Source organism: Rhea pennata, chromosome 2 (assembly GCF_028389875.1).
Source record: "Rhea pennata isolate bPtePen1 chromosome 2, bPtePen1.pri, whole genome shotgun sequence".
Lineage (NCBI taxonomy): Eukaryota > Metazoa > Chordata > Aves > Rheiformes > Rheidae > Rhea > Rhea pennata.
The window spans coordinates 142,995,149-143,139,327 of record NC_084664.1 but is presented as its reverse complement, the minus strand read 5'-3'; the positions used below and the strand labels follow the sequence as shown (position 1 = coordinate 143,139,327).

At 37.3% G+C, this 144,179-nt stretch overlaps 2 protein-coding genes across 2 annotated transcripts; both read left to right on the top strand.

Annotated features, from left to right (window-relative positions):
• The first annotated feature begins 8,793 nt into the window (after positions 1–8,793).
• Positions 8,794–21,077, top strand: OTUD6B (OTU deubiquitinase 6B). Its single transcript, XM_062570525.1, has 7 exons — positions 8,794–8,928; positions 12,338–12,492; positions 14,259–14,354; positions 15,704–16,016; positions 17,619–17,680; positions 18,356–18,462; positions 18,938–21,077. The coding sequence occupies exons 1-7, from the start codon at positions 8,838–8,840 to the stop codon at positions 19,020–19,022; spliced, it is 909 nt and encodes a 302-aa protein (XP_062426509.1). The 5' UTR covers positions 8,794–8,837; the 3' UTR covers positions 19,023–21,077.
• A 30,510-nt stretch (positions 21,078–51,587) lies between these two features.
• SLC26A7 (solute carrier family 26 member 7) lies at positions 51,588–125,118 on the top strand. The gene is made up of 18 exons (XM_062568361.1): positions 51,588–51,777; positions 70,178–70,288; positions 76,200–76,372; positions 85,109–85,273; positions 92,282–92,434; positions 94,355–94,437; positions 96,071–96,218; positions 98,059–98,172; positions 101,583–101,660; positions 102,938–103,033; positions 108,876–108,982; positions 111,391–111,457; positions 116,068–116,184; positions 118,013–118,061; positions 120,794–120,897; positions 122,853–122,907; positions 122,997–123,100; positions 125,083–125,118. The coding sequence occupies exons 1-18, from the start codon at positions 51,588–51,590 to the stop codon at positions 125,116–125,118; spliced, it is 1,950 nt and encodes a 649-aa protein (XP_062424345.1).
• The last annotated feature ends 19,061 nt before the right edge of the window (positions 125,119–144,179 follow it).

The window sequence follows — 144,179 nt, the reverse complement described above, 5'->3', positions numbered from 1 at the left end:
AGAGATTGCATCCACAATTGAGCTTGGATACAACTAAGAGCTAGAGAAACATTAATTTCGGCTGCACCAAGTGCATCCAAAATCAATTGGTGGTCTTTTTCTTTACTTTTTTCCTATTGCGGCAGTATCTCAGACGAAAGCCATTGGTTAGTTCCCAGTGCTAATAAGAAGACTTCAATGGATGTTCTAATTTGTACAAATCACTTCTTGTTGTGATTAGTTTCTTTACAAGCACTTTGGCATCAATACTATTTAAGACTCCCAATCCTGTTCCTATGATAACAGTCACATCTCTCCTTGTTCATTTTGGAGGAGAAAAGGTTCACCCATGCAATCACGCTGACTGTCCTGCATAGGACATATTTCAGAATGGCGGACAGGTTGATTTGATTGTGGATAGATTAATTTGCATTGATAGTTCTACTCATTTAAGAAACTATGATGGATTAAATAATACTCATTGTTGGCCTGTATTTTTGATCCCATACAGTTCAATTTTAGAAATTTGTAGGAACAGGTTTTTCTTATCTTTCAAAAACAGTAGAGGTATTTATGTTGGGGAAAACAATTACTTGTCCTGTCTTTCCCAGGAGTCCCTTGCAGTGGCCACCATTGCACTGGATTACCATCTTTTGCTGTGAACAGCCAGTCTTCCTGACATAATGCAACTGCACGCCTTTTGGACAAGCTGGCTGTTCCGTCAATCTTTTTCCAATCTTCCAGTACCTTGGCAATGGGCGTCCTCTTCTTTATGCCAGGTACATTTCCCATTGTCTAGTGTGTCTTACGCTGCTCACGCTGCACACCTTTTGAAAAAAGTGCAGCAGTGAAGAAACTCAAATTCAACCCTATACTTCCTACTGAGAGGGACTCAAAGACTCAAACTTCCTCTAAAGCTCTCTACCAAGATGGAATCAACCCCCCTCTAATCCTGTGATCACACTCTCTCTCTCTCCTTCTCCTTCTCTGGGAACCACACTCACACCACTCGAGTCTTTGAGTGCTAAGACTGCTGTCCTTTGCAGTGGGAGGCTTTATCAGCCAACAGGTGCCCCTTTCCGTTCCCAGATCATACACACACACACTGCCTGGTATTATCCACGCTTACACTAATCACAGTACCTGGTTTGCCTTACGAGATCAGCCTGCATATTCCTTATGGTGCACTTTGTTACCAAACACAAATTTAGAATTTAGGCAGGAATTTAAGAGTCAGCCTTTCGGTGCCTCTTGTTGCCAAAGATCCCAGGTGAACTTACCCAGTGGCTCCAGTTTGTTTGGAGACAAGAGGTCCCAATGGCGATCGCCTCGAATCCCACTTAAGTTACCAAATTGTTATGAAAAATTAGGCTCAATGGCCACCATAACAGAGTCCAACAGTACGTTCCCACTGAGACAGAAGTTCAAAGCCAAATCTACTTACCCATTACAACCTGCTCACAAAACCCCCTTCCTCATAGTCTTGACTCCTGCTAACCAATCCTGAAACTTCTTTTTCTCATATTCTTGTGGTCCATTGGCATTCTCTGTTGTTGGGAGAGGTTTCTCTAGATTATCTCTGCAACAGTTATACATGATGATTAAAATATTTCTTTGTTCTCCAGCTGGTCTTGGCTGAGACCTTGGCTGCAGGCTTGGTGGCAGTCTAAGGCTTCAGTAAATTTAGCTACTAATGCTAAGTGATTAAATCTATACAGCCTCAGTCCAACCTTCTTTAACAGTAACATTCTGAATTGCGTTGCAAAGGCTGATCTACATAGGCAGTTCTGTATGGACTGAAGTGGCACCATGCTTAAACCTGATGTAATTCGTTAACATGATGCTCATATGTGATAAGAAATAGTCCTATGTAACTGCCAATCTGCAAGTTGCCAGAACTTCGAAAGTAAACATTTGAAATTAAACTAGGGGAGTGAAAATGCTGGTAATGACTTATCTGCAAGATAAGCTTTACAACTGGGAGCTACCAAAAGAGATAGTGTTGCTGAAAGACTATGCAACTGTTGGAAATTAAATGAAATTCTTGAGCAGAAGAAATTCTTGGGTGTTTTGAGCTTGGCTCCCCTATGGCTTTAGGTTCTATAGGACTTCTGTAAGTTAGGAAACCTCCACATAATTTGATCCAAAAAAAGAGGTTGGATAGGGATGAGGTGGCTGTAGACACCAAGAAATTAAACTGTAAGCATGTTATCTAAACATTGGCGGCATCTGCAAAACCTCTTTAATTGATTCTTTCCATAAAAAAGTTTAGTTTTACAGATTCGGAATCCTGTTGTGTATCTCAGTTTGTGGTGCAAGAGTTGTATGGCAACAGTTTAATGATACCAAGTAAGAAGGAAAGTATAATCAACTAGGAAACAGAGTAGCAATGAGAAACCAAAAATTTAGAAGCATGAAGGGATCAGATAAAGCATCTCGGCACGTTACTAGAACAAATAGCAGACCAAGAACAAATACAATTCTTAACTATCTTTGAGGACATGCTATTGAAAGCTCAAATCTGGGATTCGAAGAGAGACATTGATTTGAGATTTCCAGGGGAATGGAAAATTCAGTTCTACCAGAGAGGGAAGCACTTAAAGCAGTTTTTCTCTTCCAGAGAAACTGTAAGGAATAAAATTATGTTGGTTGGTTTTTCTTAAGTATCACTTTCTAACAAGTACGGAAAAGGATTTTCATTTAATGTATAATAAGATGAAAAGAAATACACATCAGCTTTGTTTATTACTTGATTAAGGCTTTGGGGAAGCTGCTGGATTTTCGTTTGTTTTCTCTTGTATTCTACTGTTAATACACAGCAAAAGTAGAGAGAGCTTTGGCAGGAGCTTATTAATGGGTTCTATAAATATTCAGATAAACTTCATAAGGCATTTTGAAAGTACTGACACTGTTTTGAAATGTTTGAACTAAAGCTTTCATATTGCAGCCCATTAATTGTAATTTACAGCTTCTTTGGTTCTTTTGACCCATTCTCCTCCTTTGCAAAGTGTTGTATACTCCATATGTTCTGCACCCTTTTAAATAATTAAATTGTGTTCACTATTTAGTCATTTGTTGTCTTATTTCATCTCATCAGTCTCCACAATTCAGTTAGAAATGATTCAATTTAGAGGCTATTCATTTTAATACACTGTAAGAGATCAAACAAGCTGGTTGCCAAACTCATCAACTACTTATTCAAGTTGTTTGTAAATATGTTGTACATATTGTGATTTTTTTTTTTTTTTTGAATGTGTGCAACAATGTCTCTACAGGGGAATCAGAATATTTGTGTGGGCCCACTCTCTTTGTGATTGCATTGCAAAGCTCTGGAGCTTGTCCATCTGTTTGTTAATCTCTTTTAACTGTTCTCTTTCCCCAATAACTCTTTTTCCCCACTCTGGGTCCTTATCCTGATTATATTTTGACCCAGCTTCTATTCTCCATATCCATGATTCCTTTACTCTCTCTGGCTTCTCTGTCAGCTCATTGCAGTTTTCTCTTGCAGCCTTGCTCCTTGCCAGAGCTATCTCCCTGCTCCATCCTACATCCTCTACTTATCTGACTAGTCCTAGCACCATTGTTCATCCCCTATTTTAGAGTTATCCTTCCTGTTGTCACAGCTCCAGTTTCTTTGCCCAGCCATCTCCTCACTAGCCCAAGCACTCTTTTCACAACACTCAAGAGTTTTTTCTTCTTCCCTTCCCCTGTAGACTCCTTTCTGATTCTTCTGTTTTTCTTGCCCTTAACTTTTCTTCCCCTTTCTCACCCTTTTCCCTAGGGCATTTAAATTAGGCAGCATCGTTTCTGTCCCCCTTGGGTACCCAGCAGAAGAGAGCACTAGACAGTGATGGACAGAATCAAACAGTGGTCTGCATGTTGGGCAGCTGTGGTCTGGAATATAAAGTGCAATTGTATTTTATTTCTATAAGAAGAAGAAATTATTGCAGTAATCACAGTTCAAAGTTTTAGTATTTAGCATTATTTGTCTTCAAGTTTGTTTATATGTAATTTTAGCACACTTACTATTGAACACTGCTTTGAGAGTCTCAGAGATTGTAGTAACTGTCCAGTTACTACATCTCAGCAGATTAAGGAGTACCTACAGTTCCTCTTTTCCCTTTCATTAAGAAGAGATCTGGAAAGATGATCAGATTACTGGGCGAAAAATGACTGTTTACATGTGTCACTCTTTTATTGTTTTATAGCAACAACACAGACTATACTTGGCAATTTCACAGTCTAGAGAGTAAATACAGCTCAGTGAACATTGCAGCACCTTCAAGGGGTTTAGCAGAACAGGGCTATAGGTCAGAGTTCTTGCTAAGACTAGAGCAACAAAATTTAATAACATTCAATGCTAACTCTGTGAAACCTGACTATGAGTCTCTGCTGAATGCATTTAAGTGACCATTAGTAGTGGAAATCACAAGTACCTCTTTTTTTTTCAAATTTCTCATTTGAAAAGTAGAGGAGGAGTTGGAGCTTCCCTTCCCCTCTCTATTTCTAAGGATTTAGGATGCATTCAAGCCACCTTTTGACAAATGCAGGTCACGTATCTCAATCATATAGCCATGAAAACTACTTAGAAATTCAGACACTTAGGTTTTCATGAAATCATTCAAATCCAACTGCTGAGATTTTAAGAAATCAAAACACTGTAAAACTTACAATACATTTGCAGAGTTTGGCAAAATTGTGCTGCTACTAATACAGGCATTTCTCATTAGCAGTCTTCCTAGAAATCAAAGATATCTCCAGGTAATGCCTACAGTTGTTCTGGAACCTAGTGTTTGTAAGATATCTGAATAACCAGATAACCTGAATCTGTGTGGCCTATGGAGTCTAAATCTTATCATGGCTTTAGGAACAAATTAGAATGGGATGTGTATGTCCTACATAGGTTTCAGTATAATGTAACATATAGTCCTTAATTCATGTGAAACAATTGCAAATCTTAAACTGACTACCTGCTGATATATGACATGGAATAAAAGAAAGTTTAGATACTTTTGCTTCAGTATTTGGGATCAAGGTGCCTTTACTGATTACACAGTATGTAAATCAGAGAACTCTCAACAAAACCTCAGTGAAACTATAAAGCCATTTTAGAAGATTTTTATGTACAGCTACAACCAGTCTATCTTTCACTTCAGCACTCAGCTAGATACATCTTGGACATAACAGGAAAAGGAGATGCATTCTTACCTAAAAATAGTAAGACAGCTTCTTTGCTTGACCAATGTCTTATACCACTTAGCTGGATTAATATTTGGATGCTCTTTACTGCTGTTGTGAAAACAATCTGCTAGACAGCTTTAGCTTACTGATTTTGAAACTAAGGAAATAAAATCAAGACTTTTGGAGGGTGTCATGGGTCTCAACCCCAATTTACTCAAAAAGCACCAATGAATAAAAGGCCTTCCTGATTTTCAACATGCTTAATAAGCATTGCAAAACTAGAGTGGGAAAAAGATGATAGAAATAATGGCAAGATCTAATACTGTAAATAGCCAAGCCTCCCTTCTTCCTCAGAAAATAAATATGAAACATAGAAAACGCAACAGCTGGTTAATTCACTATCTCAGTCCACTGTTATCACATGGAACCATCACCCACTGACCCCAGTGACTAGCATGACAATAGTAAGAGTCACATTTCAAAAGTGCCCATTAATCCTGAAAATTTCAGTGCTGACAGTACATAAAAAAACACCAGAACATCTTACAGCTATCACTGATTTCAATGGGAGGTTTGCATTTTCTGAATAGAACAGAGTAACAGAATCAAAAATTTCAATACCAGAAAGGACCATTATGATAATTTAGTCTGACTTCTTTGCATTTTAAAAGAGAATTTTAGTAAAAGTTTCTTGCATGGAGCCTATAACTTACAGTTCAGCTACACTATATTCGTAGTAATACATCCAGTTTGATTTAAGACTTGGGTAACAGGGAATCTATCACATCCCAGATAAAGTGATTCACAGTTAGTTAACTCTAGTTTCAGTTTGATTTTTTTTTCTACTTCAGCCTCTAATAGTTATTTTTTTTAAGAACTTACCTTTCAAGCCATCCTTTCTACACAGCAGTCATAATTAGCCAAAGTGAGTTTATATACAGTAAGGCTTTGCTGAAAAGTTAGAACATCAGAGAAGAAAAATGTGCAGAATTTGTGGGGAAAAACACACATACACATCCATACTGACATAGACAGTCCTGATGTCTGGCAAGTCAAGAGGTCTCTGAGGAGCCATGATTCCTGGGACAAGCAGGTAGAAAGAGGCAGGGCCCATGGGCAGGGAGCATGGAAGGGAGCATCAGGGTTCTTGAAACACGCAGGGAGAGCAGGTGGCAAACTTAGAGCTCTGGCAGTCCCACAGCAGCTCCATGACTGCAGATCCCCAGGATGGCAGTTCTTTTCCCACCAAATTCAGGATTTTGTTCTTTTATAAGATGTTCACTTCTGCACAGCTGGTAGCCTTTGGCATGCACCCCCAGAGCTGCTCACTTTGTGATACTGATGAGTTTTACTGTTGCAGATCATAGCAAGGACCTCCTCCTGTTGCTTGGTTCTTTTCCTCTTGCTTAGCTATTGCTGCTTCTCTTTTGCTTCTCTTTGAAGAAGAAGCAGTCTTCTTCATAGCTCTCAATGTTGTGCAACAACATGTACTTGACCATCACTGAGTTGTTTATTTTGGAGGCCTCTGCCTTCATCCTATTACAACAGCGCCTTTGCTGTTGTCCCACTCTTAAACTCTGTTTCATAACAAGAGATGTCTGGCACCAAGCTCCAGTTCACACAGCAGGTTCTCACAACACATTGGTACTAAGCCCAGCATGCCAGGACTGGGGCCTTGCAAAGCTGGCACAAGGCCTGTGGCCTGCTGCTAGCAATGGCAACACTCTTCCGACTGAGCAACAACAGCCTGTGTCTTTCTGGTGCTTCATTTAACCGTTCATTTAATCCTCATTTGGATAAACTAAACACTTAATAGAATTTTAATAGTCCTATTGCAAGGTATGCCAAGTTTTCCAAGTCTTCAGTCATTTCTTTAGGTCTTTGGAACTTTCTCCAATTTTTAAACATTTTTCTGATGTACGGACATTTGAATTGAGAACACTGTAGTAACAGTCCCATTAATGCTAACATGATGGTAGCACATCTCTAGTTTTTGCTTGCTAGTTTTTGTTTATTCTGTATTTCATGGCAGAAACTGAAGCTCTTGTTTAGCTGGCTGTGTAGCATGACCTTCCACTCATTTACTTTACCACTCTTCTTTAAAATGCAGTCCCCCATGCTTAGTGTATCCTAAAATCTCCATTCCTATGTCACCCTGATCTCAATTGTATTAATATATGTGTTGTTCAACTGAGGCTAGCATATCATAAGATCACTTTAACCTCCCTAACATGCTTTATCATCACTCACCACTTCCTTACATTTGGTCACTTGAAAATTTCACTGGTATTAATTTCACATTTTGTTTCAGATTACTGCTATAGATATGGAAGAACTCTAGACCAAGATAAGTCACTGTACAGACCCCATTAGATGTAGCCCTTTTAATGGGATAGTTGTGTTGAAAGGAAGGAGCTCCTATTACCATTTTTCCTGAAAGATCTACACTTGTAGTCTCACAAAACAGTGGAGAACAGTGTCTGCATAAAGGATGGGATTGTATTATATTCTGAACATGTAATTACAACATCTTGTTATGTTAAAAAACACATTTTTACTTGGTTATAAGAGACAAAAACCAGTATTTATTATATCTTAATATAAAACATCTTAAAGAACACATATTAAATGTTCACATATACATGTATCTGTGGACAAATACACATCATTGGCAAACTGATATAAAGCATATATGTTGGTCAAGGTAAATCTGGATTTGTCCTTATTCTATATCTGCTGGTAGTATACAGAAATATTTATAGGCCAAGCTAACCCTCTTTTCCATTGTTTTTGGATAATTTTTTTTCCCCTAGTTGACCATTGTCAGGTCTGCTCTGGTTTTATGCCAACAGGCAGATAAAATCCAATATATGTTAATATGTTATAATATACATATATGTGCAGGATACAGACACTGAAATCTAAGAACTATTTAAATTTCAACAGTATTATATTATAAAAGAAATCTTAAAACTGGGGTCTTGCTGTGTACACTGATGAGATTGGACCCTTCATCTTAAGATTTGGCTTTGTATTTCTGTAAGAGTTTCTTTTGTTTGCACTTGACATTGTACTTCTTGTAGAGGATTTTCAGATTAAAATGTAAAGTATTAATAGCAATGTCATCATAACTGAGCACAAACGTACTGTTTCCATCATCAAACACTCTGCTCCGTTTTAATAATTTTAAAAGCAGTTGAATTTTATAAAAATTATGACAAATCATTTCGCTGTGGTGCAAACAAACTATGAACATCACAGCTTTGAAAATCGGAGCATCTTTTGTGTACCTGAGTTTGTTAACTTTAAGTAACTCCAGGTTGAAAACCCGCACGCCCGGAGCACCACTTGCTTCGCAGAGAAGCGAACAGGCTAAATCACTGTTTTTCTCACCGTGACGGATCGGGAATAAATCCGAGGCTCCTTCCTCAGCGCCTGCGGGCGGGGGCGGGGCCGCACCGGGCGCGGTGCCGGCGCCGGGGGAGGCAGGACGCGGCCGTTGGGACGCGGCCGTTGGCGGGGGCGCGGCCGTTGGGGCATGGCCGTTGCCGGGGGCGGGGCCTCGCCGGGGCGGGGCGGGTTCGCGCTCCCGGAAGCGCGGCGTGCTCCCGCCTCCTGCGGCGGGTCGGAGGTCGCGCGCGCGCGCCGCCGCGGGCGAGGCGGTGGCCGTGGCGCCCATGGAGGGCTCCGGGGACGAGGAGTCCGGGGCGGACGAGCCGCTGCAGCAGCTCGTGAAGCGGCAGCGCAAGGAGAAGCGGGAGCTCCAGGGTGAGGGACGCGAGGGGCCCGGCGAGGCGCCAGGCCCTTGGGATGGGGGGAGAGCGGCGGGGCGCCCGGCCTGGCGGGCCGGCCCCGGCCCCGGCCCCGGCCCCGGCCCCGGCCCCGGCCCGGCGCCCTCACGCCGAGGGCAGGCGCAGGCGAGGCTGGGGGCGCCCGGCGGAGAGAGGAGCTGGGAGGGGTGGGGGCGCCGCACTGCACCTGCCCGGTGGCGGCAGAGCAACGTGACTTAGCGGTTCTGCTGGCTGGATTCACGTGCCCCGGGGTGTCGTGGGCGAGGACGCCCCTTGTGTTGGGCTGTTCTCCTAGTTGGAGCACTGAGAAGGTCGTTTGTATGCTTGGCTTTCTTGGTGTCGAGTCAATCTGCAGCCTGTCATCAGTTAGAGGGATGGAGAGGAGGAGAGGGACTATTTGTCTGCACGTTGTTGTGAAATCTGAAGGACTGCGGGTTTTGAGATGCCTCTTCTTTTCTCAGATTTGATCGACATTGAAATGAGGGGTAGGAGCCAAGACTTAGGGTTACATGGCTGGAGTACAAGTCAGGAAGGGCCAAGGGAGTTACGTGTTTAGCCAAAGGAAGAGAAGGCTAAAAAGGGAATATTTAGTTTCAGTCTTCCTCCACCTAAGAAAGGGGAGACACAGCAGATGAAACCAAACTGTTTTTGGTTAGGAGAGGCAAGTGACCTACATGCATCACCTGCTTGAAAAATGTGTTCTTGAGAAGTGCAACTGATGGATAGCAAAACAATTTTTTTCATAAGAACTAAAGTAATATGGATCTCAGCCCATGAATAACCAGCATCTCCACCTAATGATCCTCTCCATCCTCTGCACAGTTTGTACTCTCCTTATGTGTTTAAGTTATGTGTGTTCCTTAACTTCTTGCATGGATTTCGATTTCACTTTTAATTTTTATTAATAAAATTGCTTCCAGTGCTTATAGTACAAAAGTTTTTCTCTTTTTTTTTACTTTATATTCAGACAACTTTCTGTGCTTCCATTTGTGCCCATGCCTCTTCTCCTGTCACTGGGCATGAGTGAGAAGGGAGAGTATAAGGAAGATGAAGCCTTTCATATGTTTGTACATATTAAAAAGATTCTTCCTGAGCCTTCTTCAGGCTAAACAATTCCAGCTCTCTCTGCCTTTCCTCACATCAGAGATGATCCAGTCCATTAATCATCTCAGTAGCCCTTGCAGGACTTCCTCCAGTAAAGCCATATCTCAGTTACACCGGGGAGCCCAGAACTTGACACAGTTCTCCTGGTGTGGCCTCACTAGTGTTGAGCAAAGGGAAGGATCACTCTCTCAACCTGCTGGAAGTGCTCTCTCTCCCCCTAACACAACCTTCTTTGCCAGAAGGGCACATTGCTGTCTTATGATCAGCTTGTCAACCAGGACTCCTAGGTCCTTCTCTGCAGAGCTGCTTTCCAGCCTGTCAGCCCCTACCCTGTATTGATGAACAAGGTTATTCCTCCTTAGGTGCAGGACTCTGCACTTCCTTCCCTTTGTTGAACTTCAGGAGGTTCCCCTCTACCCATCTCTTCAGAGGGACCTTGACAGGCAGAATGGCAGCACAGCCTTATGGTGTATCAGCCACTCCTCCCAGTTTTGTATTGTCAGCAAACTTGTTGAGGGTGTACCCTTTCCCTCCATACAGATCACTGATGAATAAGGTGAACAGGGTTGGAGTCAGTACTGGCCCCTAGGGGGACACTGATGGCTACAAGCCCCCAAGAGGACTTTTCACCACTGATCACTACCCTCGGAGTTCTGCCATTCAGCCAGTTTTCAGTCCACCTCACTGTATGCTCGTCTAGCCTCCACTTCATCAGTATGCCTATGAGGATGTTACGGGAAACAGTGTCAAAAGCCTTACTGAAGTCAAGGTAGACAACGTCCACTGCTCTCCCCTCATCTACCAAGACTATCAATTCATTGCAGAAGGCTGTCAGGTTGATCAAGTACGATTTCCTCTTTGTGATTCCATGGTAACTGCTCTTGATCACCTTCTTGTCCTTCATGTGCTTGGAAATGGTATCCAGGATTCAGGTATCCAGGAAAGGTTCCGTCACCTCTCCAGGCATCGAGATGAGGCTGTCTGACCTGCAGTTCCCTGGGTCCTTTTTCTTGCCTGTCAGAATGATACTTGCTTTCTTCCAGTCCTCAGGCACCTGTCCTGATCACCATGACCTTTCAAAGATGATTGAGAATGGCCTCACAGTGGCATCACTCAGTTTCCTCAGCAGTTGTGGGTGTATTCTATCAGGGCCTGTGGACTTGTGTATGTTCAGTTTGCTTAAATACTTAAATATTCCATAACTTCACCCCCTTCCACCAAAGCAAAGTTTTCTGTTCTCCAGAATTTTCTGCAGTCTCTGTGGCCTGGGATTCCTGAAAACCACAGTCTTACCAGAAGAGACTGAGGCAAAAAAAAAAAAAAAAAAAAAAAAAAAAAAAAAAAAAAAAAACTATTCAGTACCTTTTCTGTGTCCTTTATCACCAGGGCCCCTGTCTCATTCAGGAGTGTCCTGCATTTCCTCAAGTCTTCCTTCTGCTGCTGCTGTACTTAAAGAATCTCTTCTTCTTGTCCTTGACATCCCTTGCCAGATTAAACTGAAGATGGGCTTTGGCTTTCCTAGCCCTGTCCCTGCATGATCAGACAAGTTCTATTTATTCTCTGTATTCCTCCAGGGCCACCTGCCCCTGCTTCCACCTTCTATATACTTTATTTTTATATTTGAGTTTTGCCACAAGCTCCTTGCTGATCTGCCTTTGCTTGACCTCTCACTCATTGGGATGGACCATTCTTGAACTTAGAGGAGGTGATCCTTGAATATTAATCAGATTTCTTGGACCCTTCTTCCTTCTAGGGTCCTGTCCATGAGATTTTTCCAAGCAACAGGCCAAGGTCTGCTCTCCTGGAGTCCTGAGTTGAGATCCTATATTTTGCCCTGCTCCCTCCTCTCAGGATCTTGAGCTCCACCTCCTTATGGTCACTGGATCCAAGGCTCTTCCCAACCTTCACATCCCTAACCAGCCATTTTTTTCTCTAATACTAATTTTGCTTTAAAAAATATTATTCTAAGAACTGGTAAACTCTGTTTTCACTTTTAGTCTGCTACCTGTGTGATGAAAAATTTACACATCTTTCCTGCAAAAAGATTTGAAATCTTAATTCCCAAATAATCCTATTTGAAGAAACTGAGGCTGAGTTCTGCTGTGTTTTTAACATTCATAATAGCAGTAATAGTCATAATGGACAGCCTAATGCCTTAACTGTTGCAATATACTAATATGTTGAGATTTTTGTTTGTTATGACTTGCAATCCTCTTTCCTAGAATGATTGTAGAGTATCTTATCTTCAGGGGTAATGTCTTATTGCACTACTTCTTTAACAGCCAAAATTCAAGGCATGAAAAATGCTGTTCCTAAGAATGATAAAAAGAGACGAAAACAGCTGGCTGATGAAGTTGCCAAGCTGGAGGCAGAACTTGAACAGAAGCACAAGGAGGAATTAAAGCAGCTGAAGGAAGCTTCACCTGAGCAGAATAAGGTACATGCTTTAACTTTAGCTGAATTTGTACCAGTACAGCTTGTACTAGCGATTCTTTAACTTTTAAAATTGATAATTCAGTCTTAAAGTATGCCTCATTTTCTTCTGGTAAATCTTCATCTTGAGAAAGGTTCAGCTATTATAGTAGATGGGCATTGCTGGAAGGAATATTTAACTGTATTATTGTTTTTGTTGAGAGGTATTTGGTTTTACTCCTGAAGCTACAATAATAGTTACGTATTCTTAAAGAATAATTACTTTTTAGTTCCTGTTATGTTGTAGTTATCTTATGTAGACTTACTAGAAAATTAATGACCTTCTTTGATAAATTTTTGACCGATTCAGTTTGTTTCATTTTGCAATTCTGTGAGTAATGTAATTGAACTTTTTTAAAGAACACGCTTTTTGTGGTGATGAGAGTTGACTTCTTAAATGTTGCTTATTCTGCAGGTTTTAGCAGCTTAGCTACTTAAATATTTCTTGTGTGCTGTTTGATGGCAAACATCATTTTATTTTAAAGAGAAATCTAAAATTAATTGCAGGAAATATGACCAGTTATGTAAACTAAATACTATAAATACTTGTGTGACTTACAATAATTCATCTATGTTTTTAGCACTAATTAGTAAGTAGGGTGACTGAGACTCTTGTTGTAAGGAATTTGCAATTATAGTTTTCATTTTGTGTATGCAGTACTGAAAAGAACTATATTTGTATCATATGTTTGAATGTAAGGACTATTTGCACAAGTGAGCCCATTCATATACTTTCTCCTGCCTAAAGAGGAATACAATTAATGGCTAAATTGGTGCAGTACAGTTATCTGTGAATGATGATAATGCTTCTTGGTTGTATATCTTTTTAAGTGTTTACTTAACAATGTGCATCTTTCAGCTGTGTAAACATTTTAAACAAATAAAGTTGTCTTTGATTAAGAACTTGAGTGCTGTTGTGAAAAGTTTTGGTTTACAAGGGTTATGACCCCATAAAAATCTTACATGTTTTAATTTTTAGTCGGATGCTTAAGCAGATGATTAATGCAGAAACATTAAACATAGTGCTTATGTTTAGTATAGACTGGTTTCAAGAGCTAGTTTTGACAGCTCATTTAGCCAGATGAAATTGACTGAGGACCTTTCAAGCGAGAATCCTTGCCCCGGACATAGGTTTCCCTGAGAGGATTTAGGTTTGAGATGTATGTATTCTTTTATTTCTCAGCTTTTTTATTCAGATGTGCATATCTCCTTGGATGGCATCTGATTAGTAACATAATGAGGCTCGATTTGACATTGCTCTTGACAACTGTCAACGCTGTCTTTAACAACTGCTCGTGGTACTTTGGTGTGGAAGGTGGAGCCTTCTCCTGCTCTGATGGTAACAGAACTTGGTAACAGCTGTTTAGGTACTTCAGTTTAACAGACTATCTGCTGGTACTTTGAGGAAAACATTCCGTTGCAGCCACTAAGCAGTGCTCAGGCTTCAATGTGGAGCCTATGAAACAACATATGAATTAAATTTCAGGTATGCAGTTCATAACTATTTTTTGTTGAGACTAGATAAAAAGAAATCAAACAATGCTGGATTGAGATGTGAGATGCTTTACTTTGGCTTTTTACGGTACTGTGTTACACAGGTTGTTGTGGATAAACTTCATATATATACAGTGAAATTACCTAGAAACATACCTTTAAAACTGTTTCAGGAGATGCACATCTTGGTTATCATTTATATTACTTCAATTATTAACTCTTTGTTTTTTTTTTTAGCTAGATTCTGTAGCTGATGGGGTTGCAAATTTAGAGCTTGAAAGACTAGAGCAACACATTCAGCATCCTCGAATATCAAAAGCACAGAAGAGGCGGGTATGACTTAAATGCTTAAGTAAATTGTTTAAATGTTAAATGAGTTCTTCAAAGAAATGGTGGTAATTCTATGCCAAGAGTAGCTTTCTAACATTTGGTTGAAGTTATATTTATCTAAACTTAACTGTGGTAACTGAAGCTAAAGAATTTTCCAGGAGATACTACACGGCTAACTCAGTATTGGTGTCTTATCTACCAGGTGTGTTGAAAATCTGTACGACTGCTATCTAGAGATCTGTAGGCATTTTTAAATATCTGCACTTGTTTACACTCAGTGATAAGCTGGGAACCAGAAGAGTTCAGGAGATAGGAGCCAGAAAAAAAAATTAAAAATCATCCCAAAATGATTTTGAAGGAATTTTACTGAAATTTCACTGAAACTACTCATACATAAAATAATTGAATTAAAGTAGTTTAAAATATTGCTTGTAAAATATGCAAGTAATAGAACTTGATAATTTAATGAAGGAAAAGAATTTTAATAGTGAAATTCTTTTAAACTTTTGAGATGTTGAAGAAATACTACTGTCTAGGCCATTGGGGTTAAGTCTTGTTCAGGCTTCAGATGTGCAAAGGATAAACAGTCTTGTACTTGCATGAATGTGAGTTCAGGGCAAAGTCTGTCTTCAGATGTGTGATCTCTAATGCAGAGATGCCACCGTTACAAATAATGATAAATGGATGCTGTTAATTCATGGCTCTATTTCTTGGCAAACTGGAAACTCTGCAGTCTAGTTTTCCTATGTCATGGTTGTATAAACTAGTCGGATCTTGCTTTGTGGTGAATTTTAACTATGAAAATGAAAAGATCATCCCTTGTACTCCTTTTTTTTATTATTATTATTATTTAATTTGCGTTTCTACTTTGATTCTTATTCCTTTGTTAGCTTAGGCCAAAACTTATGCAGCATTCTATAAAAATCTCTTGTTTAATTAGAATACCCCTTCCTATGACTTATACTATTCTGTGTGGTTTGCCAAAGTGGTGAAATTTATAGGTATAGAAATAATATAGAAATTATTATGATTAATAGCCTCTTTATGGGTTTTGCAAAGTGTTATTTCTATGTGTTGAAATAATTAAAGAGTTCTCTTGTTACACAGTTTTGGGTGTGGACCTAACTGAGGCAGTTAGGACGCATTGGTTATTTACATTTCCTAAGTTTTGGGTCTAGGAAATTTGTAAAATTAGGTAGTACTGATTAGGGAGAGCATTCACAAACATGAATGTATTGAGGAGACATTTGAAGAGCTGTACAGACATTTTCTTAATTTTAGCATTTGACATAGTTCTTATTGTAACAGCAGGCATGCATCTGGCAAATAATTTTGTGTGTTTTAAATCTAAGGAAAGAAAAGCTGCCTTGGAGAAAGAAAGAGAAGAAAGGATAGCTGAAGCTGAGATAGAAAATTTAACAGGTGCTAGACATCTTGAAAGTCAGAAACTTGCCTCCCTATTGGCAGCAAGACACCTGGAGATTAAGCAGATCCCATCAGATGGCCATTGCATGTACAGAGCTATTGAAGATCAGCTCAAGGATCACCAAAATTCCTGGACTGTTGCAACTCTCAGGAACCAAACAGCAAAGTATATGCAAAGTCACTTCGATGATTTCTTGCCATTTTTAACAAATTCCAGTACTGGAGATATGTATAGCAGAGGTAAGAATTTTAGAGGAAGAGATTTTAAGAATTGTTTTAACTGTGATAATTCTTGAACTTTTCAGTTACAGCTGAGATGGGACAAACCCGTTACAGTATGTTTGTTCCTGAACTTTGTTATGGTTTGTTTCTGCTGTTCTCTGTGGAGCACTGAATTGTGATTGGCTGTGTAACTTGGTATTTCCCATAAGAAGTGACAATATTTTTATGTCTGGATTGCTTGGTTCCTAGATGGTAATCATGTTCTGGGATGGAATTTAAATTGTATTATAAACAGCTTATCTACTAGGTTAACGATGATTTTGTTAACTTTGATATCAGTGTTTTTACTTTGACAGAGGAAAGTTACTGAAAAATAAGATAAGCTTGAAATTTGAGCAAATCTATCTCATAATAGCTTTCACAGGTGTCTGTTGTTATTCTACACTTTCTTTTCACTGTTTACCTTAGATGTTTTGCAGCTGTTTTTCAGAAACAGATTAAACTGGAAAACATAAAGGCATTTAGTGTAGAACAATGTTGTAGGCTGAGTAAATGCAGCTAAATGGATTTTATGTACTACTTATTCCACCAATGTACTGTTCGTTCATTTTTTACCGTGTGTCTGGAACACCATGCAAGTTACTTTATCCACTTCTTAACTTATTGCTGTATTCATAGAATTCATTTAATAATTATTGCTGTAGAATTCATTGAGTGACTGGTGCTGTAATGCAGTCTTTACCACATTGAGAGGGATAATTGTCACAAGGTAAGTATGCTCCAGGTGAAGACTGGGTATCTTCAGAGCAGTAGGGAGTCATAGTTTTTTTGTGTGTCAAAGCCTGTTTTAAGGAAAATGTGTGAAGAGCAATTCTAAGCAGAACCTGCTTACAGGATTCAGTAGCCTGAAGTGGTGTAGTTTAAAAATGTTTTCATTTGAAAATCTCCTATAGGAAATAATTACAAAAGGTGTCTAGCTATTAACAGAGCTACTGTGGAGAGTGTATGGCCATATTCTTCTCCTGGTAAAACCATAGAAAAGTGGATATGCTGGAAACTCGCGAGTTTACCAGTTTAGCTTTTTGGACTAATTTGATTCTAGCAGTAACTTCACTCTTTTTCTAATTCATTGCAAATTCAGTTTTTTTAATATTAATAAACACATATTATTGTAACAGTAATTTTTATGAAGAAACATTTTTTGTTCCTTATATTTCCTTAACCCCAAATTTCTTGTTATGGAAAGAATATTTTCTTTGTTTTAAGTATTTCAAAAGTTTAGAGCAAGGCAGCCAGTTTGGAATTAACCTCCCCCAAACCAATCCTCCTATTGAACTACATATAATTACAGGATTTTAAAAACATATTTTACATCTAGCTGACATAAGAATATAAGAACAAAGTGTAGTAGTTGCTGTTACATTCTTCTCTAGAGTCTCAAACCATACCTTTTGAAACAGAAACTAATGCAATTTCATCCTTTTTGTTATCAGCTGTAGTAACAATGCATCTTGTCTTCTTACTTTTTCATTATACAATCAGTAGTTTTCCTTAATTGCTTGTCCCTGAATGAGACAATTACTGAAAGTTGTTTTTTGTTTTTCTTTTTTTCCCTTGCAGAGGAATTTGAAAAATACTGTGATGATATAGCAAATACAACTGCATGGGGTGGCCAGCTGGAAGTAAGTTAACTTTTATTTGTGAAATCTGAAGTGAGGGAATGTATCTTCAAAAAGAGCTGCTTAAAAAAAAATATGGAACATATTCACCACTTATCAAGAATTTTCTTCAATAGTTATAATTGTTTTTCCACCTAAATAACCTCTGCTGATGGTCCCCTGCTGTTTTGGTATGTTTTGAAACTACTAAGGTCTTTAACTTGCATGCTGTCAGGATCATTAGAAACACTGACAGAGCAAATGAGAAACTAAGGGGAAAGTATTTTATCATGCTGAGTGAGATGGCAGCAAAGCTGTCTGTACTGGAACAATGTTAGATTTTGTGATACAGAATGGTATTTGAGCTTGAGAAAATACGTATTTCTGTTTGACTTAGTTTACATTTTGCTTCATACTGTTTTTTGTTTCATGTAAGAAGTAGTTAAGTTATTGAAGCTAGCATGACGTTACCAGTTTCTTATCAAAGCAGTGATTAAAGCAACCTGGTTTTAATTTAAATTTTAAAAAACTAAGCAAATTTGTTTAGTTTTATAAAGTATGTTTTCTACTAATATTGAAACTTTATACACAAACTCATCTGTTCATTTAAAGTAAATGTTATGTGTTATTCCCTCCCAACTCCCCACTCCTCCACTTTGGACATGATCCTATTTACTGAATTGCTTTTATATCTTAAAGCTAAGGGCTTTGTCACATGTTTTGCAAACGCCTATTGAAGTAGTGCAGATGGATTCTCCTCCTATTATTGTTGGTGAAGAATATTCAGGCAAACCAATAATACTTGTGTAAGTATGTAATTTTATTCTCTTAAAATTAGTTCACCTATTTATACAAGAGAGGACTGATCCGCTCTTTTGTTCTATATTACATACCTGACATTGAAAAGCTGCTTCAGTAATGATCTTGCAGGTTAGAAATGGTGTTTATGATTTTCATACTGTAAAGATAATGTAATAAACATTCTTAAAATGCTGACAGTCCGTCTGATATATGGTTCAATCACCACTTATTACAATGTTATTTCTATACTATATACTTACACATGATATGTAATGTATATTAAAATGTTATTTGACCTGCCAGATAATTAACAATGTAATAGTGCAATTGATGTGTGAAACAGCAGAAAATATTTCTTATTCAAAATTTATAATCTGTGCCAGGAAGACACCAGAATTTAAGCATTGAAGCTAATAAATGTTAATGTTTGTGCAGTATTCTTTTCATTAAACTGAACACAAATTTTCTAATTTTTGTTAGGTATATGAGACATGCCTATGGATTAGGAGAGCATTACAATTCTGTAAAACTTCTAACAGACACTGCTACAGAAAACGGCAGCTAGCATAGAAAGTCGAAAATCCACATGGATAACAGTTTCATCTTGATATGTCGGGCTCTGGTTAACTCCTGAACAGACTGGAAAGTAAAACTACCTGGAATATATTAAAAATGAAAAAGGTTTGACTGTAAATTAGAAATAGTTCTTGATTTTAAAAGCAACAAAAAACAGTATTTTGAATTTGTTGGTATTGATCACATTTAGAAAATGTTCTCTAAAATGCTGGCTGTGTAAATCAGAACATTTTGATAGAACTTCATCCCATGACATAGTGAAAATACTCAGTAGTAAATATTTTGGTCAATTTGCATTTCTGCTGAAGAATTAAGGTTGTCTGAAGAATCCTACTGGATTATTTCTGGTAGATTTTGATGACTGTGGAAGACTTTAGACATTTAAAATTACTGATGCTTTTGTTTAGACTGATGGAATGTCCTTTGCAGTGGTTCTTTAGTCCCATAAGCTCCAGCTTTAATACTGTAGTAAGGATCCCCTTTGTTTGGACAGGGAAGAGCTGAAGGCAAATCCAGTAGTACTGAATATCTTGGGTGAAGTGATCACAAATATAATCTTATTTTATGGACTTTCATTTAAGCTTTTACGAAGGTTTGAGGACTTCTCTTTTGTTTTGCAGCTAACATTAGGAACTGAACACTTGATACTCTTCTTATTACTCTACCTGTAGGAAGAGCATTGCTGTTTATGACTGTATGTCATAGCGTTAATGTGAGTTAACTGTGCTGTTCATCCTTTGTAAACTTTCATTTATGCACTTTGCTGATACAAAAAGCTCATAAACAGAAAACTCTTCAACTTTCCTCAGTTCAGGTAGTGAATTCACCTGAGCATTCTGTTTATGGATCTGCTCTTCTACGCACTGAAGTGTAGTGCTTCATAATACTTCAAACAGCTGATTGCATACAGATGTAAAAATAACCGCCTTGTTTTTTGTCAGAAACTTTAAAAGCAATCTACAGGAGAATTAAGTTGATTTCCAGTGCTTCTTTTGGTGTACAAAAAAGACTAGAAAGATTTCATTTTATATGCCTCGTCTCTTTTTTTTGTCTTGAAGTTACTATAAATATGACTCCAAAAGTGACGGCATACTGAAACCAAGGTTGTCATGCAATCAGTTGTTTTTTTAATAACAAAGTGATTTTTTAAAAGCCTCAGTCAACGACTCCATAATTGTCTGTATTTTAGTGCTGATGAATAGATTTGGAGAAAAACAGTTCTTGTCAAATTTCAACACCTCTGCCCTGAGCTGAGGATTAAGAGCTAACAGTCTTCATTTTGTAATCCTTCAGTAAAGCTAGGTAGCAGTTTGGCATTCCCGGGACTTCTAAATAAATAAATAAATAAACTGCTGGGTTTTTTTTGTTTTTTTTTAAGAAGAAAATCTGAGATAAGTGTTCTGTTCATGGATCAGACCAGGTTGTCTGATTTAAAGCACTTTTGAAAGAGAGGAAAATTTAAATTTCAAAATACTACAGGCACATTTTTTGAATAGGCAGAATTTGTGATTATGAATTTATTAGAATGATGCCTGTCACAGGAAAATCAAGTATTAACCAGATCTAGAGTTTGACATACCCGTGTTTATCTGATACAGTATGGCAAATATAGCTGTGTTTATAGGAATTTGATGAATCAAGTTTACTATCTTGACTGTAAAACCTTTTTTTTAATTGCAAACTTAAAATTGGATACCTTGATGTGAAAAATCTCTATTCATAATACTGTTACAAATTTCACTAAAGAATCATTAAAAATATTTGTCAGTGTTGCTTAAAAATGGTATGATAGGAAACACACATGCTACTTTTTACTGATTCCCTGAGAAAAAAGTTCTTCAATTTACTAGGTTTTCATTTTTGTTTGATTAACTGACAGAGAAAAGATGTTGGACTTTTGGAACACCTGCACCAACAGTTTGTCCTATTAAAGATGTTTACAGTTTGTATAAAGCAAAAGAATGTTTTAATATGATGAGCAAAAGATCCTTGCTCATGTTGTATGGGATTTGCCAAAAAATAATAAATTGTTTTTTGTGGCAAATTTTCTTGCTGTCACTTTTAATTTTGTACTTAGCTTGTTCAGATTATAGTAAGTTTATTCATTTAGTTTGTATGGCTCTACGATCCTTTGGTAGTATGATGTATGGTCCTACTGTAGTCTGAGGTCTCCAATAATTGACCCTTCCTATTCGAGGGGGCAGACATTATTCTTTATGAAGCAGAGGTTGATTATGTATGTTTATAAATGAATTTTACCTTCAGTATTTTGGCAGTTAAACTTGAATTCTTCTAAAAAATGTACTGAAATATTCTTGAACTTCTCCATATATGGTGACTGAACAAAACCGAAGGTTTTTAAAATTTAGCTTTTAACTTCTTTGTGTCTGGTTACATTTTTTTTGCAAAACAGTGCTATTTTTGTTTTTCTCCTACTGATGAAAGTATTGCTTGCCAGTTTCTTCAGCCACTATTTTTTTTTTAAGGACTGTGTTAAGTAATTTTTTGCAAGGTAGTAGATTTCCAGTATGTACACTTACACGAATGGGAAACTGTCTAATGGGCTGAATAAACTTTTCTGTACCGGGAAGCGTGAGCTATGGTGATTCTGACGCTGACCAGCGCTGTCTTCATTATAGCTGTCACCAAAAAGACGAGGCGTGAACAGCGTTGGTGAAGCCCAAGCTGTTTGTTCCGTGCGAAAGGCTTCGCAGAGCCGCCGTGCCTCTTTGGGCGCTGGTGGTGGGTGCGCCAAATGCTTCTTGCTGGTTCTGTTACGCTTTACGGCGTTATGCTCTGGGAGGAGGAGCTTGATCTGAAAGCAGCCGTTACAGACGCGGGCCAGGAACTCCTGAGAGGTGTGGGGCGGGGAGCTGCGGCGCGCTGGCCGCTGCCGGGCCTACGAAGGCCTCTCCTCGTCGCGGCCGCTGAGCCCGCGGCCGAGGCCGGGAGGCCGCGCCGCGCCGCGCCGCAGGCTTCGTGCCGGCGCCGCCTCGGAGGCCACAGCGAGGCGGGGGAGGGCGGCGGCGCCGGCGCGCAGCCGCGCGGGGGCTCGGGCCGGCTGGCGGCGCCCGGCCGCGCGCGCTCCCGCCCCGTGCCGGGATGTCCTTCGCCGCGCGCCGTAGCGTCGCGCTGTTCCTACGGCGACGGCGTTGCCGGCCGCTGGCGCCGTGCGTGTGCCGGAGCCGTTGCCGCGGCAACGGGCGGCGGCCGCCGGTATGGCGGCGCGGGGGGCGTCCCCGGGGCGCCGTGCGCGCCCTTTGCAGGAGCTCGTGGTGTCGCCCAGGCTCCGCGGGGGAAGCGGCGGGCCGGGGCCGGGGGCGGGGGCGGCCGCTCAGAGACGCCCGGGGCGCGGAGCGGCCGCGCTGGGCCGCCGTGAGGCTGGTTCCGCCGGCTCGCTCGGGCGAGCTGTGCTCACCGCCTCGCGCGCTTGGAGTGCTCCCAGGTGGAGACGCATGCACAGGCTTTATTAAGATGCAGGTTATTTTATAACTGTCACGAGTTTAACACGTTCCTTGTTGCTTTGCTGTTTTATAATAAACGCTTCTGGATTTCCCGTGCGCACCGCCTTCCTTGGCATTTCACCGTTCTGCCCAGCCTGTCAGGCTTCTCCGACTGACTTTCTTCACTTAAATATGCTTTATTTCATGAGAATACATAGCTACTATTTTTGTACTCAGACAACTGTAATTCTGCATATGTGAAAATAATTTGATTTATGAGATTTAGTCCAAATTCAGACTGTTCAAATTAACAGATTATTATAGCAAAGAAGTATGACTAGGGGCAGAATAAATTGCTTTATATTTTATTACCTAAGTGTACACATTACCCGGTGTGTAGATATGTATGTAATTATATATATTTATATATATGTGCACTATATATAGTTGGAGACCTGTCCATTTCATTATTTTAAGTTCTTTAGTGAATTACAAAGTAGATTGTGAATTTTTTTTTAGAAAGTGAAACTTGGCCTTTCTACACCTAAGTTTAGGAATAACATATTTTATTAAATTATTTTTCTTTATGTATTAAACGCAAGTTAATTGAAGAAGTCCTTAAAGCTTACTGCTAGATTAATTAAATATATATATATATATTTACTGTACTTTAAAAATACTTCTAATCTATGTTAGATAATAATCATTCAAAAGCATTTCATGAGAAATGATCCAGTTCTCTGATCATCTTTGTAGCCCTACACTGGACTCTCTCCAGTAGCTCCATGTCTCTCTTGTACTGGGGAGCCCAGAACTGGACACAGGACTCCAGATGAGGCCTCACCAGGGCTGAGGAGAGAGGCAGGATCACCTCCCTCCACCTGCTGGCAACACTCTTCCTAATGCACCCCAGGAGACCATTAGCCTTGTTGACCACAGGTGCACATTGCTGGCTCATGCTCAGCTTGTCCACCAGGACCACCAGGGTATTCTTTGTAGAGCTCCTTTCCAACAGGTCAGTCCCCAGCCTGTGCTCATGCGTGAGATTATTCCTCCCTAAGTGCAGGACTGTGCAGTTCCTTTTACTGAGCTTCATGAGGTTCCTCTCCACCCAACTCTCCAGCCTGTCCAGGTCCCTCTGAATGGCAGCACAGCCTTCTGGGGTATCAGCCACTCCTCCCCGTTTGATACCATCAACAAACTTGCTGAGGAGGCACTCTGTCGGGAATAAACTGAATAGGATTGGAGCCAGTGCTGGGGGACATGGCTAGCTGCGGGCTTCCAACTAGACTGCACCACTGAGCACAGCCCTGAGCTCTGCCATTTAGTAGGTTTTCAGTCCACCTTGCAGTCTGCTCATAGTATCTATAATGTCACTTGCGCTGACTTTTCCTCAGGTATCAGTTACATACCCACAGGTGGTGATACATGTATGCAGCAAACTGTCTGATACCTGTCACACATCACTAATATCTTTGAAGTGTAAGATCTGCAATATTTAATAGAACTGGTGATCCACAATTTTTTGATGCTGTGCTTTTGATAATTATTTTGTTTCATATTGCATGGGAAAGCAAATATTTCTTAAAATATACTTACTGAATTATATGATTTTCAACATGACATAGGTGTCTTTTCTTCTACTTGAAAAATGACTGCTTTATTGGCATTTACAAGAAGAGCTAAAGGAATTATTTTTATAGTATTGAAGCTGTAATTTTTACAATCCATCCATATAATGATTTTCTGATCAGGTATATGTGAAGAAAATAGGGTTAAACATATTATTTAGTGTCTTTACTTGGCACTATTTGAACATAGTATTAGAACTTCATATTATGTTTCCCTGGTTATGACATCAGTTTGATAAAACATGCATACATAAAGAGATTAAATGTGTTTAAGTGAAGAGTCAAGGATGTGTTTTGACTTAGATAATCACTCCTTGTTGTCAAGATGAGTCCAGTCACTCTTTTCCATCATTGCTAATCCAACCATAGTCTTGTCTATTCCACCGGTATAAAAGCAAGCAAGACAGTGCACATGGAACTGTGTGTGCAGCACTTGCAACGTTTCGTAGAGCAAAGATTGTATCTCTTAGAAATTCTGAGATTCTAGGAAAAGCAGCAATCACGTTAAAATAATAGTCTTGATAGGAAGCATTTTTGACTCCCTCTGACCCCCCCCCCCACCTCCTTGAATATTTCTGCTTTGGACTTTGATGCAAGTAGCCTTCCATAAAACAACAGATTCATTCAAAATTCTGAGTATGAGTTATGATCATGTGAGGACGTATGCTTTATTGTATAGTTTAGAGGAACTGAATTTGAAGACTGGGTATGATGAACTAGTGATTTAAGAAGAAAATTAGTTGTTAAAAATGCTATATTTTCTAATGAAAAATAAAGGAAGTAAAATGACAACTAGAGTTATGTGTTTGTGGAAAGGTCAAGAGTTGAGAGATCTGTAAATATGAATATTCAACATCAATTATATATACTAATGACTAAGAATTTTTTTTCTGAATAGATGTATTAGAAAAATTGGTAATTTTGAATCTGAACAACAGTAGACTTAAATGTCTTCCTCCATAAATAAACAAGTTTAATTATGATGTGGTGAAGTCTAACCTGTAGCTCTATAGTTTTTAATGGTGTGCATATTAGCTCAAAATACAGTATTTACAGGTATTACATGTATCATTTATCTGCGTGCAACAACTGCTAAAACTACTGCTTTGGACTATTGGGTAAATTTATGATATCTTTTAGCATACAACTGAGTATGAAGAAATAAAATCTTAGTGCTTCAATAGAACAGCTCTAAATAATTTTAAAATAATCTACAGCATTTTGACATTTTTATCTGATTTTCCTTTTGCCCTAATGTCCTACTGTAGTAATTACATGGTTTAAAGAAAATATAATCTGCATTTCAGTTTGTGACCCTGAAATGGGAAAAATCAAGTGCTGAAGCTTTTATATTGCTGATTGTATAATAAATTGGAAAAAATATTTCCATTGCTAAAAAGGAAAGAATTCTTAATACTTTATTTGGCACACTTACTTCATTGCTGATAATAGTGATGGTGTTCTAGAGAAATGGTTTTGACAGCCCCTTTAAGTCTAGGCATTTCATGTGTCCATAAATCAAGTAGATTACAACACGGCTAAAACACAGGGAAGAGGGGAGTTTGTTTCACAGCAGCTTGCCTTGTGGTAAAAGATGTCACTAGAGGCATTTCTTGCCTCCTGTCCATGATCTCCTTTTTTAGCAGTAAAATGTTTAGGGATATTTCTAGGAAAACTTGCAGAATTTATGGTTTATTAAACTGTTTTACCTATGCTGCTGATGTGACAGACTCCAGGGAAAAAATAAGAAAGGTCAAATTTCAGATCTATGTATAAAGAAGTTCCACCTGAATATAAGGAAGAACTTCTCCACTGTGAGAGTGACAGCGCACTGGAACAGGTTGCCCAGAGAGGCTGTGGAGTCTCCTTCTTTGGAGTTAGTCGAAACCTGCCTGGATGTGACCCTATTTAACATGCTCCAGGTAGCCCTAGTTGAGTTGGGGGTGTGTGTGGGGGGAGGTGAATTAGATGATCTCCAGAGGTCCCTTCCAACCTCAGCCATTCTTTGATTCTGTAACATATATCTGCTGCTACTCTGTCTCTGAGAGTAAGGGGTGCTTGCAGCAGTGTGACTGGACAAGTTGATAATGTGGGAGGTGGCGCCCATGGGCTATGAGATGCTTGTGTGCAGTATTGTTAGGACTTATAACGGTGAAATCATCCTCGCTAAATGTGCTGCCAGCAGATGGAGCAGCGCCACTGCCTCCTGTGGTTGGTTTGGGGACTGTGGATCTTGGCCAACTGTGCAACCTTGCCCCTTCACCAGCTGTAACTGGGCATCTTACAGTTTATGAGTTCGCTGATGTGCAAGTCGAGTGAGTGGAGATAGGCAGCGCCTCTTACACGGATGATGTGGGAGGCTGCAGGACGCAGACAAGTGAGCTGCGTATGTTCCCGGGTGTCCTGGTCAGACGTACAGCAGTAGCATCTTCAGGGGTGCTGCACCCTTCGTGTAAAATCAGTGACTGCTGAGGACTCCAGAGATACCCTGAAGACCGTGGTGAGTGAGAATGACATGTTAGAATACCTCAGCTGCGTTCTCTGAACAGTCTAAAAGACAACTGTTTGGGCCATTATTTTCTGGACCATGAAGTTGTAAGTACTTTTTTATTTTCAATTCTCAGAGACATGCTACCCTACTCTATCCCCTAGCTGATCTCCTGTGATATATTTGTTAATGACAAGCAGACCATGTTGATTACTTAATCTCTGTAAGTAGCTGAGCAGACTTAAAAATAGCATGTGAAATATAGAAGGCATTTCTGCTTTCTTTGGCTCCAGTAAGAACACTAATCCACAAATTCCTTTGTTTTGAGAGACTTTAATAAAACCAGCCAGACAAGTTATGATTGATCACTATATGCATATGGTATGAATACTATTAAATACAATTAACATCCTTAGCAACTGCCTCCATATGTTGTAAATATGTATATCATAAAAAGAATTGTTCACTTACAGAAAAAATCTTGAGAAAAATTCCACATAAACTGACATAATCTGTATGTTCCACATTAAATACATCAGAAGTGTTGATCCTCCTTGCTGACGAGAAAAATTGGAGTGCTTAAGCTTAAATAGTAACCAGATAGAAAATATTTATTGAGAGCTGTTTTCTGGAAAGGCTCTCTGAACTTCTTTCTGCAACTGTCTTGTCATGATACCTGAAGAGACTGAATTCATGAAGAATTTGAGGATACTGCATCAAGAAAAAACTTAAGGGATCTTTCAGATGTGAGTATTTTTTAAAGCAAGATTTTTTTTCCTTTTGAATAGCAGTGTTGTCTTAGGAAAACATTTGAGCAATATATATTTATAATGATTACACAAGTCATGAAAACACACTTTAATAATTGCATTCTGGAATGTATTTAAAGACTTTTGAGGAAGTTAAGGATCTGGAGTTTTTAATTTATCTAGTAATTATTCCATATATATGTATATACATATACATACACACATACATACATATATAAACCCATAATATTCAAAATAGGAACAAAGCCTCAACAGTACAAATAGGCAAGTAGGGCCAAGTTTTCAGAGGACTACAGTTCAAACTCATTATGTTTGTGAACTTAGGTTTGTTCAGATGACCTGATTTGCATCTTATTTGCTGTAGTTAGGTTTTACTTTTGTATGTGGAAAAATCATTCTGTCGCCACCAGACCCATTCAAGGAAGCATCAGATGTTGTGTGTTGCCACTAAAACTAGTTGTAAAGTCAGCATTTGGGTACTAACACTGTACCTTGCCTGTTATTAATACACTTTCATTAATTGGAACTGTGAGTCCTTTTTTATGATCAATAATATATGCATCATTGAGAAGAAAATAAAGTTTTGAACATGCAAGGCTTTTTCCTGTTTCAGAATGATAGTATTTATTGAATCTGATTTACATTGCATATTCAGCAGTTATCTTTGAGTTATATATTATATTTAACCTGCAAAGTCAGTAAAAAACTGAAATGAACCTCATTGCTGCTAAACAGAAAATATTTAAAAAAGCCCCACAGATGTTAATAGCTATATATCTTGGCTGCTCCTTGGAACTAATGTTTTAGCTGGTAATGAAAATGCTTTAAAAGTACTCACCTGAACTATGCATTTGTTCCTATCTCATATTCTCACAGATTTAAGTAATTACATTAAGAAATGAAAATTAAGTTATGAATTGGAGACTAATGGTAATTTCAGATGTGCAGAAGTCTTATATAAGAGTCTTTTGTTACTTCACTTGAGCTTGTGATATGTTAACCTGTAGGCTGCTTAAGCTTCCCATGCAGTGAAGAGGAAAGTTATAATGAGAAAAATGAAATATTGATGCTACAAGCAGTTTATGCAAGACAGAATGTGGTGCTAGAAGAGATCCTTGGGAATTTTGAACAATAATTTTATCTTTTGCTGTTGAAGAAAATATCATTCTTTTGCTAATTCATTTTTGTCACTGTGAGCCAGCTCTGTCGCCTTTGAAAGGCTGTGGCAATTGTGGACATTCTTCATATCGGGCTTGATACCGGGGCCGACACGCTTTACCATCTTCATTAATAATCTGGATGATGGGACAGAGTGCACCCTCAGCAAGTTTGCAGATGATACAGAATGAGGAGGAGTGCTTGACAGACCAGTAGGTCTGCTGATATTCAGAGGGACTTTGACAGACAGGAGAAATCTGCAGACAGGAACCTCATCAAGTTCGACAACAGGACATGCAGAGTCCTGCACCTAGGGAGGAATAACCCCAGGCACTCGCACAGGCTGTGGGCTAACAGGCTGGAAAGCAGCTTGGCAGAGAAGGACCTGGGGGTCTGGCAGGGCACCAATTAACCATAAGGCAGCAATGTGCCATTGCATCATAAAAGGCCAGCAGCATCCTCTCGTGCATTAGGAAGAATAAAACCAGCAGGTTAAGGGAGTTGATGATTCCCTTCTGTTCAGGACTGGTGAAGCCACACCTGATGAGGTGTGTAGGAGTGGAACTGCATTTTTTTTTTTTTTTAAGTTTAAAAGATGCGTCCCTAAGGGTATAGGGTTTGTGAGGTTAGGTGGGTGTGCAGGAGGTGGCAAAAATTGCTTTTTGAATTAGAAAATAACTGAACTGAGACATTGGCACCAGGAAGACGTATGTGTATTCAAAATTTGCATATCAGTGGGTCCCCTGCGTTGCAGGATAGGTGGTGAATTGTCCCATATGATAGCCCTTTAGAAAAACTTCTTAGTTACAGAGATTTTTATACTGGAGCTGGATGCTCTTGAACAGTTGTAGAGATATAACATTGCTGGGATTAGAAAAAAAATAGGTGGATAGCTTGCAGGACTGGGGTGATGGATAGAGGCTCCTCAGGAAGGAGGGAAGATGAGGAGGAAAGGTTTGCGCCCTATGAAGAAGAGCAGCTCAGATGCTTAGAATTCTGCTCTGGAAGAGATGACAGGCCTGTTCATAGCTTAGGGGGCCAGGGTCAGAAGGGCATCCAAAAAGGGGGTGAGTGTCTGCTACAGACCAATCAATAAGGAAGAGAGGGTGTACAAAGCCTTTAAAAACAACTGGAAGTGCCGTTAAAAAATTCAAGAAGCTCTATAACAACAGTTTGCTGGCTGCAGACCCTGCATCCAGGGCCTACCTCTGATAAACTGATTGCATACAGGACTTCTCAGGTACATTGTACTCATACAAAATAACAAGGGGAGACCATTTCAGTGTGCAAAAGATGCAAATTCAAGATACCAGAATTCTAGTAGCTTAGACGCAATTGAACACCACCTTCTTAATCCTTTTCCAAAGTATGCAGACTTTCTTCTGTATGTTCCAGATTTAATATTTGAGACCTTTTTCTGATTATACTTACTACAGGCTCAACTTTAAAATAAGTTGAGCTGATAGTTCAATTCTTTCCTAAATAAAAATACTTGAAAATACAGATAAAATAGCAGGTTGAAGTAGATTTAAAAAGGACACACCAAGAAAGATAAAGGTCAACAATGCATGGCTGTAATTTTACAACAAAATAAATGTTTCCTTGAGGAGCACTTTAATAACTGTATTATTTAGACAAGGTCAAGCATATTTTTTTCCAGGGTCATTTTTCCCCTTAAGCAATTCACAATTGTTGTTTTACTGGATTTTTCATACAGCAGTTAAAGTCTTCCATTTACTTCATTTGCCTTGAATCTGGAAAGAAAAAAGCACATTCTAAACTGTGATTCATCTACAGATATTTCAGTGTTAACCTCATGTCAATATGTATGAATCAGAAGACAAAATTCTATTGACAAGGTTCTATACCACTTCCAACATTTAATTATTGCTACTGTTATTCAGGAACATATGAGGACCACTTAGTAAAGCAGCAAAAATTAAAAACAGATACAATTCTGTCAAAATAGTACATGTGCGGCTACATTATTACAAATTATTTAATCAAATTAAAGCCTGTAATGATTAATTTATATTGAAACATGAGAAAGATTTTATTCTATTTCTTCTCAATCTCAATTTTCCAAACTGTTTTTTTCTGCTATACAGTTTATTTGAGAGAGGCATATCTGCAGCGATTATTGTGTAACTATCTCTGATTTACTATAGTTTGAAAAAACATTTTGTATGCTTTCTTAAAAGATCTTTGGACATAATTTTCAAATGAGGATTTTTTCTTTCTGTTTTTCAAAGGGAATCTCACTGTATTTGTCTTAAAATGCTGGATGCTGAGATAGCAATAACCAGGCAGTTTTGCCACTTCAGTTTGTGTGATCTATATCACAAATTAAAAGGCAAAATAATGGAAATAGAGACGTAAAGAAAAAGATAGATGCTCTATGCAGTATGTTACAGTAAAGCTATTCCTTTGCCAAAATTTAGGGGCACGTAGTGCTTCTAGTACTTCTAATAAATGGTTCACATATTTCAATCAGACAGCTAATCCTCATTTGCTCTACTAGATTATTCTTGCCACTTGAATGGCAGTTTACTGGAGAGTTAGAAATTGTCAAAATCAGCCTATTTAAGACCCAAGATAATCAGAATACCTGAAATTAATATATTAAAATATTTCTTACTTGACTGATTTTAGAGGTATTTAAATATTTGTTACCTATAACAGATACTGTAAAAAAACAGATTAATTTTAATAGTATACTCTCTCAGAAGCAAAACCTTTCTTGCTTTCCATTTTAAAAATGAAAGTTAAATTATTAAAAGTTGGGAATTTATTCATTAAAATGCCATACAAAGAAATTATATATTGACAATAATATATCTCATTATAGTAAGTAATAATGGAAGTGACTTAAAAATTATGGAAGCAACTTCACTTCTAATTTTGTTGTGGTACAGCTAACAAACATTTGCTTTTGACATACAGAATTCTGGGAATACATAATCCGTAACTATACTGAATAACTGAATTTAAATTATAGTTAAAATTGTGAAACTATGATTCTGATTGTCACTCATCTGCCCATGAAAATATTAGAAAAATATTGTCTATGTTTATTTATTTATTTATTTTAGTTTATTTTCTCCATGAAAACAGTAGTTACACAAGTAGATTTCTGGAATTACTGCTGAATACATTACAGGCACCCAAGATCAAAGAGCATAACATTCTGTTCATTTAGTTTATGTCTTCAAAGATAGTTTAACCAAGTGTTTGAAGGACTATATACCAAGATTAGTGATATGTATTCATTCTCCTTTGTTTTTTTCCCCTAAGTAGAGTAACTGGTTTTAAAATAACACAAAGCAAAATGCAAAATGATGGAACTTGGAATTAGAATGTGGGTCTTAAAGCTTGGGAAAAAATTCATAACAAGGTTCTCAGTGGCCCAGATTATCAAAATGAGCATACTGAAGGTAGTTTACAGGAAAAAAAAAGTTAAATGCAATCATACTTTCCTAAAATTCAGTGGAAAACAGATGAATAAACATGAAGCACTAATTCCACGGTTAGATCCAGTTCTATGCACTATCGCAGAACACAGAAGGTTGGAAGGGATCACTGGAGGTCATCCAGTCGACATCCAGCTCAAAGCAGCAGATCAGATTATTAAGGCCTTGTCTAGCTGAGTTTTGAGTTTCCAAGGAACTGCACTTTGAGCAACCTGTGCCAGTGCTCAGCCACCCATGCTGAGATTTTTTTTTCCTGTTAAATCCAAGCAATTTCTCTTGCTGCAGCCTGTGCCTCTTGCCCTTTCACTGCATATCTCTGAGAAGAATCTGGCTCTGTTTTCTCTATAATCTCTAACCCCTTAAGTACTGGAAGACTATGTTTAGATCCCAGTATAGTCCTCTCTAAACTAAAATCTGAGCTCCTTCAGCTCTGCTCCTCCATCATTTGCTCCAGTATTCTAACGACCTTAGTAGTCCTCCTTGCTCCACTTTGTTAACACACCTCTTGTACTGGGAGACCCATAACTGGGCGCAGTATTCTAGATGTGGCCAGGTGGGAACAGTTACTTCCCTCTTGCTGATACATGCCCATTTGCAGTCAGTCTTCGTTACCATGAGGGTGCACTGATTCACCGTTTGCCAGGACTCCCAGGACCTTTTCTGCAAAGTTGTCTCCCCACCCACTTTGTCCCCAGTACTGTCTGTACTACTGCATGGGATTATTCTGTTCCTGGTGCCAGATTTTGAACTTGTTTTTGTCTAACTCAGGAAGTTCCTTTCTGCCCACTTCTTCCCTTCTTCCAAGGTCCCTCTTGACAGCACCTCTACCCCTCTGATATAATTACTACCTCTCCTCTTCCCAAGTTCGGTGTCACCCAGTAAATTGCTGAGGAAGCACTCCATCAAATCTTCAAGGTCTCTAATGAGGATGTTAGGCAATATCAGTCCCAAGAACACCAGCAATGCTACTTGAAACTGGCTGCCAGTTAGAGTCCGAACAACTGACAACTACCTTTTTCAAGCTAACGGGACAGATAATTTTGTAGTCACATTTTAATTCACCCAGCCTGTCCTGTTTGACTTCAGGGACGTTATGCGAGATCGAGTTGAAAGCTGTACTGCAGTCAAGGTAAACAGCATTCGTTGTTCTCCCCCATCCATAAAGCCAGTCATTTCATCTTGGAAGGCAATCAGATTAGCTGGGCACGGTTTACCCTTGGTACATCTGTTCTGGCTGTTTCTAATCAGCTTCTTGTCTTTTACATGCCTTGAAATGCTCTCCATGAGGACTTGCTCATGGTCACTGCAATCAAGGCTGCCACTATCACATCCCAGGCCAATTATTTCTTATTCCTGGATTAGCAAGTGCTGACTTGGCCTATCCAGTAAGTATGTAAAAAGCTGTCCCCGGTGCACTCCAGAAATCTCTCGGATTCCTTGCACGTCAGCATGTTGTCCTTCCAGCAGATACCGGAGTGATTAAATTTGCCTGTGAGCACCAGGGCCTGCAACCCTGGAAAGGTCACAGTAGGAAGGTTGCAGTTCTATGAAATTGTCGTACAACTCTATTTTCATGCAGATTGCTTGGAAAAAATAAGATTTTCTTTAAAAGCATACCAACTGGATTTTTTTTCCTGATCAAGAATGCCTCTCAATTCACAACCCTTTTTTTTTTTTTAATTGTCTTTATAAATCTTACGAGATGGAAAGCTGTTTAATACTTAACTCTAAAACTCAGTGGCGATGATAAGGCTGTGTTGAAAATAAATAGTGATAAGAGCGGAGACTGATCGTTGTTTCTGAAGTGAGAAGTAATAGTTTATAATATTTGAATAAATTACTTTAAATCTTAAATAGTGAGATACATTTATTTAGACTAATATTTCCAAATATTGTGGAAAAGTTTTAAAAATTGTATCTCTCTTCACAAATACAGGATATAGCTGCAAGATTTATTCTTGCGCAAATAAATAAGAACTTTACAAAGAATAGTAAAACAAAACCCAAAAGCATACTGGATATCTTCTGAAAAATTAAACTGTACAAAAGATGGACAAGAATTTCTGAGTATGTCTAGAATGGATGCTTTTTGTGCATGTGAAACCCCTCATTCTTCAAATGACATTCATGACAACTGAAAATGATCTGCTGGTTTGAATGATCTTATGGAGATTATTTTTTCTTTCACTTTATGGCCATCATCCTTCTGTGTATGAAAAAAAAAGGGGAGAAAAGGGTGCTGAGAACAGTGTAAACCTGGACACGGGAGAAAGACTTTTTCTCTGTGTTTGTAGCAATTCTGTTTTTCTGGCCTGGCTAGTGAAAGGGACCACAATTCTATGAGTGTCTTCAGCCGAGGTTTCTCTCAGATTATATTCTCTTTTTGCTGAGGCTGGGAGCCACGGAAGTTGTCACTTAAGAATTTCACCCGTTTAGTATCAGTCCCTGTTTGAGACTCACAGAGCCGTCAGCTGTGTAACATGGAAGTTACGAACGCGCCCCAGGCGAAGAGGTGTGCTTACTGCCTTTGGGCAAATGGTGTGCAACACAGCCTCCGCTCTTTCCCACTTCAGTTTCAGTTTGTTATTTTTGGTTTATATTTGGATCTTTTTATTATTTCTTTCTCTACGGCAGTGTTTGAACCTCCCTCCAACTTAGTGTGATCTGCACATCTCATTAACGCATTTGCTCCTTCCTGCACGTCACTAAAGGAATGTCATGCAGGGCTAAACTGGACATCAGTAAAGCACTGTGTCGGCTTAGCGTTGTCCTTTCGTGATTCGCCCTGATTCTGTCTTCCGTCTAAGGCACAGAGCACCAGTCCACACAGCTATGGAGTATATCTGGCAGATTTTGTTATGTGGTTTCAAAGACTTTACAGTCTATCCAGAGCTAAACTACACCCACCGATTATTACACTTGTTTAATATGCCTTAACGCCTCCTTTGAAAACACATCTTCATCTGAGAGGAGGTAATGATTTTTCTGCCCATTCAGCCTTTAATGTCTCTGCTGAGGCTGCCAATAAGAGTTTCAACCATATAAAGACTTTTTTTTTTTTTTTCTTTTAAATCTGGACTTCATCCATGAGTATCTGGATTCAGGCCAGGCAGCTAATATCAAATAGTTTGTAGTAACAACTGCCGATTATTACTCATACAGTACATAATGAAAACAGTGACTTGGAAATAGAAGGCCCTAAATTCCATTACCGTTTCCCTCAACCATCCAGTACTCAAGACACATTTTTATATATATATATATATATATATATATTCAATTTCTGTAGTTCTGATGATCCCAACTTTTCCCTGGATCCTCTTAAAGTTATGAAGTTTCAGGAGTAAATGATTAGTGTGTTGGATAATGAACTTCCAGCCCCATATTAAATGATGTAATGCAGTTAAAAACTCTTTTTGAAGGAGATTGAAGTGGATATACCTCATCCCACATGTGTGTGACTTGAAGGATCACATTATGGAAAAATAAATGTGGTTTCATAACCATAATTACTTTAGCTGACATGTTTAGCTGTGCAACAAGAAAACATATATCATCTGAACATGCATTGTCTTTAATCTTGCCAATGATTTACACCATGCAAGCTAAAATTACCTCACCAGCTTAGATAGAATGTAGTCAATGAAAAATGCCACAAACACTAAGCTTGATAATTATGCTAGACAAAATAGCAAGTATCTTTTTTACTGCTTAGTATATGTTGCTGTAATATGTTTAAGCATTAAAAGACAATATGAAATTCCTACTTTTAGTTATGATTGCTCTTGCTATAAATAGATACAAAAACCACAAGATTTCATACCAGTAAATATACAGTATTTTATTTCATTTGCAGAACTTCATCAGAATATGCTAAGATTTTAGGTTAAAAATACATCCAACCTTGAAATACTTCTGGTGACCCTTGAAAGCAAAGCAACAGGCAAGAGAACTTCACAGTCTGGATTCTTTTTACATTTCTTACCATAGTGCTTGGGGAAGGGCTTGGTGTCTTTTTGTTTGTTTTTTGTTATCTTTTCCGATCCAATGCAAGTCTGCATGGAAGTAGTAGGAGCTAGGAATCTTCTGTAATAATAGAAAAAAAATCAAATTGAGTATTTATCTACATTATTCTATTGAAAGATAATAATTATTTTGATCAAGTGTACAAATTTATACTTAACAGGACGTTTTCAAGTACTTTAGAGTAAAATGAGAGAGTTATATTTCATCAGCCAACTGTATCTTTCTCTTTACTTTGTCCTTGGGGCTGTTTTGTAACATCACTGAACAAGATATGCTTGTCAGTTCACTAAACCTTTTTAAGCAGACCATAACAGACAGTCATATGATGAAGTTCTTAAAAGTAATAATACAAAAAAGGTAGCAGCAGCAGTAATTCAAACCAAAAATATAGGAGAAAAAAATCTATCTGACTTTTAAAAATATTCTTGTTTGACATGCTATGAACAGCTTGGATAACATCCTAGTCTAAGATCTCAAACAGAACTCATCTGGCTTTTTAGTTATGGATACATAATCATCTAATTGCACTAGCACTTGCACTCTATAGGCCAGTGAACATAGGAGTGGGTAGAAGACAAATCTCTTCAAAACCAAGGCCTGATTTGTTAGCCTGTTCCAGTTACTCTTAGCTTGTGAGCGAATCATAGAGGATGTCCTCTTATGCCAGCCTAATTTTTATGCTGTTGACCCATAGCTGTTGGCTTGGATATTTTTTGGATCATGTGTGGTGTGCCTGTGACTCTATGAAGCATCTGTTATTCTTTGCCTGCTTTTCTCGTTTTAAAGTTTCTGAAGTAATTTGAGGGCTCTTTGTACGCCCAGCAGGGTGATGTTTTTGCAGAATGAAAGTGAAGGCATGTATGCATGCTCCAGAGTGTGGAGCATAGCATGAGGACTTTTCGGGTTATGTGAGGTTGCAGATCCTTCTGGGATGTTGTACTGGAGGACTGGGTATGCAGAAGAAGAGAGAACAGATGTGGCCTTATCCATGCCGCTTTTTGGCAGTGCTTTTTGGAGTGAACCATCCTCTGAACTTCATTCAGTTGCTTGGAGAAATCCAAAATAACTGGAGAGTGAGCTAAAAATGAAGCAGAATAGGCACTGAAGTTCATGAGTTCATTCTCAGGCCTTCTATTATTTACTGGTATAGAAGTTTTCCATGAAGTCCAATTCCAGTTAGGCCTGTAGTACTGCAGTACAATTAATAAATAAATTCCTGCTTCCTCGAATTAAAAAAACAAAACAAACAAACAAACAAACAAACAAACAAAAAAGAAAAACAGAAGACTCAGAAAAATTCTATATATTCCAGAATTAAAGTTTTCAAAATGGAAGAGAAAACATTATTTTTGAGCCATATATCCTGCCTTAACATTACAATCAATCTCAGTTACATAGTTCAAGAGAGAGTCATTGTAGATCTTTGTGCTTTTCAAGACAGTGAACATCCAGAGGTCTCCAGACATGAAATGCAACCATTTGCTACCATAACTTAATATGTTACTAATTTAGACAGTTTGAAGAAGCAAATTCTTTAATACTCTATATTATTTCATGTTATTAACGTCTTGATTTTCTGAAGAATCTAAAAATAAAACAATTCAGACTCTTGTCAAGTCTTTTCATGTTAAGTGCTCATTTAACACCATCATAGCTTAATGTTTTAGTCTTTTATGTAAGCAATGTTACTGTGCACTCATAACTCAGTGATACACATCATACAGAAGATAACAGTTGTTCCTGTCTTAAGGATCTTTAAATGTAAATATTAGTCTTGAAGACAAAATTTGAGTTTAAATTGTGCCCTGGTTAGCCCTTGTGCCTTGTAAACTGTTTAAAAAGAAAACAAGCAAACAAACAAACAACATTTTACAGGATGTTTAAGTGAATAAGAATTCAGCAGTATTTATGGTATGAATTTGTGGAAGGTGATTTTGAAACACTGATATTAAAGCTTTCTTTTCAAATGCTATGTAAAATAAATATCAATATGTTTACAAAAGTATTTTGTTTCCTTTTTTTACTCTTATTTTTAGAACAAAATAAGTCAAAGTGTTCATCTATTACCTCTCAGGATATTGCTGTGCTTCTGCAAATACTTTATGCAGTGTGGTCACGGACTCTTTGCTGTTGCGGTGCCGTAGAGCAGGCAGGAAAGCACTCAGTAGATCAGTGAGATTGCTCTCTTTGGCGTTGTTTACAATAATTGTTAATTAGCTTCCTGGGATAGTACCTCATTTGTGGTCAAAATAAAATGTACACCAGATGGAGAGAAAATTAATTACAAAGCAGTAATCTATTCATATACATAATTATTCCTTGCAACTGTGTAATGGTGGCATTTTTGGCTATCTCAACTCCAGCAATGGATGGATTCAGCAGATGACATTGTTTAAACATTATTCAGAGTTTTATTGGGTAAATTGTAAGCAATTGGTGTGGGATTGCTTCTTTGATTTGCTTCTCATGATCCATGTGTTCTAACTGTGATTTTGTAATTAACATTTGTTGTTTAGAGACTTTGCATTCAAATTGTAAAGTTGGAGAGAGTGATGCTTCTAATATATTTTAGCATTCCCAATATAAATCTTAGTTTTCAGAAGTTTAGAAATTGACTTTTAAATTTTGATATGTAGATGTCTTAATTCATAAACAAAAACATTTTTTTTAATGAAAAAGAAAGGTCAGGTTTGAAATATTTGGAAGTTTGTTTTTTTTTTCCCTGGAACCACTTTAAATTTAAAGTGGCACTTATACCTTGCGGAAAACAATGAGAAAGCATGAAATGATCTCTATAAATTCTATAGTTATATAGAATATATATAGGTATATATTCTATCTTCATTTTGATTCCTATGGATGTTTGTAGGTAGAAGCAAAATTATTGTTATTTTCTTTTACCATGAGAATCTGAGTATTCTAGTCATTTTTCTCTTCCCTAAAATTGTAATTCTGTTTGCTGTTTCACATCTTTTTCAAATAATCCTAATGTTATAAAAACAAATCTGATTCAGGAAACCTATTCTTAAGTACATGAGTAGCCAGATATTTCAGTGGCATTCTCAATGTGCTTAAATTTAAGGGAGTGCTTTTTTAAGCATGCTCTTCAAGAGCTCTAAAGTTATTTCTTTTGAAGTAATTCTAGCACTAATCTACTACTCCTACAATAGTTTCCATAAGACTGAGGAATGAATAAATAAAAATTTCCCTATACGAATGCAGAATTTTTCTTCTATTAAGATATTAAGGGTTTTCTGTTTTGCAAAAGCATTGCTGGAATACAAACATCTCTGGAGACTTTTAGCTCATAGCCTGATCTGTTCACTTTAAGCAAAAGAACTGCTGGGAGAGAATGAACTTCTTTTCCACTGCTGTGCAAGCCGTGAGGGGTGTGGATAGGGTTGTCCCAAAAGTGCTCTGCATATTCTGGCATCTTCCTGGATCAAAACATTTGAGTAAAAGGGTGGTTTAAAACATGTCATTCTTTTCTGACTTTGACACAGAACAGCTATAAAAATATATATACCCAGTATATTAAATTCATATCTTATCACATTAAAAGAATGTGAAGAAGGCTGTGTGAAACACCTAAATATACGGAAATCACAAAACTGGAGTCATTTGGGGGACTTTAATATGAGGTCTTTATAGATCAGTGTTTTATGTCAAATCAGATTGTGTTTCCAAATACTTGAAGACCGGAGTCAGACTTCTTTCATGTCTCAGTAGTCTAAGATAGAACATTCTGCAAGGTATAAAAATCAGTTATTTCAAAAATTTAATCAGAGACTGTGGAATTTTTTTTTTAATGTTCTATGCGTATGTAATGTGTATAGCTCTTTTCCTTTAGGTAGGACATAATCCAAAATCCAGGTATGATGAGAAGAAAGATACATTACTGGAGTTTACGCAAGTGCTGGCACAGAGTAAATGTCTGTGTGGGCAATTGCATAAACTTCATCTATGTACAGGAATACACAAAAATATAAAAGTGTATCATGTACAAACCCTTTTTTACACTTATTATTTCAGTCTATCGTAAATGCTTTCTCCCTTATTGTAAAAGCCAGCTGACAACAACGACCCCCTTATTCTCCTTTAAAGTTATTTTTATTTTATTTCCTGAGGAGGTGGCTAAGGTTGAGGGTAATAAAATATCTGAAATATCAGCTTGTGGTGCACACTTCTCTGTATTTCCAACCGGAAAGTTGCCTCAAATTACAAGAGGAATTTGGAGATATTAGAGTAATGCATTTGTCACTGTTGCAATCTGGAGGTTGCTCACAGAAGTCTATCACGTTAACTTCTTTTTGTCAGTCTGCATTTTCCATCAAAAGACAAATAGAACAATGTCTTGAATCTGGAAATGATAATTTAAGGTACCCAGAGAGATTGTCTGTCCTTAAAATTTAAGGCCAATTTATGGTTGCATTTGCAACCTTCCTTGTCCCCTACAGAAAAAGGAAAGTACCGCAGCCCACCTGTGATGCATTCTTTGGCTTAGGGGGACCCATAAGAGACATCTTAGGGAAATGGTTTCCGCTCGGACTGTAAGCCACACTCATGCATAACACAGTCATGCTAGGGAGTTTGAACAACGATTACTTCAGAACTATGCTCTTTTCTGTTTAAATGATCTCCGTAGTGTGTGCATGCCATGCTTTATGCCACCAAAGGATAATTTTCCTTGTATGTTTTTTTTTTTATGAAGAATAATTCTGTGCTATCAGTAATGACCTTGGCTCAGAATATTTCAGAGGAATTACTGGGATTTGAGGCTGTTCAAAATTCTCAATCAGTCTTAAATCCAAATACTGCTTTCACAGTACTTAGTGTGAGTTTATTTCCCAATCATGTTCTCAATCTGGAAGACTGATGACTGGTTAAGCACAAATTATGACTGCCTTACCATCCACTAAAATCAACACTAAATACGTCCATTGTTTTCAGTAGGAACAAACTAACTTGTGGAGTAAGAGGCAGAAGCAGGTTAATGTGCTTAAGTTTGAAAAGATATCTTAGTCTCACATTTCTCCCTGCATTGTAATCCTAATTATAGAGGTATTTTGCATTTCTCTTCTTTCTGCTTCTGCTAGCAGTGACAAATATAGAGGAAAAGAATTACTTCCAGCTGTTCTGTAATATTTCTTAATGGAAGCAATGCACTCCAAGTGGTGGACTTCTTTTTAAAGGATTTTTCCCTATGTGTACACTATGCTTACAACACTGGCTGTGCCATTATCCGCCAGAATTATTTCTATCCTTCCTCAATTATCAAGCTTTCTTCCCGTGCATAGTTTCTGTTGTTAGCAGAGGATGCTTATATATTAATCCCATATGCAATTATATGTTATGCTAGTGTTGGACAAGACAAAAGAGAGAACTCTTTAATATCTTTGGGCAGAATTAGTATATCTTGCTTATCACGGGATATCTCCATAGAAGGATGCTGCTGCAGTAGGCAAACGGCTGAACTATTGAAAAGGAGGGAGACAGTGGAGCTTGACAAGGCAGAGCCTTGCAAACACTGTGAGTTTCTAAGGGCAAACAAAATTCCAAATGAGAAAGGTAATAATAAACAGCTGGAAAAGTGCAAAATGAGATATGAGAGAAAAATCAGCAAATATTTGCTTCAGTGTATTTGAGCACATTGGACAGGCTTTAACTAAATGGAAGAGAAATGTCTTTATGGATTACGAGAGTCAGAATGTGGAAATCTTGCATAAGAGGAAAATCATTTGTGAATGAGCAGAAGACAAGGCAACAGCAACACAAGAGCTAAAAAATCTCATTTTCAAAAGTATCAGTACAAAAGGAACTGTGAGGGAAAAAGATAGAAGAAAGTGATTTGTGTCCTTCAAAAAAATAAGAAACTAAACAAAAGCAACTGCTAAGCACCTGAATCGGCAAACTATCCAACCATATGCTCACGTGCATTTTTATTTAACAAAGCATTCCACAGTCAATTAAGCAATCATTGGGGTCGAGAGAAATCTTTCCAGCTGCAGTGGGAATTAGTTTAAGTCCTTAAACATTTTTTTTTATTCAAGAAACTAAGCTATTGGGTTCCTATTGTGTATGGGATTGCAGAAAATGAAAAAGTAAAAACATTTTTTAAAGTTTATATCTAAATTTCTAAATGAGTATGCACTGAAAAGCACAGTCAGGCTGATTACTTGCAATGAGTAGTTGAAAAAGTTGTGCATAATCAGTTGATGTTTTCCTGTTTTGGCAATACATTTTGTAAATACAGCTTTGAAAGCGTTCAGCACAGAACAGGAGCGTGACATGCTCTGGGCTCTCGTGCGCTCCCGCTGTTGCAACCACAGCTTCAAGGGCTGGAGCTGTCTAGGGTAGATATTGACTATTTTGAAAGACAACTAAAGTTCTGCAACAGTTGTGAAGTAGCTGTGCTGTGTTCCTCTTATTCTGACAAGCACATTTCAAAGAAGCATTTCAAGCATCTTAGAAGCAGGATTTAATTAAACCATACACGGTTCAGCCAGGTAATGAATTAATCATTACTTTGCAGTGGATCATTCACTGAGGCTATGCATTTTTGTATTTAATTCTTCTCTATCTTCTTTTCATTTTTTTTTGAGAGTTTCAGTTGATCTCAGCTAGGACACAGGGAGTCTAGCGTAAGGCCTTTATGCTGGACACGATATTGCCTATAAACGGAGGCTCTAGGAAACAGAAGAGCAGAATTCCTGCTTTCACTGTAAAAGAATTCAGTCAGTTCCAGGAAAGAAATCGATCTGATTTCTTAAATGGCCTAATCTAAGTAACAGCAGATACTTAAGAAAGTAGCAAAACTGCAATCTTTTCTTTAAAAATGGAGTTGCTAGCAATCATGTAATAAAAGGACAGACGTGTATCTTAATAATCATGTGAAACAGAGATACAAAGACAGTGCATTGCTCAAAGTGGCATAAAACAGACTTTTTGGACTAAACACAGGCCAGTAACAACGTGGGTAAAAACGCTCGAAGGCTGGAGCCCCGGACAAGCCAGGCGAGCCTCATCAGGCACGGCGCTGCTCTGTTGGGCGCGCAGGCTTCGCAGCGACCGGGCGATGCGCTCCCCTCGGGGTTGCGCTGCACCCTTTAGGCAAACCGAAAGCGGACTGCGCGTTTGGGAACGCGGATCTGTGCCGTGGGAACTTCGGATAAAATGTGCAGTCTCCTGTGAATGTGGTCTCTGAATGAGATATATATATATATATATATATATATTTTTTGTAATTAGTATTTCCATGGGCTGTTAAGGATCTGGCATGCTGACTCACCATGTTCTCAGTTACCCTACACAGACCGAGTAGCTTTTCTGACACTTTGAGAGTAAGTGCTGGAGAAGCAGCAATAAGGTTCCTGATTTCAAAGCACTTGGCAAGTATACTGGAGGATTTAGTTTGATTTATTTCTAAACTGGTAGAATTTGGAGATTTTTTTTTTTTTTTTTTTTTTTTTTTAACAAGCTGTGGACCCATGTACAGGACAGCTTAAAATACTTGATATCAGGCATAAATACTTTGCATGTGTCTAGTTCACTCTGTCCCAAGTAAGGCTGAGACCTAAACAAGATAGTTCAGTACCAGTGTTTGCTGTGTGAGCTTTCTGAGGTCACTATCCTTTACAGCAGTAAAGCTGTTTAGAAAAACAACGTTCTTATGTTCTTGCACCTATGTGTAAATCGTTCTGGTTTGTTTTTGGAACGAGTAAAATCTGATGTTACAATCCAGGTTACTATTAACACAGAATTTTTTTCATATGTACTTACTGATGATTATTGGCCAGTTTGGTAATAACAATTTTTGGAAAGAAAAGCATTTAGCCTTTCTGGGCTCATGTTTGAAAATGAACCATGTTTTTCTTTAGTACATACTGTACATTCTTCATGACAAGCACTGATACATTTTTGTAAAGTGTGCATGTTACAGTCTCATAAAAATACATGATTAGATATTTTAAAATAAAATGAGGAAATAAAGGATTATATGAATTTGTTAATATTTTAAGATCAATTTTTTTCAATAGTTATTTTAGCTGTTCCATGGGCTTTGCAGAATTCATTTGGTTGCCACTTTAGAATTTCCTTGGTTTACTATTTCAGAAGGCAATAAGATACTATTTAATTTACGAAATTTTAACTATTACAGTTTACAGGCTGCTGTTTTTGAATGGCCTATTTTTCTATCGTGTGTTGCAAAATCTATTACTATTATGGTTTACATTATAATAACCCACAGATCCAAATTAATATACTGCTGCTATTAGCCTAGTTTCTTCATTTAGGTGATCAACTACCTACTTCAGCTGGATGAAATTAAGCCTATGAGTAAAGTACATGGACAATGTAAAATTGCAGATTTTTATAGCTAATGCTTGCACTGAATGATGTATCTCTGTAAAATACATAGTAGTAGCACAGTGCATAGGAACAGTGCCTGGGTAATAAGATATTTAGAAGTTTTCACACAGAGAGAAGAGAGTGATGAGATTATCATGGATATAAAAAAAAGGAGTTTCATCTGCAGCAGGGTCTAGAGGCAAGATATGTTGTTATTTAATCTTTTCTCTATAAGAGTGTCAGAACAAAAACTTATGATTGAAGGAAGGCTACAAAAATTGGGATACTCTTCAATTTAGTAGTCCATCCCTCTATTACAACATAACGTAACACTCAGCAGTAGAGAATGTGAAAAACTTTGTACGTTACCCACATTGCTTCACTTAGAAGCTTAGACAATACCATGGCAGGCTACAGCAAAGCGACTCCTTCGGTACCATTTTTGAAGCGAAAAAGACAAAGACATCACGCTTCAGCACTCTTTTCTTTTTACTTGAAGTTAATTCTATTTATCTGTGAAATGACTCTTTAAATGATTCCTTTTCATGATTTTCAGGGATCGTACTTAAGATTTCCTGTTTTAAACACGCTCACAGGCAGTAGAATTACTGTGGCATTGGGGTGGCTCTCTTTTTGATCACACGTTACTACAACTCCAGAGACTAAAGTGACGTTTGTTCTGTTTACTTTAATGTATTTTTGCATCTAAAGGCTTGGAAGTGAGTTATGTTGATAATTAATACAAAAGATATTAACATTTTGAATAACTATGCATGATTGCTTTTTTAATAAGGCTGCCTTGTTATTTATCTGAGTTCACCTGAAAGTAAAGTAACCTGAACTGAAGCAAAGGATTCTCTTTTATGAAGAAGAAATAAAGCATGGCAATAAAGAAAACAGAGTCTGTTCTCAAAATTGTGCAGCAGGCAGAGAAGAGGTCATAAGTAGCAGCAAAGGAAATTCGTTTTGGATACAACAACAACAGCAAAAAATTGCATTGAGAGCCATTAAGCTCAAGAATAGGTTGCCCCCACGTCTTGTAGTGTCTCCCTCCTTGGAGAATTTCAAAACTCTCCTGAACAAGATCCTGAGCAACTTGATCTGACTTTGAAGTTACCCCTTCTTTGAGGAAGTGTTTGGATTAGATGACCTTCACAGGTTCCTTCCTACTTAAATTAATCTATGATTCTAAGAACATCTAGAGATAAAATTCTTCAGGAATGCTTATTTCATGACAGCTGTTCCCAAACAATTCTCTGATAAGACCAGCCATAGTCAGTGAGTACCTAAATGTGCCGTGGTTAATGAGAACATCATATTCATACAGGTAGGTACTCAATACCCACTGATTTTAAGTTGAAGAAGAGTTGGACTGAGCAGGTTTTGAACCTTATTATCCTGAGTTATAGGCTAGAATTGAAATTGGTGAACAATTTTCTAGTCAGTGCAACTATGCTAGTCTAATTTCACACTTTGCAAAGCCCAGGCCAGCTGTAAGATACACAATGAAAGCAGGTCTTACAAGCTCGGATCTATTTTTTTGCTAAAGTTAAAATGATCTCCTTTCAATTTTTGTCTTACAGGTTGATTTTTTGCATTCAAAACCCCCAAAATTTGGTTCATGAATTCTGTCAGCACATAGATAAGCAAAATAATAATAAGAAACTGAGGTTTGTGGCTTAAATATTTTTTCAGCAAGCATTTTTGATATTGAGACCTTAAACAGGTCATTTGTCCTTTTTATCTCTTTTGGACAAATGTCAAGGCTAAGGGTTACCACAAAATATTTGTATATTTAATATAATTGTTTCTGTGTGTATGTATGAACGTATGCATGTATTTATTTATTTTGGCTATGAAGAAGAGTTTTCAAATCTATGAGTTCATAAATCTCCATTTCCGGTCCATTCTAGAGGATTTACCTGTAGCTTTTTTGCTACTGTGAAGGTATACTGAACTTTGAACAGCTCCTAGAAACAATTTTAGGAGAGAAGGGAAAAATTAGATTTTTCTTTTTGGAATATATGATGCAGTTTCCTTAAAAGACGGAGACTGTTAATTTGCTCATGTTCAGTTTAAATGTACTAAAATAATTTAATATTATTTTCCAATCATTTTAAACTATTTTCTTTCCTTTAATAGCAAGCAAATAGCAATCTATTCGCAGACAAATATATTAGTGGAGCTTAAGAGGTTGGTTGCATAGTCAGATCTTTTGCCTGTTCTGCGCTTGCATTTTGTTTGATCACCACTCGTTCTGGGAACTGAGATTAATGTGATACTTTTTAAAGAACTCCTGTGTTTCTTTGGGAGATTAGCTGGGGGCAGGCTGTACCAAGGATTAGCAGCACGCAGGGTTCAGTACCTTGCCAATCTGTCGGTGATCTGCTACCTGGAATTTCTTACCAATACACCGGGAATGTACTGAACCAACCCTTTACTGCTGTTACACGTCTGTGATTTTTAACATACTTTGCTATTAAATTGTGTAGTTAATATTATCCACTTCAAAAAACATTATCTAAGGAGGCAATCAGACCCGGACAGCGTTCTTGGATCCTGCAACGGTTAAAAATAAGAAAGTACCGAGCAGAACCACTGGATGCCAGTGTTGCTTCACGCACTTCTGTGCAGCACAGCGTACTCCGCAGCGTTGAAAACCCCGTTTACAGATAAGATGTTAAAGCTCAGCCGAAGCCATTTGAATTACGATCTGACTTTTGTGTTGCCTGGATGTCCATCTTTATCATGTGATAATTCCCACTGCTCTATGGCAAAAGAGGTATTAGTGTCAAGCCACAGTGTTTCTTAAAAGAGCTATATCAGGAAGGAATGGGGTTTTCAGTGTAATGTTTTTTTTTTAAAGGGCAAGAATCTGGTCTTTTTTTGATTTATATTCACATTTAAGTATTCAATGTTAGGTATTACTAAACATAAATTCGATTTTTTACATCTGGTGCTGAAAGCCATATTGGGAAACTCTGGAGTCTGAAAATTATGTTTGGATTTGATGCAAGAAAAATTTCAGATGAAGAAGCTCCTTAACTTTTGGTAGTAAATCCTTTGCATACTTAAAAGGATGCAACTTCTCTGGGCTAGTTCAATATTTTACGTAATACATATGATTTACAGCTTTCGTTTTTTTTTTCTTTTTCTCTTTTTTTTTTTTACAAATTCTCAAAATTCAGGCAACACTTTTCTGAAGTTTTTTTGTCATTATTTGTGTTTTTTTCTGTTTTTCAGCGTCCTCTTATCATTCCAATAGCTTGTAAAATATTCTGATGTGCCACGTTCTGCCATGTGTGAACTGCACAGATTAGTATGTTTGAACCAGTACATATCACCCTTTATTTTAAACGTGACTTCCATTTTCCAATCAGCTATGTTTTCTTAAATGCATTTGGACATTTTCAGATGATTTCTCATAGAATTTTAGCCAGATTTCTTACAGAAACAAAGTTTATGTGACCAACATTTCTGCCTGTCCTTTTTTTTCTTAAGTCTTTTACCCAGTACCCTCTGCATCCTTTAGCCATTTTTATCTGAATTTGATGGAAGAATAGCAGTATCAAAATTAAGTTCACAGAAATCAGTGTTCAGGACAGAGGGCAAGGATGGACTGAAATTTCTTCCACTGCTGTGGAAAAGATGGGGCGAGCTCCTCCTTTATTCAGCCGGAATAAAGGTTTAGGTAGCCCAAAGTTTAACTGATTTAATCTTGTATGTCTGCACGTATTTAGTAAGTGACCGGGGAATCTGTCTTCCCGGGAAAAATTGCTAAGAGCAAAGCGCATTATCGCCATCATGGCATCTATACCTGCCTTGGGTGCTAGTAACTTTATTTAATTTCTGTGAGCAGATGTAAACATAACCACAGTTCTTGAAATTCCCTGTCAGTTTATGTAAAGATTAAAACATGGAAAAATCTAATATGTTCAAAGCAAAAGCAGTTCTCATGCAAAAATCCTGCAATTTCCTATAAAAGTCATTTCCTTACAAAGTGGGGATTAGGACTTCTGGTTTACAGTTTGTCCGAAATTTTTCTTTTGTAGGTCTAGGAGGGGGTAAGATGTTAGAATGATTTTATCTTTTGAGGCTAGAAACAGAGAATCAAGCATCCTAACTCCCTGTATCCACTAATATATATATATGAAAATATTAGAGGAGTTGATGAAAATACAGACTGTCCCCAACAGAGGTTACTCCATTTTTTCAGTGAATATATTTTAAATCAAGTCTGAAAAGTCCACTGGAATTGATTTATAATGCAATAATCTTTTCTTTTATGTACTGTCTATATTCTAAATTTTGCCTTCTGGTAGTTACTGTTTTAGCCTGGTATACTACTGGAATCACACTATTGTGTGTTGTCCAGAAAAAGAATTACTCATCTGAAAATAGACTCTACTTAGACAAGATCGCATTAATTGTGTGCAATCTTACTTTACAACGGTGTGTGCAGGTATGTATGTACACTGACTTAAATACATAAAAACAATAGTTCTTTATGCATTACAGAAAACTGTAAGTTTTATACATCTGCTTTGGGAAAGGATACTGACACTACTGGTGGCTCATATACATTACAGTACAGTCTAAAGTAGGACAGATCTGCACAGTCAGGGGTTTTATACAGCTTTATAGGTTCATGATAGCTATCTGATGTGAAAATGTTTAAACATGTGAATGCTGATGTGATTTAGAAAGGTATTTTTTGATGTTTCTTTAAGATTCAAATATTGCATTTCTGTGTAGGGTACTACAGGTATGCTATTATGCATATCTGTACATCTGGTTCACTTAAATATTTTGATTCCTTTATCTGCAGGGTAGCAAATGATATCTGGTTTACTGTCGTTGCTACCTAAAATTACTTTATTAATTTCAAAGTTACAAGGAACAATGTTTTTCAAGCCTAATGAAAACGTTGAAAAACTCCAGATTTAATGATAACACACTCTTTTACTCCTTGTAGTAAAATCAAGAAGTAAAATCCAAGTTTGAAGGCTTTGCATACAGAGTTTTTTGTGCTTCTAACAGTGCTTATTGTCAAAGTTTAGTGCAAGATGTTTGCACACATGCATGCACACATACCTATAGACAAAATCATCCCTTGTTATTGGTGATGGAAAAGAGTCTGTTGATACAGTTAATCCTAGGAATTCAGGTACTTCCCTGGGATTGACCAAAACTTTCCAAATTTATTAACTGTGCAAGTACTAAGTGGGAAAATCTCAGTTACAGAGTTTCTCAAGCTGTTCCAGCATTTTAATGCCAGAAGCGTGAAGAATGGGAAGTATGTTCCTATTTGCTTATTTGGTTTTCATAATAGTTTATTTTTACTATTTCAGAATATTCATTCTGGTGAACTGTATTTTTTTTAATAGTGTTACTCTCTTTTACAAAAGTATCCATATTTTTGTAAATACATACCTATATCTATAAATGTATTTTGGATTATTTTGGCTCAGTAAATACTATTACAGTTAGATGTATTGAATGTTTCCTCAAAAATATGCAGCCCTTTTCAGCCGAGTAACTCTCCCTGGAGCTAGAATGATTCCTGCCACTTTTGTCATTTGAAACTAGGGAAAGGTCCGTGTTGTGAAACACTTGGCAGGTATAAGGACCTTGATTCATACGTCCTTGAACTGCACTGTTAGGAGACACGATACAGTTCTGCTTTAGCATGGCTAAATGCAGCAGCTAAACTCAGGGACACAGAAGAGGAATCAGTCCTGCGGGTTTCTCAGTGAACCAAAGTAAGTATGCGTTTCTTCTCCTCTTTAGCACAGGTGTGCAGGCTTAAAGGACGGGCAGGGCAAAGAATAAGTATGCTGAAATAATCTTACTGGGGAATTTAGGCAGAATAAGGGTCTTGCTTAAGCAATCTTTTTCTGCTATTTTTTTTCCTTTTTCCCCTTTCTTTCGAAGTGCCATGACAGTGAACACCATCTGAAAGATACTTACCAATATTTCCCTCTGGGCTTTTCTCCCTACTGCTTTTGAATGAAAGGTTTGACTTCTTTAAAGTTCTTTTGTGGTTTTTTTAGTTCTTTTCAAAATGTATAAACTGAATTATAAGTTAAGCTTAGAGTACATCCAGCAGCGTTATTAATAATATTTTGATTATATAATCAAAATAATATAATAATCAATAAATAATCAAAATAATAATATTGTTTTGCCAGCCAGAGAACCAAAAATCTTAAAGGAATGCCACCGTGTCCTTGCTCCGTAATGGACGAGGCATTTAAATATCTTGACTTCTAATCTTCTTCCATGCTCTTATCACTTTGTAGTTGAGCACCTGAAACAAGGTGCATGAATTTGCTACAAGATAAAAAGTTATTTGGCGAACCATCTTCACTGAGAGTACCCTGCTGAATAAACCAGCAAGAGTAGGAAGGAATAGCTTTGAACAAGAGCCGCAGGCCCAGGTATTGTCGGCACGTCACCCAGGGAGCTGACAGCTTGCCGTTCTTCGCGGCTCTTGGAGCTTCTTAAACCTGAGTCTGAGACTTCAGTCTACAAAAAGAAACTGTATAGGTTTTTCAGCAGGAATTATTGCTACCTGATGTTCAGATTTTTCTATATAAATGAGTATTTTACTGTCATTTGGAAGACAACATGTTAATGAAGTAAACTAAGTTTGCTGTTGTTAGGGTTACTGAGGTCTTAATGCCCTCTAAATACTGCAAGAAAAGTTCTGTGCAGTAATTTCCTCACAAAAGAGCCAAAGCTGTTTTTTGTGTGGTTGGCAGGGAGATGCTTCGCTGGACACTTCCTGGTCGCATTAGCATAGCCCAGCCTATATCGAACACACACCCAGTAATACCTCATTTTACCACTGGACTGAGGCCAAAAGCACAACATTACAGTGAATATAAGGCGGGAGGTTACTGGAAAGAATCACAATCTAACATGAGACTAGACCAAATTTTTGAAAAGAGCACAAAATGTTATCTTTACTATAAATGATTTCTGCATTTCATATAGCTGTTTATATGAGTGAAACATTTAATATGTTTTATTGACTGTAGAAGAGAAGAGCTGCAGAAATCCAAGTGCTTTTTTCTTTTTTTTTTTTTTCCTTTTCTTTTTTCCCCTATAGTCTTGGAACTGTAAAATCTAAGAAAACTGGAGACTGACCCAGATCAGGGTGATTCTACAATTGTACATTCTTCTGAAAGAGAAACTTCTTTTGGAGGTGGGAATAATGACAGGGACAGAAAGAAAAAGAAGTGCAGTCTGGAGGAAGATCCATGCTGTTCGCGTTGAAGATATCAAACTGTGGTGTGTAAGAAGGCTGCCCATTTTGAAATGGGTGCCTGTCTACAACTGGAAAGAAAATCTGATTCCTGATACAGTTTCTGGGATGATGCTGGCCATTCAACAGGTGTCTCAAGGTACAGTTAACACATTTGAGATTCATATTTAAAATCTGATTGTGCTGAATTGCTGTCAGATTTCCTTTTTACTTTTTTTCCTTGTTTAATAATATCTAAAAGCTTGGGTTAAAACAAAGACAATATATCTATTGTTAGATTCTTAGATGTATGTAATGGATGTGTGAATGTGGACAGAAATATATTACAGCTGATTTCTGTAAACAGGAATGTTTCTATATATCCTGTCCCTTTGACACTTTTTCAAAGATGTATTATAGAAGATCATAGAAGAATATGGTGTATGGTTATATACAATACATTATCAACTAAATGACCATCCTTCCCTGTTTCACATGGGAATCAAAATATACATACAAAATGGTTTGTAAGATATGCTCTTCTGTTCTAGGAGCAAGCTTTGGTGTTATACTATTACCTATGGAAAGCTGGAGAGCCGCAGTTAAAATTACAAGTGTTTTGTGCATGCAGGAGGCTTCTGCCAGGGCCATTACCCATAGGGAGGTTCTGCCTGCAGCCGGGGCTTGTGCCTTCCAGCTTCTGTGCTGGTTTCAGGTTGTGCAGTGTTACCTACCACACCTCTTTTCAAGCAGTAATGCAAAGTAGGGGTGGAGCTAGACTCCATTTGGCAGCCTTAGAAAAAAGGGGGGGAAAAAACAGGAATAAAACCCCAGCAGGAACTGAAAAGCCCCCATAGTCTGGACTTCTGGACTTGTAAAGTGATTGCTGCTGGGAAGTAAATGCTTTTTTTTCTCTCTCTCGCTCTCCTTTTTGTATGTCTTTGATTGTGTTACCTTCTTCTGGCAATATTTTATATTTGTCTCAGGCAAATCACAGCTTCTTCTCTTCCTCAGATGGACACCTTCCCTTGTGTAAACATGTATACATGTTATTTTTTTGTTATTTCTTTACAATTTCCCACATTAGCTATGCTTAGCTATCATTCATGTTAAATTATAAGCATTCCTTTAATTGAATTACACTGGAGCTGGAAACAACCAGTTTGTGTAAGTATTTGTGCTTTTAAGCTAATCAGGAACATCTGCATTGGCATGATTTAACTTTAAGAACCTTAATACCATAACAGTATGAAGTTTGTAATTTCATTGGTATATGCATGTATAACAACTGTAATTAAAATGCTGCTAATAACAGTATGTGGAAATCCATCAAAAATGTTAAGTTAACAGAAGTTCTATGCTGCTGGCAGTTTTAGCCAACATTTTCTTGGTTGAGTCTTGTACCCAGAAGTAATACCAGATGAATTTAAGATCTGCTGAAACTAGAAAATATTATTTTCAAACTTTTTAGATTTTTTGTGTATTCTAAAAAGAATTTTATTTTAACATTATTATATACTTCTTAAAAACAAATATGTTAAGATGCTTCTCTATTTCTAACTGTTTTCCCTTTCTCTCTCCTCCCTTCTCAATACTTTAGAATGATTTTAGGGGATGAAAAAGAAGGACAATTAGATACCAAAATATTTTTTCACACTTGTAATGTTCTAGCCTGAATACAACTTATTTATTTAGATCCTGCTTGCATTAGCTCTTTTCATCCAGTTACCAGGATATTATTTTAATGTTTTCAGAGAGAGGGTTATGCAAGAAAATAGTAAGTCCAACTTGTTATATAGCATGAGCACAGCAAACAGAGGCAGCAAACAGACGCAGCAGTTTGCGCAGCAGTTAGCGCAGAAGGTGCAAGAAGGCACAAGACGGCACCTTTGTTTCTAGCCATAGAAGTGCCCACTTCCTCCAGCATGGTCACGACACTCCACAAAGCACATTCGCCTGTTGGAGTTGCTGCATCAGCTGTGTCAGAAGTTTCGACCCAGAAGAAGGCTGGAAAATGGTCACTTCTCGTGGGAGGAGAAAGGCTCTTACTCCTCCTGAGGACTTGCAATCGAGGACTGGGTTGACAGGCCCTGTGCCTTGCGGGAACACCTACAAGAAGTGAGTGACTGTTGTGAGTGACTCCATGCTGCGGGGGACAGAGGCATCTACCTGATGGCCCGAGCTCTTGTCTAGAGAGGTTTGCTGCCTGCCAGGGGCTTGGATATGAGAAGTCATGGAAAGGCTGCCAAGGCTTGTCCACACGTCAGACTGTTACCCTCTTCTGCACTTTCATGTGAGCGCTAATGATACCAAGGGCAAATTGGAAATGATCAAAGATTTCAGAGCTATGAGGATGGTGGTCAAGGGTCTGGGAGCCCAGGTGATTTTATCCTCAATACTGCCAATGATGGGGAAGGATGGGAGGAGGAGTAGATGGATTTTCCAAATTAACAACTGGCCTCATCGCTGCTGTTGGCCACAGAGTTTTGGTTTCTATGATCGTGGGACCCTGTTTGAAGATCAACAACTGATGGGAAAAGTTGGGATCCACCTCACTAAGCAGGACATACATGTCTTTGCCCACAGGTTTGGCCTGCCTAGTGAAGAGGGCTTTAAACTAGGAAGGGTGGGGGAAGGGGAGAGTTATAAAGATAGGGTAGTTGACAAAACATGGCTCAAGTGGGGATGCCTCCAGTAGGTATATGCAGCTGGGGAAGTGCATATGAGACTTGACTATGCGGGATCCTCTTGCACCCCTCCTGGGAAACATGCATGCACAATTTCTTCTCTGAAATGCCTGTACACCAATGCACGCAGCATGGGGAACAAAATGGAGGAACTGGAGATCTGCATGCAGTCGCAGGGCCATGATCTCCTCACAATTATAGAGACATGGTGGGGTAGCTTGCATAACTGGAATGCTGTCATGGATCACTAGGTGCTTTTTAGGAAAGACAGGCCAGGAAGGTGAGGTGGTGGAGTTGCTCTTTATGTGAGAGAGCAGCTGGAATGTATCAAGTTCTGCCTAGAGGCTGATGAAGAGTGAGTCGAGAGCTTATGGGTAAGGGCTAAAGGGCGGGCTAACATGGGTGACACTGTTGTGGGTATTTACTACAGGCCACCTGATCAGGAAGAAGAAGTTGATGAGGCCTTCTGCAGTAACTTCACAATCACAGGCCCTCTCATGGGGGACTTTATCCACCCTGATATCTGCTGGAAATACAACACAGCCAGGCACAAACAGTTCAGGAGGCTTCTGCAGAGCATTGATGATTACTTTTTGACACAGGTAGTAGAGGAGTCAATGAGGAAAGGTGTCCTGCTGTACTTTGTACCAACAAACAAGGAAGGACTGGTTGGAGACATGAAGGCTGGAGGCAGCCTTGGCCTCAGTGACCAAGAGATAGTGGAGTTCAGGCTCCTGCAAGGCAGAAGCAAGACAGTAAGTAGAATTGCAACCTTGGACTTCAGGTGAGCGGACTTTGGCCTCTTCAGGGATGTACTTAAAGGAATCTCATGGATTAGGACCCTAGAAGGAAGGGGGAGGGTCCAAGAGAGCTGGTGTTCAAGTATTACTTCCTCCAGCCTCGAGATCAGTGCATCCCTATGAGTTAGAAGTCCAGGAAAGGGGACTGGATTCTTGCATGGATGAGCAAGGAGCTCCTGGCAAAACTTGAACAGAAGAAGAAAGTACAGAGAATATGGAAAAAGGGACAGGCCATTTGGCAAGAATATAGGAATGTTGTCAGAGTATGTAGGAATGTGACAAGGGAGGCAAAGGCCCATTTGGAATTAAATTGGGCAAGGGATGTCAAGGACAACAGGAAGAGCTTCTTCAAATACATCAGTAGCAAGAGGAGGACTAGGGAAAATGTGGGCCCACTACTGAATGGGGCTGAGGCCCTAGTGACGAGGGATACAGAGAAGGCAGAATTATTGAATGCCTTCTTTGCTTCAGTCTTCACTGCTAAGGGCAGCCCTCAGGAATCCCAGAGCCTGGAGACAAGAGAGAAAGTCTGGAGAAAGGAAGACTTTCCCTTGGTCAAGGAGGATCGGAATAGAGATCATTTAGGCAAACTTGACACCCACAAATCCATGGGCCCTTGTGGAATGCACCCATGAGTGTTGATGGAGCTGGGTGGATGTTATTGCTAGGTCACGCTCCATCATCTTTGAACAGTCATGGAGACCAGGAGAGGTGCGTGAGGACTGCAAGAAAGCCAGTGTCACTCCAGTCTTCAAAAAGGGCAAGAAGGAGGACCCAGGAAACTACAGGCTGGTCAGCCTCACCTCCATCCCTGGAAAGGTGATGGAACAGCTCATCCAGCATGCCATGTCTAAGCATGTGGAGGAAAAGAAGGTGATCAGGAATAGTCAGCATGGATATATGTCTCCCATAACATCCTCCTAGATAAGCTCAGGAAGTGCAGACTAAATGAGTGGACAGTGAGGTGGCTTGAGAACTGGCTGAAAGGCAGAGCTCAGAGGGCTGTCATTGGTGATGCAGAGTCTAGTTGGAGGTCTGTGGCTAGCAATGTCCCGCAGGGCTCAGTACTGAGTTCCATCCTTTCAACTTCTTCATCAATGATCTGGATGAAAGGACAGAGTGCCTCCTCAGAAAGTTTGCTGATGATACCAAACTAGGCTGATACAGAAAGCTGTGCTGCCATTCAGAGAGATCTTGACAGGCTAGAGATTTGAATGGAGAGGAACGTCATGAAGTTCACCAAAGACAAGTGCAGGGTCCTGCATCTAAGGAGGAATGGGAATAACCCCATGCACCAGTATAGGCTGGGGGCTGATCTGCTGGAAGGCAGCTTTGCAGAGAAGGACCTGGAAGTCAACAAGTTGACCATGAGCCAGCAATGTGCCCTTGTGGCCAAGAAGGCCAATGATATACTGGGGTGCATTGGGAAGAGTGTTGCCAGCAGGTCAAGGGAGATGATCCTGCACCTCTCCTCAGCCTGGTGAGGCCTCATCTCGAGAACTGTGTCCAGTTCTGGGCTCCCCAGTACAACAGAGACATGGAGCTACTGGAGAGAGTCCAGCGTAGGGCTACAACGATGATCAGAGGGCTGGAGCATCTGGCCTATGAGGAACGGCTGTGAGAGCTGGGCCTCTTCAGTCTGGGGAAGAGAAGACTGAGAGAGGATCTTATCAGATACTTTAAGGGGGGTGTCAAGAGGATGGGGCTATTCCAGTGGTACCATGCGACAGGACAAGAGGCAATGGGCTCAGACTAGAACACAGCAAGTTCCACCTGATATGAGGAAAAACTTCTTTCCTGTGCGAGTGACAGAGCACTGGAACGAATTGCCAGAGAGGTTATGGAGTCTCCATCCTTAGACATTCAAAACCAGCCTCAACACAGTCCTGTCTATCATGCTCTAGGTGACCCTGCTTTGCTGTGGGGGGTTGCACTAGATGACCTCCAGAGGTCCCTTCCAACCTCAACCATTTTGTGATTCTGTGATTCTGTGATGAAGGATAAAAGTGCCCAAATTTTGAGAGTTCTTATTGTGTCTGTTTTTCCTTCCACCTACAAGAAAAAGGAAGAAATCCTTTATTAAAATGAAAGGCAGAAATTCTAGCAGTGTTAAGAAAAATTATAAATCACTGATCATTGATATGTAAAGCACAGTGTCATTTGGTGTTGCAGCAATATGTTTAAATAAAATTCAAACAGCTGTGAAGTATATGAAAAAACCTGTATTTGTATTAGTGTGCTAATCAGTTTTTTAAATGATAAGATCCCCATTCTCCAAGGTAGAGAACAATGAAGCAGCTTGAGAATAACTGTGGAAGGTCTCCGCTGTGTTTTTCACAGTTTCATCTGGTATTGCCCAAGTTCAGACTATTTAGGATGGACAACTGCTCTGATTTGGTGTAATGCATCCATGTTCCCATTCCTAAACAATTTTAGACAATATAGTTGGCCTTTCTTTCTTAGGGAGGGGAAGTAAGGAAAGAGGGAAATCATTGCTCTTAAACCATGTGTCATAGCCAATGCAACAAAGATAATGCTATAACTGCTCCTCTTAGAATTTTGGAAATTGTTTCTGGAGAGTTGAGATACAACAGCAGTTTTTGCAGTCTATTTTATATAAAGGAGAAAAACAAAAGAGCAAATTAAGCTAAAGAACAGCAATCAATATATGCAGATAATGTTGTCTCTAACAAAAGTCCTTTACAAAAGTAGAGACTAGCTCAGAATAGCTTTTCCTACTGTCATCTTTTATTTTGGATTAATTTGTTAAGAGTTACTACCATTAATTTTTTGATTTTCAGTGTCAATGCCTTCAAACTCCTGCAAGATACCCAAGCTAGGTACTTGAAAATTGAATGACTTGAGCTCACACATCACTTACTTTAGGGTTAAACATCTTCCCTCGCCACACACATAAACGAGAAACTGTCCTGCGGTGACAGAGGTTGGGAATGGTGTAAAAGAAGTGTGTGCTACCTGAATATTTAACTACCTCTACTTCTCAGTGCAGTGTGGAAGAAATGGATCGTTAGAAGGTAAAGTTACCTTGCCTTAGAGGTAACACCTATGCCTTTGTCCTAAGATGTTATCCGGTGCTTAGTTTCTCACAATACTATCCGATTTAAAAATCATTATAGAAGAATACATAAGAAATTATGTAATAACCTCTGCAGAGAGCAAATCTTTTGATGCTGTGCTTCAGATACTATATTCAAAAGCATATTTTGAATGTGCCCAAGTTACGGGTGACTATTCAGAGGGAATTCATAGATTAGTGGTATTCAGTATAACCAGTAGATCTGGTACTGGGGTGTGGGAGAGGGGATAGAAGAGGGTATTGAGATGGAGAGGAAAAGCCTGGGGCTATCACGATATGTGATGTCATTTGTGTTGAAAGAGGGCTCAACTCTGGTTATTGCTGAAATGAATCACACATTCTCAGTGCTTTCTCCAAGTGTTGTTGTAGTTCTTTCATTGTCCTCTTCTTCAGATAATGGCTAAAAATGCTGCTGCAGAACTCTTCTGTCCCATTTGCATATAGCAACAATAATTGTACTGTCTCTGTGTGTCCTCTAATTTTGGATTCCTTTTGCTAATTCCCACAAAATTTGACCGAGAAATAGAGATGTGAACCAATTATGCTTCTAAAAGCAGAGGAAAAAAAGCCCTTCCAGCCTTGATTGCTGGAAAGCTTCAATTGGAGCTTGCACAGTCTCACACAGCAAAGTCAGTCAACCATGAGTCAAAATCAATAAGAGAAACTAGGCTTCATTAGTTCCAGCTCACAAAACTATCATTTAATAATATAGATCTCAACACCTCATTTTTCAAACACAGGATCATTACTTTTACTCTGGTATTTAGCTAGGGTTGAAAAACAGCCTTAGAATCTAAAAGGAACTTTGTCATCCAGTCTTGAAGTTGGCTATATATATTTTCACAGACAGATAAGAAAAATGAGCTTCCATGTTTTGGTAATCACTATCTAATTTGCCAATGTTTATCAAAAATCTGCTTTTTTAGAAACTAGAGCAATGTTCTCTACAATCAACAAACAAATGCATTCTTCACTTGCTTCTCCTGCTAGTACTTCATTCCTTTCTTCCCTTATCTTTGTAACTCATTAAAGACCCCACAGTCTTTAGTCTACAGTCACCATATGAAGATTTTTCTTTCAGTTTCATGCTCCTCACCTCATACACAAATTCAACTACAATATCCATATAAATGACTCATGAGTTCATAATCTGTTTTTTTTCTTTCCAAACTGAAATTGTGTTTCCTACACAGTGTACTGTGGCATTGTAGGTAGTCAGCAGCTCATTTTTAACACAATTAAAAGATGACCTTAATGTTGTCCTTTCTGTAGCTCATCCATTGAGCTATTGCAGTAATATCAGAATTCTGTTTGTTGCTTAGTCTTGTGACCCAGACAACAACATCTGCTTGGAAGAGATGCATATTTTCATCAAGCTGTGTTTAAATTTTTCTGAAGTTTCTTTGCATTACAATATTAAGAAGTAATCTTTCTGTGTCACTAAATCTCATAAAGGTATCATCCTTTTATTTATTTATTTTTGTATTTTTCAGAATGCCGCTGCTCAGCTCATTTTAACAGTCTGTGGTGACTCTTTATTGCACTAAGCAAATTACTTGCCTTTACTTTTAAGGCCCTTCATAGCTGATCTTTCCTGGTATCGTTTATTTATATCAAGGTATAGATGCATTTCTGACTAGTTCATTTTGCTAGCCTTCTTCATCCAGTCTTATCTTTTCAAATACCTTTGTACCTTCTGTCAGGATTTGATTTATGCAATGAATGTTGGTAACTTTATAGTATACCCATCTCAGGTATACTATATATACTCAGTATAGTATACTCAGCATTAGGTTTTGGATAGCTATTTAGAAATTTTTTTCTTCTTTTGGCAGGCAGAACTGTGGTCACTGTCCACACAGACAGCATCTAAAAGCTGTGTAGGTAATCCTGCAACTTTTAAGCTTCTCTGGCTGTCATGGACTGCAAGAAAAGGGAATCTGAGTTTGTCTGAAAAAGGCTATGCAAATTTTCCCTCTGTCATGCAGTTAAATTCACCAACAGAGAAATTATATCTAAAGTTAGTCTGTTTGAATAAGTGCATTAGTGTACATAACTTATTCAGGTACCTCAATTCTCTTTGCAGTTAGGGAACAAAAATACCTCTGAAGTGTAAATCAGAGTACTTTAGTTAAGACATTATCTTATGCTGAAGTTAAATGCTCTGAATTAACACATGAAGTTACCTTACTCGTTCTGACTGTAGACTCCCAATATAGGAACCTAAAAGTAAACCCTTCCTCCCAAGCTTCTTGCAAGATCTTGCCTAAGCTTTTAATAATTATAATCCTCTTCTGCAAGCTCTTGATGATCAGAGTGATTCCTGCTTAGACACAGACATGACTTAATTTCTCCTCTGTCATTCACCAGGTGATGGTAATGCTTACATGTCATACTCTTCATTATAGGATCTTGGAACTCTTTGCACTGTCTAGTAAGAACAAAGTATTAACTGTTCTTTCCGGGGAAGAAAATTAGAAACACAGAAGTGCTTCTGCTTGAAACACAGAAATTACTCAGAGAAGACTGCATAGACAGTTAATGGGGCAGACGATGCAAGCTTCTTCAGTTCTTCCCTAATAACACAAACATTCAAAGTCACAACTAGGTAAAAGTAAGACCTTTCAAAACAGAAAAGAAAGAAAAAAAAGCAAAAGCTTCCTCAGCCTTAGCAAAAAAAAAAAAAAAAAAAAAAAAAAAAAAAAAAGAGAGAACAAAGCAAAGATATGGTACTTACTGCATTCAGGGTTTGATCAGAATTGAAGATAAGAGTCCTGATGCCTCAATAAATATTTAGTACTTTGTCTCAGTTTTGTTGAAAGATGCTGACTTTGTCCATACAGGAAACAGGCAAGGGCATGGATATGGAACTGAGATGATAATAAACTATAGGAAATTAAATTCACTCAGATCAAGGGCTGAAATGGAAAATCTTTAGCTCAGAATTCTGGAAGAATAGGTAAGTGACATCATAGATCCAGTAACAAGTACTTTTAATAATTTTGTCAAGTTTGGAATGTTTTATGACTGAATCATAGTGTGCATAGTATTGCATCCAAGTTACAATTCTGCTTTGCAGAAGACCAAATGCTAGCAGTAGAGGTATATTTCTCCTTAGTGATAATGACATAATCCTTGCACGCATAGCAATAAAGGATACCAGAGTGAATGATTCTGCACACTCAGCTCTGAAGTAAGACTCCATCATAGCTAGCAGGTTTTGTTTCAGATACATAGGCACTCTGAGTTGTAGCACATGAACAACTGTAGCACAAGAACAATTTGGTATAAAGTAACGTAGATAAGTTTAAGCTTAAAACTGGAAGTAGTTGCAAAAGTATTCCATTAAAACACTGGGATAAAAAAGTGTATCTCCTTATCACATAGTTCCAGTCATAAATTTACTAAATTACTCATTTGCCTGTCATAACGGGGACAGAACTCAGTACACAAGGAGGTTTCTTCACAAGTTTATGTTCCCCTGCAGTATCTTCTGCTGCTCAAAAAAATGGGAAATTTTAAACAGAGATATTTCTACTTATAAATTAAGATAAATGATTTTCTTTCAAAGGAGAATACTGTCACTGTATTTCCAGATTCAGTCTTTATCTTGATAAGATCCTGGTGTTTGTCTGGATTCATAAATATTATGCTTTTATATGTATATTTTTTGCAAATAAACATCTGCCCATATGCTATACTGCACTGCACTCAAAAGATCTCCAAGTGGAATCATGTGAGTATAGGATTTGAACTTTCAAGTCAGTCAGATTTGGGACTATGACAGTATTCTGTGATTTTAAAAAATACACTTTTTTTTAGTCCACTGGTACAAGAGTATATATTTTATATAGAATTTATATGTAATATTATACATTTGCTGGCTTTTCTGTGACCTATCATGAGCAAGAAATGCTTTGGCTCAAAAAAGTTTTAGTGAGTCTTTTTGGGAAGTTGGTGGGGAGCCCTTGAGACACGTTTTCTCTAAAAGTAAAATATGTAGATGGCATGTGATGAAATAAGTGTTGTTATTCATGCCAACTTCTTTTATTCAGCAGGACCAGTAATAACTCACTGAGGATTGCTGTGCTTTATGTAATGTTTTAATTAAAGTTAATTTAATCTTGAGCTGGATTTATTGCTGAACAACGAATTCCTTAACACTGATTGGAGACCTTGCCATTAAAAAAATGGACCATACTGGCTTCATGCATTCCAGAACTGGTGCCCAGTGTTTTGGAAGGCATGATGCCAAAAATAAAAAGAAACCCAGCTGTGTCTTTTCAAGGGTGATGATTGCCCTTTTTTTTTTCTTTTTTGTTTTTTTTTTCAGGCTCTGACCATAAATGTAGACATAAATATACTTTGAGTAGACTAACTAGAGCTAATAATTTTATTAAGGAGTAGGGCTGTCTTTTAAATATATATTTGGCATACAAATAGTATGTGTAGATGAAATTGAATAAGCACTTTTGGAAACTGAGCCAGAAAAAGCTGAGAATGCATTGTAGTATTCATACAGTTTGTAAATGATTTGCGGAAGAAAGTCTCCAGATGAACTCTGTTATAGCTCTCCTGTACAAAGAATAATGATGTAAGCCATTTATGAAATGTAACATGTTAGTAAGTAAATGCAAGCCAGTTTCATATTTATAAAACTTTCCAGCAAACGACTTAAGAAGTGATGTTGTATTTGAACAATTGGAACTCCAATGATTATTAAAATTCTTCCAAAGTTACACATGGACTAATACAGACCTCTCTGACAGACTACTAGGAATGTGAATTCAGCTCCTGGATGACCACTGAATCCTCTAGATCTTAATGCAAAAGTACACTTGTCTTAGTATGAGAAGATAAACGTTGCAGATCTTAGATCTCTAAGCCTGGATGGTGGCTGAGCACCATGGACAGAGACCAACTGCCCAGGACGTTTTGATGCAGAAGAAGAAATTATTTGACCTATAATCAGGTCAGAGAGATGGAGAAAACTGTTAGTGCTGAGATCCTTGATCACTGACTTGTCAAATAAATGTCTTTTTCATGGGCTTCATAAAGTCCTGTTCATCTTGGTTTAAGGCTGTCATCAGTCGTGATTGGTCTTCATTTCTCCAGTGTTGATGCCTCTCAAAAGGCTGCCTCATAGTTGCCTACTTGGCAGAAAGCCTCTTATAAGTTTGGTTCTCTGTGTGTTCTTATTGATATGCAGGGAAGTGTTCCTATAACACTCTTTCAGAACACTTTCATTTTGTTTTGGAGATGCTCAGAAGCTTCAGGTACTATGGCTGATAAGTGTAAAATAGTTTATAGAGAATTCTTTGTATAATAGCTTATAAAATCTTTGTGGTATTCAGATATCATGTCAAGTTCATCCTATAGATACCTAAAAATTTCATCTTAGGTTGTCTGTCAATAGACTTCTCCCCTCCCCCCCCAACCTCCAGGAACGCCATGAAAAGAAAATACTATATATTTTTTTCTCTCTGTTTCTGTGTGCATCCAAGCTTTTATGTACTGAAAGATCAATCTATCGTTTATACAGAATTCTGATATGAATCACACAGTCTGTTATTTCACTGCCATTATACTTGTGTATCCTTTCTTTTGAATATCAAGATACAAGTGTCAGTATCTGGAGAACTGCAAAGTGGCAGAGTACAACATTTAGCCAAACGTCCTTTGGACTTATTCTCAGATGGCACATTGGGAAAGCTGTTTTTCACATCCTGTATGACTAATACAGCTGAGATGCTTAATTCTCACCTGACTGATAGTTGCTTATGAAGAAGATGCATGCTTCAAAAAAGAGGACCTGCATGCTAACTCAACACTGTAGTCTCTAAAAGATTTCCAGTAGATGTGGATTAGAAGATCTGTCCTCCCACCCTGTTTTTATTTGCCTCCCATCATTTGTCTCAGGTTTTGAATGTCAGAGGAAGCAAGAAATAATTGTAAACTCTTTGCACCAATCTTTAGATAAACCAGGTAGAAGGTGCAATCCACATGTGTAACTGCAGCAAACGATGCTATTAGGAAATAGTGACCTTGCATGCATGAGATGTATGTGTGCACTGGTTATAAGAAATGACATTGTTTCTAAGTGATCATTAGCTCTTAACCAGTCAGTGTCAAATAATCTTTCAAATCCGTAGTTATATTTTAAAAAATTCTTAGGGAATATAATATTAAAATATGCTCTTTTTTAACTTCAATAAAAATTACTTTTTTGGGGAACTGTATTTTCCTCAGTTTGTCTCGAGGGTGATGTTAGCATCTGTAAAAGCAAGTAGTAACACTGATCAAATTTAATTTGACTATGTTAAGCACAAAATTAAAACTAACAAATATCCTGAAAATTATTGGGAAAAGGTAATCCTGGAGTTAGAATTTAAAGTCTGTGATTGATCCACAAAGTTGAGTTGGGATAAAGACCCAACACTTGTTGGGTGTCTGATTTGTTGGTTCCCCAAGAGGGACGGACAGGAGACTCAGTCATCAGATTTTTGCTCATGTTTATTATACCACATTATATCTGTAGTAATTTTACATTTCAGGGTATCTCTTAGTCCTCTGCACTGGCTGACAGGAAATATTTTTCTTGTTTCATAACTGAACTTAGGGAACAAAGGGAAAATTTGTCTTTTTCTGAAAATCAGAGATTGACCACAGCTTCAGATAGCATTTTGAGCATGATAGATTGGACCAGTATTGATTTGAGTTCCCTTAACTTGGGGTTTGACCACCATCAAATTAAAAATAACAGTGATGTCATTTTCATATAGCTCAAGTTGCTGATAAATTTATTTGAATATATAAAAATATAGGAAAACCTATCAAATCTATAGCTTTTCTTTGCAAAAAGATAATGATAAAAATTTCAAATTCCTCTATTTCATGCTCCTTAATTAAAATTTCTTTGCATATCATATTTCCAAAAGGTATGGTATAGCTTTCCTCTGAGTGTACATATGCATCAGGACCATGTTTCTAGATGAAGAAAGTTGTTAACTAGCCAGTTGTACTCTGATGATCCATAGCTCTTTCTATGGAAAATAATTTTTATGGTTGCAATTGTAGCTTTGTCACTAGCACAATTAGCAGAAACTCTCAAGTTAACATGCTGAGAGACTTTCTTCCTGTGGTAGGACATGGCCTTGTTTCTACTTGTGTCAAGCACGTTACTTAGTAGTTGTTTGCGTTTGTCACCTGCCTGCAGTGGTACCACACGTCTCCTGCTTGTTCGGTGCAGTATGCCAAATGATTGCTGTGCATCCAGTGCTAGCCAGAGAACGTGGTTTTCAATGCAGCTGTCTCACACAATGTTATCTTATCACAAAGAGTTAGTTAAAACAAAGCACTACAATATTAAACGCACTGCATTTGAACGTGTTGTTCATTCTTTGTTTGCATTTCTTTCCATGGAATTTATTTTCTTATTTGAAAACCTTAATGTCACTGCCATCAAGGGTTTTCCATGTTACCAGTAAAGACCAGCTGGGTTCTATATTTTATGATCTATTTCTTTTGAATATTTTTACTATTTGGAGTGAAAAAAAATTAAAATAAATTTTCCTGTCTTTTGACTAGTTCTTGACCATATGGAATGCATTGTGGCAAAGTTTAATAAGAAAATTAATGACGTGAACTGAAAAAAAGTACTGTTTTTTTTCTTAATAAAGTATTTGAACTTTTCAGAATGTTATATAGCTAATCAGAAAGAATGAAGTATTTGCTAATTCTGTTTTATAATGCCCCTCTGCTCTTATGCACAATTGACGTGCTTCAGTAATGGGAGCAAACTGCCAGCAAACATAGCCAGGGCTAGAATCAGAGCCTGGTAATTTTAGCTCTGCCCTGACTGCTGCTGCCTCGTCACAAAAAGAGTGAAATACCACTTCTACAAACCTAATGGACACGAAAGGACCATGTGTGAGAGCAAACCACCCAGGGCTAGACCTATGATTAGAGTATCTGTCCGTAAACCGGGCGTGTATCTCATCAGCCGTTCACCGGGCAAAGCAAAGCTCCTTGACGGCTCCGGCGGCTTTGCTGGGCAGGGCAGCCCCTTCTGCGCAGCCCCCCAGGACTCCTGCCAGATCTCTGCGAGCCCGTTCTCATGGCCAGAAGGGTTCAGCTTGTGGCGCTCTGTTCCCCTCAGCCCTGCCCAGCGAGCTGAATGGAGATGTTGACGCGGTTTCTGTTTTCCCAGCGTGTGTGATCTAGGGCTCTGTTGAGCTTCTGGTGCTCTACCCACAACTTGTACAGTTTACGATGGATCAGATGCAGTTTGGCCATAATTGTCAAATGTTTCAGTTTCAGAATGTCTTAGAAAACACAAAAGCAAAGTAAACACATCCAGAAGGATGAGAATCAACTTTTACAGCCGTATGGCTACAGAATATTTTGCGGTAGCTGAACCCTTGGTCTCCTTGTAAAAGCTGAGAGGAAAGAACAATGCATACTGTTCTTAATTTTGTATTAGTTGGAAGTTTTGAATAGTAACGGAGCTAGTGGTCCCTCTTCTCGGAATATTTTAGCTTGGCCTGAGGTACAATACTGTGCCCTCCAGTTTTGTTCTGTACAGCTTCTAAGCTAAGCTCCTCTTGCACTGAGTGATTAAGTCACTTAGGCTGCAAACCTATTAAAAATGAAATGTGTAGAATTCCAAAGGAAAATTTTAAGGTTCCAAATTAATACAATTTAAATGAAAACTTAAAATTCATATAAACATCATCTGATTTCAGCAAAATGGACTTGATATTTTGAAACATATTTTTCAAAATTATTAACTTTTTCTGATGAAGAGAGAGTTTTTATGCCTTCTTTGTGATAACTGATGGAGCAGTCCAAACACTAAAAATAAATAAATAAATAAATTTTGTGAGGAGCAGAGCATAAAGAAGAACAAGTTGAGGTGAGCTGTGTAAGTATTGCCTATCAGTTCTGTAATGAATGAACAGAAATTTCACACACTACAGGGAACTTTATTATTCTATTTTATTTTCAGAAGAAAATATTCTATATTTGTAATTATATATTTGTTTAATGTTAGAAAATTCATTCCATTTGATGATCAAATATCTTGAACTTATAAGACTTTATAGGTCATTTTAGCCAAAATTTATAGACATCTTAATGTTGCTTGTAAAATATATACCTGGCTCAACATTCAGTAATGAATCTAGTGTATTTTCCTTAGGCTCCTCTACACAAAAAAGTCACTCCATTTCAATCATATTGTTATAGGTAAAATGTGGCTGAAGTTATGCTTGTTTTACTTGTTCCTTTTGTTTTTGGAGAGGAAAATAGATTAGCTTTGCATTAATCCTTTATGCAAGGCTAGAACGCTTATCTCTGTGAATGATAGTCCATTAGGTAGTTAATTATAAAGATTCTGTTCATTTTTGGTTTTATTATTAAGACTGCTAATAGTTAATAAAATTGATAGAATAATATTCTGTGTTGAGCAGGCCTCAAAATTTTCATTCTCCTTCTTCTTCTTCTTCTTCTTCTTTTTTTTTTTTTTTTTTTTTTTTTTTTTTTTTTCCCTGTGCTACTTTTTTGCTTGGATAGAGCCAAACAGCTGCTGTCCTGAGCTGCTTCTGTTCTTCTCAGGTACATCCTTTGTGTTGCTCTTGGATCATAATCTTCTTTTATATCTACTGAACCTGTGAACACAGATGTGAAACTATAATTTCATTTCAACAGATCTTCCTGGCTCATGATAACAATGTGCTAAAAAAGACAAAAAAGCAGAACTGACAATCAATAAATGCACACATTTTAATTTTCAGTAAATATGTTAATTTAAAAGGCAAAAGAACAGTGAAGTCTATTTCTGATTAAAAAACAAAAAAGCATCAAAGTTTTAAAATGTACTTGTGAAAATCAACTTATACTTTAAAAAAAAAAGTATGCTCTCTCACTGACTGTGTTGGTATACTTGTTTGGGAGTGCCATCAAATGAGTTTTCTCATGGATATGGCAACACAGGTGTGACTGAGTTATCTTAATCCTTTATATTCTTCCTTCTGTGAAGTCAGAGAAAGGTTTTTATTGCCTCTATAGGCAACTGCTAAAGGCCATTCAATCCTGAAAACTTTCTCCAAAGATTGAAATTGCTGATATTTTCCTTCTGCTTGTGAACAAAGTAGACTTTTTTCTTTTCTTTTCTCAGCACCTCAGTTTTCTCTTTTTTGTCCTTCCTACGTAATTTTTAAATAAGAAGAGAAAAAAAAACTAGTGATGAAATCTGTTCTCCAAGCAAAGGAAGACGGCTTCTGTCTCAAGAAGTTAATGTTTCAGCTGTCTAGTGCCTGATAACATCAACTTCCGACCCCCCCCATCCAATCTAAGTGAGATGATTTTTAAGAACAAATGAACTGCTTGACCTTGTCTACTTCACACATAACGACACTTCTGCCCTTTTGACATTTTATTTCCTTCCCCCATCACATGCTCTTCATAACAGGCTCAGATCTAAATTCATGAAGGTAATTCTTGAACCAAAATGTCCTTCTTGGCCACTGAAAACCTAAAAGAAAAGAAGCTTTCTGGCACTCGCTTGTCATTAAAACCCCAGACACCAGTGCTTCAAATGACAAATGCTTTCTGGAGCAGTGAAGAAAGTGGGAATACCCAGTTTTCTCGAGAGATTTCAAATGTGTATAGAAGGTAAATTGGTCTAACAGATCTGAATCACTTGTTTCTCACAGAATGTGTGTGGTCATTCTGCTAATATATACATGCATATATATTACCTTAGGTTGGTAGTATGTTTGAAGTGGACTCAGTCTGAAGATGGACTTTAGAAAGGCACTTTGTGTGTTACACAAACCTTCCCTACTCCAGGACAAGCTACAAGGCATTCACCAAGATTTGTGCAGAAACCCTGCCAGGCAATTTCTCCTAGTTTTAGTTTGCAGGAGGAAAACAACCACAGAGCCCTCACATCGCATCACCAAAGCACCTATGCTATGAGGATAGCCAGCCTGGTCATGGAGACCCCGCTGAATGATGGACGAAGAGAAATTCCAGTACAGGCTGCTGCTCTGAGAGGATCCTGGTTTTTCCTGTTGACTCTTCCAAGAAGTCAGTGCAGGCTTGTTTCCTAACTTAGGTATCGAAAGCGACCGTAGATGTTCCTTTGCAGGAATGTCTCTGTTAGAAGATGATTTCTTGGTATATTCAGAGACTTTCTAAGAGAAATGAAGACACTGTCCTCTACATCTATGCAACTAAGGTTAACTAGTAAATCTGTAAAGATAATTCCTTTATCAGTTCAGTTCATTTTTAATCTCAATACAAAATTCAAATGCTTTCTGTATTTCTGGACCAATAGCTTTACATAATGAAAGAAATATTAATATCTGCGTGAATAAAAGACCTAGGCATGTAAAGACAATGAACTCTGGATTTTTTTTTTTTTTTTTTTTTTTTTGAGAAATTAGAGGGAAGTAGCCTGAAGGGGCTTCATCCAAAGCAAAAATATAGTTTTTGAACAGATCATAAGAAATAACCATCTGATCTCCTATAATTCTGGCAGAAGCAAAATTCTGTAACTTGTTTCACTTATTACTAATATTATTAAACCAGGGTCTATCAGTGAGGCATGAAATGTTGTTTACTTCTCTGCTGAGGACTATTAAAAAAGTTTGGAACCACTGGTGGAGACAATCTGGAAACATAGTAGCTGATGTCATAGATCCTGTCCACGATCTGTTTTTTTCTGTGGTTGACCAAGACCAGATATTCAGAGGTGTAGCTGAGAAATGTGAGAATTTTGGTGAACGTATGAAAACCCTGCAAAGTATTTTCCTGATCCCTACTGTGCAGTATCTGGCTTATGCTCAAGATTTTTATAAATAGATTTTTTTACCTGTTTTTTGTAGCCATTTCCTCATAAGCAAAAATTGAATGCAGAGCAGCTTTATTTAATCTACATGCAAGGAACTAATTCCACTTAACTTTCTATAGGGCTGGCCTTTGCTGTTTTGTCTTCAGTCCATCCAGTTTTTGGTTTATATGGCTCTTTCTTTCCTGTCATTATTTATGCCATATTTGGAATGGGACGCCATGTTGCAACAGGTAAGTGTCTATTTGCTAAAACATTTCCAGAAATAAGGAATTGGAAGGCAAAAATCTTTCATGTTTTAAAACCACTTGAAGGAAAATTATCTGATACTAAACAGAAATAAGTTTTTTGTAATTCTTTTTACACTTTTTTTTTCCAATTTAAGAAAAATACTTTAAAGAGCCTCATTAAAGATGTTGGAGTTACTCCTGCTACTGTAATTTAGTATTGTATTGACATTTCCTTTGTGAATGTAGTTTATTAAGTGTTTTTGAAGTTTAACTCTACAAATTTGCCACAGGCTGAGACTTTAACAAAGAGCTCAGCCCACAAAATGTTTGCAAATAGGAATGAAAAAGGCTCAAATGCTTCTCAAAACATAGAAAACGCACATTACTTCTCACGTACCTCAAACACAGCTTTTCTCACCAAGAGAAGAGCCTTTCAATGTCTATTATCTGCTACTGTATTAAAGCTATAAATCCTCCCAACAAGCTGCTTCAGTACAGTTCAATACAACCGCCTCTTCATTCAGTGTAACAGATAGGCAGCAGAAGGCGTTTCACTGGCTGCTATGCTAGTAGTTACAAGGTACTTACTTGCCTTCAGTAGAGCTGACAGCAGCAGCAAAAGGAGAATGGATAGGTAAGCGCGCGCTCTGCATGGCAGGTGGAAATTACATTCTTGAGACTGAAGCATAGGTTCTTTGCTGGGCACTTGGTGACCTCTGAAGTTTGGAGGATGGATGAGGCAGGCCCAGTAGTAAAGCACAGTAGGATTGGGTAATGGCACACAGCCTCTCTGATCATCAGAAGATTTAACTAGAAGGGGGAGACGTGTTTGCTTTGGAGAAGGAAAAAAGCTGGAAAGGCGATTCTGGGAAATCACACACAAAATGAAAGCTGCCAACTCAAATTGCTCAAGTGTATTCATTAGCAAATATGTTTAGTAAGAAACTAGCCAAGTACTTTGAGTATTTTTTTTTGTTTAAATATATGTTAGAGCATCAAAATGCATTCTTAATAATTTTGTTAAAAACCTAATGGGAGCTACTTTGTGTGGTATATTGAGAAACCATCTTCCAGAGCTCATAAATTTGTACCTCATGATCTAAACCTCTGGCCTAGTCCACAGTAAGAAAAAAGTGGATAAATTCCTACTTTTTGACTCCATGATGTCAGATAAATACAACTAGCTCTCCTCTGAAGCACTGGAAGGCTGCTCATATCTGTACTTAGAAGGAAAGAGATGGTAAAGAGATGTGGAAAGATGAGTTTGACTGTATGTACCTCCAGTACTTCTGTGTTGTCCACATCAGCAAGATATTGTCTTGCGCTGATGCTGACAAGATGCATACAGGATGCAGGGGGGATGTGGGAAGCCTCAGGACATGGTGGCATGAGTTCACATTGAGATGCTGATCATGTTCATCTGCACCAAGGCATAGAGCAGAAAATGCATAGTGGAGGCCTTGTACTGTTTAAATTTGAATTCCCCAGGCATCAGAAGATCCATATCTCCATTAAATGGGGCTTCATTAAGGTCAATATGGATGAATTTGAGAAGGTTATATCCCAGAAGTAAATCAACCCTGACAGCAACCCTGAATAGCTAAATACATGCCCAGACACAGTCCTGGACAAGTAGCATGTGCTCCATGCTACCTGATTCTCCCTGTAGCATCCCATATCCCTCCCAGCTCAGACATGCTTCAGGGGCTCTAAGTGACCCTGCTTGAGCAGGCAATTGGACTAGATGGACTCTAAAGGTCCCTTCCAACTTCAAGCATTCTGTGGGGCAGGACCTGGATTAGAAAGCAATAATTGTCAATCTGTCCGTCTATATGCATAGCCTAATCCCTGCACAATGTCTTGCAAACCAAGCCTGAATTACATCAGTATCCCTAGGTCTTGAGGTGTGGACACAACAAACTAGAAATTCTTCAGTGACTTTTGTTCATAGTTTAGAGAAAGGCTGTCAACTCTGTTTGGATGACTCATAATTCTTATGCCAGGCATTCCAGTATTCAACAGATTTATCTAAAACTGCTAGCCAACTTTAAACTGTCTTGGAAAGGGGAAAGCTGAAAATTTGTTTTCTCTAAATGCATAGAAAGTATTTGTGTCTTTTGATATCTGAGAAGGATCTGTGGATGCTGTTAGTGACTGGATGCTGTAATGAGCAATGGAAAACACTCAACTGATGTAAGAAAGAGAAACATTTAAAAATGAAAATTTAGAATTTGGAATGTAATTTTAGCACTTGATTAGAGAAAGATTCCATTTTTTTACTTAACAGCTTTTTCATTAAAGGTATTAAAATATGAATATTTCAAAACTGAACTAATCTAGCAATAGATTGTTAGCTTTTTTATATAACATTATTAGACAAACAAGAACCTCTCACATATATAGGAAAGATGATAGATAAGTAAATATGTGGTTGACATAAATTGTAGTAATGAAAACAGAAGATGATGAAATGAATAAATATAAGCAGCTAAGTTAGATGTTATATCCTTGAGAGGGAGTGTCATTGGGAGGGATGAAATCATTCAGTGGATGATTTGCTGAGTATCCCTGCATGGATTCCTGCATGGTCTATTTCATGGAAACTTGTTCTTTTCACAGGTGTATGTTCTAGAATTTAATCTTAAAACAAAACAAAACATTTTGTCTCTTGAAATTTTGAAGAATTTTTAAGATAAATGCAAGCAATGTATGCTGTTCATCCTTCCAGTAGAAATGTTTTATGCTCTTACCCCATCAGCCCCAAATAGGAATTATGGTCTGCAGGCTAAGCTGGAGCTATACTGCCTGCCTCAGATCCCCAAGTGCTCCTAAAATCCTCTTGTATGATTGGTGAAAATTTCTTCTACCAACAATATCTGAAAGTGGGGCTTTCTATATGTATACAAGATGCAAGAATGATCTTTATTAGTAAGGTCATTTGTATGAAATGTGAAATTCATCAGCGACCCAATTCTGTGAACTTTTACTAATTTGAAGTGTCTCTTCTCTGACACAGTTAATCTAATTGCAAAGATTACCTGAGCAACAAATCACTGCACAGACTTGTTCTCGCCTACTTTTGATATAAATGAACTTGAAGAATCCTTAGACACATCTTTATTTGTGATCATACCATATATAGAACTTTGATTTCAATTTTATGTAAACCATTTTCAAATCCAGTTTTGTGGAAGAAAAATGTAAAAATGTAGGAATTCATAAGAAAAAAATGAGCAATCTTAAAAGCAAAACACCTACAAGAATCTTGAATATTGCTAAAATAAATACGTACAATAAGCTCAGGAAATGTATGTCTCATGATTCAATAAAGAAAATACGATCCAAAAAACCCCTTCATGGCTTAATGGGAAAACGAAGAGGGTATCATGGGGAAAAATTTGGCACTTAAAAAATAGAAAGCTTGAGCAAATGAGATGAACAGGAAAGCCCATGAAATGTGGTAGGTCAAACACATCCAGGAAGCTAAGAGTGCTGAAAACAGAATTTGAAGAGTGTCATGGAGAGAATGGTCAATCAGGAAGCTGAAAAGACATCGGTGGGATGTCTTCTTGACAAAAGTGTAACATGGGCACTTTGTGGTGGGGCCCTGGCAGAGAAGCTTAGCGATTTCTTTCTTGTGGCTTCTATTACTGGAGGTGCTGGGGAGATTCCTACAGTTAACATGTTCTGTGTGCCACATTGATCTGGAGAGCTAGATCAGCCTGAAGTAAACATACCTCAAGGAAGTACATGAAATGGATGTGATAGATCCCAATAAATCACCAGGGCTGGAAGGCTTTTGTCTGAAAGTTTTGGAGGAACTGAGATGTGAAATGCAGGACTGCTGAACAGTGCACATAACCTGTCACTAGAGTCAGCCACAGGTTACCAGTGTAATTTCATCCATCAGAAGGGCTCTGGAGGGAAATCCTGGGAACTGTAGAGCTGTCCTTCACCCTTGACTTGATAGTCTGTAATAAAAAAATAAGATCACTAAAGATATGTATAATCACAGTCTGTTGGAAAAGAATTGAAATGACTTCTGTAAAGGAAAATCCTACCTGACTAGCCTCCTGGAATTTTTTAAGAGTGTCAGTAATCATGCAGAAAAATAAATACTTTGGATATAAAATATTTGAATGATGAAACAGCCACTGATAAGCTTCCACACCAAAGGTTATTAAAGAAACTAAATTGCTCTTGTGTTAAGAGAAAAGTTATTTTATTTTTTTCTAGTTAAAAGTTTAGAAGCAAAAGATAGAGCTTAGTGACCATTTTTCAGAATTGAGGAGTCCCTGGTAGCTCAGAGAATTGGTACTGGGACCAGTCTTACTCTATGTCTTCATCAATGATTTGGAGAAAGGAGAGCACAGACAGATTTCCAGTTTTAAGAATGATACTGTCCTAGGTAATCAAATACTGTGCTGTTGGTTAGAAAGTCTGGAAAGACCTTGCATAACTGAGAAAGAGGGCAGAAGGGTAAGTGAGTTTGGATGTAGATAGGCATAAGATAATGCACCCGAGGGAACCACATCTAAGTTATGTCTATTTGAGGTTGAATTCAGAGGTTGCAGATGCAACTAAGGGAAGAGATTCTGGAGTCGTCATTGACAGTTATCTAAATGGCCATCACAATGATCACTTGCAGCTGGAAAAGATAGCAAAACACTGGGCATTATCAGGCAGGTTATTGAGAATAAGATAGAGAACATCACTTTGGCACTACGTAGCATCTTGATGCAACTGCATCGTGAGTACTGTGCACAGTTCTAGTCTCTGCATCTCAGAAGGGGTGTGTGGAGTTAGAGAAGGTACAAGAAAGGCAAGAAAGTACATAGGAGATGGAATACTTGTCTTATAAAGAAAGACACATTTAATGTGTGGAATTCTTCAGCTGGGAGAGAATACAACTCTGGAGGCATGTGCCAGAGGTGAAGGTAGAACTGTACTCAGCAGAAGTGTATTCGAAATTAGAGATGCTCAATGAATCTGATAAAAGATCACTTTAAAAGAAAGTAGAGTTTAAGGAAGATACTACAGCAGATAATGAACTCCTGGGACATGATGACAGAGGACATCATGGAGGCAAAAAGTATATGCAGGTTCAGAAAGTGGTTTAGATAAATTCATGAACACTAACTCATAAAAAGGGTGTACACACTAACATCGCTAGTACAATAGTTGTGGTTGCTAGTGGATAATGAGGGGGAGAAAGGGGCCAGGCTCATGTGCTTTCCCTAAGTGACACCTCTGATTGCTGTGGTTGGAGGCAGTGCTGTGCCGGATGGACTGTTGGTCTGACATAGTAGTGCATTTCTTATGATCTTAGAGCTTTTTGTGATGTGCCTGTGCCTTTTACTATTGAATTACCATCCTTATCTGTCTGTCACTAAACTAGCTTTACAACTTTCAGCAAATAAATATTTCTTACAACCTGCCTCCATTTGTTAGTGTACATGTTGCTTGTTTGTTACATTTTTGAGCCTGCACATCTTCTAACTCTGTTGGGTTGGGTACTCTATATATAGCATGAAAGTTTGACTGCCCTAAAAGTTTGAATGGTGAACAATGGGAGCATCAGTCAAAAAGTCATTTCATCACACACACAGTGAGTCAAAAATGTCTGTGATATGTTGGAGTCATTGTGAATTGCTTTGTTCCAGCCTCTTTTGTTAGTATGTCTGCACAAATATACTCACCAAAAATTTACATTTAATTTGTTTGCCGTATACAAAACAGATTTACATGTAGAAATTTATGTTAGACAAAAAAAAAAAAAGACTATGAAATTTGTTAGCGTGATGAGAATAGACAAAAAGATGCTTTTAAGTATAATGACCAAATTTTGAAAAAGAGACTGTTAGTGAGAAGGACATAGAACTATTGGTAACTAATCTGTGACTTTTTTCTATAGGAACGTTTGCTTTAACCTCCTTAATATCTGCCAATGCAGTTGAACGTCTTGTTCCTTCAATCAGCACTAATTTCACTGCAAACAATAATTCAGGAGCCTTGGGCCTCTCAGAGTTTGAAATGCAGAGGATTGGAGTTGCTGCAGCAGTTTCATTTTTAGGAGGACTCATTCAGGTAGGTAGAGAACACATAATCTGTTACTGATGTATGGCATTTGTAATAACTATGACATTTGTTACAAATTTTTTTCACTTTGTGAGAAAAACTGACTATGGATCTGGTCAGATGCTCATGAATGATGAAATTAACTTGTTTTAAGAATTTACTACTCCGTAGTGGAGATGTAGTAATTGTCTGTATACATGATCCTAGAATTTTGCAATATAAAGTAAAACCACATTCAGTCAGCTCTAATATTCAGTTGCTATTTGTTCTCCATTTCCTTCTCCTTCAGAAACAAAACATGAATCAGAGAGCGTTGACATATTTCTGAGGTTTTCTATTGCTCTTGGCTTGAAGAGAAATAGTATACAATATTCAATAATTAAAAACAGTAGGGAAAACATCTTTAAATTCTCTTTAGAGTTCACACACCCATCATTAAAGCAAAATAAATTAGTAAAACAGATGTCTTCAAATGATTCTCCAAGCTATTCAAATGATCAGGGGTCTTTTAAATTTTTTTCTCTTTTCCTCTTCTGACCACAAACACTGAGACCCTTTATCCATTGCCAGTTTCTTAAGTCTTCAGAGAAGGCTTCCATCTTTCCTTGTAAATATTAAGGCCTAGATCCACAAATGGAAGAAATATTCCAGTACCCAGGCCAGGTACCTGGCCTCCTGAAAGGAATTCTGATCCTCTGTGCTTAGTGCTTTGGATTCGCTACCACACAGAAAAAGAAATAAGGAGCTCAGAAGGGGATCTTCAGTGGCCAGCATGCTCAACAGGAACTGGGGCATATGCTTATGTTAAACAGTAGGAAAAATCAAGAAGCACAGTTATTTCTACTTGTTTGTTTGTTTGTTTCATTGATTCTTTTATTGGTCACAGAATTATGACTTGAATGTGAGGAAAACCCCACAGACAGCATAAAGACCTGATGCTGACTGTGCCTGGCAGCTGCATGAGCTGCACTGTTGCACCAGTGGGTGCTAAATGACACTGCCTCCTGTGCAGAGTAAGACTGGACTCACTGCTCGTAACCACATGAAGTCCTTGGAGCATATAAAGAGCTCTTCTCATGGAAGTGTTGGCCTCAGAGCCTCACAGTCTTTTACATGGTCCCCAGAGAAGCTTAGGCGTTAAAAAATAAAATGTCTAAAGTGGGAAGTTGGTGCGTGCATTTGATCTAACTTCAAAATTTGATGCAGAAAAACTTCGCTTAGCTGCTGGAGAATCCTTTGAGGTTCCTAAATCCCCTAGATCTCTTTTTCATTTTGAGAAGTTGTGCAGCCCTAAACTGCTCCAGCTGAGTTTTCTAAGCCTATGTCATGTCTAAACCCGATTGGAGTGATGAGAACTAGAAAATCCTGCGCCTGTGTCTTCAAAGTAGGGCTGACAGGGAACTTGCCAAGCGTATGCAACAGGACCTGGGCTCCTCTCTCACTTCAGTAATGTCACTTTTATTGGAATCATACTGAGGTAAACCATGCTTGTAGTGCTAGTGTTTATGGAAGTCTAATGGTTAGAGCATTCGCCTGGAACATGGAGACTAGATTGAAATACATATTTCCCATCTCCCAGACGAGTACCTTGAAGCTAGAGACTTTAACGATATTGCAGTGGAAATCTGGACCAAAGCTATGATTAAATTTTGTTTAGAATTTGACATTGCTCCAGATGTTTCTAAGTGTGAGAATCTGTAAGTCTTGTCATGATTCCAGTCTCCTAACTAGCAGTTACTGCATTTCCCACTTAAGGTGACGGGATGATTCTTGCTGGTAACAGAGAGCTAAGTCAGTGATCTGCTTCCAATTATTAGACTAAAGTAAAAATTAATGAATAGCCCTGGATTAGATATGTTATTCTGGGACAAGAGGAATATTATAATGTATTTTGGAGAGACTGTTTTCTGTTGAAGGTGTCCTGAAATTCCACAAGTGGAATTGTCATGTTTCATTCTCTAGTTGGGAGATACTCATCTGGGAAGGGAGCAGATCCACGTTCTGGTGTTGGTTCATAAAACTGTTTCTCTATATTAAAAAATATATATAAAAAATGCAGGGTCTAACCAGTCTATTACACAAAAAATGACAGATGCTATGACTGCTTCATTCCTTTGCCCAGTTTCCACAGAAGGGGTGCAATGCCCTGCTCCAAAATAGCTAGTTCCTTCTCAGTAGAAGGAGATAACGACTTGAACCTCCTTGGCCAGAAAAGTGATTTGCTATTTTTTTTCCAGTAGCATGGCTAAGTTCTCTAAGCAGCAAATAATGCTAAAGAAAAAAAGACAAAAAAGAAAAAAAGTTACTCACAAAGGGAAAACTGAAGGAAAAGCTAACTTTTGAGAAAAACTGCTAGTGGTTGCTTTGTCTTCTGTAAAGAACATAACTGTGCACTTGTGGGCTAGGTAATTCCCCTTCAGGGAATGTAGGCTTTGTAAATCTCAGTGGAATCTAGATATCAAGTAAATTTAGATCTACTTCATGATGATCAGACAGAAATAGGTGGAGACTGTGAGTTCTGAACTTGCTGGTTTAGCTGCCTAATTTTTTTCAAGTAATTAATTTTATATTCATAAGCCATTTTTTAAATCTAATGTTTGAGGGAGTATTCATAAAAGAGTGAAGATATGTAAACACTATCTTAAGAGGCTCTCTCATGAAGATAGCATTGAATTAAAATGATAAGTATGATGGTAAGTAAACATAAAATAAAATCTTTGATTAACACAAGCATTTAATATAATACATTCATAGAAAATATTTCATTTTTAGAAGCAGAATGGAAGGTATAATACATATTTTTATGTGTATATAATTGCATCTCTGTAAAACTAAACAGCACATGGAAAGCTGACAAAGTTAATGGAATTTTTCCCTGCTATTAAAAAGGATTTCCCTCCCTCCCCCAGGTTTTGGGCCAGAATGACTGTGCTCTGTTACACCAGTTAAATTGATATATGAAAATTGAAAAGTTCATTAGTTTGTAGTGGAAAGATCATACAAGTAATTTGATGTAAAATATTCTGGAAAAGAAATAAAAATGTTCTCAGAGGTATTGATGGGGCAGGGAAATGACAAAATGAAACAAACTGCTATGGAAGGATTTTATAATTAGAATTTGATGATGCCTTTATAGCATCAAAAATTCCTAGAAAAAATCCTGGTAAGATTTTTTTTCCTGCTAGCATGCTGATAATTACATGAATATACTGAACATGAATTACGTGTATCTATACTGAACAAAAGATGAAAATACAATAAATTGAAATTTTGTATTAAATAAATAGAGGAAATACTGAATAAATAGAGAAAAGCTACTTGCTGTTGAGAGTAAGGATGCTAGAAAAAAGTAAGTTAGGAGCTGCTTATCTGGAGAACATATTTAGATGGTCTGTTATCAGTTTACCTAGTAAGAAAGGAACACATTTAAATATATACTGTGTTTTTACAAGACTAATATTCCTATTCAATAGTTTGTTTACTTGTGGGGAAATTATGCTGACTATGCTATGTTATATATAGTTCTCCATGAGCTACAGACTAAAGGTTTTATTATATAGTGATAATCAGGGAAAGAATTCCTTTTCTATCACAGTGGAAAGCTTTGGTTAATGGCTTCTCATAGGCATGTGTTCTGTATCTTAAAAAGGAAAACTAGACTGGGTGGGAGTCCTGGTTTCCACAATTACAGTAAAACATGCTACATGTTAGTCCAGAAAGGCCACTGAAAGATGTCTTTTCCAGTGCTGGAGGGAGAAAAGCTCACTTCACACACCATCAAAAGCTAAAAAACGCTTCCTTAAGAGCTGTAATTCAAAGGACCAAAGGTTACCAATAATAATGTCTATTGAAAGAGATCAAAAAGGATTTTAGAGACTCAGCCAAGCAAGGGTATGGCTATTGGTCTTCAGAACTTCCTTAGATGCCTTTACTTTTGCAGCCTCCTCTTTTGAGATAACAGATACAAAACAGTAAATGACATGTTCACAGTCTATACTTCTGCCTTCCGAGAGGTATTTCCCGTGGCTGACCTAGTCTCCTTAGCCTGTGCAGCAAATGATCCTGAAAGAGAACTACTGGTCATGCTTTTTGTCCTGTTGAAGGTTCAGAAGACCTTCCAGACATCTTCCAGCAAGTGCAATTTAGAGCATTTTAAAATCCATGTTCCAAAATGCAGTTCATGCAACAGGTAACATAATATCAGACTTTTAGCTGATGTGGACAGAAAGTTTGATGTTACTGATTTCCAAAAAGCCTAATGTGTGATTAAAATTTTTACTGGTCAGAAAGTTACATTGACTACACGATGGAGTGGTATTTTAACAATAATAAACTGAGATCGTTGTCATGGGAAGAAAGAATTGGAAGTGGACAAGAACCAAAAGGGCTTAGGCTAAAGAACAAAGAAGGGATTATTTTTACAATTACTCATTTCTCTTCTCCTGGCTAATTCCTCATCATTGTTTTCTACCTGACAGGATAAAATTATGGACAAGTAAAGACAAATGTAGGAAAAGATGCATCACCTTTCTGCCATTCTCACCTTTGCTTTCCACCTTTATCTATAGGTTCTTTCTTTTCGCTTTTTTCTTTTTTTTTTTTTTTGATAATCCCACTTTCCTCCACTTCAGAGTTCAGTTCAAATCAGTTGATTTTATAATTTATAAAGGTTTTATCTCCTGTACTGTGCATTAGGTCTCCTTGACATTGCCTTGTAGTTTATTTTCCTCTTTCTCTGGAGCCTCCTACAGATTTTATTCATATAAATTTCATCAGGAGTGTAAATCTGGTGAAACCAAACTTAATCTTAAGAAATTTACTTCTTCCTAATGAGATTTTTGTATGAGGAGATATACTGAAAAAGCTGCATGAAGAAACTACACCCATACACCTTTCAAATATTTTTTTACTGTGATTAGTCTCTCTCTGAAATATTTCCTCCTTCCCTAGAAATTGAATTTTTGAAAAATAAAAAATGATGGATAAATCATTTGATGGATAAAATGCGTGGTTTTTTTTCCTTACACAGTTTTAGTAAAGACCAGTATTAGTACAAACAAATAATAAAAAAACCCCTTTTTCTTTTGGCAGTATTCTGTATATTACTTTTGTTTTTCTGACATCTCACTGTCAGTTTCATCTACTGCTTATGTACATCAGCAAGGAAGAAAAATCATATGGTATATTAGAAAATAAGATATTGAAACCTACAAAAAGGAGCATCAGGACTGCAGAGAAGATATAGTAGATGAAATAATTGAAAATTTCTTTAAGAATATTGAATGTCCTTTTACATTTTGGCTATTACTTAGGTAGTGAAAGATTTTATGACATAGTGGAATGTGATGCAATTTGATGCTGTCAACTCAGTTTAGTCTCAGAAAACATTTATCCAAAAAGCAGTGATCAGCAAACTGTGGACTGTATGTCTGTTCCTCGGCACGAAGCGGTAACTTCAGTGCTGATCTAGGCCTATAAATACTATCTACCTCAATAATGATAATTACTGTTATATCCAGAGTGTATCGAATGTATCTGTCAAGAAGACTTGCATGCAGCTAGGTTCAAAGGGCTTGGTTCAGAAGAACTTTTTTACCCTTGTTCATTTGAGCAGTTTGTGCACACTACTAATGTTGCAAGGATAGCAGGAATGTCCCATGTCTACTCGTGCTGAGAATAACACCTTTCTCCCCAAATATTTTCTGTCCTGGTTGCTTACTTGACAGATCTTCACTACGGAAGACATAGGAACATTCATTTAGTTTATTTAACTATAATGTAAATAAAAAGTAGGACATACATGCCGATGAAGCCTTCCCTTTGTTTCTGGAAGTCCAGAATTATCTTCCACATTAAAGGACCATGTCCAGAGACCAGCGTAGGCTTCTGCTTGCTGTTTAATTGAGTGGCTACAGAAACAGTATATGTGAAATCCTAGTTTTAATGTATGTCGTGTAACCCATATTTGAATAAACAATAAAAAACATTTCTTAACTATGACTTTTTATTTAATACCTGTGAAAGAGGGCCACTTACCTCCAACATCTAAAGTAAAAAAAAAAAAAAAAAAATCTCAGTGTAAAGTAAATGTGAGGATGACGCTGAAGTAATTTTTTCCAAAACTAATTTGCTAAGCTTTTGAGTTGTGACACCATTTCCCATGATTCACTGTAACAGTTTTCTCTGAAATACTAATATTAATTAGTGTTTCTCTGTGATATTATGCACTTCACAGAATTGTCACTGTGGCTTAGTGCTGCATAAACCTCCATCTCATTCTCTAGAAACTAAGCTACTATACATTTAGAAATGTCATATCTACGGAATACAAACTGATCTTAGGAAAAAAGAACTAGTGAAGGGAGAATTTATTTCTTATTGAATATTATTACTGTGAACAATGTTTCAAATATATAAATAAGCACACTCTTAGAACAAATAGCTAAACAAATTATCTGAAGTTGGTAATTATCAGTTTTAGGCCTGACAAACTAAATTACTGCTCATTCTGGGTATAATAGTAATTATCATTATTGAGGTCCAATCTTGAATGGCAATCAATGTCCTGATTGTTTGTAGTACTGAGCAGTTTGCATGCTATTAGAAGAAATATGGAAAAAACCCTTCAGATTTGATCTCTCAGATGGAATAGGCAATTGCTTACTGAAGGATTATTTGATAAATTAAAAGCAGTTTGGTATTTTTGTTTCTTCTATGCTATTATAGTTGTAGCTTACTATAAACAGATGAGATTTACAGTGAAAAACAATTGACTTTCAGGCCTAAAAAATGATAATATTTGAAAAACATTGCTTTAACTTAGAAGGAAAACACAAGAAAGGAGGCTGTAATATATTGCAAAAGGATGATATTTACTATGGTAAGCACAAAAGAGTCCTCATGGAAAGCAGTGATTTAAACAACTGTCAGCTAAGAGCATGTAACTTTTCAGGCAGAAAAATAACAAATACAAAAGGCTATAAAAGAAATAAACCACTTTTTACCTAATTCATCTCCAGAACTCATTGTAGTGGGATAAAATTTGAATAACAGTATGGTTCAAAAAAGGATTAAGTGTTTAGCAAGCCTCAGTAGCATCTCTAGGTATGTAATAAACTTGTTCAAAGAAAGAAAAAAGATCAGATCTCAGATCTCATTCTTCAGAGGAAAAAGTGATTGCAGTCTGGGATCAGGGTAGAAAATGAAGTAGTAACATAAACTTGTTGTATTTGTCATTTATTCCTCTGAAGTATCTGCCATGGTTGTAAACAGATTCCTGGATTAAAGAGTCTTTCATTATATGCTTATAATCTGAAATAACTTCCATAAAAGTTGTAGGAAAGATTAAATAATCTTCAAGTTTGGGCATAGCTGGGCCAAAGTCTGCTCCTCGTTCTCGAGGTGGAATACGGTTTGTATTTGGGATTGTGTTTATGAAATCCGATGTTGTATTTGTCTTCCTGTTTTAAATTTTCTAATTGTATGCAGATATTCTAAGTTAGCTCAAGTATTTCCCAAGTGTATAGGAATTTGATTCTGAAGGTCTTTAAAATATTTTACTTCTACTCTAACATTATAAAATTTGTTTGTACAGAACAAATAGCTATATAAACATCCTTTGTTTGTATATTTTCTTTGTAAATAAAAAAGTATTTTGTATCTTCTGTAATTTGAAGCAACTTTTGTAGTTCCCTTCCGTGAACACCTGCAAAACCAGAAACCTCAATGTATGAAGCTGATGTAGCTAGTGACACTGGATGCTGACTATGGTGACGCTTGACACAGTTGATAGATATTGTAGCACCAAATGTTATGGCCTATGAAACCCTATGCAGAGGGTCAGTGGGATATCAGGAGTCTGTGGTAGGTTTCCCTCTTTTCCCCTTTTGCTCCACTGTCACTGCTGAGGAAACTTGCCCTCCTTCGTCGGCACACTCGTCCCGCAGTCCCCAAGCTGGCCCCACGGGTCAGCAGTTCTGCCTGGGATCTGTGCTGGTGAAAGAGGGTGTCACGGCTGGCCCGGAGGAGACCTGGTGGGGTGCCGTCTGCCTCCAGCCTCTCCACCACGGGAGGAGCAGAGGAGCTGTGTGATTGCATGGGACCAGGGAACCAAAGGCACGGCGGTCCGGAGCAGGGCTGAGCTTGCGTCTTGGCAATTTTAGCACCTAGTAACTTGGGTACCTATTGAAGCTCCGTTCACTGGTCATCATTGTACTGTCACAGTATTCATACGTTAGCAATAAATAAGCTGGACTAAGATACAGCTCTTTGTTTAGTCAATCTGAATATCAGTATAATTAAAGGAGTGTTAGCACCACCCTCACCTTTCTCAGATCCTGCTGACTCAGCTCTTAGTCATGATTTTAGGTAGTTTGATCATGCATTGGGATAATACAAATTCTTTTCTTTATGTTGCTCTGATTGGTTGTTTTTTATACTATTTATTGTGCTCACATGTTTGAGCAGGAGAAAACAATAAGTGTTACATGTGACAGTTTCTCTGAGTCTGCTTTTGTCACTAAACAAATACTTGCATCTGGGGAAACAGTGAGGTGAACAAGATAGCATAGATAAAGCCACGGAAATTCAATGTGTTCTATTTTAAGATATTTTTATTCTTCAGAAAACTTCTGTGTTTTATGCTGATTTATCCTACAGTTTATTAAGAAGATTCTTTCTCATTGCCCTACCATCAGGTAGCTGCATGTTATTGCAATTGCTGATACACATACCTTTGGTTTTTAGGTAGCGATGTTTCTGCTGCACTTAGGCAGTGCCACCTTCTTGTTAACAGAACCAGTGATAAGCGCAATGACAACGGGAGCAGCTACACACGTTGTGACTTCGCAGGTGAAGTATCTGCTGGGAATGAAGATGCCGTACATATCAGGACCACTGGGATTTTTTCAAGTGAGTTCAGCAAAAGAGATGGGTCATTTTGTTTGCTAACATTTTCAAAACGACGATCTTTTGCTATATACATGGAGGGAATTTGTTATGAATGAGAGTGAATGAAGAGAAGATGCAATACTAAAACCTTCATCTTGCTAGTTCCGTTTGTAAGAACAGGTTAGTAAATCTGGATGAAGAATGAGTAGGGCTGGGTCTTGTTTTGAAATGGGACAGTAGCCGGTTTAGTGTGTGGTGCAGCATTAGTAATTCCATTTGTTAGCCCGAACAATTGCAAACGTTATACACTTACATAGAGAGACCCTGTTGGTGGAGATTCTTTTTTGAATAGCTTGTGGGAGGGACCCTGATATATTGCAAACGTTATTCTAAACATATTTCCTTCATATTTTGCTGAATGTAACCTGACCATCGCTGTGGTAAAAGGAAATCAACCTGTGATTTGTGGATCTCCCCTGCAACCATTACCATAGATATTCTTATACTTATTACTTCATGACATGATATTGCTTTGGTAGAAGCACAGCAAGTGTAGAGCTTTGTGTTAATTTTTGTAAAATGCATACAACCTTTCAGGTAGTGTCACAGTTGCTCCCTTTGGAAAGCAAATATTGAATGAAATATTTAAGGGCAAAGGTATGTAATTTTATTGCCTAAAAGATATATTAGTAAGAACGTATTCTCTAAGATAAGTCATTCTAGCAAACTCTAAGTTCAGGTGTTGTGAGCATAATCTCTTAGCAGAAGCGTTAACGATATTATAATACTGTCTGTTAAAATGATATTTTCCTCATTATAAAATTATATTTACTTGCTAAGGTATATTTACATTCAACTGATGGCAATTAGTGAGTTGATTACCAGCTAAAGTGAGGCCTCATCTAGTTAGTCTTTGAATTAAGACACCTTACTTAAAAATACACACCATATTTTCTTGCATTACTCTGCTCTTTCATTTTTCCACATTATTTTGGGAAATTTGTTAGCATGAACTCTGAGATAAGAAGAATTTTTAGAATGTTCTTAATAATCTTTGATATGTTATAGAATATCTTATATGAAGATTCCATTACTAAGTTTTTTACAAGACTAATATATTAATGAAAATTAGGGGCATGAAATAAACACAAGTAATACGTTGTGAATGCATAGCTAAAAATGTCGTAGTCATTTTTAAAAGTAGTTTGTTCACCTTTGAGACTATGAGAAATGATTCATCATATACTAAAATATCTGTTAAGTCTTTAAAAATCTGTTCATAAATATATCTTGATATAAAATCTAAACAGCCTTTTTTCATATTGTTTCCATGGAGACTATACTCACATAAAGGAATATTATCATCTTGTAGAGATGACTAGTGTTAAGAATGGCAGCCAAGACATAATCAAAACACACATTATGAGCAATAATAAAGAACAGCAGTGACACAAGGAAATATTTCCATGTTGGTGTGCTGATGATATCATAAATGAGGTCATCCAAATCCTTTGAAGAAAATATATTCCCATATCTCTTGTATTTTTTTATGTATTTGAAACAAGATTTTGCCCTTCACTTCACTTTTGAAATTAAACCCCTTTAAACAGTTTCCAAAGACAAATTTTCTTGACTTTTTAAAGGGTCTGAATTGCTTTGTAGACTTGTGTAAAAATAAATAAAAAAATCCAACTCCACCATACACTTAGAAGAATAATAAATAAAAATTCTCTGTATTTAGAAGGGAAAATTGTACAGTATAAGTATTTTTAAAAGATTTCTTGTGTCTATTCAGACTTATAGATTGCTTTCATAAGGTCTAATACCTCAGACAGAAGGACCAGATAATGATTTTGACAATCATTGTTTCTATGGTGGTAATTTTTTATAAAAACTATACTAATTAGATGTAGGTTATTGTTTACATGCAACTAGAGAGTGAAAGGCAAATATAGCATCATCTCTTTCAATGTGTTCTTTACTGCAAATTCATGAAATCCAAAGAGTGGTATTTTTGTTTATATTTTTTATATTTCTCCACTCCCAACCACCTCCCACTCACAAAACCTATTTTTTTGCCTCAGGCAGCCTTTGAGTCTACAAAGCAAGATATTAATAAAGTGTGATAAGAGACCTGAAAGTAAAGCAAGCCAGTGAAGTATAGTTTTTTATAGCAAGTGAGATCACAGTTAAATATGTAAAAACGAGCTTTATGTGTGGAGAAGAAATCTATCACAGTGGCACTGAGCCTAGGGATTTTTCTGTTTAAACATAGTTTTTGTAATTTATTAAATTTAATTTTCTCTATATGCAGTTTGTAATACTGCAACTGAGCTGCACATTGCAGCTTCAGTTGAGATTTTACAAAAAGGAACATCACGGCAGGCAGAAGGATATATTTCAAAGGTGAAGAAGAGAAATAGGGAAGAATACATACAAAGTCTAATTTTTACAAGAGATAGCTTAGAGAAAAGCTGTCATCATGATTTACTAATATCTGAAAACAGAAAAACATACATTTGCCATTTATCTATGTTTAGACATATTTATCCTTCCACAAATTTCTGAAGAAAATCCAGTATTACAGAATGAATCTCTGCGACTTAGCAAACCTGTATTGCAGAAGAAGGGGTTCTTTGTGATTGTGCTGCAAATTTGTTGCAAAATCTTCGTGGCTGTGTTGCAAGTCAGCTGAAAAAAATCTTCATGTTCCCACCATCATCCCTTCCTTTTTTTAGTTTGCTCCCTATACAATTCATAGTAGTGGCCTGTGCTTTTTTTTGCACAGCATGTTATATTTGCTGGACAGTCTTCAATTACTAGGAAACACTTTTCAAAATGTAATAAGGTTATTTAAGGAATACTCTTAAATTGTATTCTTTGCATCCAGTTGTTTTAATTAATTTGTTGCTTTTATTTCTTCTGTTTGCTTCAACATTCATACTTATTTTTGGAACAAATCTTTGGGTTTTCATGTATACATTTTAAAAAAGAACTCAGGATTTCATTAATGGATCAGGTAGATGTTCTTTCTAGAATATAAACCACTACAGTGTGCATTGAAAGTATGTGAAAATATAGTGGGACTCAAGGCAAGTAATTTCCCAAGAGAATAGTAAAACTTCAGTGACATTCAGCATCTGTTTATATATATATGCAAAGTTAGATATATATATTTGCAAATTTACATCAAGATCACTGAAATGTTTGCTGATTCCTCAAATATTGCTACATTATTTTCATGAAAAACCTTTATACAAAGCTAGCAATAAAATATAAAAAAGCAAGAAACAACCAGCTCAACTAGTATATCTACCTTTTTTATTGTATCTTTTAGTTTTGATAATTATGTAATGACATGAAAAACTACTTTGTACACTGCAATATCAACCTAAACTCTGCTACAGAATTTGTAAATTATTACCATATGTGCATCCTCAAAAGATGAATATGTAAAATATTGAATTCATAATGATATTTGTGAAGAAAACAGTCATGAATATTCATTTAAGAAATACCCATTCAAATATTCTGGATCAGGGCTATTACAAGCCTGAGGTTGAAGGGCTTATATTTAGTATTTACATTTTCATTTTTGATGACCACAGTAACTGAATGGTTAGTATAACATATGAACTGTAAATATACAGATATTTACAGTATTTATTAACTGCACATTTAGCTTTGACAGTCATATTATGAAGTGGGTGTTTTTAGGTTTTTAGAGAATGGCTATCTGGGAGTAGAGTAGTCAGTGGAAGCTATTTAGTCTAATGTTGTCAATTATTTAATATTTATATATTACTGCCAGGTTTGTTTCAGTGCACAACAAACACTAATATTTCCAATATCTTCTTTAGAAATGTGGTCCTTTGGGGATAGGGATGTTAGTGCTGCTAAACTTGTGTGAGCTATGTAATGTTAGTAAACCTGTTCTTTTTCACTTACTGTGTGATGTAGAGTGCATATTATAGAGTATAATTTGAACAAAAACACCAAAGAAAAAAATAACTTGTTTTTATAAGAAGGTTTGCTACAAGCTCTGATAGAGCTACCATAAAAGTCTAGAAGACTTGGCTATATATTATAAAAATTAAATGGAAAAAATAGTTGCTTCTTTTTATTCAATTTGTAAAGAAAGAAAGAATTTCTAAAATTTATACATGTTTCTTAGTAATCCTTCATTAATATTAGACTGATTCTCCCAAGCTTAAGTCTTAATTTGTCTAGTAAAAATTGAATTCAATACTACAGACATGAATAGCTAATGCCGACACTTCAATGGACACTACTTGTTTCAAAAAAGTTGATAGCTCTCTGATTTTCATGGTTAGGAATCAGTTGATTTCTTCTCTTTTCTTACCATTTTATCTTAGATCTAGCTTAGTCATTGGTGAGTTTGTGGGCAGTTTGCACTATAGCTTTCCAGATTGCCTGCTTTTGTTCTAATTAATCACAACTTCTACTTGGTACTAAGACAAGCCCAGTGCTCTCTCAAAAATATTCTTGGAAAATTATGGATATAGAGAATGGTCCCAAGCCAGCCAGGATATAATCCACATTGTGTGATTACAGAGGGCTAATATGGGGTTAAAAACTGTGGTTTGGTTAGTATTCTTTAGATTTATGACATATATGGATCATTTTATTTACAAAGATCAGATAATAATTTTGGAGTTGATTTTAAAATGGTTTTATAGGTTCCAAGAAGCATTTGTGCTGATATATGCTATATATCCTTAATCTAAAGTTTAAAAACTAATTTTCAAATAACTAGATTCTCTTTATTTCCTCCCTCTTTATGAGGAAAATTGTATTTCTTATTTTTTTCTGCAACTGTTTTTATAGAATTTTATTGGTTTTTTTTTCCTAATGGAGTATGAAAATAGTCTTAGAAAGGTTGAGGGAGGAAAATCATGAAGTACTTTGTTATTCACTCATTCTGCCAAATGAACATTGTGTCTTCAAGGAATGACAGAATCAAAGCAGTGGAAAAAATATTTATCGTCATATTGACCAACCTTCTGGTAGTACAGGATTGTTTCCTAAGATAATTTTTCTAGTACTTTCTCCTGCCTAGCATAAATAATCATATTTAAGCTCCAAACTGTCAAATCTGGTTACTGTTATAAATTTATCTGAATATAGATTCTCTGATGTAGAAAATTATTAATCTCTATTTTGATAAAACTAGAAACTTCACTTCTTGTGTATTGTAGTGATTCTGGTTTTTACTACAGAAAACACAGACCTCAGTTGCTTGATTTTATTATTATTAATGTGGTAGTGAAAAGCTATTTGCAGGGTAGTGTAAATAGTCAAGATTTTAATTTTTTTCTCTATACAGTTTACATTTCAGCCTACGCAATAGTTCTGAAAATCTTAACCAGAATTCAAGTGACTGAGCCTAGCTTGTTTTTTTTCCCTTGCAGCTTAGTGAGGATAAGTGTGATGTCCAAGTTTATGTCTCTTTGTTCCTCTGGGCAGTAAATCATTTCTATTACTCATGAGGCATGAAAGGATCTTGTGATAGATATACAATTTTTTTCTCTATTTTTCTGGACAAATTTGCTTCTAACTTTCTTTAGCTCTCCTAAACATGCCAGTGAACTTGCAAATCTTTTCATTATTTTCATTTACTCTGTTCTCATACTGATTTATGCAATTTTTTCTGGATCCTCAGATTCAAAAAAGAACTAAAATTGCAGTTTTCCCTGTGCAATAAAGATGCAGTTCCAAGCGTGCAGAAGATCAGTGATCTTTGAACTGTGCAATGAAGTGGTGAAGAACTCTGTTGATAATTCAGTGATCCATACTGGAGTAAAGGAAAAATATTCTTCTCAATCTACCTATATGCTTAGAATATTTTATTAATCATCGCAGTTCCCTTTTATTCATCATCATAAGTCTTTCTATTCCTATTCTATATTTCTGTTCTTATTCCATAAGATCCTTATATTCAGCCCTAAGTTCCTTTCTTCAGCTTGGGTCCAACTGCACTGTTCTGGCCATGGTTTAGGTCCTGTTGCACAGTGCCTTAGCCTTGGTAATGCTAAGGGCCTCCCATCCGCGACTCCCCTTTTTCGCCTCTCCTTGGACTCTCTCAGCACCACAGTCTGCCTTCCCACCTGCAGCTCTGCAACCCTTATCCCACCTCCCAGCAGTTGCTGTGGTACTTTTAACCTTGTGGCCCTCACAGCTGCATGCCCGCAGATTCCCACACCTGGTTATGAAGGGATTTCCCTGGGCAAGCAGTTACCACTGGTGTGTGAATCATCCTTCCCCCCCACCCCCGACCCTGTTTTTACCACTCGGGCTGAGCACTATTAGCATAATGAGCAGGAGCAACGTGTTGGCTGGAGATTGAGAGGGTCCTGATGAAGCCATACAGTTACTGGAGAAAAGTATTTGCGTGGACTCCCAGCTGTGCTGACCCTCAAGAGGATGTTCATCTGGGGAGATACTCGTCACTTCTCTTCCCAACTAACTACTGCGGTGTCTTTCTGTTTTCTCTCTCTCTCTCTCTCTCTTTTTTTTCTCTTTCCCCCACCCTTTATGTATCTTTTATGTTTCTCCCGAAGTAACTTTTACTGTTAGAGTCAATGTATGTCATGAGCTACAGGCACTGGCATAAATAAATTTTTGTGCATGTAAACCTCTCTCAACATCTTTTGTGCAACACTTACTCATCTCACTGAATTTAATGAAACTGAGAAAAAAAAGATAAATGTTGGATTTACTGCAATTTTCCTCCTTGCTTCTACCTATAGAAACTTATAGTATTCTTTATATACCAATATTCACTGCATTTTGAGAGTTTTTCAAAAGTCTGTAGCATTTTAGCTATAGAAAACTGATGGTTTTCTTGCCTGTAAAACGTTACATGAGCGCCAATAATCAGCTCCTGAGTATTGATTCAACCTCAAGGATAATTCAATATGTCTGATATGTTTTGGAATGTGTCATAACACTGAGTGATGTACTTTGTGATCTGTGATTGTCGTTTGTTTTTCATTTCAATCACCATAGATTTATGCCTACGTATTTGAAAATATCAGATCGGTTCAACTAGAGGCTTTGCTTCTGTCCCTGCTGAGCATTGTGGTGCTCGTTCTTGTTAAAGAATTGAACGAGAAATTTAAAAGAAACATTAAAGTTGTTCTTCCCATCGATCTAGTTTTGGTAAGTATGAAATCAAATATCACACTTTTTGCTTTACAAGGTTTTTAGTAGTTCAACTAATCTACTGAAGTTTACTGTGTTGTCTATAGTTACCCACAGCCACACCTGCCATTTATTGAGTGGATAGCTAATATTCATAGAATCATAGAATCGGTAGGGTTGGAAGGGACCTCTGGAGATCATCTAGTCCAACCCCCCTGCTCAGCAGGGTCACCTAGAGCATATTAGACAGGGTTGCATCCAGGTGGGCCTTGAAGATCTCCAGAGAAGGAGACTCCACAACCTCTCTGGGCAACCTGTGCCAGGGCTCCGTCACTCTCACAGGGAAGAAATTCCCCCTCATGGTCAGGCAGAACTTCCTGTGCTTCAGTTTCTGCCCATTGCCTCTTGTCCTGTCACATGGGACAACTGAAAAGAGTTTGTCCCCATCCGCTTGACACCCTCCCTTCAGGTACTTGTACACATTGATCAGATCCCCCCTCAGTCTTCTCTTCCCCAGGCTGAAGAGGCCCAGCTCTTGCAGCCGTTCCTCATGGGGCAGGTGCTCCAGCCCTCTGATCATCTTTGTAGCCCTATGCTGGACTCCATCCAGTAGCTCCATGTCTCTCTCGTACTGGGGAGATGAGAACTGGACGCGGCACTCGACATGAGGCCTCCCCAGGGCTGAGTAGAGGGGCAGGATCACCTCCCTTATTCATGGCTGTATGTTAAATACGAGAACAGGAAACGCTTTGGCTAAATAATTAAGAAAGAAATGACATGCGTTCCCAATTTGTAAAATATTTTTCATATGTTTACTGTTTCTTACATAATTGCAAGAACGTGAAACCTAAAAGGTTAAAGTGTAAGAAATTTGAAACAGAAAATGAAAAGTAACTATCATATATAAACTCCAGTAAGGTCTTACGCAGGATATATGGCTTGTTATTTATCTGCAACAAAATACCTAAGCTACAGTTTTCTGCAATTTTACTTACCGGTTTCCTTTCACTTGGCATAGGCTAAACTGAAATTAGTTCTAGCACTGTAAATCCCTACTGTTAAGGATTAAACTCTGGTCAAATTACCGGCATCAGGGCAAAAATTTTCTCTTTTTCTGAAGATCTCTAACTGAAAACAGATTTGAAGGGCAGGTGCTTTTCAGAGCATATCATCGCAATTACTCTTGTGTTGAAGACTTTTTCTTGAACAACATGCTGGAAAAGGAGGTAGTGTGGTTCTGGTCCCTGCTCTAAGATCTTTTTTTTGTATTGCCTATTAAATTGGATAAAAGTTGCAAGCAAATATGGGATCATGGACTAGAACCTGTGAGAGTCCATCTGGAATTTGCATATTCATCTCACGAAAAGTGAGTTTGAACATCCTCAGGGCCAAACTTTCCACTTCCTCAGCAAGATTTCTGCCCACTGGAACACAAATATGAGAGGCGGGTACATATCCCTCTGCTGTGTTTTGTGCCCAGGTTAATCTGCCAATCTGGATTAGGCATGCTCAGAGAGCATCAGCTGAGTCAGACCGCTCAGGAGCATCTAAATCATGAATTCCTTTATGTTGTTTGCGTGACTATAAAATCGCAATAACCTGAGGCATGTGCTATGTGGGGGCATTTTAAATGCTGATTGGCAAGATTTTCATGTCTTTTCAGAGACCTTTGTAGATTGCTTTTATAAAGATAGAGCGTCTAAATTACACTGTAGTCCTTCTTCACTCTTCCTTTCTAAAGGCATTTTTGCATCCAGATCTTAGCTTCTTTTGCCTCACATTTATATTTGCAAAAATTTTTGTAAAAGTACTTCCCTACCTTACTGGATTGATGTAAGGATAAATGCATAAGCACTTTTGGGTATTGCAGTAATAGGGATCGTATGAGAACCTAAAAGTGATAGACACTTAACATCTTTTCTGAATTGAATCACATAGATAATCACTACCTCCGTTGCCTGCTACTATGCTGATATGGAATACGTCTATGGGCTAGAAGTTGTGGGACATATTCCTGAAGGGTAATGTTTTTTATTAGCTTGTGGATTTGTGTTGTGGATTTGATATGTATACATCTGGGAACAGCCTATGAAGATGTCAAAATAGTTTTCTGAAATAAGAAATAGCAAAAATCTACCATGTTCATTGCAGTCTCTTCAAATAGTCTCTCACAGTTCAGTCTCACATTAGAAAGATGTAGCTATATAGAAATCATTATAAAATGCAGACTTTCTTGTACACTTTCATGGTAATTTCACTACTTTATGAAATAAACTGGGTACTGAATGCTTGATGAAGCTGGTGGAGGTATAACAGGAGGGCAGAACACTCTCTACTGTTTCTGTGGGTTGCCTTGGGTTGTATAGAAGGAAGGACTTAAAATCACATAAGGCCTGGAGATTGCTACACTTTATTCTCCATTCACTTATACACTAGTTTTAGAAAATTTAGTTTCTGAGCAAAAATGAATGAATTAAATATTTTTAATCTGGAAGAAAAATCTGACTGGAGGTATGTTGTTGATCTTCGTATATGTATAAAATTATTATATGACCTTGAAGAGAAGGACAAAAATTATTCAGTATAATTAGCTGGAAAGAAAGATTAGATATTGGGGAAAATATTCAAACTCTAAGATTAATAAGGCAAACAGGATAGTAAAGCTGTTGTGTAATCTCCCTGTTGAAAATTGTAGAGTTTTCCTAAATTTTACCAAATATATTCTAAGCAGTCCATGACAGAAAGATTGCATGTGTGGAATCTTGCATAAATAGAAATTACGTAAGGAAAGTTGCTGAGAAAGAAAAACAATTTGAGCTATTTAGAGCAAATTGCATGCTAGGTAGACCTGAATTTAAAACAAGGTTACATATTTTTGATATGTATTTTACGTTGTTAGATTCTATTGGCACAGCTTTAGTCAGAAACTTATTTTCTATCTAACCTGGCATGCTAATATTCTGTAGTGTTGAAAAATATAAGCATGAATGTGGATCCTTCCTAGGTATTTTTAGGCACTTACCTGGAATATCTAATTGCATTGTCAGCAGAGAGTGTCAGAAACTTTAGGAGTACTGTTCTGCTATTAGGTGGTGTGAGCTCTGGAGACACTGAAGCCTTTTCATGAAGTACAGAGAATATTTGGAGTGATTCTATTCTTAACAACAGAGGCAATTCAGTAATATGTGCCAAAATGAGACGAAATAAATGTGAGCTACTATCCATAACCTACAAAAATATTAAATCATTTAAAATTTAATATTTAAAAAGCCAACTATAAGAAAGAAAAAATAATCCAGGAAAACCACTTTTATTTCCCATTAAAAAAAAATAGGGAATGGTTGCTGATTTTATTTCTTAGTAGCAGAGCTAATTTACAATGGTACCATAGTAATTTTTCAATCAGAATTTATAAATGGGAAACTCAATCTGAGACCATTTCATCTTTCTGTAAAAGTTCTCCCTAGCGTTCTCAAAAGATTGTGATCTTATTAATGTTATATTAATTTTAAAAATATTGACAAAAGTTACTTTATAAGTATTTAAAAAATTAGCTGTGCATGCAAAGTTTGTTTCTCTTGTATTTTTATAAATCACAGGTATATTGAGGCTGTGTACAATGCTTTGCAAAAAGGACTATCTTTATTTTTACAGGATACCATCACCAAGAGCACCACCCATGAATGTCTTGCCTGAAGTAGTCACTGAAGCTTTTGGAGTAGCATTGGTTGGTTATGTAGCATCACTAGCTCTAGCCCAAGGCTCTGCTAAAAAGTTTAAGTACACTGTGGATGACAACCAGGTAAAGCTCTTTCTCTTTACTGTCAGTATGCCTTGAAATTGCTTTACTGTTTTGAAAATGTATTATAGATGAATGCCTAACAGGAAAGGGAAATTCCATATGCCATCATGAGGCCTTTCAGTGATTACAGTAAAAATCAAATCTTGTCCAAATCGACTCTGCAGAACTTCCTAGTTGGTTGAGTGACTCCTACTGAAGAAGCAAATCCTTCGGGATAATCTCATAATGCTGCATTCAGCGCAGCTAGCAGCCAGTTTGGTGTTAATATGTTTTTCCAGTGTTCTAAGATGAGACGCTGCTTTTCCTCTGGCAGCTGAGCTTTTAAAACCAGCTAAGATTTTAAATTAGCCGCTGATTAAAGGAACAGAGCAGTTCTAAAAATAAACTAGATACTTACAGCCCCAGGACATATCTGATGTTATAAAATAAGGCTTATGCAAAGTAGAAGTGTCCTTTGAAGCAAAGATTTACTTGTATAAAAGAAGCAGGGTAGGTTCAGACAGCGTGCCAGATTTGCAGCCATGGGGTCTTCCTGTATGGAAAGCTGCCCTTTGCAATAGGCAAGCTTGAATAAAAGTGGGATGTTTACTTATGCTGCCTTCCTGCTGGTCAAAGAGGTTGGGTAACTTTAAGCCAACTGAAAATCTGTGGAGATAATAATATGACTAGAAACTATGGCAAGAAACACTTCATTCTAGATAAGGTCCTAGCTGGTAATCGTGCTATGTGATTAAAATACTGTCCCCACCTTTCTGGTAAAGGGTTTGGGATAGATGACATAAGGTTGAACGAAGAGCTCCTCTGCAGCTGGAGGCCTGTTTGAACACCCTGTCAAGACATTTCAGTTTTGCCTGATCAGTGCAATTCTTTTGGAAGTCATGGTATCGTGTGAAAATATGTTGAAAATGTTCTTGTCCGCTCAGGTCTCTAAAATGTTTTTCAGAAGGAATAAGCTGTGCCTTGAATTTCTGTTGATGCTCTAGGGCCATGTTGCATAGGGAGCAGAGGGAAAATGCTTTGTCTGAGTGTAATAGAAGCCTGAATTTATGACAATAAGCCGTAGGCTCCAGGGCACTTAGTGGAGCTTGTACACCTGCAGTTCTTTCAACACCCTTAGAAAATATGTAACTCGGCCTAATTATTGAGGTGGCGGTATCTATGAGTACATCTGTGTTGAATAGTGGAGCAACGGACATAGACAGCAGCAATGGGACTGACTGGAGCCAGGGCAGTCAGCGATGCAAGCAGAGTGCTGCTCCGTGCCACAAGGAACACGGTGGCACCGGGCTCACACAGCTGTGCTGCGCTCAGGGGCCAGGCATACGCCTCTGCCCTCTGACAGGCAGGTGCGCGAGGCAAATAAAGTGTGTTTGCAATGAAAGGCAGCATACAGTGTAGTATTGCTGCTATACTTCGCTTTCACTAAAGCATGTTCTAAATGAAGAAAATCAGTGATTGACCTTTCCTCTGCAGAGTCAAAAGCCAGAAATGATCTGGACCCACTCCAGATGCCACTACTCCAAACCCTGGATGTAAATGTTTTGGTTGAAGCTCATCTTCAAAAACTAGCAATGTCATTTATTCTGTGAACATAATGTATCTCCTTCAGCTTTTGATATATCTAGTTCAGCAGCTTTGTCATTCGAGTTAGCTCTGAGTCATGATACATTGCATTGGGAGATCTTCTGTCCTGTATGTGTGTAACATTTTACCCCCTGAAATATGGCCATTCTTTATCGTTGCTGATATTTATGTGGGGAACTCATTTGCTGGCAAGCAGCATTGAAATGACAGAAAAATGGGGGAAAAAAACTGTGTGTTCTTTTTAACAACTTTGCAGGAGCTTTTGGCTCATGGCCTCAGCAACGTGATTCCTTCATTTTTCTTTTGCATACCAAGTGCTGCAGCGATGGGACGTACGGCACTTTTGTATAGTACGGGCGCCAGAACACAGGTAATGGGGTAGACTGAAGTAAGTAGGACAATTACGGCTCCGATGCTGCTCGCTGGAGCTTTTACTGGTTCATCCACTGTATTCTTCTATCCTCCTTTTTTCTGTATCCTGAAGAATGACTTTTCACTGTCATTTCTAACAGTCTGCAAGGAACTACATCTGATCAGCAAGTGTATTGCTAGAAAAACAAATGGTTCCAACTGGTTCATTTTTATCTATTTAATTCAATATAAACTTTCAGAGTCTGAGGCAGTGAGGAGGTTAGGTGTTTTCTTTTGTCTTTTCACAGACTGCAGGAAACTACACATAAACCCTTTCAGTTTTGTGTGGAATTGCCAGCACTGTACCAAAGTGCCCTCTAATGGTGTTTAACGGATTTAATGGTACATAGTAAACAGAAGCTTTTTAAAAAAATCAGTGCTTGTATTTCAGTTTCAAAATGAAGTGAAAATAACCTTAGGAGCTGCCTCCTAAAAGAGCCAGGTAATCTGCCAGCTCCTGCCTCATGGCATGGTTTATACGTCCTGCCCGTCAGTAGGTTTGTGTTGTGCCCACGGAGGTGACATTCAGCTTTTCTAGGACAGATATTAACTATTTCCTGCTTTTGGAAACCAAACCCAAAAGTTCTTATTGCAACAGCTCAGAGAATTGAGCATCTGCAGTCAGGCAAAATGACCGCTGTGACAGTGTAAGTTTTGGGGGTTTCTGAACCGTGCCCGTGACCAGCAGAGGAAACAAACTGCGGCTGCAACTTTGGCATGTGACTGGCCCCACCTGTGCCCCCCAGCCAGGACACAGGCTGGCAGCCCCGGGCATCACCGCTCCTGCTTCTCCAGCCTTCCTCAGCAGCTCTGTGTCCATCGCACCCTGTAAATATTATGCCCTGTGGAGCTAAGTCACTATTAAATCAGTATAGTTCTTTTACGTCTGTTGTTCTTGCCTTGTGTAAAGGTAGTATTGCTAAGAAGAAGGTTGGGCGGTGTGACCGATGAGGCTTAGCAGAGTTTGCAAGCGCTGATTCTTCTTGACCACAACCTGCAACTGTTTCTCATGGAAATGCTGCAAGACAAAAAAATGATATAATGCTTTATTTCAAAGCTCTGCATGTTAATTACTTGATAATTGACTTGCACAATACTCTGAACTCAATCAATAATAATGAATAACTTATCTAATAACCATCTTCAAAACGCATTTTTATTCAAATAATTTAGCTACCACTTTATTGGCTATTTCAAGCCTGAGTTGGATCCAATGTCATACACCATGCCCTCATCCTTTACAATAACCTGTGCATTTCATTTCTGTCTGAATTTCAGTCATACTGCATCATGCTTTAGGGTAACCTAGAGGCATAGATAGGTAACCCAAGACATATGGGAAGGGAGATGCAAAATGATGTAAGTCATGGGTGCTTGTAACTTTGATTTTGAAACTTGCTCAGATTGTTTTCTGTGCTGGATACAAGGGGATCAAAAATCTAGCAATCAGTCACCAACAGGGAGTTTCTTTGGCTTAGGACTATAGATGCAGTATAGCCCTCTTCTTTTTTTTTTTTTTTTTTTTTTTTTTTTTTTTCCTAAGGTATAGCATAAGTAAATTAGAACCTTTTTCTGCCTTCCTTCTTTGGTGATAGAATGTGCAGCTGCTGAGCAGCCCTAGGGCTACTAGAGCTGATCTCTGACATAAAGCAACTAGATTCAGTTTTCTGGCACTTTCCAGCTTCTGTGACCAACAAAGTGTATCACAGGAAAGACTCTGCCCAGAATATCCAAGCATCTTGGCCCTGGAACATAAGCAAAGGCCCTGATAGAAGCTGATATCGTGAATGGAAGAAAAAGCCACCAGGGTTTGGTGCCAGGGTAGGAAGTACATGGTCAAAATAACAAATATTCACTTGGTTCTGCCCAATGATTTCTTACTGTAATAGAGTCTGCATGTATCAATTAGAGTTTGTTCATGCATTAATACCATGAGAATAATTTGCTATGTAATACACCTAAAAGTCTCTGTCCTGTTTTCTTCTACCTTCTTTTTGGAAAGCAACACATCAGCTCAACCTTCTTCTTTGGAGGCTGTTCAGGCAGAATGAACAGATGAGAAGAATATCACTAAAAATGTTGGTGAGATCACATCTCTGGTGAGAAGACCAGAGAGTTGCTTTGAGTAAACAGACAGAAGTCAGTTTAATTTGATATGTCATAAGGGAAACGTGAAGAGCCTTGCAGAAGCGCTGGGCAGCCCCTTTCTCTCTAAAGAATATACTTGAATTCAGTCATTTACTCTTTGCTGCTATCTTTTGCTAGGAGACAACAGAAGTGAGGGACTATCATGGACTGAAAAGTGTCCTTCAAGTAGAATCAACACTTTTTTTTTTCACGTTAGGGAAAGGTGGGGAGAGGGAAAAGTTTCTTGTGACTCTACCAGATTTTGTGTCCCTTCTGTAAACAGTCCTTCTTGATGTTTTTTTAAAATAAATCATGGCTTTTTCTAGTGTTTTAACAACTTGTCTGTTTTGTTTTTAACAACTTGTCTGTTAAAATGAAACCTAATTATTTTAGTAAAGAAACGTTTTATCAATACAAAAATAAGTGAGCATCTGTCTACTTAGCATCAAAAACCTTCTGTTAATCTGGACTGTATCTTAATGAGGCCTAAAGTGCTCTACTTTGTAATCAGTAGGAGTTGAGTAGGAGTCTGCTATTTTACTGTAGTTTTTCATCAGATTAATATCATCTAATACTGTGAAGAAAAATTTGACCGCATTAGTTCTGATTCATGTTACCTGCATTAAGTATCATTTTTAATATAAAATTATAATTTGCTACTGCATTTTCTATGATAAAATACGTGGATGCTGCCATGAGAATCAGTGATGGTTACTAACTTAACACAATAGTTTCCTTTTAGTGTTGATACCAGTAAAAGTACAAAAAGCTTCCGTTGTGCAAAGGTAACCTTGTAGTCCTCCATACAGAATTTTTGTTCAATGCTATGACAAAGAACTCCGATCCAGTGGAACACTGGCTATACTACTATAATGTATATATTACAGAATGCAATTACAGTGAGTGCTGTGAATATCGTGAAATGAGTTATTGCACATGAACATACAGTATTTAATAGCTGATTGTATAAATCATGCTGTAGTTGTGTCCGTGTGATGACATCGAGGTCAAACACAAATATTGGTATCAATTGCAATATTTTCACTGTAGTTGGCTGGAAGTAACCACCAGAGATTAAAATCAAAATTATACGCATCTGTAATCTGTAGATACATTAATAGCCAGAATCTCCAACATCTTGTTCTTGACTTTGTCAGTAATATTTGATTATTAGCACTTCTGAAAATTTTTAATTTTTCAGTCAGATTGAATGATGTGCTTTTCTTGTTTATTTGTTTTTAGGTGGCTTGCCTTATCTCTTGTGCGTTAATTCTTGTAGTAATCTATGCAGTCGGACCAATGCTATATTGGATGCCCATGGTACAGTACTTGTCTTCATTGTTAAAAGTTACATCAAACATTTTCTAAAGACTTAATTTCTTTCAGGGGAAGGTGGTTCTCTATCTGAAACAACTCTCATTTCAATGGCAGTGAGAAAAGCAAGGGTAGAACATATCATAAAATCATCCAATGTATAGGTTACTGCATAATATAAAGAGATTTTATTTATATATATAAATGTGTATATATAGATATAAAAATATTTTTATATTTGATTAAATGTATAGAGGTCCACATAAGTATATAATTAAATATTTATCTTATCCTTACTTCTGGCATGTTTGTGCAAATATACCCTTCTTAAAACAGACAAAAATTGACAAGACTTCACAGAAATTAATGAAGATCCTCAAGTTTACTCCAATAATGAATGTGATGTAGGATTTTGCTAGTTAAAGATGCAAAATACAGCTACAAAGTTATCCAGAACAGTACCATGTTTGCATATGAAATTTTAGTTCAAATATATTTTAAATTTACTTTGTGAAACTGCATAATAATGTCATACAAGGGCAGAGCACTTTTAAAATGCAGATACTTACATAGCTTAATGTGATTGTACAAATTAGGGATACCTGAAGACGGATGCAAGGTATGTCTTTTTTCTTACTATGCTGCTTTCCTCTCTCCATTTGTGTATGGTTATATTTAAGTTATGACTATTTTGTTATAGGTATATTCTTTTTTCCTTTTTTTAAACACTTCCCATATGTTGCCTTCTTGGTATTTGATTCTTTTCCTATTATGTTTTTTTCAGCTTTTCTGGCCTCTGCATTGTGAGTCCGTTGTTCTGGACTCCTCATGGCTCCAGATGATTTCTGTGTCCCTTTCCTCCTCCTTTCTTATTCAGAAACCTATAAATTTTCTGAGGTTTGCCTTAAAGTCCATGGATTCTTTGCTCTAGAGGCCTTTTGTAAGTGACAATGAAGGGGAATTAAAATTCTTCACTCTATACAAATTTGGGGTTGCTGTGCTTTGGAGTCCCATGGATTAGGGTGGAATGTTGTTGGTCTGATGATGTGTAGAGACAGTCAGGAATTCCTGAAGTTTCTGTCCTTTTCTCATGATCTTTCCGGAAGGAAAAGTTTGGGTTTGATACTCCTATGTTTGTGTTATAAGGACACCAGTACCTATCCCATACTTGAAAAACTAACTCCAGTTTTCTATTACTAAATTATATTAACTACTGAGTTGGAGAACGAACCTTTATTTTCTCTACCAGTTCCATAATGGGCTTTTTTTTAATTTCTTCATAGTGTGTTCTAGCAAGCATTATTGTTGTGGGCTTGAAGGGGATGCTGATGCAGTTCCGTGACTTAAAAAAATATTGGAATATGGATAAAATAGATTGGGTAAGTGAAACAATCTTAGGAGGCTTTCCCTGAGAAGCTTTAACAAATACTTACTAAATGAACTGTAATAGTTCTGGATCCAAGAAGAGAGAAACACAAGCCATAATTATTGGTTTTTTTTTGTGTGTGTGTGTACTGTCAGCTTATTTTCTGTCTCAAAACAATAGTATCTGAAATGTTAATTGTCTTTATATAAAGAAGATAAATGGAACTCTTGCCAATGATTAAGGATCAAGCCTAATTTAATACTGAAGTTGTATATACAGACAGATCAAGTTAATTTGAACAGATGTGTATCTTATTCTGTATGTATATATAGCCCTATTCTAGCCGGTTAGCACAGTTTCGCTAGTATAGGATTATCAAAGGTCCTGATATCTTTGTTCTCTTTGTGTGTGGATTCCTGTACTTGACAAACAGATCTGGGAACAGTCCAGGTCCTAAGGTGCTGTTGGTAAATTGCTCGAACTCTTTCAGGTTTTGCAAGCCGAAGAGATACTAATTTGGTCATAATGAAAAACTCCTTAAGATGAGAGGTGAAAGAGGGCAGAAAGAGAGCAGATAGGTGGAAAGAGACATAATATCAAAAATAGAGTTTAGTGCAAAGTCTAAATAGTCTGACAAACATTTGCACAGAATTCCGAGTGAATATTAAAGGGGTGTTTGGATGGGACCCACTCAAATGTCATGTCTTCTTACCACCAGTTAGATTGAGTTTGATTACACCATATTTAGGAAGACTTCTAGTTTTCTCTTCTGAAAGGACTTTTGAATATATTAGCCAATTAATTATTGGAAACAGTACTCTAACCACTTTCTAGCTTACATACATTGATATAGTCATCCCTTAAAGATTTGGGAACTTCTGTCTACGCACCTTTCAGTTACCACATGTTCAGGAAGGTAGCTTGCTATAGCTTTCTGCTCTGTGGTAAGAGATAGCAGTTTCCGGAAGAAGTACTGGATTCAGTCAAATTCTCAGTAATTTAGTATTCTACAGCAGTAATGTCTAGTTTGTCTAGACTGAATGAAGTATTTTATGGAGTACTGGGTTTCAGGCAGAGCTGAGTAAACAAAATGAGGTTTGCCTATATCACATTTTTCACATTCTGTGACAGAAGAGTTACTTTTTGCTATCATCCAGAAGAAAGGCTGCATCTTTTTATGAAATCTTATGTTCCTCCACAAGCAAAATTCAGAGGCTGTTTTGTGTCATTTGCACTATATTTGATCTTCTGCTTGACACAGGTTGCCACTGACCTAAGTAGTGAATGATATGGAGCACGAATTATTTTGGCAACAATGGACTGAAGACAACTGGTAGTTATGGGAAGGAGAGCTATAGCTTCGCTAGCAGGGCATGGATGTAATAGCTAGCCACGTTTTCAAACAGCATATTCTGGAAGCTCACTAGATTTGATGAGTCCTCAAAGATAGACTAGCCCGAATGATTTTTTCTTTTGTGGTTTTGACAGAAAAGGATGGATGAATAGTCAGTAATTACACCTCTGACATTATTTCTAAGAGAGGTTATATAGAGGAAGAATTGGCTGGGTTTGTCTTTTTGATCGAACATATCTGAAACAACCATTTAGCTTTAGGTAGTTGTGCCATCAGTCCTTGGTCTGAGAGGGTAAATCGTTTACTCTAAATAGTATGATCTAAAGTAAAGCTATAAACTGGTATGTTGATCTTACATGATCCTACATGGCTGCATAGCAATGGTGGAGCCAACCAAGCCTAGTGACTGAGTAACTGCACTGGTGTTGATTTCGGACTGAAAAGATTCGCTTTAGCAATTGACAGCATGTTGGAAATGAATCAGTCCCATTACCTAGGTTGTCCAAAATGTTTTGAAAATAATAACTCTAATAAAATATTTGGAAAGAATTAGCAGCTGTCCTCTCTGGAACTGGTCCTTGGAAGGGTCTGCATCACGTAACACAGAAGTCAGGTTTGTTATGCTCATATGTCTGACAAACGATAGTGCATGGAAACAGAATATTATATTTTAAACCAAATTCTTACCTTGTTCCTTATCACTTCCTTAAGCTTCCCATTGAACACAAATGGCATCAGTAATATTTATTGATTGGTGCTTTATAAAATCTACTCCTTTTTAAGTGTAAAATGTGCAGCTCAAAATCCCTTTAATTGAAACATAGTTTGCTTTTTCTTGCAAATTTAATGTTTAGGAGCAGCTGAATTTAAAGCAGCAGCTATGCTGACAGAGCTAGTTTGCTTGTACCAAATGTTATCGGCTAAATATTATCGCATATGTTTGTTTTGGTTTTCTTTCAGCTTGTTTTTTATAAATTCTCAAGAACATCCTGTTTTTACACATCATCTCTCAAATCACATTTGATTTCTTTCTTGCTAGAGGAAAAGACTTACTCCAAAGGGTCCTGTCATTCATATAAACTTAAAGGTCTCTTCCTTCACTTTGGGTTTTCTGTTAGTCACAACACTGTCTGTGATGGCTTTAACATTTTCCAAAATTCTTGCTCCATTTCATTCAAATATAAATAATATAAAATGTAAATAGAATATACGAAAATGAAAATATAAATAACAAGATAAATGACAAAATTAATTATACACATATATAAATATAAAAATAATATAAAATACTTGCTCAGCCACTCAAACTAGGCAAAGACTAGTGCCTGATGATAGACTACTAACTAAAAATACTCCTTTGGCTGTTAGCAGTTGGATTTGAAAATGACCAAAGGGAAGGGAAATGTATTTTAGAAATTGATGTTGTACATGAAAAATAACAACAAAATAAAGGTTATTCTAACGAGTTTTAAATAGTTATATGATTTAGATATTCAACAGAGAAACACTACTGTATTTGAAGACAAAAAATGTTTAAAAAATTAAAGAACTGCTCTATAACTCTACTTCCATGCAGTCTCTATTGTATGACTCTAGCGATGATTTTCCACCTCAGCCCTTGGATTGTGAGTTTTGGTGCAGGGTAGCTTGAGGATATATACATGCATCTGCTGGTTGTCTGCAGATGTGTGCTCCGTAGCCTCCTGGAGGTCTGAGCATAAAGCTGGACTCCAGCTTCTCCACTGCCAATGGACTTGCTCTGAATGAACAAGACTTTGATAGGATTCTCCTGGCTATGTATTGGTGACTACAGCGTGGGCTTCTGTACCTGAGCAAGTCAGCACGACCTCGCCTAATAGCGAGCACAGAGCTGCTCAGTATGGTCAGTAGAACTTAGGGTATGATTCTGCTCTTACTAAAGTTGGCACACGTGTAATCAGGTAGGATCAGATGAGCAGCATCCTAATGGATCTGATAACCAAATCTTCATTGACTTTGGTAGGAGTCTAGACAGCTCACTCAGCTGTAGACACCTGTGCTATAGATAGTTAATATGAGGTGAAATAAGTCTTACCTCTGCAGTCAATAGCTGATTATCTCTTCAGCTTGTTTTGAAGTGGTTTCAAATATGATTTCAAAGTGGTGCAGAACAGAATTTTGGAGACAATGGCAATGCATGCACAGTCACCATAATTCCATGCTCCAAATGCTTCTATTCCCTTCTGGTATATGCGAGGTTCAATGTAAATCCATATGTTCTACTTGTTACTTTTATTTTCCTTTGGAATTATTTTAATTTATATAGTACAAATATATTTTGAAGCTGCATTTTGTTTTAATTTTTGAGAATAACATGTATCTGTAATACATTATTGCTGAGACCTGAAGAACGCAGTGGTTAAATCCTGTCTATCTTGGTGTATATAATATCTATCTTAAAGTAAGTTGCAAAATAAACCTTTGATGTTTTTATGACTTCTTTGTTGAACCTTATGACAACCCATGAATTAAAAAAATGTCTAGCAGATCAGCATAACTTCTTTCTATGAGCTGATGCTACCCCATCTAATAAAGTACTGACTCAAGGCCAACATACATTGCAGAAAGGGTGACTGACAGCTGAGAACCTGGTTACAACAAAGATGCAAGATATTAGGCTGCTATAGGGGCACTCAATTAGCTTTCTCAGTACTCAGCAATATTTAAAGATTTAAATATTTTTTGTCTTAGATTCTTCCTGTAAAGACTTTGCATTGGCTTTTCATCCTTTCTCTTTCCTTCTGAGACTGGGAAGAATTTTGCAGGTCTCGCAGCAGTGATTAGTTAGTTGTGATATTAAGAACAAGCTGATAACGAGGCTCTGTTTTGTAGTAGAAGTAGCTTACTTGATTTTATGCTTCGTCAAGGGTTAAGTATCACTGAATGGGCTAAATATTGATCTAGTTTGAATTTCCATCTTGTAGTGCTTCTGTTAGCCCTTTTATGTGCCATAAACAATGCTAAAGATATATATTGGATTTATAAATCGTATAATTAATTTTTCACTGATTAATCAGAACTCAATATTTGTTGTTCATACAGGTATTCTTTGTAAATACAAACAGAATAATTTATATAGGATCCTATTTTATTTTTTATCTTATTTTTAATATGCAACTGGAAATTGTTTTAAAGAATGAGCCGTCTCTGTCAGCTACTGTCACTGAAAAGACTGCAAAATTTTTTGCTATGATTTAGAGTTTTAAAGCAAAGGAAAAAAAAGATTTCTCAGCAAAGCTATATAACATTCCATCCTCTAGAAAGCACAATTTAATACTGTATGACTTACCTTTTATAATTTATAAAATAACAATTCTGAAATCGACTCGAGCAAAATTCCTGCAGTTAGGTTGAAAGTATCTCTGGCTTTCTTGAACTAACTGAAAGGATCAGAAAAGAGAATTTTAACACTGATTGTGCCATTGTAATGTGATCTGTTCCTCTGAAAACATTAACAAGCAGGACTGTAATTGTTCAGACATGCACCTGTGGAGAACAGTATATTCATAAAAATTAAAATACTTCCCATTTTTCTTTTACACTGTATATATAAAGATTAGATAGCATTCTTTGCTTAAAGCTCCCTCACGGAAGGGAATACATGCTTATCCTGATAGGCTGACACAGGAAATCGAGTCATTCATACCTTTCTCATCTTAATGCTAAAATCTGGATATGTCTATGCCATACATGACATTGTAGTATTGTAATACTAGTGATCCTCTCTCTTTAGAAAATAAGTGAGGAAAAAAATCCCAAAATGTCAAAATCTTTTAACTTTTTAATAATTTAAATTCTTTTTTAAAGTAATGTTTCAGATACGCTTCTTTGCATTGTTTTAAAATTTTAGTTAAAATGAATAAAACATTTTATTAATCAGTTATTGAGAGGTGGGGAAGCATTCTGTAATTCCAACATTTTAATGTAAACAAATTGATTTCTCAATAATTTCTGATTGAGTTGGTTTAGTCTGCTGTATACTTATAAATGCTACTTTTAATTAACTTCATTGCAAATTATAACTCCCACTTACACAATTAGTGGGAGAAGACTTCTCTGTATGTGACCTTTAGGCCACTTCTCTCTATAAAAGGAAAGGATTTTTTTAAATATGTGAAATGGCAATATTTTGACAATGTGGAAAAATTAAATATAGCTTTCACAAATTGCCAAATTTGTCCTGAATTATACTGTTATCACAGTTGCATATGCTCTTTTGAGTAACTTTGAAATGAACTTCTATGAGCATTAGGATTTGTAGTCTCATGCCATATGTGTTCTCCAGGGGAGAAACATTATTTTGCTCACTAATTCAGTCTTCCTTATTTGCTGGTTCTAAGATCCTAATGTTCACCTCTTTATATCTAGAAAATGTCTACATTTTAAAAATTCTTATTTCTATAAAATATACATTATTGCAAAAGTTGAAACTAATCACCTCTTTCTGCTTTCTCCCTTAAAGAGCATATGGGTTAGTACCTATGTGTTTACAATATGCTTTGCTGCTAACGTGGGACTGTTGTATGGAGTTGTCTGCACAATAGTAATTGTGATTTTCCGGTTTCCCAGGTGAGAAATAATTTATTGAAATATTCCAATAGTGCATAGTTATAATTTCTTTCTACTCTACTGCTTCACACTCTATATGGACATACAATACACTGAATTTTACAATGAAACTTCACCTTTTAGTTGCAGAAAAGTACAAGATAAGATAATTGAAAAAGGAACATCACCTGTGCATTTGCTGAAAACTTCAAAACATTTCATTCTGTGGGGTTATTATGTGTTTTCTGTTAGCAGTTACACACCTCTATAACTCATTAAGTGAGGGCATAAGTTCAATAGTAGGATCAATAATATAAATTTTATTCTATAAATTTTATTCCATTCTGTATTATTCACTTTTTATTCCATTGTCCATTCCAAAAAAAAAAAAAAAAAAAAAAAATGCAGGATGTCTGGCAAACCTTGGTGATTAAGTTCCTTTATAAACTTCCAGATACCGTATTGTATAGGAGATGCCAGCTGACAATTTCATTCTTAAAATATCATAATAAAAGACAATTGCTCAACTATTCTCATGTCTGAAAAGTACATTGTGAATATTATGTATGCATTAGAAAAGTCAGAATAAAGAAACTGCAGCTAACATAAATGCTTATATTTTTCATTATATTTTAGAAATGCTACTTTGTTCTGTGAGTAAAGAAAATTTCGTCTAAGGTCTATGATCATCCAATACTACAAGATTAATGTATAGCTCATCCAGCTTACAAATGATTTGCCTCACGTGGGCAGTTATTTGCATGAACATTGAATCCCACTGGAGTTAACTCCAGTATGGACAGCTTGAGTCAATGCTTGTTAAAGTTTACAGTGTTGACAGTTTGTGCAGGGTTCTATTCTCATAGATTAATTTGCAGAATCAGCATTTAAATAGTTTAAAAATGCACCACAATTATAAATTGTAATAGATAGTTTCTGCTTGTGTCAGCTAGTGCATTTTTAGCAACCTCCGGCTACTCAACAAACTAAACTTTTGGAAAATTCTGCTAGTAAAGGAAAAGGTATGTTTTCATATTATTTACATGCTGTGATTGGATGTCTGATGTTCAACAACAGCAGAGGGCGAGGGATATTTGCCACAAAACAGCATTATTCTCTTTTGTCAGACATAATGGAGACTTGAGTCTGAATGGGTATTAATTAAAGTAAGATTTTTTTCAGTGATTTCTGTGGTCTCTAATCAGGTTGCACATGCAATTTAATGCATGCATTCAGGTTGTTCATGCAATTTAAAGGTGATGAAAGGACTAATATCCTTAAAAATTGTAACGTGCAGGTATTGAGTTTAATAACCAAATGCAATAAGCCACCCAATAATGAAAAAAAAAAATATTCATAGCAATGACTGCTGGAGAAGAGAGAGATAGTGAAGCAAGTAAAGTGATGTAGATGATGTGCTGTGAAGTTGCTGGACACTGCCCTTCTGCTCGTACTCTAGAGCGTGGTACATTTTATGTATCAACGTATTAAATACAACAGAAGCTATAGTTGGATTTCTGCAAACAGGAGAGAACAACTGACTTTTGCAAACCTCATTTAGCCTTCCCCAGTACCTGCCAATGGTCCCCTGTACAATGAGGCATCTATTAAATGTTTGTATTATGGGAGTATTTCCATTACCTAGCTCTAGGCCTATAGCTTAGATGATAGCTGTTTTTACAGTCTTGTTCTGCAGTTAAATGAGTTACCATACATGGTGATTTAAAACAGAAGGCCCTACACTGAACTGTCTTTCCAAAGAAACTTTCTCTTTCCATTTATGGTCTAGAGAGCCTAAGGAGAGACTAGGCTTTTTCAGTTGTCTCCTACTTTGTTTTTGAGTGTGATGTTCTGCTTTGTCATACTGAGATGTATTGATTTTAATTAGGAACAAAACATCCTTAGTTTTCATGATCCATAGCTCTTCAATGTCTTTTTTTTTTCCTTTATTACAATCTGATTTTACAAGTAAAAAATGTTAGCTAAATCTCTTTACTTTTGAAGTAATAGATTATATATTAGCTACCTTGACCAGAGAATACTTGTCTGGTCAGATGTCTAGCAATAATGAAACTTAACATGTTATTTACAATTTACATTACTCATGTTTGAATAAAAAATAATGGTAACAAATTTTCAAAGTAATATACTATATCTACATTTCCTGGTTAGCAGAGAGGTTACTTCTTGGTAGTTGTCTATCATTAATATGCTGAAAGGATATTTTTTTCTCTTTTTCTCTTTTCCCTTTACTGTTTTTATTGCATCGCTGTCATACAAAGTAAGCTTTTTAAACACAGAAATATATACGGATTACATTGTCACAACTTTAAATGTTTATACTATAGTTTGGGGATGTATCTCTTCCTGTTTCTGTTCAAGGCTACTAACACTTTGTCCTACACTTTTACTCCATGTATTGATTACAGAGCAAAGACACTGAATTTGAAAAATATGAAAGAGGTGGAATATAAATACAAAACAGAAGATAACTGTGTAAGTTTAATTCTCTTATTTTCTATGAATTCAGTTTTGTTTATCTTCTGTTGTTGCTTACAGGATTATAATCAATGCCTTAAAGGAACATTTCTGAGGGATTATCACTTCAAATTTAAAGTTAATGTGAAATAGAAAATAGAGAATTAGTTTGGGACACAGGCAATTGGAATATTTTCCTGGTCCTGCTGCTGGTCTGCAAAGTGAAGTTAGACAAGCCCTCACCTCTCTCTATCTCAGTTTATTTATTATTTTTCTACACGAAATTGCTTTTTGCAAAAGGGGTCTCCTAAATCCAGTCAGTCTATGGAAAGTAGAGACTATGAAGTCCCTTTCCTGATAATTAGGGATGTTACATTTGGCCTTCATACAAATGTTAACCTACCAAATGAGAGTTTTAAGATTCTTTATTTTCATTACTGTTATCACCATTTTCTTGCATTCTGGTATGTGATGAGAAGAGAAAGGTAATAACCCGGCAGGGTGAACTCCCTCCTCCAAAATCAAGCGGTAGGTCGGCAGCCGGGAGGGAAGGACAACCTTGTGTCCCCTCAGTGCAGAGCCCCAGTCACTAGGACACCCTGCCTTTTTTGCAGTGGCGGTTTCTGCTGCGCCTGCTTTCCATTTCAAATGCTTACCAAGTATCTTGTATAGCAGCGAGCAGCATTCGCAGCAGTTATTACCTCACGATTAAGAAGCTCCCTTCTGAAGAATTTATTTTTTGTTACAGTGTTTCAAATAGAGCTATCTTAGGCTCAAAGTCTTCGCTCAGGAGAGTTTACGGTTCAGGGATGCTAACAAATTCTGCAGTGTAAAAGGCACATGAGAATGGAGAGGACTCTAAAATGTGGATTAAGAACACCACTGCTGAGCGTGGCTCAACAAAGTAGTCAGTTATTGTATCACTTTTCATTAGTAAAAAAGAGTTGGACTAACTTTATCAAATCAAAATTTGATTTGCATGTTTCCTTTTCATATAAGTTTGTAAAACATTTGTGCAAATCCATATGAATCTCTTTCTTAAAGCTAAATTCTCTTCTGCTTTTTTTCCTTAATCATTAAGATTAATGCCTGTCATCAATAGCAAACTAAAGTCTGCAGATAGTGAGAGGGGGGGGATAACATTTTGTTAGGAAAACCAATTGCTCAAGAGCTTATTACACAAAACAAAGAAGGAAAATATTTTTAAGATTTAGAAAAAATGCCTTTAATTTAATTCAGAATCACTGGATTGAAGCGGTAATTTGGCAGTAAATATATGAATGTTAGAGTGATCCAAGTTCCCCTGGTAAATAACAGCTCAGACATAAACAACAGGACATTTAAACATGAAAACATGCAAGTTTAATGATTTACCCTGCCATTAAGGTCTGTGGATTTATGGGGATTATTTCATCAGTAGGGAAAGAGACACTTTAATGTGGGAAAAAATTAAGAAAATACTTAGAAACTTATGTGAAACACATTGCATCACGGACATTCACACAGCTGAGTTCTTACTGAAGTGCAGATAATGCTGTGCAGTGTGCATAGGGCAGCTGTCAGCATCCTCCGAAGTGACACAGCGAGTCAGCCACTTCAGGTGATTTTATTTCTTCCTTTGCAAGGATACATCAAAAGGAGCTCATTTTCCTCAGAACAATCTAGATAAAGTTTGGAAATGTTTTAAGAAAGGTGCTAGAAGTGAACTAGAGCCAGGAATAACTGCAAGTCTGGCAGTTTTCCTTGCCCGTCCGAAAAAAAAACCCCAAAAGATTATACCCAAGCTTTCCATCTGCTTGATCTGGTGTAATGATTTGAACCTTTCAAGGTTTACACCTTGTTTTACACCTGGAAGACTATTAGCTTGCTGCTCATCATAGGCTTTGGCCTTTGCAGGTCTATCTTCCTTTTTTGCCACCTCTGGTACGTCACCGAAGCGCCTGCTTGTCTGTGTCATGTTTTTAAAGGAGTCTGTGGGAGGGCCCCTCCCTTCGAGCATGCGTTGCCCTCTGTGTTTTCCTTCGTTTCCTTTCTTTCATATAATCTTAGCCATTTTAATTGAAAGTTAGACTTTGCCATTTGACTGACCAAGGTATGTGGGTGATGGGGTATTTACCATAATCACGTTCATAGGTAAATTGCACAAAATCACTGTACATCATAATCTGGGGTTCATTGCCAAAGTTTGGGATGTTTGAGATGTTTCATTAGTCTGTATGATGGCTGCTGTGGTGGTGTCTGAGAGGTCGCCTGGTTCCCAGAAGTCTGAATAGCAGTCTACAATAAGGAGGTAGTTTGTGCGGTTTGTGGTGAAGATTTCCATTCCTGTTTTGCTTGGAGGTCTGTTGGGAAAGCTGTGTATCTTCAGTGCAATCCCATACTTTTCTTGAACTACTTGAAAAATTGTCTGTGTGTCAGCTCCACTTACTTTTTGTCTTTGAGTATGAGCTCATTAAGTAGCTTTATGCATCTCTGGATTTTATTAGGATGAATAGGGGCTTTTGGCCTCTATTCCCTTGTGAATTCTTGCTTTTTACTTTCTGTTACTAGTTTGTCACAAGTAGTTCTTATAGTTGCATAAATCATTTTTTTCAGTAGCAGATGCACGTTTTCTTTATTCAGATCCCTTTTACACTTGATGATAAGATACTTTATTATATAAAACATTTCTGTGGATTGAAATCGTTTTGGAGTACTTCTAGGGACTAGACTCTCATGATGCATTGCTGATATACTGAGACATTGTTAGGTGGATGAGAGTGTTTCTCCATTAAAATTAGTTGAATGGCGTCTCTTATTCTGTTTTCATTTTTCAAAGGTAGGCAATTTTTACATGAAATTGTTGAAACTGATGCTCTTTGATGCCTTGTTTTGCATATGGAAATAAGTAGAGAGAATCATCACTGTAGATATTCAAGCTGTGCATTCAGGGATCCTTTTTTTGCCCACCTGAAAGCAGAATTTTCTAAATTTCCATATGTAGTTGAGACATCCCCAGAATCCATAAAGGATATGCCTGAAGCAAATGAATACTATTGAACTGCTGGGAACAGGAGCTTATTAGTTGTGTTATTATGCCTCTTTAAGAATGTCTAGTAACATGCCTGTCAGGTAGAAAGTGCTACTGAAAACACTAGAAACTTTTACAAGCCAACTTACCGTGTTAATTCCTGCTTTATAGCATTAGATGTATAACAACTTAATACAGTTATTTATCATAATATAGAAAAAAAATGTATGTGCATGTAGTATGTATTATTAGATGGAGTAACATAACTTTAAAAAAATAGAAGACCTTGGCAGCCAACAAATTTTTCATCAAAATAGAAGCAACAGACAGCAAAGCAGCTGAGAGCAGTTGCTCCGTGCTGAGTTGGGTCTGTCTCAGACCATAATAGGGAACAAATGGTCGATACTGTGGCATAGATGGAAAGTTTGTTGGGGAAAAGCAAGAATATGATTCTTTCCTAATGAAAAGAGAGACAATTTATAACCTATGCAAGTGGTAAGGTTGGTAGAATCAGAATAAATCTAAAGTTTATGGAAACAATATTTCAGCTGAGCTTGTGATTTCTAATACACACTACAGTTGTACATATTAATTTTCTTGGATTTCGGAAGTGTTTTCTTGATCTACCTTGAGCATGAGAGAAAAAGTGCTTGTTTTGTGAGGAGTGCTACTTACTGGTAATTGAGTATTTCTGACCTTTATCAGTTCTTCAGAATTCATGCTGATGTGTAAAGTCTATGTAGTAAACTACATAGATATTTGGTGAATTGAATTAAATATATTCCAGGAAATGCAAATGAAGGATCCAAGGTTGCTGATGTCTGTGATGTCCGTGGATTATTTATTGTGCTGCTTATAGAAATATGTTAGCAAAGCCTTACATATATCATTCAAGTTTGGTCTATACAATTTTGTACAAGTTGGACCATCAGGATTTTACTTTTCCTGAAAGTTTTGATGAAGTAAGAGAGAACCAAAGAGGATTTCTCTCAAGGCTGGAGCTCTTACTGCAGACTGTAACTGTGAAATGATTTTCTGCTTTGATTCGAGATCAGGTGAGACCAGGGCAGGCAGCTTTAGTGGAAATTTCCTTCAGTACCAAAGACTCTTTGTTCTGCTAGCTTTTTCCATTTCCCTGGAGAAATGACCTTGTTGTATTAAATTCATCTTCAGACGACTGAGATGCACATTACGAATATTCCCTAAACTGCCTGCAGTATATGTCCCCAAAACTTGTCTACTTTTTCCAATACACAAGTTTGTTTAATAAAAGATATTTCCTTTCTCTATAAATCTGGTCTTGCCTATGAAAGATACCTGCTGAAATAATGCTACTATTATTTGTCAGATAATAGTTCTTAATATGATATATTCTGCTGAATATGATTTTGCTTTTGCACTAACTTGAATTAAAGATAATTTTCCCTATAGCTTACTTATATTTCCTCCTTGACTTAAGCCTTGTGGGAAAACTGATTACCTGTTAAATTAATCTCAAAGCCCAAATATCTTATTTTGAGTTACAGGAATTTGGGGGGATTTTTTAGGAAATTATGTTGGTTTTTAGTCTCCAAAACCAAGATAATCTTCTCAGCCTTTTGTTTATTTCATCCCACAGGAATCATTAAAACAGGTAAAGATAATTTCAGTCAACAACCCATTAGTCTTTCTGAATGCCAGAAAATTTCATGCTGACTTGATAGAAATAATCCTGAAGGATAGCACAAGCACCCAGGCATATGAAGACGTAAGCAAGGTAGGATGTGCGACGTGCATCAGTAATCATGATGGCAGTATTGAAGATCATGATTGCTTTCCTTGCTTTTCTTAGAGAAACTAATCAGATATAGAAACGGATAAAAACCAGGTAATACTACAAATGATTAAATAACGATATAATAAAGTTAATTCTAACTTTAATCAGGTTTGATATATTTTGTTTTTCACATTATTACTTGAAAAGTGGCTCTCTAATATCTCTCTATATGTGATTCTGTAAAAGATATTAAACTGCTAACCCAAAGTTCTTTAAAATTTCTGGCAGACCTTACATTACCTCAACTAATAATACAAGGTGATTTTAAAAAGACAGTGAGCAGTTACAATTGCAGTTGCATAAAATGTGGAGATTGTGCTGGGGCACTGAATAGGTACAATTTCAGTAAAATAAAAGGTGGGGAGTTATGCTAAAGATCATTATGGAGATCATTTCTGAATCTATTTGTAGATGATTTTGATAGAAGTTATAAATGTGTAAAACTGACTAAAGTTTACTTCTAAAGCAATATTGCTTTTTCATTTTCTATATTGTATTTTTTTCCGGTAAATGAACAGTATAAAATTGTATATAATTTGATTTTAGGAGATGTGACTGTAAGTATAGTACTTTTCAAATTTATCTGCACATAACTACAGCAACTTCCCGCAACTTTCCGCAAAAGGGAAAAATTCTTACTAGTTTTCTTTCATTACAGTAATACTATGCATAGCTTACTGGAAACAATTTAATCCAATTTGGTAGACTGAGTTGATAAAACCACAGCCATTTCCTAGACAGGTTGTTAAGACAGCATGCGTTGATATCTGCCCACCGCCTCTTCTGTCTCTTGGCAAAGAGCTGTGCTACCCAGCACAGCTTGGTGGGTGTCTCTTCGTTTGGGAATTAACTCAGAAATTGTGATGCTTATTTTCCTTTGTTCTGCTGAGGGTAACTGATACATGGATTAGTATAATATTTTACCTCCAAAGAGAAAGAAATTATTTAGTATTTGTTTGGAATTAATTTATAGTTTAATTTGATAAGTGAAATAAATTAATAAGTTAATGTAATAAGTTAAATTATAAGTTACTGGGGCGGGAGATGTTATCCGTTGTCTCTTCTGGAAGGTACTTGACAGTAAAGCTGGCTTAAATATAGTACATACGCTCCTGTTTTGTGGAATAATAGCCTTTTTGTAGAACAGTGGAAGTGAAAGAAAAAAATGCACTTTGGGTTTTTCTTTCTGTTCTGTATTTCTGAATATAATTGTTATTTTTATGGAAAGCTTAGTTAATTTCATACTGAAATCATTATCAAAATTTCTTCTCCAGGTAAAAATAATTCTTTAAGAAATTTACATGTCAACAGCATTCTCACTAAAATTTTATTGTGTTAGATGAGATTGTAGCAAAAAGGAAATAAATCAAATGTTAATGTTGTGAAATTACTTATTCAAAATTATCTTTTAAAGAACATCTTTCCCACACTTTAACCACTTCTGCTTAACCCCCTCCTGCCCTAAAAACATTATGTTCATAATGTGCTTTCTAGTGGATCCAAACATCATAGAAGTTGTCATCTAAAAAAATAAGGTATGAGTTTGATGTAATAAGAACACTAGAAGACATACTCAGCAAATAGAATATATCCAAAAGGCTGCCGCACAGAATGCTGAGTATGTAGAGGAGGAGTTAACTTCGATACTGAGAAACTGAATTCTTATGTATTGCATTGATTTTCTCTGGTAATTACACACGGGATTCGTTTTCCTTGGTATGTTAATTGTTTCTTGCTTTTATTTCAGTGTGAGCAGAACACATTGCTCTGTTCATTTCCCAATGGAAGTTCTCACGGTGAGTTTATCTTTATTTTTGTTCTATTCTTGACTAAATTTCTAAGTTTTCAGAAGCGGGAATCAATGAAGACGCCTTTTCTCCAGGAGTCTCCACTTATTTTGCATGGATCACTGTATGTTTACTAATATATGCACATAGTGGAGGGAGTCACTTCCAGTATTACCACCTTGGCTAGTCTTCAGCCAGAGGCCTAATATACTGCTTTGCTAAGCTCTGCTCTTGTTTTGGGTTCACAGTGGGACTTGGATATTAGTATGCAAAACTAAGAATAAGAAAGAATTAAACTATTTAAATCTTTACAGTCCATTTATGAGGGAAAACTCATGAAATGTCAACTGAATTACCAGTGGCACCATAGTCACCAGTACAGTACAATATGCCAATACCACATAGAGAAAAAAATCCCTAAAGGTTTGCTTTTAATTAAGGATGAAGCTGGATAATTCCATCTCTTACCACATTTTATAACACACAAATCAGAACAGAGCACACACATTCCTGTGGGATAGCTTCAGCAACCTTTTGCAGAAGATACTTTATACAGATGACCTCATCATGGATGGAATTCAAATATTTTGGTGTGTTTAAAACACTTAAAAGCATAAAGGCCAGAGCTGAGAATCTGATTTGGGTCTGTGACACGAAGTTTTAAACTTATTAACTAGACTTAATGGCATTTTTATGACTTTACAGTGTCTACTTTGTTTGGGGGTGGCAGAATGCTTTGCTATAACACATAGCAACATAAAGATAATGGCTATCAAAGACTCTGTAATGCTGTACGATAAAATACTGAAAGAGTGTACAGTATTGTATTTGTGAGGAGATTTTTGGAAGGTCTTACAATATGCATTTCAGTCTTACTGGGATGAACTGGTTCCCATGTTATAGAAGTGACAGACTGCACAAGACCTCTTTTCTGATTGCTGAAGTCCTGTCTTGAGGACTTAAATGTTCAGTTATTCCATCTGCTAAACAGTCTGTGGAGTTTCAATATAAAATTGGAGAGAAAAAAAAATCTTAGAAAAATTCCTCAGAAAAGAAAAGCAAACTATGGGGCTTAAGGTTTTAGAAAGGAGGGGAGCAGATAGATATAGTCCTTAATCCTTACAGTTGCCCTTGGAAGGCACAGCAACTTGTGCATGTATAGGATGTGTATTTGTGTGTTTTTATATTCAGAAAGTTTGTCAGGAAATAGATTTCACAGTGTAATAATAATAATGTTCCATGGTGCGCTGGTGTAACATATCAGCTAAATACATCTCAAGTGTAAGGTAATCTCAGTTTGTGTCCTTGAAGGTAACATTTCTAAGATGAAGCAATGGTTATTGGCTTTCATTCCTTTTTTTAATTTTTATATTTGCATTTTGCTTCTGTTGCACAGAGGTTTAAGAGCAAGATACATGCAATTTATTTTTATTTAAAGTCTGTTCTTGAATTGTCAAAAATTAAATTCTATTTAGGCAACATGATGACCACAAAGAAAAAAATATCACAAGACATGTCTGAAGGCAAAACTTGTTGGAACCTGTAAATATAAATGTAATAATCCCCAAATGCATTTGGGGATGAGTAAGGAATACAGAGAAAGACTAAATTCTTTTGTTTCAGAGACACAGGAGGTGTGCAGAAAAGCCTGCAGTGAACAGCCTGGCAGATCTCATAAATTCTTTTAGGTTTCTATAGCTGTAATGTCAGGCAGGAGATTTCATGTGAAATTCTTTATTTTTTTGCAATGTATTTATTAATGTACACTGGACAATATAAAAACAATTAGTCTTTGGAGGTGCAAATCCAAAATACTCTGGCTCTCAAACTACTTTCAAGAAGGAGTTAGTACCATTGTAAGTCTACACTTGGGGAAGCTGTAAGTCACCTAAAGATTTTAAAATCTTTTTCCTTTGCTCTCTGAAAACCGTTTAGCTTAATCCATCTTTACATTCAAACTTCTTTTCTTCATCTTTTTTGAGTACTTTGTATTTTATGATAAACAGTATTAAAGCTAATATTTATCCATGGAGCAATGTAAATAAGTGTGCATTCTTTCCAAGTTTTGCCTTTATGAAAGGAATCATTTATTTATGTCCTACTTTAAGATGCTTTTAGGGCAATATATGGTTTGTTTAAGCACAAGCTAGCCTGAATTTGGAGAGTGAATTTAAGACCATCATAAATCTTAACAACATCATTTTTCTCTAGGATCAATACCTGGTAGCAGATATTACAAAAACATTAACTAAACATTAAAGAACACAGTAAAAAAACTTACAAAATAAATCACACCACTTTATGTATTTTTCTTTCTTATAGGAGGATATTGGTTAGGTTACACCAGGGAAGGCATTTAGGTATTACCGAAATTAATGAAGTATCAGGACCTGAAAGAGGGATATGTCCTCAGTGTATCCCATGGAAAGTTTCTGAAAATAGCCAAGATCTAATTTAGAAATTCAAGTACAGAGAAGTACTTCTTTTTTTCCTTGAGAGAATATTCCTGTCTGATACATCTCACTAGGAGTATGTTCTTCCTGTCATCACTTCATTTCATTTCTCTAAATATTCTTCATTCATATTTCTAAAATGAGCCATTTTCTTGACTGATACACAATAGAACATTTTGTACTGTGATAATTTTAGTTTATTTTGGTGATATGTTATTAATTTCAGGTGCATATTTCTTGAGCATTCTTCCTTTGAATTGAAACTCATTTCCTCTATCAAATACATAGGTGAGTCCTTGTTGCAGCCATGCCACAGGGAGCGACATGCTTTGATACTTGACTGCAGTGGGGTGAATTTCTTTGACTATACCGGAGTCTCAGCATTGCTTCAGGTATTTATGACATCAGATACATTCACTATATAAAATATATATAATTACACACACTAGTTGTTGGAGTTAGCTACTAGTCATCTCAGTCACATCAGTGGATTAACATGATTGCTAAAGAAAAAGATAAGCACAGGTTTGATATGAAACTGCCCTGTGTTTATATATAAAATTATATAAAAATGTTTCTAAAGCTTTTGGGAGGACATTCAGTGCAGATAGAAAATATCCGTATTTCCTGGACATGAGTTTCTGAAAACATTCCTTTTTTATTACTTTAGATCTGATTTAGGTCATATTTAAACCTGGTTCAGTTATGCCAGTTGCAGTGGAGCTCTGTGTGGTTTTACCCCTTAGAATTTCAGCTTTTATTTCTGTGATTTTATACGTATTTCCTGCTTTCCACTAATCTAGGGGTCTTAATGATCTTCATGTTTTATTTTATGGGTATATGTAGCTAACAGACAGGATTCCTCATTCATTGCAGGAGCTCCAATATGCTCCTGGAAGACCAAAGGCCACCTAATGATCAGTTCTACGTAGCAGATGTAAAGCTGTGTTCAAGAGCTATCTCCTAATTTGCCTTTGGGCTTGGCATTATATAGATGTTTTGTGGGTATAAATAACTAGGTATGCAAGATTTGTCTCCTGTTATCTCTCTAAATAAGGTAGAAGACTTAATTTGAACTAAAGTCTTAGCCCAGCACTTTCCTTATTGTAAGCATTTTCTCGGTCTACTGAAATGTTAAGCAGCTAAGTAAGCACTAAATTAAAAAAAAATGTGTTAAATTGAAGCTACACATATAAGTGGGAAGATAATCAAAATGAAAACTTGAAAAAGAAAAGAAGGTGAATGGGAGTAACTATTATTTCTCACTAAAAATAAAAAGTATTCAATAAAATCAGTAGGAAAAACATTAATTAAAAAAAAATTTTGAAATGAATTTCCAAAAGATCTTGGAGACCTCAGAATTACAAGAAACATCAAAGGGACGTTAGATAAATTTGTGAGTGGTAAGTCCATCTTTGGCTCTGAAATGCATAGGTTGCATGAAACACATGGACACTGACTGACTAGTTGGAAACTGAGACATTCAAGGGAGGAATATATGAAAATCCTATTTGTTACACTTCCTTAAATATCACCCCTACTGCTGGAGAGAAGATACTGGTGAGATGGATCTATAGAGTGAGTCAGGCTTTCGATTCTTTTCATAAAATAGAATATTCTGATGTGGTTCTGGTTTAATCTCTCCTCTTAGACTTGTTCCGCTTTATATGGATTATTTAAGTATTTTTGAAGCAAAGATTTTAAACAAGATTCCTCATCACTCAGGAAATAGGCCTACTCCGATTCTATAGTTATTTTCACCTTTTCTCATTCACTTTCTAGCTCATTGAATATTTAGTCTCTGTGAAGCTGAACACTTTCTAGGAAGGAAGAGAGAACAACTTGCTGCAGAGTGCAGCACATTGGTTATGGCACTTTTCTGCTAGTCTGGTGGAAGTTTCAAAGTCTCTTAGGTCTCTTCAAAGTCTCTTCCTATCTTTGTGGTTTGGTATGTAAGAATATGGAGACAAGTGGAGGAAACTTGTAGGAAAAGGCATAATAAGATATTTTGAAAAAAATAGAATAAACAAACCAAAGATTGTTTAATCAAATTCAGACTTAATTTAATTTATTAATTGATTAATTAGCTTAATCCAATTCAGACTTAATTCAGTTTATTATTAGTAGAGTTGTAGCGTATTCTGAGGGAGGGGGAGGAAATGACCCTTCTCTGTTTAGTGTAGGTTTTGGGATGTTTATATTATAGCATGGCTCTCTCTGGTGGCTACTATCAGTATAGCTTGAATACTTCATGCTCTTTGCTTGCTTTGAATATGTTCTTTTGTGTATTTTATTCTCTGTGACATTTTAAACATTTTTTTTGAATTTATTGTTTTCACACATTTAGGTTTACGTGGATTGTAAAAACAGACACATTGATGTGTTGCTAGCAAACTGCAAAGGCAAGTATCAGCTTACAGCAGAATTTTTAACATGACTGTTTAGATATCCTCACTATCTTATCAGTACTCATCTGTTTGTTTTGTTACAGCTTCCTTGATAAAAGCTATGCAGTACAGTGGAAACCTTGAATCTGAAAATCCTGTCTTCTTTGAATCTATTTCTTCTGCAGTTGGTGCCATTCAAATTAACAGGGTGAGACAGCAGGGGGGAGGTGAAGTTGGGAAGGCTTCTTGGGAAATCTTACTTGTCCGGTGAACCTTTTGTGTATAAATCTTTTATATGTGTCTGTAACAAATTCCTAGCCTCTGGACTTCAGTAATTAAGGATTTCCAGCTTGAACTGTCTTCCCATCATCTTCTCCCCTTCCTTTAGCAATGACTTCTAAGTCTTCCGTGCCAGATCCAGAGGCACCATGTTCTGGAGCATTAATCTGGATGCTTTCTCCACTGGAAGGTGTGATGTCATCTAGAAATACCTAATGTAGTCTCTTGGTGAGGTACATTAGCTTGCACCTCATTCTGCACTACTGAAGCTGAACTCCTCCATTCCTCAGTCTACGTTGCTTAAAGCAACCTAGTGTCTATCCTACCCCGTAGTGTCCTGTGTTGGCTTGCTTGTAGAAAGAGGAGGTAGGAACTGGATGGGGTGGAGAAGAGAGCTACAGAGGAAGGAAGAAAAGGATTGTCTCAGAAATTAAGGCTGGAGGCTTGAACATGCATTTATTTGCTCAATAATAGTTCTTGCATTCCTTCTTAAAAGGCTGTAAACCTGGGCTTTCCTCATAAACAGTATGAGACTTTTCCACTGTAATCCCACTGTAATTGAGCGTGTATTGTAAGGACTGTGCTTTTCCATGGTTTTATTTATCATTCAGACATGGCTAGGGCTCAGCTCAGAGCCTTCTCCCAGAGACATTAAACTAATCATGGTCTCTGTGTGTATTCTCTCCCACCACTACTGTGATCTGATACCTTTCACTAATTAAATTGCAGTTGCCCATGGGCAAAATCACTTTCCTTTGATTTATCCAGATAAGGTGAATTGGCACTTTTGGCTTAGTAGATTGCAGACCAAGAAAAATATGTTCTTTTCTGTGCTTTTCAACATTCTTCATTTTCTTGTCATGCAACAAAACCCTTACTGAAATGCTAATTGTGGGGCAAAACTAATGGGGCTGACTATTGTATATTTTGTCTGGGTCTGACTAGATCAATTAAGATGATTACTCTGTTATAAAATTTATGCATTCTTTATGGACATTAATTAACTTCCTAACATTCTTCTGAGATAGTTATGTAGTAGCATTCTCATTTTATGTAACTGGTGCTTGGAAAGACCAGATGAAGTGTTCAAAGCACAGAGGGAACTGAAACTAGTGGTCAAGCATCCACTTTTACAGGATCTGATACTATGTTTGTACCAGAGCTGCTAGGCAAATCAAAACCCTGAACATTGGCTTACTCCTGAATGTCTTGCATTCAATCTCAGATTATGAATGTAATTATGAACAGTATATATATGCAGAATATATATACTTCTCTTCTGAGTCTTCAAAGTGTTTGGTTTTGTTTGGCTTCTTGCTGTTAATACCTGAGGATAAGAGCTGATGGACAGGAATAAAAAGGCCAGGTGACCACAACAGAAACATGACAGTGTAGTCAACACTGTTGTGTGCATGCACTATTTGTATGCCTTTTAATGATGCTGAGGTCAGTAGGAATTTTGAGTGCTTATATAAGGAAAACATGGTAAGGATAGGATAGAAAATAATAGGAAGGGATGAGTTAATAATAATAATGATAATAATAGGAAGGAAGTGGAGATTTATAGAAAGTGATTTGTTCCAATTTACATTTTTAATTCCACTGCAAGAAACAGTCTTTTACTGGCAGAAAGGTAGAGACAAGCGGATTTGGTTACATGTCATCTCTAAGTGTCATTTGGATATGCAAAGGTGTTCTTATCTAAAACTTCCAAGGAAAATATCACACTACCCTTGTTCTTATAAAGGACTCATCTGTTACTTTATGCAGTTCATCCTTATCATAAATAACTTCTGATTTATTAGCATTTATGATGATAACATTTTAAAATTAGCACTGCTTAATCTGCTGTTTTATACTGATATTATAGGAAAATACTATAACAATATTTTACTTTTTCTCCCACTTTAGAATTACAGCAAGTTCAGTGAGCAAAGTGAAGTGTGATGTCAACTCATTGCACGTGGTTTTTTGATCTGCTCGTATTTGGAGTGAACTACACTACAGTTTTTATTTGGCTTCTTTTTTCTCCAGGAGATGTTGCAGATGATATTTTGTGTACCATATAAATTTACTACACTCAGTAATGACAGGTTTGCAGTCCAGAAAAAAAAATCAGATATATCACTCATAGAATATTCATATAATTGTTCTATAGTGGTTTTATATAATATTTTACACACATTTAAATACAAATTATTACAAACCAGGTATGTGATATTGACCATGTTTACGAGTGTGGTATATTCTTTTAAATCTCTTCTTTTGTAATGTTAGTTATAATATGCATCTATAGTTTTGTGCATGGAATAATAAGAAATTATAAATCCTGAAAAGCAGTGCATTGTAATTGACTCAGTATATGCAGGAATATACTGATGCATATTCTGTTTCTAATATTTTTACCTATCTTTTTGATCAAGACAGTCATTTGCAGTAGCAGCATCATATCACAGCTAACATTTTTGCATTTTTTGTACTTTGTTTTCCTAGTGGGTGCCAAGGTCAGTGGGAGCTCTGCACATTCAGAGAAAGCAGATGTGTGTTGGCTAGGTGCTCTAGATAGTCTCCCCCTCTAGTAGTTGTCATGAATTATTATTATGATTTGATACATTTTCAAAGCCACAGGTATTCTTTAGTTGAAATAGAAAAGGAAAAACTGTCAATGTTTTTCCAAAATGTTTAACTGTTTCTAGCATAAAGTAGTTGTCACTTTTAGTGTGAGCTGTGATGCGGTTGAAATCTTCAGCTGTGGCAGCTGAGAGATGACAGTGGATTGACCCAAGGTGTATGCCACATTTCAGCTCAAATTTCCATGTGCAGTTCTGTGTGAGAGCACACAAATGTGGTGGCAGAATTCGCAGTTTGAGTATTTGCCTTGTGATTATGGATTGCTATCAAAAATATTAGATTATGCTATTGTATTAAGATCGTACACAGGAGAAATCAGTACTATACATTGTTATATATACATGCATGTCATGCTATAGCTGGTTGCAAATGACTCGTTACATTCTTGGACTCAGGAACACGTTATGATATTTGGTTAATAGTCTCAAATGGTCTTAGTAATTTACTAACACTATAGATACTATTTACGTTGTACTTTAATTGTAGAGTATCAATTGTATGTCACAGCTAAATGGAGAGCTCTACTTAAATACAAACTGAATAAGTGAATAAAAGGTATCTTCTGTACTAAGTTCACTGTTTACTCTCTGATGACTAAATGTATTTTCTGAAAATTTACAGATAAGTTGATTAATGATTTTTTTAAAAAATTAGATCATTAACAAACACAGAATCCACTCTGAGACCTTTGTTTTTGTTCTGAGTGATCTTGTTACTGGAACAACACAAATGCTTTTAAGATTCTGTGTAATGTTAGTGCTTGTTGCAATCCTCTGCACTTTTGCATCAAATCAAAAATTGTTTTCCATTTTCCACTAATTTCAATAGGAATAAATTCTCCACAGCTAAATGGCTGTTTTGAGATGGCCCTTTATTTCCCATTCGGTCAAAGACCTTCTTGTGGCACAGTGTCATTTTGAAATGTGTTTCATTAAGGCAAGACTACACATATAAAATACCTTAGTGCTGTCATTATTGCTTGGTTATCTCTCAGGGTAGAATCAAGGATGAAATGCATTTCTTACCCTAAAACATTAATTGTAACTTTTTAAACATTCCAACACTGAACTTTGAGATACTTGTAATAGTCCTGTAATGTATTTTACTTCATATTATCAGCCTAAATTTCATTTTACTTCTGAGAATATAAACTATTAATTAGCTTTTCTTTCTGGCAAGTGACCCCACTGTAAATAGGATACTTATTTTTTAACGGAACATTCAAGGAAGCTGTAAAGTTAGCTGTCTCCTCAGTTGTTTTTGAAACACCTGTGCTACTACTCAGTACAAAATACTGAGTTTAAGCTTTGTCGGACCAATACTGCTTTACAGAAGTGATTAGTGGATGAGGGAGGGTCATTTCTTTTCTGCTTGCTTTTCTACTGCTGATCTGCTGAAGACAAATTACTTCAATAGTGATTCAGTTTCCACTTTTTCCATCACCACCCTTCTGAGTTATTGAAGATTACAAAAACTGATAACAGTGTGTCTCCTGTCTTCAAGGGACCAGGATAACATGTCATCAGATTTCAAACACCAGTGACTGCCCACCTGGAAATCACTGATTTCTCTGGTTGTGGCTATAGGGCGCTGAGCATCTTTTCCAAGTTGCTCATTACAAATCTCTCTTGATAATGTGTTTGCTTCACTAATACAGTAATCTAACAAACTAGCAACAGCCTGATTCTTCTTCCTGAAGATTTAAGGAAACATCCTAAGCCTTTTAGACTAAATCATGGAACATAGTATCAATTCCAATCAGTTTATCCATACTTTTTTGTGTAGACTGTCTGTTGGCTTTCCTCTGGCTCATCAGGAAGTTTTAGAATATAGTTATATAGGAGCTTGTCAGAAAACCTCCAATTAGTTTTCCTCGAATTATTCTTCTGATTTAGAAGGGCAAAAGAAGCCAAACTCAACCCGTAGCAAAGACACTGCATGAAGTTTGTGTGCTACGGAGCTCCCTCCTCACAGTGGGGCAGGCTCCCGTCCCCTTATCGGGGATGGGAGTTAATTCGAGACATTAAGAGTAAGGGGGTTTAGTTATTGTGCCCTCTAAGGCAGACGATCATTGTACTTAATTAGCTGAATATCTTTAAGGCAATTTTCAGAATAATGTACATTTTTATTAGCTGTCTTTGGATACACAAGATTGTGCAGTGTCAGTAATAAGGATGCAGTCCTGCAAAGTGCTGGGATCTCTTAGATCCTATTGATTTCTTAAGGTGTGAAAAATACTTCGCGTTTCACAGTAAAGACTCGAGGAAATGTCTCAGTTACTAACAAACTATTTTGAAAGGTTTTAACTAATGAAATCAATACGAAGTCTGGGAATTAAGCAATTTTGTAAAAGAAACCATTCATTTTGGCTCCATTTGGTTCCATTTGGTGTGCATATGTACACTTAGATGCTTAGATTCTGCATTCCTAAATCCAAAGCATATGAGTCATGTAATTTCCATCTTTCAATTATGTACATTTTGATATATCTGCACTTCATCGGGAAACATTAAGATATGATTGTTTTCAAGAGATGATCAATATTTTGAGAGCTATTTACTTCACAGTTTTAGGAATTTTTAGGAATTTTTATGAAGTAATCTAAAACTTTAGGATTCACTCATTATGTGAATTAAGATTTTTCTGCAAATTTTAAGATGCACTAATCAGAATATGCTAAAGTATCATATGCTTTCTACAGAATTTGTTTCATGTATTCCAAAACAAAGCAAGCAAATATGAAAAAATGGAGTATAAACTGATGTTAAGAAATGAACAGTGACAGTTATAAATTAAACATAAAATTATAAGAGAAGAATAAGACATTATAAGACAAAGACTGTTAACGTTATATTTATGCAAATTAAATGTTCCTAATTCTCATCATATGTCTTTCATTTTAAAGGCTATTTGCCCTGATTCTGGGATTTGAGTGTCACGGGGTCTGAGTTTAACTTCTTGACATAATTTATTTGACAGTTCTGTATGCCATAAATATACAGCTTAACAAGGAAAGGTATCTTTCCATGTTGAATGAAAACATTAATGTGTCAATACCGTCCGTGAATATTGTTTGACATTTACTGGTTACCAAAATAAAACATGCAGTATGCCTTGAAAATATGACAATCCTATTTTGGGGGGATACTTTCTTTGTCAACAGAAAGTAGTTTCTTATAAATAAATGAATGTATGCAATTCCAGAGTGGATGCTATATGGTGCTTTTATCGTTAAGATGGATTCCTACTAAAAATCGCTTGATGTGTACATTTCCATTTATTTTGCAATGCATTTAATTGTTTTTCTCCTTATTTCAATTCTGTGTATTAGCACATACAACAATAAATTCATATGGAAATAAACTGAAATAGGAGACAATTTACAAGTGGATGGAAGAAAATGTCCTTGCTATTTCAATACTTAACAGTTTTTTTTTCCGTTCTGTACTAACCAGTCTATAATGAAGTACATTGCCTTCTCCAACCTAAAAATGTGTTAAATCTTAATAATGAGACAGAATAATTGTACTATATTCAGAACCTGCTTCCTCACAGGTTTTTAGGGGAGAATGGTATCTGACAGACCTCTGTAAGAGATATGGACATTTTTGGCCAAAGTTTCACAATGTTACTTTTATGCATGTACAGTCATTTTAATATGTCTTTTTAAATTCTGTCATTTCCATCTACAGATGGTGCACCTTATATCCATTTTGTAGTATTGCTTATACAAAGTCTGTGGCTTACCTCCGTAGAGGGGAAAATATGGGTAATCTACCCCCAAGCACCAATAACTGTGATAGTATAAATGGAAAATAGATTGAGATCCCTTTAAAATTTGCCCTTGAAAATAATAGCCTAATTTTTCAAGGCTGGTAAATTATTAAAGCACGTACTGCTACAAAAATTAATGCAACCTCTACATTTTTTATTTTACACTGGTGTGCAAAAGTCTAAATGACTTGCAGTGCCATAAATTGGTAGTTGCTACAGAGCTAAATATTTTTAATGAAATTCTTAATGATGAAGTCTATTTTCTAGAACTATGCTTCACAATTACACTCACCAAAAGGTAAGGAAACTGTTTTGGAATCAGATGGCTGAGTAACTTTTTTCTTTTCGTTGCCAGAATTGGAGAGCAAGAATCCAAGATCAGCTCTCACCAAGGACTTGAAGGTGCATAGGGAGCACCTCGGTCTCTAATGGAATTCTCAGGCTTTGTAGCATTTCTGGACAGCATGACATGCAGAAGCAGAGAAATGGCTGTTTGTTTATTTTTCTTTCCTAGGGTGCTTTCTAATCATAAAAAAACCCTTTTATGTTGGATGCATTCAGGTGATTAAGAACTGGGGAAATGGATCATTGTACTGTGTAGGTTGTCGTAAAGGTCTGCATTGGTGCCCTGACTGACTTGGTGATTTTAAGCATTTTTTATCCCCATTGTAATTTAACTGTTGCCCTGTCACAGTTTAAAAATGCAGCCAAATTTTAGGAATGCTACAGGTCTTTAAAACTTCACAATGCTGAATTAGGCTGCACTTTGTACTTTCACTTAAATCCTACAAAGTATGTCCCACTAATTATCTTATATTTCACTTCAGAGAGAAGATCTGGTCCCTTACTTGTTAATAGTAGCTATAAGTGGTTGGTGAACTTACTTACTTTTTGCACATTTTTCCCTCTGTTGAGTAAATCACAAACTTATATAAACAAAGCATCAGCACATATTATATGTATATATATAGCCTGTCATTTGTAGCTCCAGGTGGTACAGTTAAAAATGCTGGTTGGTCATCAGATCATCAAACAAGGTCCCTCTGGTAGCCTCTTAGATATAAACATCTCTTAGATAGTTTCTGATTTGTACCACTTCCAGCTTCGAAGGGGGTTCAGCCAGCAAATTGGAACAGAAAATATACAATTTTAGGAACAGAGGACTGGAGAGAACTTGTTCCATCACTGGCCTGCATTTTATGTGATAACTAGTAGCACTTCTATAATTTTATAGAACAGTGAAGTGCTTCACACATCTCTACTAGCTGTTACCATCCCTGTTCTTGACTTACAGTCTCATACAAGCGCAAACTTTCATACACACATGCCTCATGTGACCTTTTGAGCCTGTGAACTGCTTGGAAACAGCCTTGTAAATCCCCCTGTAAGATGGGGGACAAGATCCCAGTCTGTTGTTCCCCAGAATAGGAGCAGGAAGGAGTTGATGGTGTTTGCTAATTCATCCTTGAGAATTAAGTCTATGACAAAGAGTATCCATCCTACATGCCTTCTATGATAAACAGAGAAGGGTTTTTCTTAGCCCTTGAGCTTTAAGGAAGACTATTTCTATACATCCTACTTGCTTGTGGTATTACAGTAGTTTGCTGCAGTGTCTATAGCTGATTTTCCATTCTGTTGTTGTGAAAGTCTTGTGTTTACATCACTAAGTCTCATTATAATAAATTAAAAAATAATACTATGACATTTCCTATGCAAGACAGTTTAGTAGTCACATTGCCAGCATTGTTAGTTTATACTCTAGTATAGTTAGGTTATATACCAGTATAAACTAACAATACTAAACTCAGTATTTTCTTTAAAGTTCCTCTTTTTCTTTGCTCTCACTGCCACGTGAGACTTTATTCCTTTTCTCTTTTAGCTTGTTTCCTACAGGCAAATTCTTATTTCAGAATACATCCACAAAGGAAGGAGTTCTTTGGAAGAATTAAAGCAATCCTAACCGATAAGGAAAAAAAAAAAACAACACTTTTTTGGTCTTGGAGTATTTCCAGATTTGAAATAGCTTTTGGAATACTACATTTGCAATCTACAATTTGTGATCATTTTCACTTTATTTTCAGCAGTAAAACTGTGTTTTAATCCACTGATTGTAGCTCAGACCCAATACCTGCATGGCCACACTGTCACTCCCACTTCTTGCCTCTCAGATGGCCTGTTCTCTTCAAGTCCTAATTCCATGATCCGAAGATGGTGACCTGGAGAGGACATGTGAGTCTCTGCAGACCTTAGCTTTGCGTGCCTCACTCCTTCCTCTGTCCTGGGAGAGGCCTCTCTGCCATAAGAGAAGCAGGTGGGACGGGGTGGGGGGGTGCTCGGCACGTAGCCTGCATTGTATGGACAGGCTGTGCAGTCCACATGCTGGTGGGACACACTGGTGGACAGCACATGTGTGATTGTGCAGCTGCGTAGCTGCAGACCAGGGTGAGGCGCTGGCAGGCTGTGGGGTGGCTGTGTGTGGGGTTGGAGGTGGGAAGGCCTTTCCCAGGGCACATGGGAAGGGAACAGGGAGCACTGCCTCTCCTGTGATCTTCTTGTAATATGTCTCCACTGCCCACTCAGTCAAAGGAGCTCACTGTCACTAATCTGCTGTGTTTGTATTAAAACATGAACACCTTTGATCAGCATGTGTGTTTATTTTCTTCAGAAGTATAGTCTGCCTTGCACAAGTATACTTCCCCTGCATTTCCACTGGTCCTTCTAATGTAGTTTTCAACAGCATTTAAACTACTTTATAGCAATGAGAGTAAGATTTCTTTTTCAGACAAATCAAGCATTTATAGGAGTTTCATCCACAAGAGTGTGAAATGCGTATATGAGCAAGCTCACATCTGCCTCTCTTCAACCTCATGGACTCTACCTTTTCAGAGAGACAGGTGGTCCATAAGGAGGAACAGGTGCATCCTGAGCATCACCGCCTACATGTTATGGACAGTCATTGCAAACACTGTGCTTGAAGTACTTTAGTCATCTCTCCATCAATGTTGCTACTCAGATACTTCATCAGAAACCAGCAGGGGTAGCGGTAGCTCAGTTCATGGCATGCATCCAAGAAAACTGAGGATTGAATACAAAGTATAATTAAAAGAGATAAAAGTGGAAGAGAAATATTTTCATTTGCCAGAACTAGTTCAAAACTTGAATAAAAGTTTTAAAATAGCTGAACAGTTAGAACTTGTCAGTAGTTAACAATGAAAAATATTGATATCATTTTGTGTGTTAAAACCCCAAATTTAGTTACTTGTTATGTGGTCAGCATCTACTTCACTGCATTGACATTTAGGTGAGCTAGAAGATAAGCTCCCTCAGTGACAGGGACTGTGGCTATGTCTGGGAAGCACGGTCAACACCCCCTCGGGTTACATCCCATGGCTGCCTGCTCCTCCAGCCCCTGAAGCATGCTCAGAGGTGGAACGGGAAGGCTGTCAGGGCAGGAGGGCTCCTGTGCAGACAGTACATGTCCTATACTCTCCACACTGCCTTGAGGCCCCAATCCTCAAGAGCACCTAGTCCAAAAGGTGACATGGCTAAGCCAAACTGTGCGGTGACCCCAGCACCTCCTACTCTGCCATGTCACCTGCACACCCTGCATGGTAGTGTCAAACTAGGCTGTAGAGACATCTTACACTAGGCTACCTGTGTGGCCTCAGCTGCACTAGGGTACCCTAGGAGATGTGTGGCCACCCAGAGGACTGCTGCTACCCCAACAGCACAGAGGAAGTATACCCTAGGGTAGCCAGAGTGCATTATTTCCTCATACATCAGGAGGTGGATACCTGTGTGGGTCTGAACATGTATGATTCTGACTTTTAGCTGGTCTTTGATTTAAAAAGACAACACGCTTCCAGCTTGGGTTTTATTCACCAAGGTGTAGTCTCAGAGCTTAATTCAAGCCTGAGACATGAATACTGCCAGGTCACCAAAATCTGCCTGACTACTATTGTGTCTAGCTCAGGGTTCTCCCAGCGTGAGAGACATGGAGCTACTGGAGTGAGTCCAGCAAAGGGCGACTAAGACAACTAAGGGATTGGAGCATCTCATACGAGGAGAGGCTGAGTGAGCTGGGACTGTTCATCCAGGATAAGAGGAAACTCAGGCAGATTCTTGTCAATGTTTATAAATAGCTGATGGAAGGAAATAAAAAAGATGGAGCTAGACTCTTCTCAGTGGTGTCCAGTGACAGGACAAGAGACAATGGGCGCAAATTGAAATACAGCAAATTTGACTTAAATATAATTAAAAAAAAATATTGTGAGGGTGATCAGACACTGGAACAGATCTCCCAGAGATATTTTAAAGTCTCCATCCTTGGAGGCATTCAAAATCAAACAGGATATGGCTCCAAGCAACCTGCTTTAGTTGACCCTGCTCAGAGCAGGGGGTTGAATTGGAGACCTTCAGAGGCCTTTCAATCTCAGTGATTCAGTGATTTTACTTACCTAGGAGCCCAGAATGGGTTAGACCAATTAAAGTGTGTCTTTCTGCCTTGTGTGCTGGTTGTCACCCTTGCTTTCACCAGCTCTTGTACAGGGGAGCAGTTACAACCTGCTTGCCCCATTCTCTTCTCCTCTCTCTGGACAAACAGCAAATGCTGATGTACCTGATACTGTTGGTTTCAAACAGTGGCTGTCAGCCAGTATAGAAACAAACACAGAGATACATAAGTCTGGAAAGTCTTATGTGAATGTTGCTCAAATAAAAAACATTTCCTGAACTGTGGAAGCCATGGTGCAAGAGCCCTCATCTCCCAGCCTCGACTTGACAGGGTGGTTTGCTGAGAAAAATTAACACTGACTCAGCCGTGTGAGACCCTTGGAAATCCGTCCCAGCTGCATGCCAGCTCATGTCTAGCTTTGTCTTCGTCAGAAACTCATCATAGCGAACCAAGTGGCTCTGCATGGTTGTAATTGGACCTGCGGAACAAAAAGGCAGGACATAGAAGTCTGCTTTCCTCTTAGGTCATCCCTTTGCTGGCCTGCAACTTCCCTGATCTGCAGCAAAGATTAATCTACACTTTAGTCTGTCTTCTGCTGTGACTCATACCATGTAAAATCCAGTTTTACTTCTCTGCTTCTGAAGAATGAGAGGTGAGTATTTTTGGAGAGAACAGGCTGAGGTGAAGGGGTGAGCTTGAGACTGGTTTTGCATTGAGAAATATGTGTGTTTCTGCTTCCTAATGGATATAGCAGGACGGGGTCAAGAGAGGATCATCTTTCAAGGGTGGTTTGCTCGTGTAGAAATCCTGCAGAAGAGCCCTAAAAGAGCATTTGAGACCACTTAGACTTAGTCTTCTGCTGCATATTGGCAAAGTGCTTTTTCCACAAAGCACATTAGTTAATCTGCAGGAGGCTCCTGTTATAACCTACCAAACTCCCCTCATGCTGGAAGTGCTGGGGGCAGCCTCTTAGAGGGAAGCTTGGCTGTGGCTGTGCCAGCTAAGGTTCAACTCCAGCTGGGCACTGAAAAATTTTGCTCATGTTTTAAAGCAAGAACAGCCTGGATGGAGCAAAAGCAGAGGGAAAAGACGTTCCTGGTGCACCTGTTTGCTTCATCAACACTGACCTCCAGCTCAACAGCTTGTCTTTGTTAATCAGCAGTTGCTGTCTCCCCTCCACCTCCCTACTCTCAAGGAATCCTCTAGTCAGTAATTTTTGTCAGTAGCCTTTGCTGCTGTTGAGCATTACCCACATGGTTTATACCCATCATATAGCCACAGTGCTACTGCTTGCTAACAGTTTGTCCCAGCCTTGGAATGTGGCTGTGGCTGTGGCTGTGGCCTTGTTTTGCAGGGTTACTTTTTGGCACAGGGGCAGTGTTACTTTGGGAGCTTATCTTAAGAGCCGGGACCAGCGTGGTTTTTGTCTACATTTCCTATCAGCTGCAGGTGAAGTCACCTTCAGGCTGGATCTATGTTTACCTGCTACTCTAAAGGAAAACCAGAAACTAAATCTTGTAGCAAATCAGGAAAGCACTTAAAGGAGAGTATTGTGGGCTCATTTACAGGCCCTCCTGTGCACACAACCTGCCTCACCTTTATATTCTCACTGTCAATTTTCCAGGCTTGCCAGTTCATGGCTATGAACATTCACTTACACTCTATACTCCGAAAACAAGATGACGGAAATAAGCATATAAGAAAGCTATGTTGCAGTTTAATAAAAGAGTGAAGATTTGTTAGGAATTTCCATCTCAAACTGCTGTTTTTATATGTCTTCTTAGGCTGCCAATATTTGGGAAATCCAGAATTAGAGCATTTGTGATGCCTATTTTGAGATCTGGCTATTGGCATTCCTTCAAATAAGTTATGCTGCTTATGAACATATTTTGGGAGTGTTCTGTGCCTTGTTTTGTCAGAAGATGCAGGAACAGGTTTTCAGAGTGATGCTTGCAAAGTGAGGGTTAGTGCTCAAAAAGGGAATAGGCAACTAGGAGAACGAAATTTTGGCCCTGGAAAAGAACATGAGTGTAGGATACTGGTGCAGTCAGGGAGATGCTCTCAGTGCCTGGGGATGGCATCCCAGCAGCCAGTCAGGGACTCAAGGAACAGCCTAAAAACACATGCTCAGTGCACAGGCTTGAGATAGCTGGTAGGGTAGACTCAGGGCGGTGGTACAGCTCACCTCAGGCTGCAGCAAACCACTTCCATACTCTCAGGATCAATGGCTGAATCATTTCATTTCATGAAAGTAGGTACTGAGGATTTTTCTTCTAAAAAAGTAAAAGGGGTCACTCTTTCCTTTTCAAAACACAGCTGGAGAAGGGCCTAGGTTTTCTGTATACTTTTACATAATGTCCTTGTGGTTGAAAGGATCTCCTGACAGGCAAGATGTCCAGATTCAGTTATTGTTTCTGGCTGGTGAAATTCAATCACACATGTCCTTTTCTTCCCTCAGAAAAGTGCCTTTAACCCTTCTATGAGGGGATAAGGTTTTTCTCTTCTGGAAATGATCCTGCTGTGGAGAAAACAGTGAAAAAATCATTGCAGCAGAGGACAAAAGCAACAGACAGCATAAGCTGATGATCTAGAGGTGAATGTCCTGGGTGCAAGTCTTTGCAATGGTAGTTTAATGTTAATTATAAAAAATGGTCCCAGGAAGACAGCCTGGAGTCCAGAAGTTCCCCGCTCATATGACTTCCCCAGATGCTAAAACGAAGTCTCTCCTTTTCCCTGGCTGCCTAAGTTAGAAGGTGTCCTGACCTGTTGGTGAGTAGGGTATTTCCCTGAAGGTAAAAGGGTAAATTTGAATCCTATCAACCTGAGAAGGAAGTTGTTTCTGAATTTCTCATGTGGCAGCAACTAGGCTATTGTATTGAAGGAGCTGCCTGACTTAATTTTTTTGTTAGCTCTGCTGTTAAAATGGTGGAAACCCTGAAAGACTGAGGAGGAACATCTTGACATTTTTTTCAAGGTGAAGTGGAAGATCCTGTCTGTCTGACCTGGTCAGCAGTAGGACAACTCTAGAGCAGACAAGAGGCACAAGTCTAGGCACCGGATAAATTAACAAGACAGTCTCCCAATGCTAAGGCACCCTCAAGATAAGGTGGCAACAGCCAAAACCTTTACCAGGCTTTGGAGGTGGCTATCTCCACTAGTAAGGGTGTCGAAAAGCCTTTTAGGATCTTGCCATAGAAATACAATTTCCTTTAGCAAGTACCAGTACAAAAAAAGAAATGTTCAGTTTTATGACAGGAGGAGTGTTTCTATGCCAGAGACTGCTGTTCCACTTGGGAAACAGCAGGTAAGTTTTGAGGAGAGTCAAACTCAGATTTTTTTTCTTGAATTTCTTGGTGTTTCCTCCTTATATAGTTTTTTATGTGTTGGTTAAAAAATAAACTTAACTGAATACTGCATTTAAATGTATTTAACTAAATACAACCTATTTAGGAAAGGGCTGACACCAGACCAAGCCCTGAGGCAGTGTGGGATGCCACATCTGCTCCGTCAAATTGTACTCAGATATTCCCACTTCTCGCCTGTTCGTCACTGCTCCACAGCCTCTCCATAGCTGCTTTCCTCCCGAGGACCTTAAATTCGGATACAGACCCACAAAAGCTAAATGTCTCCTTTAATTCTCCCAGACACGACCAGCTAAAGGAAGTTTCCACGATACACAACACTTTGACACACCGAAAGAAAAAAAATCTGAACAAGCTACACAACGTGTTGTTTTGTCACATGAAATTTGCTTTTGTTCATTTATTTATTCAATATTGAATTTGACATTCATGTGAAGTATTGAATCTACCTTAGGAACCCACCTATTTTAAATGTTAAATATCTCACTTGGTAATTTAGCAAATATAATGCCTTCCATTACTGCTGGTGATGGTTCTCATGACATAACAGAAACTGACTCAGAAAGTAACATATGCTGTTATCACCCATAATAGATCAGCCACATCTCAAAGACTGGAAGCCAAAATTCCCATTTGGCGTGTCTGTAAATTCAAATACCGTCTGTCCTAAGTTGAAAATTAATGGAATTGTGTCTATTTTATATACATATATCAAAGGCTTTACTTTTACTACTGCCATAAAAGAGTTTCATTTAGTATTTATATTACAGTAATTCTCCATGGGTGTTTAATGTTGCCGCAGAGCTCACCCTGCAGCAATTCTGTGAAGCACATCATCTTCTGACCCTCTGTAAACTGTTTTTTCCATAGATCCAGGGTCTGGGCTTTTAGAAACACAGAATTGGCAGGAAAGACTCTAAGAGGTTGTTAGACCATCTCCTTATCCCAAGGCACGACCCACTGAACCATTCCCAACAGATATTTTTTAACAAAATGACAGCCAATACTACAAATATAAGCATCTGCACACACACACACACACACACACATATATATATATATATATATGTTGCAATATGCATATTGCAAATTTATAGAGGAAGCCAATATTCTGGTATACTTGGTAGTTTGCTAAATATTTTTCAGTTTAAATAGCGCCTTTAGAAATGCAATTGCTCCAGTAAATACTGCTCTGTGTGTAGTGAAATTATTTAACTTTTGTTTTAATTGGCCTATATAATTCAGGAAAGGGTAATTGCTGAGGAGGGACCCTACCTGCATACTTTCTGAACACAAACTCCCTGAGACCAGGCAGATTTCGAAGCACACACACACACGACAGGATTGGACCTTTGATGGGTAGCCCATTTATATAACTGTAGTTGTGGCACATTTTCAGCCAGCACACAAATTCCTTTTTAGGGTTTCTTTTTGGCCAATTGAATTCACAAACTTTTTTTCAGGCAGCCTCTGCCACTCGAACGTGATTGTTTTTGATGAAGGCTTCTTTTTCACAGCTACAGTTTCTAAAAGGGACAAATTATGCGTCCAGTCCTGCAAGCCTGTTTGCAATGAACGCCTTTTGAAATCAGTGGAGCTTTCACATGGCAGATGGCTCCCAAGGATTGAGCTCTACATAATTTTGTGATATTCTAGTTAGGGATATTTTGGTGGCTTTTTCCCTATGCATGACAGCATGATTTGCTGGCTGCTAGAAAATGTCATCAGACCCTTTCTCATTCCACCGTGAAACCTTTGGATTCTTTTGAAAAAGCAAAAATGTTTTCATTCCCTGTTCTGCAGGACACTCCCATCTGATGAAAAACAGTTCCAGATAAAAACAGAGGTAGAAGATTGAAATAGCCATGTTATGTTTTAAAACAGACCTAAAGCCAAAAGAAGGGGTAGATATTTCTTTAAATCCTTTAAACTAATGTCCCATTGTTGAAAGTATTTCTGTTCCTTAAAATCATTGCAGAGGACTTTCTCATGTATTTAGTCTTATTTATGGTATGAACTGATACCTCCTAGAATGCCAGAAATGCAAGAATGTGATAAAGTCACCAGACTGAGCTCTTTTCTCAAAGTTTGCTCAGTAAGTGCAGCGGTCACTGCAGAGTGGGCTGCAGCCAGCCTGCCTCCCACGAGACTACAGCAAGGGGGAAAAGAATCAGTGCAAACTTCCCTCTGCTTTGCCAGCTTTTGTCTCTGCCCCAGAGAGAATTCCTTATCTCAGGCTGATTCTGCATGTGCATACAAGTTTGTAATGGATAGCTTTGCACCAGTGTTAAGTGGTAGACTTTGCAGTGTAGATACTTCCCCACAAAACTTAAATGTGTAAGTAACTATGACTTACCAGCTCTGGCAAGTAAGTTATCATCATTTTTTTTTTGTGTGTGTAGATGTCACTCTAACCACCTGAACCTGTTTAATATACCAAAATAGGTAGTCTGAATATGTCTCACTCACATCTTGAACTCATTAGACTTCCAAGGTAACCAGTCTGCAATATCATTTACAGCGCACATATGTACCCCCACCTTGTAGTTTTTTTTTTTCATTCTGAGCTTGTGTATATATTTATTCCTTCTCAATTATTATTCCTTCTCAATGTTTCCATTTGTTTTCGTTAGACATACTCTTTCTTTGACCTTTCAGGATGATGTGTATTCAACAAAGCTAAAATTAACGTGACTCTGTTATTTCTTTTTTATACAACAGCATAATCAATGCTATCAGCAGATCTCTGGAGGCAGGGACTGTTACTTAACCTGCATTGCCAGTCTTGACTGAACAATTGTTTGGCTTTGCAGAGCATAAGACATTGTAAATTACAAAAAAAAAAAAAAATAGTGGCTATGTTTAAAAATATGGTGATACAACAGTTATTTTAACTTTGTGGTGTTTTGATCACAGTCATTCCCTGTTCACAGAATAAACATTTCAGAAACTGAGTTTGGGATATAGATTTTCTTATTCTTAACTGTCTGACCAACGATGCTCTGAGCCAGCCTGCGGAGCAGAAAGGCCTGAACGTGTGGAAAAGTATTCAGAGTCCCAGCTGAGAGCTGTGTGTGAATTTCATGTGCTGCCCTGCCTCAGCCTGGAAATAAAAATGAATAAAAACCTTCACAACACACAGACCTACTTATGCTATGGAATCAGCATTTTCTTTGGAGGGAGACACTGTACCAAACAAAGAAGAGAAAACTAAGTGAAAGGAGGGGGGGGATAATAAAGAATTTGCTTTAATATTTGAGAGCCTTGACTGATTTTGCATCAGGTAACCAACACAGCCAGGGAGGAAGAGCATTCATTGCTGTACCGCTGAGAAAAAGTCAGTGAAGAATTAAAAAACCTAAGTTTAGAAAGTTAGGGAAATGCCCGAAGGCATAACATGCAAAGCCGTTTTTACTAGTTAAAGAGGCATTGCAAGTTGCTTCAATGAAAAACTCTCATTGCTGTCCAGCTCCTTCATAAAATTCAAAATTGTGTATCTAAACTACACATTATCTAATATTTAGTATTGAAGGACTCAACCTCTTATGTCAACACAGGAATCAACAGATAATAAGTTCCCACTTTCTGGACTCCATCCAGCCAGGGTTCCTGACCTCTTTAGCTAACTTTCGTAGACTTGTAGACCTAACTCCATTCATGAGGGTGAAAAGAGAATTCATTTCGTAATAAGATGAATGCATAGAATGAGCTTTCTTTGTACAAATTCAATGAACCAAATCAGTTAGACTGATCCTCTATACATTTCATTTGCTTCTAATTGCCCACCATTTACTAACTATGTGAGCACTCCTTTCCATATTTTGGAAGAGCCTACCATTTTTGAAATCTTGTCATAACATTATCTATGTAGTAACTTTCACATAAACATGTGCTACACTGAACTTCAGAATAGAAGTAGTCCCTCAGTCTCCTCTTATATTCCAAGAACTAAACTACATGCTGGATTATAACCTGGAAATTGATAAGTCTTTTAAAGATCCTCTTCATCAAAAGTCCTTGAAAAGTGAAAGGAGAGAAAATGGAGGACATTTTTGAAATGTCAGAATTTTTCAAAATGCTGTTGTGGAGCTAGACCAGGATTAATGATGACGGTGTCCCATCTTCTCCAATGTGGATCTGAAAGGAGTCAAGGTAGATAGTTTCTGAGAAAGGACTTTATCAAGAGAACTGAGTCATTCCATCAGTCATCAGAAAAAGTCATTGATGAAGTGGTGGATTCCCAGGTGGACACCTGAAGAAGAGTTGATGTGCCTGAGATATTCCCTTCCCTTTCTAGGAGGTGAATTTTGACTCCGCAAGTACTATGACAAAATAGAGCTAGTTAAAGAGAGAATGTCAGAGCAATTTTTCCATTTTATTCAGAAAAAAATGTTTAGTCTCATTCTTTTAAGAAAGGCTTCAGGGAAAAAAGATGTTTTCATGGCAAATTCTTTCTTCCACCAGTTAAAGGGAATTGATGAGTAAAAAAAAAAAAAAATGCAAGTTAAAATGCTTTTTGCCCACCAGTGAGCAAAAACAGATGAGATTTTTTTTCAAGATTTTTCCACTTGAATATTTGTACCATTAATTAAAGGACCGACTCTTGAATTCTTTTAGTAGCACTTTCATGTTAGTTGAAAAGTAATTTTTCACAGGGAAGAAAATTTCAGTAGAAAACTGTCAATTCAGTTTGATGTATTTTAGAATGAAATCCTCCCATGTCAGAGAAGAATAACAACAATGTGAATGCAATTATAATATACTGGGGAAAAACTAGTTTAATTAATGGGAGGCAAGAGCTACAGGGGCAGTTCAAGTGAAAACCGCCAACGTCCTTCCAGACGCTCAGTATTAGGTGCTTCTAACATTCTGGATGTGTACAAGATGCAGATTTTAATTTAGAGGACATAGATCTGTCTTGGCCAGAACTTCTGCTGTGTCATATTTCTAGACTGTTAACCATTCCAGAAGATATCAAAATAAGCAAATTGTAAAGATTTGACATCTTCCAGTGCTGCAATACTGTTACATGAATGTAGATCATGTGTATCATTGATGGTGAGTTTGAAATATGCACAGTTATGCCTGGAAACAATTTCCAGAAATGAAATGAAAAATAATATTTTCTCAATCTAGGAACAGAAACAATGTCATTTGATTCTTCTGACCATTTACAATGACTGTTTATAGTAATAATATTAATTACATAATTAATCTATCTATTGACTCCATCAACATGTTAGTAGTAAGTAGAGTCTTGGCAAAAGTTGTTTGCTCTTGATATGTGTTTGAAAACATTTACAAAAAGCTGAATTAAGCTTTATAAAATCTGCAGAGGCTATCTGTGAGAATTTTGTTGGATAACTAAGCTTTTTGACTCACTGCCCAACAGTTTATTTAAGGGTAGAATTGTCTGAAAACAATTTGACAGAATAGCTTCCTGAGCAAAGTACAATTTCATTATTATTAAAATACTTAATCTGTTGATTTTGAGAAAACGTACCATGAAAAAGGTCAAAAGAACATCTATTGCTTATTCAATTGGTTTATTTTTTTTTTGTTTCATTAAGTTAAAAATATTTTGACTGGAACGTTGGTTATCTTTTGATTAGTCTAATCAGATGTTTTGAATATTAAATTATAGGTAATAAATTTTAATCTAATATAAAATCCAAATGAAATGTCTGAAATGATACCTAAGAATTCAGCATTTTGAGAGCTTTTTATCTGGTAAGAGATAATGTTAATGAGGTTGGAATAAAAAATGGGCATATGCTTCAATGGACATATATTGAAATTTTATGAAATTTTTGTTTAACCAGAAATTTGGGAATTTCAGCTTGCCATTTCATTTAATTCAAAGTAGATAAAAAAGAAAATATTACACAAAATATGATGGAACTTCACAACAAATAGAATGCCTGCATTCCAAATAGTGTTCAGAACTATGAAAACTAAGAAAGAAGATGGAAAATCTTGGTCTAGGGGATCACATTTATATGAATAAGTCCTAATATTACTTATTATATTAATGAATCTGCGTATAGGCAGAGTTGAAATTTAAACAGGGATTTTGGCATGACAGTAAGCTATTCAGGGTTCATCCTATGAATCAAATTACCTTGTAGTATATATTTATCCCTTTCTTGAAAACGCATAACTTATACTTTTTACTTGACCTGAACCACTAAAGCAAAAGTACTACCATCAATTCAAGTCAAGTTTATACAAAGACTCTTTTCACTGACAATATGGTGCTCCAGCACAATAACCTATTAAAGACTCTGTGTAAAAGAATCTATAGTGTATTTTTAGTGTATTTTTTATAATTTTGGTCTACTTCATTTTACTTTGCATACTTTTCCTATGTTAATGTTACTGGAGTTATAACTAGAGTGGACTTTGTATAAAACTACAGAGGAACCAAACAAGGAAGGAAAAAATGAACCCATCTATGCTTGCATTTGTGGTCGGTCACCACAATACTCCCTCTCATTTCTTTTGAGATTTGTAGCCAAGAGCAGATCTACAGCCATCTGTTTTTAATCTACTGTTCGGGATGATAGTCTGTGGATCAATGAACTCTAGCCACAGTCCATAGAGAAACTGCAAATTTTTTCGGGGTCATTTCCAACAAATAACAATATTCACCGGAGACTTCTCTTGCCTTCCTTATCTCAACCTACAGTTTTTCACGAAGGAATGGTATCACAACTGCCTGTTCCAGCAATTGGTTCTGTCATGACGCATTATTGCCAGTGAGCTGAACAACTGAAGTCATAAATCTC

What these genes read in the sequence shown, in the direction of transcription:
- OTUD6B (XM_062570525.1), top strand. Translation starts at nt 8,838, where the DNA reads ATGGAGGGCTCCGGGGACGAGGAGTCCGGGGCGGACGAGCCGCTGCAG. An exon ending in TGGAGATATGTATAGCAGAG is followed by an intron (nt 16,017 to 17,618) that starts GTAAGAATTTTA and finishes TTTCCCTTGCAG; the next exon opens with AGGAATTTGAAAAATACTGT. An exon ending in CATGGGGTGGCCAGCTGGAA is followed by an intron (nt 17,681 to 18,355) that starts GTAAGTTAACTT and finishes TATATCTTAAAG; the next exon opens with CTAAGGGCTTTGTCACATGT.
- SLC26A7 (XM_062568361.1), top strand. Translation starts at nt 51,588, where the DNA reads ATGACAGGGACAGAAAGAAAAAGAAGTGCAGTCTGGAGGAAGATCCAT. An exon ending in TTCCCATCGATCTAGTTTTG is followed by an intron (nt 92,435 to 94,354) that starts GTAAGTATGAAA and finishes TGAATCACATAG; the next exon opens with ATAATCACTACCTCCGTTGC. An exon ending in GAGTCTCAGCATTGCTTCAG is followed by an intron (nt 120,898 to 122,852) that starts GTATTTATGACA and finishes TCACACATTTAG; the next exon opens with GTTTACGTGGATTGTAAAAA.